Genomic DNA, 140,078 nt, shown 5'->3' with positions numbered 1-140,078 from the left:
ATCTTAAAAAAAAAAAATCTTAAAAAAATTTTTTTTTAAAGTCATCATCAAATACAGGCAAAATCCTGGTTGACAGCTGACTAGTCGAATATCTTCTTGTGGCTCCTGGTTGAAATCCCAACAGTCACTTAAAATATAAACATAAATTTATTATAAAGGAGTCAAATATGGTCCTATTTTAATTATTGTGAACGTGGCCAAGTGTATAAAAACAAGAAAGTTCAAATAAATAAAATCTAAGAAAACAAATAGATGTTTAATATAAAAGCAATAACTCTGGATGAAACTCAAGAGTTTACTTTCTGGAGCAAATGTTTCCAAATAATTAAATGATAATGAGTAGCAGAGCAGTAGAATTAATTCTAATACTTGTATCATTATGTGGTTTGCTAGCTTTCATAACAAATAATAAAATTCATATTAAGAATATAACCTTGAAGAATGTAATATTTTTCAGTTATTTAATTTCCTCTAGGTCCCTGAGACTTTTAGGAAAAAAGTCTACTTTTACTTAGGCCTATTCAGAAAGTGAAGGAAGATTTGGAGAAAATGAGGAACCCACATGTTTTTTGTCCACACGAATCAAACTTCAGAACAATGGACATCACAAGGGAGTCTTAGGTACATACTTTTTTCTAAAAAAGGTTTTAGCTATTAGGGCGCCTGGGGGGCTCAGACAGTTAAGTGTCTGCCTTCTGCTCAGGTCATGATCTCAGGGTCCTGGGCTCAAGACGGGCCCTGGGCTCCTTGTCAGCAGGAAGTCTGCTTCTCCCTCTCCCTCTGCTGCTCCCCCTGCTTGTGCTCTCTCCCTCTCTTGCTCTGTCAGATAAATACAATCTTAAAAAAGAAGATTAAAAAAAATTATTTGAGAGAGAGAGAGAGAGTAGAAGCAGGGGGAAGGGAAGGGGTAAAGACAGAAGGAGAGGAGAGGGAGGGAGCCCTATAAGGGGTTCATTCCAGGACCCTGAGATCACGACCTGAGCCCAATGCAGACGCTTCACCGGCTGAGCCCCCCAGGCACCCTTGAGCTCACACTTTAAACCGATGACTATCAGAAGGAGATAATAATAAAACGGACTGATCATTTCTTTTTTTGTTTGTTTTTAAGATTTTATTTATTTATTTGACAGACAGAGATCACAAGTAGGCAGAGAGACAGGCAGAGAGAGAGGAGGAAGCAGGCTCCCTGATGAGCAGAGAGCCCCATGTGGGGCTCAATCCCAGGACCCTGAGACCATAACCTGAGCCGAAGGCAGAGGCTTTAACCCACTGAGCCACCCAGGCGCCCCTGGACTGATCATTTCAAACTGTCTGATGGAATCCTACCTCCCCTTTTCTCCCAAGTCCAGAAAACAGATTTAACCCTGAGGATGTTAGCAAAATTTATACACAGGGTAGGACGGGTGGCTGGTGAGACACAGGGCTGAAGAGGGGATGGAAAGGTAGGGGCCGGGGGTAGACAGGGTCCTGCAGAGCTCACAGAGCAGGTGGGTATGGCTGTGGACACTGAGGCTCCAAGAGGTTAAGAGACCTACTGAGGTCTGTGTCTGACCTCATGTGGGGGGACATGGGGGGGCGGCGCTGATAGTTTGTGTGGACAAATCCAGGGACAGAGCGCAGAAGGGGTAGGATCCGTAAGGCTCTCAGCACAGAGTGGGGAAGACCCTGCAGGGCTGAAACAGAGGGGACGACTGGCTCTCAGGTGGGCCACAGCCCCTGGCGAAAGGAGCCAGGTGCAGGGGTGATGTCAGGGCAAGGCTGGACAAAGGTCAAAGACAGGTGCGTGGGGGACCAGGAAGAATATAAATGCAGACAATAAGGATGTATTTGGGTCTGGGTCTGGATCAGGATCTGGAGGGGGAAGGGAATAAGAAAATGGAAAGTACTGGGGGTGGGGGACTCAAAGAATACCAGAGAGGTGCTCAGGGAGAGGGGAGACCAGCAGGAAGGATGCGAGAGGAGATGCGGACAAGGCAGGCCAGAGGGAGGCAGGGGAAGGGGGACAGAGAGAGGGGCACACAGTGAGAGCCCAGGCCCTTCGCATGCTTCCTGGGAAGGCGCAGAGGGAAGCCTGGCCTCAGCAGAGGGAGGACCAAAGCAGCAGTGGATGATGGCAGAGGGAGGTCGAGGCAGGGCGAGGGGCCGGCGCAGAAGAGGGGCAGTGGGAGACGGCGGGAAACCAGAAGAGGAGGGAAAGATGGTTTAAACCCTGAGCAACACTGGCAGGCAAGAGGTGGTGTGACAGCGACCGAGAAAGCTGGGAGCACGGGGAGCCGCTGGGCGCCAGGGAGGTTGGAGGAGCACTACCGGTGAGGATATGGGAGACCCTGGGGAGGAAGCTGGGGAGGTCTGTGGGTTAGGAGAGGTTTCCTGTGGGTGAGAGGCTGACTGTCACAAGAGAGGTGGGTGCAGTGGGAGAGCAGCTGGGTGACACAGTGGGAGGGGGACAGCCACAGGTACAGGGCTGGGGGCGCTGGGACACTGAAGAATGCCCGGGGGAAGCTGGCCGGAGCAAAGGGACTCAGCTGCTGTCCTCTGTTGGGTCTGGTGTGGACAGGGAAATGTGAGGCTGCGTGGTGGAGGGGACAGTGTGACAAATCTGGTGGCATCTTGGAGGACAACGTGACATAGACAGAGGTCCCTGCAGCTCCTCTGGGTTCTGAGATGCTTGGAGCAGAGAGCAAGAAGCTGCACGAGGCTGGCGGGGGGGTGGGGGCAGGGGGGAGTCAGGGCTGGGGGGGCCCTGCATAGAGGAGCCAGACGGGACCCCAGTGTCCTCAGGTGAGCCATGCCCAAGAAGCCCCCAGCTCCCAGGACACCCTACTCCTCTATGGCTGCCATGTGTGTAAGCGACATGTGGGAGAGTGTCCTTGAAACAAACCCAGAGATACACAGACAGGTTCCCTTACCGGGTGTTTTGTCCTTTTGTCCTCTAGATTCCCTCCCAGGTCACAGAAGCTATAAGCACCCCCTGCCGGCGGTGCACACGTGGCCGTCCTCTGAGCGGACTTGGTATGACTTTTGCTGTGAGCATCTTCACATAGAAATGGGCCACCGTGAGGAATCCCACCGCTACTTGGTGCAGGGTGGGTACTGACCTGAATTTCTTCCCTTTGTCCCTCCCCTGCTGCCCTGGCCAGTCCCTGTGCTAAAAGACAGGGAATTGGACCTGGCCTTGCCCATGTCCCATCAATGGACCCCATCATTATGAGTGCAAGGGATTGATTGGTTCAAATCCCAGCTTGACTACCACCTGCTGAGGGACCTCAATAGGTCTCTTAACCTCTCTGAGCCTCAATGTCCTCAGCTGGAGGGGGGGAAATTGTACAGATTCCTAGACTGACAGAGTGGAGGAAAAGAATGGGAAAAAATAATCCAAGAGAGAACTCTAGAAAGTGATTAACAAATGCTGACTAAGCAGGCTCCTGCCTCAGGGCCTTTGCACAGGCTGTTTCTGTCACCTGGAACACCCTTCCTTTATTTATTTATTTACTTACTTACTTACTTATTTAGGATTTATTTATTTATTTTAGAGAGACAGAGAAGAGGGAGGGGCGGGGGGTGGGGAGAGAGAATTTCAAGCAGACCCCTGGGCGGGAATCTCCAGGGGGCTCAAACCCAAGACCATGACCTGAGCTGAAACCAAGAGTCAGATGCTGCCCCTGGAACACCCTTCCTTTAGATGCCCACATGACTCCAACCTTCACAGAGACCTTTTCTGACCACCCTATGACCACATCATTGCCCCCTCCCCACTTTCACTCCTCACCCGCCTTTCCTGCTTTCTTTCCCTCCACAGCACTCACCACCACCTGACACTTTCCCTTAGGTGTTTATTTGCCTGTGTCTGGCTCCCCCGCTGGAACACCAGCCACAGGAGGGCAGGGAAGTCTGTGGGCCGCCCCATCACCATGTCTAGGCCAGTGCCCTGCACCTAGTAGGTGCCAGAGAAGCGGGAGCTCCGCCCACATGCCTCAGAGTGATGCCACCCCCTCCCTGTGCGACCGCGGGACAGTTATTTTAACTGCCCAGCCTGGTTTGCCGTCACCAAGCGGGTGTGGGTTTCGGAGGAGCTTTTCCCCCAGGAGTTTGCTGGAAGGGTCTCTTGGCCTCCGCGGTTCTCCCCGCACCTTCCAGGAGGGCTGGACCCTTCCAGGAGGGCTGGACGCCGGCCGATGGTGCGGCTGTTATTTCAAATGCATGTTTATGAAGGTGGACCTCTGGGGCGCGTCCAGTCCCGGGAGGGGCCCCTTCTGCCCCAGCGCGCCCGGCCGCCCCGCCCGCGGCCTCGCAGGCGGGCGCCCCTCCAGGCCGCGGCCCCCTCCCCGCCGGCCCCCAGCGAGACGAATGCAGCTCACGGCGGCCTTTATGGGGCCCGCAGACAGCGCGTCGCCAGGCTAACCCTGCGTGGAAAATTCGGAGGTGGAAGGCAAGGCGCCTTAATGAGGGGGCCGGCGGCGGCGGCGGCGGCAGCGGCCAGGGGGCGGCGGGGGGCTGCGGCCGACCGGAAACGTGAGCCGGCTCCGCGGGCGCCCCCACCCCGCCCCGCGCATTCTCGGCACCCCCCCCCCCCAGCCCCGGCCGCCTGCCCGCGGGACCTCGCGCCGCCCCGAGGTTGGCAGGTGGGGAGGTGAGGGGGGGTGGACGGCAGGGAGGGGGCGCCAGCGGCTGGGCCCATCCCTGCGCGCCCCAGGCTCTCTCCTGAAGCCTCCCTGACCCCGTGGTGAAATGGGCCCGACCCCCGCCCCCCAACCCCGCCCCGACTGCGGGAGGGGGAGGATCGAATGCGCTGACCTGCGCGAGGTGCTGGCCGGCACGTGGGAAGCCCGGGACAAAGCTAGGCGCGTATGGAGACTGTTCACGTGACGAGTTCATCAGCGGCAAGGTCGAGGCCCAGATACTCAGGAGAGGGCGGCCAGGCCGGTCCCCACCGCCTGCGGTGAGGCCTGAGTCAGACTTGAAATCCTGACAGTCCCTGAAGACAAGGCCACGAGGTCAAGGTTATGGATCAAGACCCGGAGAGGGACCGAGCCGAGTGGCCAGCCCCAGCGCTGCCGTGGGAGTCCCGAGTCAGCCAGCGTGTCTCAGGACCTGTTTTCTCATCTGTGAAGTGGGCCTGGGCCAGGCACCGAGCCGTGTGCTGGGGGAGAGCGGGGCGCAGGACCGCCGGCCTCTGGACTCTTGGGCTTGCCCCAGTGGGGGTGACCGAGGGATCCCCTGGAAAGACGAGAACGAGTGTGTGCAGGAGCGGATATAGTTCACCCCCTGCGTTCTTGGGCTGGAAAGAGAGAGAGGGAGGGAGGAAAGGAAGATATACAGAACAAGGGGAGGCTGGTGACCAGGGGTGGGGAACTTGGAGAGACGGTTGGTGGAGGCCCAACTTCACACTGACTCAAAGAAGGCAGAAAGCAAGGCTGAAGGCAGCCAGACAGCAGCCCACACTGGCTCCTCCCTCCACCCCAGGTCTTCCCCCTGGTGTCACCACCCCCTCTTTCCCTGACTTCTTCCAGGCCTCTCCTCAAAGGTCAGCTGCTCAGAGAGGCCCTCCCAGACCACTGTCTAAACACACTCCCAGCCTGGGCCTTTGTCTTTGCCCTGGCCCTGATTTCTTTCTTTTCATTATATTTATATACTTTTTTTGTTCATGTTTTTCATCTGCATTCTCCACTTGCCCTTGATCTTGATGAGGATGGGGACTTTGTTCACAGCTGTAGCCTCTGCACCCAGCCTGGCACACAGTAGGTGCTCAATAAATGACTGAGGGATGAGTGAATGACCGGGCAGAGCCAGGCAATGGAGGACAAAGAAAGCCTCCTCTTTGTTTCTGCTGGTTCTGTTTCTGGCTTGTAGGGGACAGTTTCCTGAGCTACAGACAAGCAGACAGAAGATCAGGTCAATAGCGGGGCAGGGGACAGAGAGCTCTAGGGCCCACTGGCTGTTCCTTCCTCCAGGGGCCCCACAGTGGGAAGCAGCCCCAGCAGGGCAGTCGGGCCTGGGAGCTGGGAGCCTACTCTGTCATGGCCACTGGTGAGAAATCTCACACCTCACACGTTTACAACGCAGCTCGCTTGGCTCCCTCCTGGCTGGGGCAGTCGGGTGGATCTGCCTTGGGTTGCCCTGCTGGGAGGTGCGTATGGTGGGGCCTCCTAGGCCCTGGGATTCCCTTCCTAGGGGTGGGGCAGAGGTCTAAGGTTTCCACAGACAGGCTAGTGTAGAGCTCAAGGGTGAGCCAACCTTCCAGGGTTCAAATAGGAGCCCAGCCACTTGGAGCTGTGTGATCCTGGGCAAGTGAGCGAACCTCATTGTCCTATAAAAGGTATCATAATAGGAAAAATGTGAAATAATATAGTATGGGTTTTGTTCAAGGCGTCTAATTTGCTTTTGTGCTGTGGACCCCCTTTCATGTTTATAAATCTAGATTTAAATTTATAAAGTGTTTAGAATGAAAAGAAAACCAGTTCTATCGAGCTAGGTTTATTTAGATATTTAATAGCGAAATGCTTGCTATAGGGACGGCTGCGTTTCTTCGTTAATGCATTTAATGGCAAGACCTGGCATCGGGCCTAACTAATAACTACAGTAATTTTGAAGTCGGGAAAAGAATGGACTCTATTTCTGTGAGGCTATAAAGGTTCATGGAAGTGCCCGTGACTTCTGACTGACGAAGTCCCAGTCCAACTACTGCTGGCGCGGTTCATTTCCCTTGTCTGCCCGCAGGGAAAGGAAATGCCAGATTTCAGCTGGAGGTTAGTGAAAATCAAGATGTACCTTTCTTCCCCAGTCCAAGTTCATGGGTTTCTGGATTGCCCTGTGGGGCCCCGGTGGTGAGTGACAAGGTCTCTCCAGCATAGTCTAGATGTCCCAGAGCCTAGGCAAGTCAGGAGGGACCCCCTCAGGTGTTCTAAAGGCGGCTCTGGATGCAGAATCCTGTGGGTCTGAGTCCAGATTCAGCAGTGACTGCCGGTCCCTGGGGCTCCTTGGCCTTTTGCTGTTGGCCTTTAGGAGGGAAGGGGGCAGGACAGCAAGTGTCCGATGTCCTTGGGGGCTGAGGGAGACGGGGTAGGTTGCGGGGGTGGGAACGAGGCTCTGAGACTAGGGGAGCTCTATTCTGGACCTGGCAGCCTCTCTTGGATCTGGGACTGCGTGTAAGTTACCGTTTTGAGTTTGTGTCATCTGGGTGGGGTGGCAGGGGTGTGTGTGTGTGTGTGTGTGTGTGTTTGTGGGGGGCACGTTTCAGGAAGATGTGGCTGTTTGCAAGCCGCTGGAGGAGTCTGGTGTGATTGGATGCGTGAGTCTGTGTGTGTATTTGTGAGTGAGTTTATTTGTGTGTGGGGGGTCCATTCTGGGAAGGGACTGTTGAGTGTGTGTGTGTGTGTGTGTCAAGGTTTGGTGGGGAGTGTATTCTGATGCAGTCTGTGTTCAGGTCGGGAATCTTTGGTGCTGGTGTGGGTGTGAGAACTTGGGTGGATTTGGGGGCAGACGGAAGGGTGGCCATGTATGCACACACATCAGGACTGGCGCAGCGGGGTGGGGTGTGTGTCCGATGTGTGTCTGTGTGAGCGTGTGTGGCCCTGTCACCGCCGGCTCCGGGCCTGGCCACATAAACTTCACACCCCTGCGGGCGGGCTCCGTCGGCCCCGCAGTGGCCGCGTCAGGCAATGGGAAGCAGATGGGCCGGGATGGAGGCCATATGGGGCTGGGGGTGGGGGCGCATTCCTCCCTCCCACAGCCGCCAGGAAGCCCCCTGCCTGCTGGCCCCCCATCAGGGCGGGGGCTGGAGCTGACACAGTAACAAATGTCCCGCAGCCAGCACGGAGCCGTGGGGTGGGGGGGACATGCAGGGAGAGCAGCCCCTGCCCCACGGGGGAGCGTGTGTATGCGTGTGTGTGTGTGTGGATGTGTGTGCACGTTGTGTGTTGGGGGCTGGTCCCGGAGATGCCAGCTGGGTGAGGACGCTGCCCTGAGAAGCCATAGCTAACCCCCGGACTGTGCACCCTAGAGCACTGCACACACCCTCTGTGCCTCAGTTTCTCCAGCAGGGTCATAACAGGGTGGCCATTTAGGATGAGATTCTGGGAAGTTCGGGCCTACCCTACTTCCCAACTTAGGGCAGAACCCTAACTCCAGAAAGCTGGGCAGATCCCAACCGTGAGGACAGCAGTAAGTCCCCACGGCTAGCCTTGCCCACGTGCGAGATGCAGGAGAGTGGCTACGAGATGGGTTCTGGAACCCTACTGGCCTGGGTTCTGATCCCCACCCCCCCTCCTCTGTGTGACCTCTGGCGAGGCAGGTCTCTCTGGGCTTCTGTTTCTCCTCTGTAAAGCTAAGGGAGTAACAACAGCCCTTACCTCCCTCCCCATGGTCTCTGAGGAGACTGGGTTAGTCTGGGCAGAGTGTTCACTGCCACAGTCAGCCCTTGGCCATGCTGGCCAGGCGTGGGGCCCTGAGCCGTGTGGCACAGCTTCTCCTTAAGTGCTCATTGTGAGCTCACGGAGGCTTCTGGGAGCTCCTTGACAACCCCATGCGTAGCTCCCAGGCTTAGGGCCATTTTGCAGATGAGACCTAGTGAGCGAAAAACACTCACTCCTTCCTGGGGTCACATGGATTTAAGGGGCAGAGTTGGGGCCAGACCCAGGCCTCCTGTCCGTAGAGCCACCTCCTCTGACCACCTTCTCTGGACGCCTGGCTCCCTCCACCCTTGCCCAGGCCCCACTGGCAGGAGGAACCAGCCCTGCCTCCAGCCTGAATGGACTCACGTAGTGCCAGTGAGGTCCAGAGCTTGGCTGCCTCTCCCTGCTGTGTGGCCCTGGGCAAGTCCCTGGACCTCTCAGGGCCCCAGGAGATGTGGGGGTGGGGTCGGGGGTGAGACAGGGAGACAGGTGAGGAATTGAATGTTCTTATTGCAATGTCGTATAAATCATCCTGGTACTTTTCCTCTCTTGGAGGTTGAGATGGGAGAGGGGTGGGGGGGAGGAGGGGAGTGTGGTCATCTCTAGGGAGCCTTGCCCCAGTCTGTTCACCCCTCCAAGCATCCTCAAAGGTTGGTTCCTCACCAGCACCCACTCCTCTCCTCTGATCCTTAGTCCAGGGGGTCTGGGTAGAGCTAACTCCATTCTGGGGGTGGGGGGGAGGGCATGTGACCCAGCACTGACCAATTAGAGCGCCGCATCTTCTCAGCCAATGAGAAGTTGGCCTGGGATTTTAGCTGGAGTCATAAGGAAGGAAGCCCCTGCTTTCTGTTGGGGTGGCTGGTTGGGCAGCAGCCTGGAGTGTGGCTTTCATCTTGCCTCAGTGAGTGAGGGGAGTCTGACTGAGAGGAACCAGCAAAAATGGACAGAAAGCGAGTCCTGGCGGTGGCCTCTAAATGCCTAGATGCAGCCCTGCCTGGGCACCGTGCTGGTTCCTGCTTTGTGGGTGAGAAACTGAGACCAAATCCAGGGTCGCACAGCCGAGAAGGGGCAGAGTGGGGATTTGAACCCAGGCGGACTGGCGCCAGCGGCTGCGCCCTGACCCCATAGACTCCACAGAGCCCTTTGGTGTCAGCCCCTCCCCCTGCCTGAAGTCTCACCCAGCCGAGTGTTTGAACCATCCCTGGGGAGAGTGCTTCCTGCCTCTGGCAGAAAAACCAGGGGCGAAATGAGAGCCCTGTGGTCTGGCCCCGAACCTGGTTTGGGCAAGCGTGGGCCAGATGAGAATTCTTTTCCTTTTTTCTCTTTCTTTTGTCCTCTCTCCCTCCCTCCTTTCTTTCCTTCCTTCGCTTCAGCCTCCCGCCTCCTCCCCAGCTCCCTTGAGTCAGAGATAAAACACTGCTTTCTCCAGCCCACCTCCCACCTGGCCGTGCTCTTACCTGTGCCTCGGTGACCTCCGTCTCAGCCCTGCTCCAGGCCTAGGGGGCTGCACGAGGCCACAGGCACCGCAGCCGTCAGCAACCCTTAACCAAAATGCAGACCTCTGGGCCCTGCATGGACGCGAGCATGTTTGCCCACGGGGGGCGGGGCCCATGGAGGCAACACTGAGGGCAGAATGGATGCGGGTGATCTGCAGGACACTGTGTGAGGGTGTCCTCGTGGGGCCTTGAAGACTGACATTAAAGGCTGTGCCAGGAGCAGGACAGAGGTTGCAGGGCTGGAACCCTCTGAGCTGGTGTAGACCGAGGAGGGCTTCCTGAAGAAGGGGACCTCTCTGTCCTTTGGCTGGAGTCAGGTTCCACCTTGACTAGTTTTTCATGAGCGGCGGGTGTCATAACTTCTCTGAGCCTTGGTTTACTCAGCTGAGAAGAGGAATCCTCAGTAGTGTTGAGCTGTGAGTGTATACCAGGCTCTGTGCTGGGCACTTGATGTGGAGGAATGTGTTAAATTCTCAGGCTTCCATGAGGTGGAAACTGTTATTACTTTTCAGAAAATAAAACTGGGGCTCAGAGTGGTCAAGTTACTTGCCCCCAGGCCACACAGCTGGTAGGGGGCGGAGCTGGGACCTCTCCCCAGGCATCTGGCTTTCCCCAGGACCATATAGAATTTTAGCTCTATTTTCTTCACTATCGTGTCCCCAGTGCCCGGTGTATGCTTCTGGTGTGTATCTGTCATTGCTCATTCTCCCTAAATGTGGGCAGTACGAAGGCCAGTGCTAATCCTCATGACCCAGCCTCGGTCCTCTCTTCCCACTCTGGGTGACAGAGATCATCACAGCCAAGCCGCGCTGGGTCATTATGAGCACGACACGAGCGACTTCTAGAACTACAGCACACATGCCATGGTTGTTAGCCAGTTCAATCGACTGCCTTGTCTCTTCATTCTGGTTTCCTGGGTGATCCTGTCTCCCTCTTAAGACAGAAAGGGCTCTGCCTGGGGCTAAGCACATAGCAGGTGCTCAGAGGAGAAGAAGTGCCTAGCTGTGGGTTGGGCTTTTTAAAAACTCCCCATCTGACCCAGTCTTCCCTGCAACCAACACAAGAGAGGGGCCTGCGGCCCAGCCCGGGAACAGACCTCTGTGGATGGCTGTTGAATGACAGAACCAAGTGCAGAGCGGGCCGCCTGGGCGGGGCGTGTCTGGCACAAGCCCCGCCCACCACCCACTATCTGCCAGCTCAGAGCCCAGCCCGGGTTTCCACATCTGCTGGCGCTGCCAGGAGGTGAGCAGGCCTCAGGGGAGGCAGTTCCCGGCCGTGGGGCTGGAGATCGTGGGAAGGCTGCCAGGGGGAGGAACTTCTTTCATGAAGTTAGGCTGGGGCTGAGTAATTCCTCATCGGGTTCTTGTCCAGCGATGGCTGAGTGGGGGCGGGGGAGCGGGCCTGAGGCCGTGGGACTCACCAGTTAGAGTCAAGCCTGGAGCTCTGCCAGCTGTAGCCCTTGGGCCTCAGACTCTGCCCCAGGATGAGAAGCAGCGTCCAGGAAGTGCCCCTGTCAGCTTGGGTTAGTCACATCACCTTTCGGAGCCTGTTTCCTCACTGGCACCATGCTCGAGCAGCTGTCCTAGAGCGGCGGGCTGTTCTGAGATCCGGAGGGGTCCCCCGGGTCCAGCTGGGGTGGGTTTTATTGTATGGAGAACAGGAGCTTCCTGGGAGTGAGGACGGGCTGGGCCTGGCCTCAGAGGCCTGTAGCAGGCCTGGAGGGCCTTGGGTGAGTCACTTCCCTCTGCAAGCCTTGGCTTCCCCCCTCCTGAGCCTGAGACAGGAGCAAGAATGTTCTCAGAGGCAGGAGATTTTGAACTGTACGTTCAACCATAAAGAACAGATTTAGCAAGCACAAAAGCAAGATCAAGAACAATGACCCAGAGTGCCCACTTAAATTTGAATTTGAGACAAGTAACAATTTTTTTAGTATAAATGTATCCTATGTAGTATCTGTTAGTGTAGGGTGGGTGCTTGGGTGGCTCAGTTGGTTAGGTGTCTGCCTTTGGTTCAGGTCATGATCCCGGGGTCCTGGGATCGAGCCCCACATCAGGCTCCAGGCTCAGCAGGGAGCCTGCTCCCCCCCCCCCCCCGTCTGTCTCTCTGTCTACTTGTGATTTTTCTCTCTGTGTCAAATAAATAAGTAAATAAATCTTTAAAAAACTCTGTTAGTGTCATATATCCTATGGCGGGCCCCGTGGGAGGCATCTTGTTCGCACTGCCCCGGTTCTCTCTCGCGCAGTCCTGTGAGGTGAGAATGATCACCCACGTTCACCTACAAGGAAACAGAGGCTCAGAGAGATGTGTCCACCTGCCCAGGGTCACTTGGGCTGGGCGTTCTGACAGAGGGCTGGGTGGGGCCTCCCATGCTTAGGAGAGAGCCTCTGGCAGAGCCGCGATGACATGGACATGCTCACCCTCTACTCAATTTCCAGATGGCAGTCTTAGGAACACTGGGTTGGCCTGGCAGCTGCCTCGCGCCTTCCCCTTGCCCTAGCCGTCACCTGTCGGGGAAGTCCCCGTGGGTCGCCCAGTGCCGGAGGCTGTCACAAGCAGGATGTGGGCCACAGAGCTGGGGGGACAGGACCCCCAAGATGTGTGAGCAGAAGGGATGTCCACAGGGAGGGAAACAGACGGGCCTGGGGTCACCAGGAAGAGCTTGGCCGCAGCCCCTCATTGACGAGCCCCTCACAGATAACCTAGGTGTGGCCTGGACGGAGAGGGGTCCCTGGACTGAGCCCTCTTCCCCTCTGTGTGCCCTTGGGGAATTCTTGGCTTTTCTCGGCTGAGCCCCAACCCCGCTGCAAAGACACATTCATTCACTCATTCTCTCACACATTCATCGTTCATTTTTTTTTTTTTTTTAAGATTTTATTTACTTGAGAGATTGAGATCACAAGTAGGCAGAGAGGCAGGCAGAGAGAGAGGAAGGGAAGCAGGCTCCCTCCCGAGCAGAGAGCCCGATGCGGGGCTCAATCCCAGGACCTTGGGATCATGACCTGAGCCGAAAGCAGAGGCTTTGACCCACTGAGCCACTCAGGCGCCCCTCATCGTTCATTTATTGTGCTTTACTCCCACAGATATTTCTGGAGCATCTGCTGGTTGCCAGGCAGGGGGCACGGGGGGGATACACCAGAAAACAAGGCAGACAAAAAGCCTTGCTCTCGTGGAGCTGCTGGTTTCGTAGGGGACATAGACAATGGGCATGTAAAGAAGATCATTTCAAGTGGGAAAAGTACTAAGATGGAAATAAAGCAGGGGGTGGTGATGAAGTGTGATTTCAGGGGCCCCTGAGGACAGGGCAGTCCAGGAAGGCTTCCCGGATGAAGCGACCTATGAGAAGTCAGCTGATAAGCAGCTTGTCTGGGGCAGATATGGGGAAAGTGCTCCAGGTAAAGTGGTCAACAAGTGCAAAGGCCCTGGGCACAAAGCAAGCTGGACAATAAGAGAAGGTGTTGCTGGAATTCCGTGAATCAGGGAGAGCCTGGTGGGGCTGAGGGGGCTGCGTGTGAAGCCTCCACAGCTGGAGCTTCTCTCGGTTCTGTGAGTCACCTCCTCCAAGAAAGCTTCCCTGGCGACCCTGGCTGAATTTGTCCCTTTTCGGCCTTCCTAACACTCATTGCTACGTGGTATGGTATCACAGTCTCTGTGTATTGGGCGTATGGGATGTATTGTCTTTCTTTTCCCATAATTGCAATGTCAGCTGGGCAGAGGGACCCAGAGTCACCTACTGACCGCCACGTGGAATGGAAAATGTGGCCACAGGGACCCAAGCATGGGTGCCCTTGACAGACAGCAGGGAAAATAGGTCCTGTGTTTTGCGGATTGTGGCTTTGACTCGATTTTGGTCTCACGCGCCAACGCTGGAACCCAAGCCCTGAGTCCAACGAGATTCTCCTGAAATAACGTTAATAATCATGGCTGACTTTCACTGGATGCTTGCTGTCCGCCAAGCACTGTGCTAAGCACTTTTTCAAAATTATGGCAAAGTACACAGAAAACGGACCGTTTTGACGTGTGCAATTCAGTGGCATTGAGTACACTCACAGTGTTGTGCAACCACAACTATCCAGTTCCAGAACATTCCCATCACTCCGAAAGGAAACTCTGTACCCATTAAACAGTCACTCCCCATTCCCCCCTCCCTGTAGCCTCTGGAAACCACTAACCTACTTTCTATCTTTACGGATTTGCCTCCTTTGGGAATTTCACGTTCATGGAATCACAAGTGTGTGGCTTTTTGTGTCTGGCTTCTTTCACAAGCCCAACCATGTTGCAACATGCGTCTGAGCTCTGTTCCTTTTTATTGCTGAATAATAGTCTATTGTATGGATATACCACATTTTTTAATTCATTCATCAGCTGATGGACGTTTGTTTCCACTGTGTCTACTGTGAATGGTGCTACTATGAACAATTCTGTGTGAGTTTTTGTCTGAACATCTGTTTTTAGTGCATTGGGGTGTACACCTGGGAGTGGGGTGGCTGGGTCATGTGATCATTCGATGTTTAATTTATTGAGGAAATGCCAGCTCAGCACGTTTTCCAGTGTCCACGACCTTTGCAAATTCTCCCCACCAACTCATGAAGAAGGCTTTGCATCGCCCTCCCCCCACCCATTCTGCAGATAAGGAAACTGAGGCTCAGAAAGTAGAATTCGTGAGCCAAGGTCACACTGGTGAGAATTAACGAAGTTGGGTTTGTTGGATTCCAAATGCCCTTGAGACCAAAGCTGAAATGGGAGAGGGAGGGAGCATGAGAACAAGGGGTCTTCCGTATCTGTACAGAGGAAGCTGAGGAACAAGGTAAAATGCAGCGTTTCTCCGCCAGACTCACTTGGGTTTCAATCTCCCTTGCTCTTTCCTGCTTGTGTGACTTCAGGCAAACTGATTCACCTCTCCTGCCTCTGTCTCCCCCTTAAACGGTGCTAAGGAGAGAAACTCGCTCCAATGGTGTTTGTAAGGGTGAAATGAATAGTCGGTTTCTGCTGTTATCATTATGGTTTTTTTTTGACACGAGGGGAGGGTGTTTTCCAGCTGTGAGATCTCATGCTCTTGGTTTAGGGGGTGCTAGGGGGACAGCAGGGAGTCGGGGACTCCCAGAATTTCCTCTCCAGTCGGGCTTGGGGCGGGGGTTGGCACAGGCCGGGGGCAGCCAAGGCTGGAAGTGGCATCCACCTCAAAGTCTCATGTCCACAGTGACCCTGGATGTTTCGGATGGAAACACAGTGCCTCGTTTCCCAGAAATGCTAGGGATGCCACCTCATCAGAAGGGAAAATAGCCTGGGTCCATTAATTTCCCCAAACCGCACTGTATTTTAGGCCAGAAAGAATAATAACTATGGCTTGTTAAGTGGACGTCAGAGAATAGACATCGAACTTGGACATGTGACTCCAGCGGGAGGGACGGGGTGACTGAGGAGTTTCGCAGATGAGCTTTCAGTGTGGGCACGGGGTGGGGTGCCCAAGCCGCTTTGCTCCACTCGGCAGGGACTCAGACTTGCAAATGCGGAGAACCCTGGGAACACTTGCTGACCACTTGCTGTGTGCACTGGTTCGTTCAAGATGCCAAACAACCCTGCAAAGTATTATAAGCCCCACTCTACAGATGGAGAAACTGAGGCCCAGAGAGGTTAAAAACACTTGCGCCAGGATTGAACAGCTGAGCAGTGGCTGAGCTGGGGTTGGAACCCAGACAGTCAGGATCCAGTCAGAGCCCATACCCTGAACCACCAGGAGGCTTTCTCAGAGGAGGCCAGGAAAATGTTTCGTGTTCTGCAAAATTACGTGACCTTGTCTGGCTGAGGTCACTGCCTGATGGGCAGGAGGTTGCTGATGGAGGAAATGGGGGAGGGGGTGAAGGCACCTCATTTGTTTTCCTTCCTGGACTCTTGGTCCAGTTGTTTCTTGGTGAGTGTGGGTGGGTTGGTGGGTTAGTAAGAGAAGGGAGACCCCTGCTCTGAGGTTGGGGGACATTGCCATGCGAAGCCGGGTCAGCAGCCCTGCCTGGGAGGGGCCTGGGGAAGCCCGCGGTCTGTCTCCACTGCTGAAGGCTCGGCTCCACCCAGCCTGCCGGCAGCCTTGGACTTGCCAAGTGGGCACTGCCATGGCTGTCACCATATCCGCACGGTGCCAGGTCTGCCGTGTGACCCGGGCAGGTGTAACAGCTTCTCTGGACCTCAGTTTCCTCCCCGAGAGAGTGGGGATAATCACTACTAGCGGTCGGCCGGGTTGCGTGGTCCCACCTCTGCTGCCAGCAGGAGTCCACGTGGAGTGTGCGCCCTGCCCAGGGGAGGACACCTTTGGCCTGAGCCCAGCTGAACGTCAGGTGGGAGGGTCCTTGGTGTCAGCCAAGCCTGGCTCCTGCCCGGCCACCCGCCCAGACGCCTGCCTGCCCGGATGTGGAGGGAGGGAAGGAGGAGGGAGGCCCCTTGTCTTCCAGACTCCTGAGTCACAGTTTCCCGTTCTGCCAGCAGCACCCGGCGGGAAAGGGGGGAGGTGGGTGGAGGAAGGGGGGGGCAGTGGGTGGAGAGCTGAGATCCCAGTTGTGGCCGCTGTTGGGAGGATCAGACAGAAAACCGATCAGGCAGGAATGAGACAGATACTAAAGGAGTCTTGGGTTGTCAGAATGGGACTCTTGCGCCCGCTGGTTATAGGCAGCAACATCAACACCCAAACTTGCTGAATGGCACTCCACCCCCGGTATACACACATACTACACTCAGCTTCATGACTGTCTCTATTTCTTGACTTTGTTGATTAGGTTCCAGCCTCAGGGCCTTTGCACTTGCCATCTTTTCTGCCTCGAACATGCACACTTGGAGGGGTTCACGCTTTTCAACCTCAGGCTTCAGCTTAAATATCACCTCCTCAGAGAGGCTCTCCCTAAACACCTGGGCTTTAAAATGTGCTCTTTCTACTCCCCTTCCCAAGTTCTCAGCTCAACCACTTATTCATTTATCTCCCCAAAGTATATTGAGCACCTGTTGTGGACCAGACCTTGCTCTGGGCACATGGGATAAAAGAGTGAACAGAGCAGATAATCTCCGTGCCCTTGTGGAGCTGTCATTATACCAAGGGAGATAGACAAGCACCAATGAATACTTCATACAACGTGTGATGGTAAGGGTGAGGAGGGAAGAATTAAGCATAGCTGGGAGAACCAGAAGGCCAGAGAGAGTGGTCTTCATGTTGGGCAAGAGTTGAAGGAAGATGTCTCTCAGGAAGTGATGCCAAGCAAAGATTTGAAGGCAGTAAGGGTGGGAGTGGGGGCATGTGAATATTTAGGGAAAGAGTTTCAGGTAAAGGGAACAGCAAGTGCAAAGGTCCTGAGGCAGGAATATGGTTGGCATAATCAAGGAACAGCAAAGAAACCAGTGTAGCTGGAGCAGAGTAGATGAGGTAGGATAAGGTCATTGAGGGGAGGGGGTGGGCTGATCAAGCAGACCACAATAAGGATTTGGCTTTTGTTCCACAGGTGGGAGCCCCTGAGGAGGGTCCTGAGTAGAGGGACAATGGAGATGGTGAGACATGGTCAGAATCTAGATAGATTTGGTGGGGGGGGGGGGTTGCCCTATCTTAGTTATGGACTGTGGTGAGGGTTAGGGAGAAAGGTGCCAAAATAATCTCATATTGGAGTCAGGACCTCAATCCTCTAGGCAGATAGGCAGGACCCCCTTACCTCACCTCTACCCTGACAAGAGGCCCAATTTTTGGGCGAGCACCCCACCACCAAGTGAATGAAGGCTTCCAAGTTCAGGCCTGAATCTGTGTCGGGTAGGGAACAACTTCTCACTAGCTAGCCTTCCCCCATGGAGGGCTTCTAGGTGGAGGGGAAGACTTCTTTTCTTCTCTTTCATAACCAGCAGGCTAGCCAGGGCCTTGGTCAGGCCTGGGAGGGGGCCACGCAGTGGGGAGTGGTGAAGCAGAAGCCAGCTGTGAGGGGGAGAAGCAGGCTGTGACCAGCCCAGCACCCACCCTTCACATAGACTTAGTGTCTCATCCCTCTGGCCATGGTCCCCCACCCCCAGCACGATTAGGCCCATGGGATCCTGTTCAGAGCCTCAGCCAGTGACTCAGCAGGAATCACCCCAGACAGGAGCCAGTGCCCCAGCACCCAGACCAGAAATCACCCCTGACCTGTCCGGCTGGACAGGAACAGAGACCAAGTGGGTGGAAAAGCCCACGGACGAGGGTAGCTGGAGGGAGGTGGCATAGAAAGACACCCCCCCCCAGTCCAGATGCAGCCCTTAGACACCTGTTGATGGGGCCCACTGGGACCTGGGTCATAGTTTTAGGTGGGGGTTCTTCCAGGAGGGAACCTGGGGCTTCCACCAGGTTCCACTGAGGCCTTGAGGCTTGTCCCAGCTTCGCTGGGCCATGTTGGGTTGCCATGGCATATCATGTCCATTCCATGGATTTGTTCCTGTTCTATCGTGTGTTCTGGTCTGTTCTAGAGCTTTCCACTCCTTTCTATGCTCTTGTGTTTCTTTATGGATGCATTCAGCAGATATTTATTGAGAACCTACTATGTGCCAGGCAGTGTTCTAGGTGCTGAAGTTACAACATTGTCTAAAGCAAGACTCCTGCTTTCAGGAGTTCACAGGGAGACTAGCAACAAATAAAAGAAGAATGTCAGAAGGCCATGAGAGCTGTGGAGAGTAGTGGGCAGAAGACAGACCATAGACTAGAACTGCGTGGGGTGGGGTGGGCTACTTTCAGCCATGGGTGGAGTGGGGTCAGGAGTAGCCTCATGGAGAACGTGACATTCGAGCAGAGACAGGAAGCAGGAGTTATTCCCTCTGGGAAAGGAAATAACACCCAGTTCCAACACTAGCAGTATACACTGACAGCCTGTCCCCTTTCCGGAGTCTTTTCAGGACTAGCTCGTTCCTCCTCAACACAAATGTTATGTTGCCCATGACACAGATGGGGAAACAGAGTCAAGCAGTTATCTGAGGGTCAGGAAGGGCATTCCAGGCAGAGGGAACAGCAAGTGCAAATGCCCTGAGGCAGGACTGTGCCTGATGTGTTCAAAGGACAACCAGGAGGCCAGGGAGTGCTGGAGCAGATACCAAGGGGACAGTAGAAGACACGGGGTGGGGAAGTCTTCAGAGCACTGTGAGCAATTGAAGGATTTCCAAGAATGTCTTTGCCTTTGCACCGCGTAGAGCAGCAAACCTCACCACCTGAAATGAATCTGCAGGCATTTTGATCCAAGCCTTGCCCGTTTAGGACCTGATCTTGCACAAGTCTTCCCTCTGCCCTCTGGACCGAGGCCAGCTGTAGCAAGGCCAGGGACCGGTTCATTCTTTCCTTCCTTCTTTCATTCATGGATTCATTCATTCCACCAGCATCTACTCAGCTGCCACAACGAGGAGGCAGACACGGTCGCTGTCCCCGGGGAGCTGGAAGTCCAACAGGGGAAGCCCAGATGGAGGATCCCAGAAATGTGGCCAGCAAACTGGGAACGCCAGCTGCCTCTGGGGAGGGAATTAATACCTGCTCCTAGAATGATGAGGACTGAGCTGTACTGGAGCAGCTCACTGATTCTTACATCTGTGACTGCCTCCATTTCACAGATGGGAAAGCTGAGGCACAGGGAAGTAAGCGGCAGGATGGGCAGAGCCAGGCTTTATTCCTGGGTGGTTTGTTCAGGCCCCGCCCACTGGAGGTACCTGGGGCCACTCACTGTGCGTGGAGCTAAGGGACTTAGGGGACAGGTTTATGCTGCTGTTAGGTAGGAAACGATTTTTTTTTTTTTTTTTTTTTTTTTTTTGATAAATCGCAAGCCCAGCCTGAATAGCTACGGCTGGCGGAGCTGGGAGCAGGGAGGGATGTGAGTGATCTCAGATGGGCAGGCTGGTCATCGTTCAAGGTCACGGTGTCGCGGTGCAAGCCAGCTGGAGCAGCTTCAACCGGCAGGTCCGCGTGGAATGTGTGTCTGTGTGCGGTGTTCGTGTCTCTCTGTGTCCGTCTGTGCGTGTGTGCTATGTGTCTGATTTGGAGCTGTGTGTGCTTCCGTGTTTGTCAGTGCCTGTGGGTGTATGCCGTGAGTGTGTGTGTGTGTGTGTGTTGTGTGTCTGAGATTTCATGTGATTGCATATGTGTATGTCAATGTGTGTCCTAGGTCTGGTGTTTGTGTCAGGGGCCTGGAGACGTGCGCTGAGTGTTATTGTGTGTGTTGAGAGTGTTGTGTGTGTCTGCTGTGTGCTTGGGGGTGTATATGCGTGTGCGAATGTCGTAGGAGTGTCTGTGTTCCTCTGATTGTGATGTGGTCCCCTGGGTGTGAGGGCAGGGGAGGACTCTTCCTGCAGACACACCCAGACCGGTGGCGCTGGCTTCCGTGGCAGAAGACAGATCTGGGGGGCAGAGGTGAGTGATGAGTACCCCTCACACTTGATAGCAACGATGAAATGAGACGAGCGAGAATTGTACTAGGAGCCACATTCGAATCTGCGTGTTGGGGGAGTCAGCACGTGGCCCCAAGAGCCGGGAGCCCAGGGTTCAAATCTTCCTTCCGTGCTTCCTGGCCAGGGGCTCCGGGCCATAGGCTCCACCTCTCTGGTCCTTGGTCTCCTTGCCCTTTGGGACATGTCATGCACTTGGCTTTACATCAAAGAGTAAAGCCCTCTTCCTCCTCTCTGGCACCAGCCCTAGGTTCATTTGACAGATAAGAAAACGGGGCCCAGAGAGGGGAGGCCCTTGCCCAGGACCACCCAGCCAGGAAATGAAAGAGCCAAGATTTGAAGCCACCAAGTTTTCTGTGCCCACAGACACACACCCCTCTCCAAAATGTGCAAACTGAGCTCACAAACCCACTTAGAAGAAGCCCCAGGCTCTGCACACACTCACACATGGGGGCCCTGGCTAGAGAAAGGCCCTGGGCTCAGCAGTGCCTGGAAAGATCAGAGGGCTGTTCTTTCCCAGCAGGGGTTGCAAATTCTGGTGCCTCCAGGGACTGCTTTGGGGAGCGCAAACCCTTCCTCCCCTGACCACTGCCTGAAATGTCACACTTGGTCTTCTTTCCCTCGTGGGGCAGATAGATGACTCCACTTGCCTACAGATGCCAGGCACGTACTTCAGTGAGCAGACACCGGGCTATATAGGGTTTGGTGGGGACTGTGGTGGGCAGGGATTCACTGTCATATAGGAAAGGGGGCCCATTGCCCTGGGAACATGGGAAGTCTGGATTTTGATGGAAAACTGTCAGCAAGGAATTCCAGTTGCTTTAAATGCTGTGGGGGCCAAAATGACTCCTCTGTCCTTCTGTGGGTGTGGCTGGGTCCAAGGGTCCCCAGTTTGTGGCCTCAGCCTGCTGGCTGCGGCCAGAAGCTGGATGCTTGCTCTATCCCTAGAGAAGTCCCAGGACTCCTTGCATTCAATTTTCCTGTGACCTGGGCTGGGGGAGGACCCACGAAGTAGAGACCTCGGACTCTGGGGAAGAGCCAGACCTGGACAGAGAGAGAGAAGGCTCTGTCCTGCCTGCAAAAGTCATTTCTCACCCTACCTCCATTCCGCCCATCTCCTGGCGTCTGCCGGGATCTTAATGGATAAAACATCCTGCCAGTGCCTAAGTTTCCGCCTCCATCCAAAGATGGGCGCCAGCTCAGGGGAGTGGCTCTGGGCGCCCGGATGGAGGGAGTCAGTGTCAGTCCAGTCAGCCTACAGAGGCCCAGAGTTCCCAAAGGGCAGGGTCATTACGGAAGGCTTCCTGGAAGAGAGGGTGGGGCTAGAAGCCGTTCTGTGGCTGTTGGCCTGGGAGGCAGGAGGTTTGAGTTCCACCCAGACCCCCCACAAGAGCAATGACTATATCATCTTGGTCTCTCTGTGTCCATAGCTCCCAGGTTAGAGTCTGGTACATAGCAGGCACTTGATAAGTTTTTGTACAATGAAAGAACAGAAAAGAATACCTTTAGAGAACAATTTCCCTATGCTAAGAACCCTGTGAGGTAGTGTCGTTTTTACCTCCCATTTTATACATGAGGAAATAGGCACAGAGAGGTTAAGTGATTTGCCGGAGGTCACACAGCTAGCAAGTGACAACCCAGATTCAGACCTGTCTGCAAAGTTTGGTGCATATCACTTCTTGAATGTTTCTGTGTCTGTCTCTACCTGGGGCTATGAAAGTCATAAAAGCTGAGTGTGTCTGTTTGATTCCTGCTCATCTGCTTCTGCCTGGCACATAGTAGGTGCTCAGTAAATCTTCACTGAGTAAATTACAAATGTCCTGACCTATCTCAGAGTCCTCAGACAAGTCACTTCTCTCTGAGCCAGTTTCCTCATCTGTGCAAGGGGCACACTCTGAGAAATGACCTCGTGAGTCGTTTTGACAATGAAGTGATCTGCTCAGTAAATCTACCTGCTAAATATGTGTTTTCAGTGAATTCGGGCCTGATTAAATGCCTGGCACACAGTAGGTTTTCAGCAAAGTCTATAGTGACATTGATGGCACAAAGAGGGATAAGTTGAAGGAATAGGAAAAAACACTCAGGTACTGGTTCTGCCTGCTGTGTGACCTAGGCAAGTGCCTTGCCCTCTCTGTCCCCAGGTCTCTATCACTTCAGCTACATTAGGGGATGACCACAGCAACAGCCTCCAGGGTTGCTGGGAAGCCTAGTAAATTCTGTAAAAACTGGAACCAGTCCACCCCCAGCAGGTGCCCCCATGTTCCCCTCCCCCAGCCCCCGGGCCGGAGGTTCCCCAGCTGCCTGGGGTGAGTGGGGAGGCCACAGCCAATGGTGTCTATGAGGAAGGATGAAGACCCCGGCCTGCTGCTGCCCCCCCTCCCCCGCCAAGCCCAAGCAGGGTGCACCTGCCCCAGGTCATAGAGCACAGGCAGGGAGCCGAGGGGGTGGGGAGTAGGCATCCTGGGGGTCTCCGAGGACAAACTGTCTATTGTGGCCTTGTGGGTGGCGGGGGCCCCTCAGGGCCTGAATGAGGGTGAGGAGGCAGGGGCAGGTGTGGGAGCAGGTGTCCACTGTCATCCCACAGCATTACCCGGCAGGAGGGAGGGGTAGGGCAGGGAGTACCCCCCAAACATGCCCTGGAACCGGCCTGGCTGGTCAGACACCTGTCCCCGGCTGCTGCTTGTCAGGACCCATCACAGGCCTGAGCCGGGCCCTGGGTGAGGGGGGTGGAGGGACCCTCCTGGGGTGGAATTCCAGTCCTACCCCTTCAGGCTGGGGACACTGGGCAATCACTTCATTTCTCTGAACCTGTTTCCTTATCCACAAATTGGGGCTGCAACTCCCTTCTGTGAATTTTCCAGGCACATGTGAGGCTTGGGGCTTGGCGGGGGTTCTCTGAGAAATGTTTTGGGGGCTCAGCTACTAACAGATACCCCCCGACAAAGATTATATCATTCTTCCATTTCATTGTTTCTCTCAAGAAACATTTACTGGGCACCTACTATGTGCTAGAATCATGCCAGGCCCTGGGGACCAGCAAGGCTCCTGTTGCAGGAAGAAGGCAGACAACCCATGGGAAAAAGAGTGAGCCCAAAAATTCCAGACAGTGGTACAGGCGATGAAGAATTAAACAAAGGTGCTAAAGGGGGACAAGGGCAGGAGGTCAGGGAGACATCTTTGCGGAGGTGACACAGAGCGACCTGGAGGCGGGGCCGCAACAGCCGGGAAGAGTTGGGGAGTGGGCTCCCAGCAGCTGCCACCGCCAGGCAGACCTCCTTCCTCCTTCCCCTGGGGCCGAGCTGGCTCTGCATTTACAGAGGAGCTGCAAGGAGGCCCCTCCGTGAGGGCATCTGGCCTGGGGGGACCCTCCTGCCCTGTTCCCAGGGGCTGAGGCCAGGGGGCAGGGCAAGGGCCAGGCTGGAGGAAATGGGGCCAAGCCCCTGGGGCAGCAGACTCTCCCGGGACGGCTAATATCGCGAGTGCCGGTGACGAGACCCAGTCCCGGGTGGCAGGGGCCGGGGGCCTGGGCCTCCATAAACAGCCACGGCTCGTAAAGCAGATCAAAGCTGCCTATCCGAGCCCTGGCCACTTCCTGCAGGGCCCAGAGCCCCCAGCTCGTGGGAAGGGGCCTCTCGGACTAGCTCTGGGGTCTCTGTGGGGCTGGTGGCAGCTTCCTGAGCCTGCCCAAGCCCCCTTTTCCCCACCTACCTCACAAGGGGGCTTAGTGGAACCTCTGGACAGGTCCTTTCATCCTCCAGCTTTGACAAGAGTTTAGCTTCTGGAACCGCAGGTCTGGGAGTTCCAATCCCAGTGCCGCCACTGGGTGACCTCAAACAGTGACCCCCACCCCATCCCACCAGACTGTCCTCGGCCCTCAAATGGGGCTCATGACGTTTTCTGCTGTGGAGTTATATTACCTAAATTATAATTTGTAATTAGAGTTGATTGCTTATCTAATGATAATTCGGTATCCGCAGGCAGCAGGACTGACAGAGGTCCGGCGAGCAGAAAGTCCCAGTCCAGGCACCTCGGCGGCTCTTCTGCACAGGTCTGGGCACAGAGATGCCCTGGAGGTGAGGATTTCCAGGCCAGGTGGAGGTTGGTCCAGCCCAAAGCCTGAAGTCCAAGGCCCTGGGGGGAAGCAGCCCTTCCCAGGCCTCAGGGCCCTGGGGTGGGGGGGCTCCAGGACCAGATGGCCAATACGGCCTCCCTCTGCCCAGTGCAGCCCTCCCCATCACACTCTCAGCAGGGGCCACACCGCATAAAAGTTCTCTATACTCCTCCTCCCACGGACAGGACTAGGACTGCTTTTCTCGGGTCTTAACATGCGCTGTATAAAATACAGACGGACTCTGTCTGTCTCCCCCACAATTATCAGCTTCCTAAGGGCTGGGCTGTTATTGTTTGTTTTTTTTTTGTTTTGTTTTTTTCTGTTTTGTTCCTAGCTGCACCCCACCCACCCCCGGGGGTTCCTAAAACAGTAGGTGCTTAATAAGTATTTGTGGAATGCTTGAATGAGTGTTCACCCAGCTCCGGGAAGTATGCTCTATTGTTATGTCAATATACGAAGGAGGAAAGTGAAATCCAGCAAGGCAGTAAATTGGTGAGTTGCCCAAGATCTCAGACAGCTGGGGAGTGGGAAAGACAGGGCCGTGGTAACAGCAGTATTGGCAGCTAAGGCGCATTGAGCACCTACTATGTGCCAAGCACTGTAATGGGTGTTGGAATAGAAGTGGAAGAAAAAAGCCAGGCACATAGGAAGTGCTTTCTAGGGGCTACTCTCGGAATCCTCAGTGGGATTGTCCGTAGAGGAGGGGGCCGGTACACCCATTTCACAGATGAGGAAACTGAGGCTGAGAGGGATTAAATAACTAATCTATTCCAAACAACAAGCCTGGTTTTCTGGGCTGTGTTCTGGACCCTGGCTTTACATTCAGCATCTCTCAACTTTACCACGTCTTCTATTATACTTTCCAACGAAGAAACCGCACTCTGAGAAGCAATTTAGTGTCTGTGGTAAGATGGCATGAGGGAGCTTGAGCTCATTTCCAGGCTCTGTTCCAGGACCTGTCTGCACTGGGAGGCGAGCAGGTCCAAACAGAGAGGCCCATTGCACACTTGATGCCTCAAAGCCAGAGGACCCTCCCTGGTACTTTAGTTCCCCCAAGTCTCTATAGGGTCCGGGGCTCTCCCGACCCCAGCATAGAATGGGCAGGTGGCTTCTTTCCCAGTTCATACTTGGGTCTCCCATGGTCTCCCGGCAGGGAAGTGGGGGGAGGCTGAAAAAGTAGTGGCAGCTGTGCTGTGTGACCTCAGGCAAGCTGCTGTGCCTCTCGGAGCTACCAGTCTCTAGTAAATCCATGGAGTCTCAGCTTGCTGAGAAGGCTCTGGGCTGGGGTCTGGAGCCAGGCTCTGGGGAGGAGTGAGGATTACTCGTAGGCTTGGCACCTGAAAGCACCTGCTCTCTGCCTGCAAGGACCAGGGAGAGATGACACTCACCTTCACCCCTGCCCTAGGCCTGTTTCTCCCTGTTCCCTGTTAGTGCTCTGCAAGCCCTCAAGAGATGGGGCCCAGTCCTGTCCACTGGTCCCAGCTGACCTCTTCTGGCCTGCCCTTCATCACTAGGAAAGAAAAGTGCAGCGCAAGGAGGCCACATTCTGCAGACCCCGAGTCTTTGCGTCCGTCCCTGTCCTGAGTCTTCCTTACTCGCCCTTCTTCCACGGCTGCTTACCCCGTGATCCTTTCTGTCATTCTATCCCTGCAATGTCCAGGTCCCAGTGTCCCAGCTCTTAGAGAGTGGGAAAGCGAGGTGCAGAGAGGTACCTGGACTGGTCCTGCGTCCAAGGAAGCCAGGACATCCTTCCCAGAGTGCCGGCCGGGGATCTCTCTGAAGGCCAGCCTTCCCCGTCATGCCCCTGCCTAGGGTAATAATGCTTCTGTTGAGGGAGCAGGCACAGTGTGCACTGTCCCCCCATTTTACAGGAGAGGGAGCTGGGCTTCAGCTACCTCCCTGAGGTCTCATGGTCAGGAGATGGCAGAGACTCTGACTACAGAGGGGGAGGGTCTTGTCCAAGGCCATGCAGGCCCCTATAGGGCCTAGATTCCCACCGAGGCTGGTCTGGTGCTGAAGAGCCTTCCCATGGCCCCAGTGGGGTGGGGGTGGGGGCACCGCCTGGCATTTCGTATTGGTTTGGGCAGGACTTGGGCAAGACCTGAGTGAGAAGCTGTGGGGAGACTTCCCATGGCCCCTCCTCGCTCTCAGGCAATAACTCGGACTGAGGGGCCAAGCCCCCACCTTCCGCCAGCATGCAGTTGGGGGGCAGAGGCTGGAGGCTAATGTCCTGGCTTCCAGGTTTTTCTCCCTCATTGTCTGTCCTTGCCCCTGTCCCCCCACGCCGCCCCAAAGTACCTGCATCCTTGGGAGTCTCCTTCTTCTTCTTTTTTAAGATTTTATGCAGACTCCCCACTGAGCAAGGAGCCTGATGTGGGACTTGATCCCAGGACCCTGGGATCATGACCTGAGCTGAAGGCAGACACTCAACCAACTGAGCCACCCAGACACCCCGAGTGTCCCTTTCTTACCATCCAATGAGTAGACTCGGCCAAAGTCCGGGCTCTCAGAGAGCACAAGGTCATGACCTTGGAGAATCACTTCCCCCTTCTGAGCCTCAGTTGCCTCTTCTGTCAAGTGGAGTCATTGCAAGGGTAGAATGGGGAATGCCAGCTCAGCGCTTTGGGAACGCCACTTCCCCGAGAGAGGGAGTCATCAAGGTCCTGACACTGACCTGATTCGGTTTCCCAGATGGGGAGCTGAGGCAGTAGAGGTCAGGGGACCCATACAAGGACACAGCCAGCGGAGGGCTCCCCCCTGCCATTTCCTAAGAAGTGGCTGTGCAATGTCAGGAAGGCATGTGATAGTGTCGGACACCCTGAGTTCAAATCCTGGCCCCGTCACTCACTGTGTGGCCTCAGTCAGGTTACTCTTCCTCTCTGAGGCTCAGTTTTCTCTTCTGCAAAATGGGAGAAAACTAACCTGGCGGCAGGACTTTTGAGCTAATTCAGCATGTAAACTCCTAATGACAGGGCCTGGCACCCAGTAGACCTTCAGTTCGTGCTAGGTCTTCCCAGAGGAGAGGCTGTGCTGGGCCTTCTTGGCTCCATGGCTGGAGAGGGTCAGGAGTCCGGCTAGTGTGGCTGGTCACTGACCTTCTGCTCTATGTAAACAGGATCCAGCCCTTCTGCCTCTCCCCCTCCCTGGTGCTGGTGAGCTGACCGCAGCCACTGCCCTTTCTTACGCTTTCGGGTACTTGGCCCTGCTGGCCTTTCCTGCCACACCCCAACCACGCTCGCTCACTAGCGCTGTTCTCCAACCTGGCCCCTTTTGCTCCTCTGTTCTCCCAGCTCACTCCAGCCTCAGGGCCTTTGCACCTACAGGTCTCTCTCCCTGAATTCTCTTTTCCCTACATTTCCCTTTTATTTTTATTTTTTATTTTTAAGATTTTTTAATTTATTCATCTTACTGACAGAGATCACAAGTAGGCAGAGAGGCAGGCAGAGAGAGAGGAAGGGAAGCAGGCTCCCTGCTGAGCAGAGAGCCCGATGACACGGAGCTCTATCCTAGTACCCCAAGATCATGACCCGAGCCGAAGGCAGAGGCTTTAACCCACTGAGCCACCCAGGCGCCCCCATATTTCCCCTTCTTTTTTTTTTTTTAAAGATTTTATTTATTCATTTGACACAGAGAGAGAGAGAGAGAGAGAGATCACAAGCAGGCGGAGAGAGAGGGAGAAACAGGCTCCCTGTCGAGCAGAGAGCCCAATGCAGGGCTCAATCCCAAGACCCTGAGACCACGACCTGAGCCGAAGGCAGAGGCCTACCTCTCTGAGCCAACCAGGCGCCCCTATTTCCCCTTCTTTAACAGAGATTTTATTTTTAAGTTCTATCATTAGAATCTAAAATAGGACCTAAAATACTTTAGACATTTAACAGATATTTGTCCCATAAATAAATGAATGAATTTTAATTTCTGATCCAATGTAACAGTCTATGTTTTCTAATAGAGCCACTCAACCCGTTTTTTATTTACGTGGATATGTTTGGTCTCCTTTCTTCCTCTCTTCTGTTTCCTGTTGACTGGCTGACTGACAGACCGACAGACTGACAGACTGAATGAATGAAGCCGAATCCTGTGATTGCTGGGTCAGGCTGGAGACGGGGACTTCTCCAAGCTGCCCTGGGCAGTCTAAGGTAGGAAGAACTGACCTGGGAGACCCTACATTCCTTTTTTTTTTTTTTTTTTAAGATTTTATTTATTTATTTAAGTAATCTTTTTGCCCAACGTGGGGCTGGAACCTACAACTCCAGGGTCAAGAGTTGCGTGCTCTACCGACCGAGCCAGCCAGGCGACCCAGGTACCCCTCATTCTCACAAGTATTTATTCCACAGCTCTCTGTCCCCCAGATAAGGGCTTATCTTTGTCTCAACCAGCGTCTCTCACCCCTTCCCTCCCACCGCCACCCCCACTTCCCTGCAGGAAGTGCCAAGCTTATGAGTCTGGCTTCTGGAGCCAGACCTGCCTTCTCGTCCCAGGTGCCCTGTTCCCCGGTGGTGGGGTCCGACTTGCCCCCCACATGTCAGGTGGCGGCGATGGTATTCACTTCCTGCCATGATGGCGTGGAGAGGACCAAAGGGCACGATGCAGGGCTGAGGCCTTCGCACGGCGCCTGGCTCCGAGTGCGAGCTGGGTAAGCGTCAGAGGTGACTGCACCATTGTGTTCTCGTACCTCAGTTTCCTTCCATTGTACAGGAGGCCGCTTGTCACTTCCTGGTGGGCACCTCAGGGTCCAGCCTCAAAGTCTGGAGCTAGAGGACTGTTTGGTCCTCCGTCCCCGTCCTTCTGCCCCAGCCGCAGAGAGGGTCGTTCTCCAGGACTCGGGGTTTTCCCCAGAGGCCTGTCCGAGCAAGGGAAGGTGGGGTGAGGAGTCAACACTAATGTGTGGAGAGCAGTTCGGTCCCAACCCATGGTCACACCAGTGTCATCCCCATCACACAGATGGAGAAACTGAGACCTGCCGGCTCATTAAATCCCCGGACACTGCCTGTGCTCCTACTGTGCGCGGGCTGTGCTGGGCCCAGTGGGGAGGACGGAGGACGGAAAAAGCAACCCACCCTGCAGGATTTAAATCAATGGTCTTGCCCTGCTCCTAAAAGTCTCCCAGAGAACCTTCCAGCATTCCTGAAGGGGTGGGGGGCCCCAGTCCCTTTGCACAAAGGAGAAAGTGAGGCCAGAGAGAGGCCTTCCCAGGCAGAACCGCCAGCCAGGCCAGCCTCCCCGGGGTGGGGCAGCCTTCCTGCCTCTGCACCAGCTGGTGCCCCGAGGGAATGTTCTTCCTCAGCCACTAGCGGAGGCTGCTCAGGCGCCACTTCCTCAGGGACCCTTCCAGGCTGGGAGGTCGAGGTCAGGCCCTGACACTCTTGCTCAGGGGCCCAAGGCTTTCCTCTCCTATAACCCTTCCCTGCCCACTCCCATGCTCTCCCGGCTTTACCTGGCAACGAGTAGGTGCGCCATCCACACGTGAACCAGCCCCTGCAGGGGCCCCGCGTCAGGGAGACACTCCCCCACCCCAGACGCCCCTCCCCCGCCGCTGCAGGTGCACCTTGCCGGGAACCTGTCTCCTCCTCGTCCACAGCTGCACTTCTGCATTTCGTTTGAGCGGTGACTGCATTGCTGACGAGCATCGTCTTCTCTAGAACACGAGCTTCCCAAGGACGGGGGAGCTCTGCCTGTGCCCCGCGCAGTGTGCGCCTACACCCGGCACAGGACCTGGCCCACAGCAGGGGTTAATCACTCTCTGCGGAAAGAAGGAAGAGAAGGAAGAAAGAAGATAGGGAGGGCTTGCAGTTTACTTATCCAGCTTTTCATTCGTTTATTCAGCAAATGCTTACCGGGCTCTGATTGCAGGCTGGTTTGGGGACAGAGCATGACCAACACAGACACAATTCCTGCCCTGGGGACCCTGACTTTCTGGTGGCTGCAAACAGTGGTGATGTTGGTGGTGGAAAGCGCTATGGGGAAAGGGAGAGCGGGAAGGGCTGCAGACAGGGTGTCTGGGCTCCTGGGAGGGGGCTTCTGGGAGGAGGCGGCAAGCGGCAGAGGCAGGGGCAGGTCCCGGGTTCCCCGCCCCCAGCTGGCAGATGCGGGGCTGTCGTAACTGTGGGCAGCCAGGGTTGCCAAATGCCACCACAGCTGCGTCACTGAGAGCCGGGAGGGCTGGTTGGGGGGCGGGGGGAGGCGGGGGCGGGGACTAGGTGGGGGGAGGCGAGGGCGGGGACTAGGTGGGCGGGGCCCCCACGCTGAGCCAGCTTCAGGCCCCAGTCACGCAGAGCCGGGGCAAAGCCCGCCGGATGTCCACTGTTAGTCACTCTGCGTAATGCGGCTGCATGGACCATTGTCAACATACCTGAGTGCTGCGTTCCCGCTCCGAGAAAGAAAACGTGGCAGAAACCACGGAAGACCCTGTGCGTGCCCTGCCCCCCTTCCAGAGCTGACTTCATCCCGAATTTGGCGTGCCTGACCATGTGTGTGATTTCATCATGTTACTTTCCTGGGTTTGCTCGGCGTGTCCCTGGGCAAAGCACTTATCCTCTCTGGGCCTGGGGTTGCTCCTCCCTGTGATGGGAGCAACCACACGCCGCCCTCAGAGGGCCCGTAACAATCCAACCCGCTCCTCCGTGTCAAGTGATCAGATGAGAGCCTGGCACATCGGAACTCATTCTTGTGGCGGAACACCCAGGACGGGGGGATGCAGACAAGAATGTACCCTTTAAACAAGCTCTCTTGTGGGGGTGCCCGCCGCTGGCTGCGCTGGTGGTGTGGGGTGCGGAGGCTCTCATTCTGGTTCATTCTGCTCCACTCCCTGTGGGGTCCGCCTCCCCCATCCGCCTGGAAAACCCAGGGTGCAAGCCTGCCTTGTTCTCTTCTGTCACCCCAGCTCCCAACCCAAAGTCTGGAGACTCCCAGGATTGGTTTGTGGAGTGAATGAAGGGGACTCAGTTTCCTCATCTGTAGAATGGGTCTTCTCATTGGCACGAGAAAGTGCCTGATGCACAGTAGGTGCTTTGTAAACTCTTTATTTCCTCCTTTCCCTACTGTACCCCCTCTCCTCCTCCTCCCCCTGGGGCTAGTGCTGGAGCCCACTGCCCTTGGGGCAGCCATGATGCCAGCTGATCCAGGCTTTCCCCTAACTTGGTCATTCATGCATTCATTTCGGCATGCATGCATACAACAATTGTGTGTGTGTGTGTGTGTGTGTGTGTGCACCTGTTGTGCTCCAGACTCTGCTTTAGGATCTGGGGATTCAGAAATGAATCAAACAGGCAAAAATCTTCATCTTCCTGGAGGTGACATTCTGTCAGGGGACATAGCCATTGGACAAGAGCGTGACCCAAGCTAAGATTTGCTGGGGCTGGGCAGGGAGAACCAGGGGGAGGCTCCTGCTTAACCCGGTCTGGAGGTGTGGGGAAGGTGGTGAGCTCAGACCAGAAGGGTGAGAAGTTAGCCAGATGAAGGGTACAGAGGCTGTTCCCGATGGACGGACTGTGCAGAGGGTGAGGGGGGCATGGCGATTTGGGGACCTGTCTGTGGCTTGGCCTGGATGGAGGGGAGGGGGGCGGGGGTGGGACCTTATCCTGACAGGTGGGTGGTGATCTGGGAGAGGCCTGGCTGGATGAAGGCTTCGCAAGTTTTGCTCTGGCTGCAGCATGGGGCCTGGCCTGGAGAGCGGAGGCTGGAGGTGGGAAGATGAGCGGGAGGCCGGAGTTCTGTCCACCCATCAGAGGAGAGGAGGCAGGCAGGCTCAGATGTGCTGGCCCGGATCCGAGTTTCCTTGGAAACAGGCCTGGAAACAGGCTGCTGATGAGGCTTCCCCTGTCCTCCCAGGGGACCGGATCAGGCGTCAGCACACCTCTACCACGAGGATGGTTGGATAATGGCCCTTGGGCCTCCGATGCTAACCCCCGTGACTGGCCAGGCCTTTGGGGGAAAGGACCCCAACCCCCAACCCCATAAGCATGACGTCCCACCAGCCCAAGATGGAAACAACCCAAGGATGCGTCACCCGAGGCCTCATCAAATTCGCCAGGATCCATCCCGACAGAATATTCTGGAGCCTTGGGAGAGGCAAAATGGTACAGAGGTTTGGAGCATAGACCTGGGAGCCTGACAGCCTGGGCCTAAATCCTAGCTCTTCCATCACTGCTGTGGTACTAGGCAGGTGCCTTGCTGCTCTGTGCCTCCATTTCCCCATTTACAAAATAGGGACCATGAGAAGAACAGAGCCTCTTAATAAGATCATTTCAGCCTTATGGCTGATTAATTAATCCGCGTGAAGCATTTGGAATTGTGCCCGGGTATAGGAGGTCAGAGGTACAGAAACCTTTGGTGCCATTATTATTAACAAGATGATTAGCGGCAGTCATGTTAGAAATATGGATAAATCCAAGGGAGAGAAAAGGAAGGGGCAGGACAGAACGTGAAGTGGGCTGCTACTTGTACAAAAAGGCAAGAAGAGTAAGTAGATGGTGTGTGTGCAAACATTTGCACCATTGCAGGAGACCCAAGACACTGGCCACATTGAATTCTCTGGTTAGAGGGAGTAGAGACCTGGGAGGAGGGAGTTAGGGACCCGGACTTTTCACTCCACACCTTTCTACCCTCTGTGCTGGGGTGTGTGTGTGTGTGTGTGTGTGTGTGTGTGTGTGCGCGCGCGTTTCCCCTGTGTGCTTGGATGTATATTCAAAACCAAACACCAGAAAGCAATTCTGCAAGAGGTTTCCTTCGGGAAGGCCCCAGATCCCCCCACCCCCACCCTCCCCAGCCCGCCCCCGCATCCTGGCCTGTGTGTGGCCCAGTCTCGACGCTGCTGGTTTTCAGAGCTCTAGGCCTTGGAGCAGGTCCGAGCTGGAGTGCCCTGCAAGAAAAGGGGCTCCTTGGAGACCCCCAGAGCAGCCTCGGCTCCGGGTGGCGCGGGGTGTGGGGGCTGGGGGGGTCCCGACCGACTGATGAGAACTCCAAATGCTCCCCAGCCCGGGCTGCTAATCACTTCCAGATTGGCCGGGTCAGGGCCAGGGCCGCCGCCGCCTGGCTCCATAAACAGCCCGTTGCTCCAGATGGTGGCTGGCTCCAGCCTGGCGAGCAGGTTCACGGGGGACTGGGCGGGGGGGTGGGTGGGTGGTGGCAGCAGGTGGAGGACCCCCACCCCGTCTCGGTGGGGCGGGGAGGCTCCAAGCAGCCGGCCTCGGCAGCCGCCATCCATGCTGCTCTGAGTCAGGGACGCAGGGCGGGAAGGGGCTGCAGAGCTTGAACCCATTGCTCAGAGGAGAGAAACTGAAGTCCAGAAGGGTCAAGGGATGGTTCAAGGTTGGCGGTAGACAGAGGGAGGGGCTCCTGAGGTTGACGCTGGGTTTGCTTTGTCTCTGTGAATCCAGCAGACCGGCATACCGCATACGTGGGGGCATGGTAAAGACCCAAGGGGGGAGGGGAGCGCAGGAGGGAGGGAAGGAGATGAGGAGGTATGTTGCTTCCTACGTTCAAATTCTGGCTCTGAGTATTACTCCCTGAGCAAATAAACTATTTTTGTTCTCTGGGCCTTAGTTTCTTCATCTGTAGAATGGGGATGGCTGGAGTTCAGACTTCAGCAGATTGTTGGAAGGGTCAGGGACGTGGCTCCTGCGAACTGCCAGGCTTTGTGCGGGCTGCAGATGTTGCTCAGTCCCCCTCCCCCTCTCCCTGATAGGGCTTTGATTCCTGCTTCTGAGAGCACAGTGGCCTCCTCCAGGAAGCTGCCTGGACTTCCCCTCAGACATCTCCCTTTGTGCCAAGCACTGTGCCCTTCCCACGGCCGCTCTCATGGAATCTCCCCGCAGGGAGCCCTGCTCTGACCCCTCCGCAGACGAGGGGCTGGAGGGTCAGGAGCTCCCTATGCAGTCTCCACCTTCTGACCCTGTCAGTGAGGACACAGGGCATCACGGAGGCAGCGGGACACGGCAAGGGCCTCACTGCCGGGAAGAGGAGAGGTAGGTGTGCGCTAGAGCTGTTTCTCTGGGTCACAGGGCGCCCATCCCAAGTCAGGAGACCCGGCTGCTTCTCCCGGCCCTGCCCACTGACCCGAGAGCCCACATCGTGGACAGGAGGTGAGGACCCAGGCTGGCTGTTGCCTTGGTTGGTTCTGGGTTGAGATCCCCCAGAGAAGAGGAGCCCTGGCCTGATCCCGTGTCCCCACACCAGCCTGGAGCCCTGGCTGGGCAGTAGCCTAGTCCCAGGGGAGCAGGCTGCAGAACAAGCTCGGGGGATGACCCCCTGGTGATCACACCTCCAGATCCCAACCACTGAGCGCCCGTCTCTCAGTGATCACACCTCCAGATCCCAACCACTGAGCGCCCGTCTCTCAGTGATCACACCTCCAGATCCCAACCACTGAGCGCCCGTCTCTCACACTCTTAACCTATGCTCGGCCCAGGACATTCTCTGTGCGGCTTGGTTGAGCGAGTGACCAAGCAGCCATACTTTACGGGCCCGGCACTCTTGGGAACAATGAACTTCCGGTAACTTTAGAACTCACATAAGCCACTGCAGGAGGACCTCCTGTTCCGCCCATTTTACAGATGTGGAAATGAGGCTCAGAGACGTAGAGAGCCTTGCTCAGGATCACACAGCTGAGCCGTCCTTCGAACCCAGGCCTTCCAGCTCCAGAGCACACTCTCTTAACCACAAGTCCCCACTCCCAGGGCAGAAGGGGGCCTGCTGCGAGCTGGGCCCCTGGCAGGTAGTAGGTGCTTTTCCTTGCCTCTCCTCCCCCTCCCGCCCCATCGCCTAGCGCCTGGATTCAGATTTCAGCCCAGCCTCGAGGTCAGCAGCCTGTTCTGCCCTGAACAGGGAGGAATGTTCGTGGTGGCCTCGGCCCGGGTCCGAGAAGAAAGGCAGCCTTGTGGGCGAAAGGTGAGCCGCTGGGTGGGCGCGGGCGTGTTTACCCAGGGCCGGGCGTGCGGCTCAGGGTGGCGTCGCTGTCAGCCGCGCCGGCTGCCCCGGGCCTGTGCTGGCCTCCAGATGTGGGCTGGCTCCAGCCGGCCGGGCCCCCCCACCCCATGCACAGAGGGGCTTTATCAAAAGCGGCTGTGAGGAGGCCCGGGAGGCCGCCTGTCTCCAGCCTGCTGGCTCAGAGCCCCAGGCCTGCAGAAGCCAGGCCAGCCGCATGTGGGCTTTTGTGCCCGGGGGTCTCTGTCCGTGCCACCACCCGGCCAATCTGCTGTCCTTGGACCTGGGGGGAGCCCAGGCCAGGGGTGCAGCCCCCTTTCCCAGGAAACCAAAGCTCCGGGAAGAATCCAGAGGGATGGCGGTTTAAGAACACTTCTTTTCCATGCATTTTTCTGCATCCCTAAGGGGAGAGGTAACCCACACAGAGGAAAAAAGTGCAAAACTCAGGAAAACTTGAGGGGCGCCCAGGGAGCAGCCAAGGGGAAGGCACTCGTGGGAAGGCTAAACTACAGAGTGGGATGGTGGTTCCCTTAGCGGGGGGTGAGTCACGAGGATGGCTCTGTTCTCCCCCGTCGTATTTCCTTTCTTGGGGTGGGAGTGGGGCTGTCATTCTTCATGCTTTCTTTGGTGGCCGGAACTACTTTGCATTAACAAATAACAATAAATGGAGAACACATCGCACAAACAAAGACCTTTACTTGTAGCTATCTTCTGATACCTTCTAGTGCTTGCCCAAGAGCCCACAAACAGATCCACGCACATTCCGTTTCTGATTTCATTTTCGTTTTCCTAGTAGTTTTCCAATAGGCACTGCCGGGTGCCTGGTGCTTGTACTTAACAGCCTGTCCAAGGCTTCCCACAGCCTCGGGCCTTTTCCCAGCCGTGTAGTATTCCACTGGGGTTGGGCTTGTGGTCATTCCCAGGGACCATGCCGTGGTGAATCCCCCCCAACCTTGCACCTGTGTTTGGGGGCTTGGGAGTGTGTTCTGGAAGCTCAACTCTTGGGAGGAGAGCTAGAGGGTAAATGCATTCAGTGTTCTGAGAGCTATGGCTGACTGGTCCTCGCTGCCGTGGTCCTCTATGGTCTCACCAGCAGTGCAGCCCCACACAAGGAAACTGAGGCACAGAGAGTCAGCTCTTCTTAAGGGCAGGCAGAAATAGCTTCCTGTGAGTCTCTCCCAAAAAACACACCAAAACACCCCTCTCTTGGTTTTGTTTCTTCCTGATTGCACAAGAGAAGCATGTCCTTTGCAGAAACTTCAGGAAGTACAGAAAAATCACAGCTAGAAAATAAAGCTCCGGCCCTCCCCGCCGCCCACCACCGGCCTCTCTGGTGGGACTCTCACAGTCCCCTCCCCTCCCCGAGCCCCTTCTCCCACTTCCAGCCTGGTTCCCCCTCTGTCCCTTACGGGCTAATAGAGAGGTTTTGCATCCCTTCGCCGGGGGACATATGGCAAGGTTGGGGACATTGTGGGTTGTCACCCAGGCAGAGGCGCATGCTACCGGCATCTGGTGGGGGAGGCCACCACTAAACCCCGTCCAGTGCCCAGGCTGGCCCCGGGACAGACAAGCATCCAACTCCAATGGCAACAGTGCCAGGCCAAGAATCCCGAGTCCCGTGCCGTCTGTCCCGTGCGCAGATCTTCCACGGCTTCCACCTCGTACAGAGGACAACCGAGTCCTCCCAGCGGCCACGAGGCCTGCAGCTCGTGCCCCATCGCATCCCTGCCCTCCATCTCTGGGCTCCGGGACAAGCTCCTCCCGCGGAACCTCCATGCTCCCCACCCCCGTCTCTGTCAAGTGTCACTTCCTCTGGGAGGCCTCCCTGACCTCCCTATTTAATATCTGCCCCACCCTGATCGTTTCCACCTTCTTTCTCCCTGGCACTAGGCTGTGATGTCTTGTGGACTTGTCGGCCAGGCTCCCCACCCAGAAGACCAGCTCCAGGAGGGAAGGAGTGGGAGGACTGGTCTGATGCAGAGTGGCCCCCGGGCACCCCGGGGGGCTCAGCAGAGGCTCATGGATAGGACAGCGGACCCTGCAAAGTCCTGATGTCTGGGCAGCAGCTGGGGACAGAGGATACGGATGTTGAAAGTTGGCCACTGGGGTGGAGGCTCAGAGGAACGTGCAGGCCCTCAAGGCCAAGGCTAGTGTTTCTTCCACCTGGCAGCCCACCTGAGTCCCTTCCAGCAGCTGTGCCCTTGGTCCTCCAGGCCCACCTCACCCAGGTCCTGCCCTCATTACACCAAAGCTTCTCTCACCAGGGACAGCAGGAAAGACAGAGGGGACTCCAACATTAATGGAGCACCAACCGTATGCCCCACTTGGACTAGGCAGCATGGGGATTGTATCTCAGTGATTTCCTGGAGGCCAGGGGTGGTGACTTAACTATCTCCCTGTCCTCAGGGCCTAGCACTATGACATTTATGGAGCACCTACTGTGTACCAGTGACTATACGGAATGTACCTTCCTGCGGGAGAGAGAAATACTGGACCGCGGATTTAGGGAGGGAGAAAGCCAGTGCACTTTTCTATGGCTGCTTCTAGTTAAATTTTCTTTTTTAACAGAAAGCAATCTTTTTCTAAATAAATAAAGAAATCTCAAGTAAAAAAAAAGACAACCCTACCACCTACTGATGCTGGGAGGAAATTCAAGAGGCCTTGGAGCCCGCAGGGGCTGCCTGGGGAGCCTGCCTGCCTCCCAGCCAGGGAGAGTCCTCCACGAGGAAATGAGTTGTAGCAGAGGCCCCAGGAGGTGTGGGCAGGAAGAAGCCTGTGGGAGGCTGCTGCCCAGAACTCGGGGAGGCAGCCAGGCAGCTGGGGTGCTGATGGTCCGGCCCCTTGCTGTGTGTCCCTGAGTCTAGTGTTTCTTGGTGGAGCTCATCACAGCCTCGTTCCTGCGATTGGGTTTCTGTCCCTCCGGGGCACTCCTGCACTGGGACTCTATGAGGGCAGAGCCCACTCTGTCTCACCCACCTGTTTGTCCCTAGGGCCCAGAGCTCACAGCAGGCACCAAAACACACGTCCTTCCAGAAGCTCAGAATGTGGTTTTTTGGAAATCAGTCTTTGCAGGTGTCGTAAGTTTAAGGACCTTGAGACGAGATCCTACTGGATCGGGAGTGGGCCCTACCTCAGTGACTGAGGTCCTAACGAGGACAGGGGAGGACACACAGACACACAGAAGGTCATGTAGAGATGAAGGCAGAGACCAGAGGGATGTGTCTATGAACCAAGGGATCGCGAGAGCCCCCAGGAGCTGGGACAGGCAAGGCTTCTGTCCTGGAGCCCCCGAGCAGGCGCGGCTCTGCTGACCTGGGTTTCTCTTGTTTTAAGGCACCAAGTTTGGGGGACCTGGTTACGGCTGCCTCCGGACACTCATGAAGTTTGCTCACAGAGACGAACAGGTGAGTGAAGGAACGCTCCAAAAGCAGCTTGGGTGGTTGCTCCCGGCCAGCTGTGTGTGGTGAGGTGACTGTCCTCACCCCCGGTGACTTCCTGGGGTGCCTGCTCAGGCTGTGGGGCTGGGGAGCTGGAGGCGGCCCAGCGAGAGAGGGCGTGAGCATGGGGAGCTGCGGAGGTGACAAGGAAATCAGGTCGTGTAGACATCACCTCTCCCCCCCCCCCCCGTCCCCAGAAGCCCACGTACATACCCCGTGTGGACCCCCAACTTCTGAGGGCCTCCCCCCTCCTGATGCCTTTCAGATTTGCTACAGCAGGTGCTTATTCTCAAATGCGGACGCTCTTCAGAATGTGCACCCAAGTCACTCTCCTCAACTACAGGTGGAGCCCAGAGCCAGGCTGTCAGGAGGGAATTTCTCCACCTGCTCACCCTTGGTCCTTCTGCTGTGCCTCTGGACGTGAGATGACTTGTGCAGAGACAAAGCTGGTCCTGGGCTGGCGGGGCACCCGGCCCGTAGGTGCTGACTAAGACAGTGGGCCCGGCGTCCTGCTCTCCCAGAACCCAGCCCTAAATCCTAAAGGGAGTTAGCCCTTCCCGGCCTCGGACCCCTTCAGAGCCCCAGTCCCTGGCCCGTGGCCTGTCCAGTGGCCCCACAAAGCCACTCCACTCCCAAGGAGCTCAATATCTTTAGGAGGACCAAGGCTTGGATTTCATGCCCATAAAATGCCTGAAATCAAAGCAGGGCTGCAGACACGGAGGGTTTTGAAGTTGGTTCAGGGCAGGAGGGGCTGAGGAGCCCCCAGCGGTCTTGGGCCCTCTCTGGGAACTGGGGTAAAGAGGGACCCCTGGCAGGAAAATGGTGGCCAAGTCTAAGGGGACATCTGTCACTTTAGCAAGCAATCATCTGAATTCCAGCAAAGACTTATCGTACCAAGTTTTAGAGAAGACAATGGGGAAAACTCAGCTGGAAATTGACCCTATTCTGGTGTTGGAGGCAGGGTGGGAGCCAGCGGTCGGGCTGGGAAGCAAGGATCTTCATCCGTCCCCTGCCACTTACTTGCTGTGTGTGACATCAGGCAATTTGCCTAATCTTTCTGTGCCTCAATTTCCTCACCTGCCAAATGGGAGATCATCATGCCTCTCTCAAAAGGCTGTGGTGGTGGTGGTGGTGGGGAACCTTACTGATTCTGTGTGACCTGCTGGCCCAGCCCTGGGTATGGTTGGCGCCTGGGCACGGACACTGTCACAGTCATTTGTCCTAACGACACAAACATCAGCTTGCTTCTCCTGAACCGAGGGCCTCCTACACGCTGGGCCTTCGGCAGGCATCATCTCACCGAGCCCTCCCAGGGTCACAGGGGTGGGCGGAGGCATCGTGTGCACCCCCTGGCCGCTGCTGGGGACCAGAGAGGAAGGACTCTTGCCCGGGGCACGCAGCAGGTGGGGCTCCGGGCTGCGACCTCGAACTCTGTCCTCTGGCGGCACTGCAGGTCACTTCCCGTCAGGAAATCTGGGGAGCTAACGGAAGCAGAGAAAAGCCCCTCATGTTCCCACGGGCTGGGGCAGGGCCTCTCCACCTTGCACTCTGGACATTCCGAGCTGGGTCATCCCCTGTTGTGGGGCTGCCCCACGAGGGGTCTTCAGCAGCGGCCCCTGGGTTCTGCCCACCGGAGGCCGGCAGCTCCCAGGAGCTGTGACTGCGGCCATGGGTGCCAGGGAGGGGGCAGCCCCTGGCTGGCAGCAGGCCAGGAGTAAGGGTGTTAAATGTCGGAGTGTTTCCTTCCTGTCTTCACGCACACACACACGCACGCCCACAGACACACTCAAAGTAGATGAGCTTTCAGCCAAGTCCTACATTTTCCCATAAAAATACAGCTGGATGACAATCATGCATGCGTTTGGCTTTGGCAAATCCATCTTCTTGTTGGGGGGATTAAGATGGAGAGTGGGATGGTGCGTGAAGGTTGGGGTGACTCTGGTGCCCAGGAGCATGAGCAGGGTGGGGGGGGGGTGTGCCCATTTGCTGGCCTGGGTCGTGGGCCTCTTGCTGTTCAAAATCACGGCTTTCAACCCACATGCTCTTATATCCCCTGCGAGGTGCGGCCAAGAGCCGAGTGGATTCTGGGGTGGAGGGATGGTGGGGGGCGGGGTTGTGCGGGGCGTTTGCAGCCTCTCACTGGGACCTCTCTCAGGGGCCACTGTGACCACACCTGGCAGGGGGGTGCTCTTCTCCCTGACCCTACCTCCCACTCTCGGGTTTTCAGGAACTTGGGCCAGCAGGTGCCGCATGGAACCAAGTGCCCAGTCGGCAGTGCCCGCTCTGTGATTTATCTGAGCAGAGCTTTGGCGGGGGGTGCAGAGACCCCTTCCCCCACGACAGCCCACAAGATTTGTCCCCCACTGGAGGCTGGGGTCGGACTCTCTCTTTTGTCAGCCGGAGTGTCAGGGGCCTCAGCCCAGTGGATCTGGTCCCGGGCTGGGGGTGACCAGGGGCTTGGCGTTCCTCTCCTAGGGCTGAACTCCGGGAGGTGACGGGGGCCACTCAGAGCTCCCAGTCACAGTCTGCAGCCAGGCTGAGGCACCAAGGCTCAGGGACGAGCAAACTGCTTAAGGTCACCCAGCATGCTGGCCTCTCTCAGCACCTCGGGGCCCCGGGGGGAGGCTGGGGTCCAAGGGGCACCGGGAGCGGCAGGAGCCAGCGGACTTCCTCTGACAATCATGAAGGTCTCGATTTCTCCTTCCATACAATGGGTTTGGTAAACAGTCCCTGCCTTAGGGCTGGGGGAAGAGAGTTTTGTGATGTGCCCAGCGCGCAGAAGATGCTTGTCAGGATCTGACTGTTATCCTTAGTCCCTGGGTCACTTGAGCACTGCCCTGGACTCTGTCCCCTCAGGCGCCCAGAGGGAAAAGCTCTGGATGAAGCCAGTTTGGGTTCAGATCCCAGGTCTGGGGGGCCGCCCCATACTAGCAACTTCACTTCTCTGTCTCAAGGTCCTCGTCTGTAAAATGGGGACACCAACAGCATCACAGCACAGTGGAAAAGAAAAGGGATGCTGAGGGTTGGGGGTGGGATGTATTTAGTCCGCGCTGAATCAACGGACCTGGCCAGCCTGGCCGAGCGGCGACAAGCGTCCTGGTGGGGTGGTGGGGGTAGGCAGGTAAGGCCCTGGGACGGGTTGGAGGCCAACCTGGTCAGAGTGACTCTCACTTTGTGGCTCAGAGCTGTGTGATGTTGGGCTAGTGACTCAGCCTCTCGGGGCCTTGGTTTCATCCTGTTAACATAGAGGACGCCAGGGCCATGCAGCAGAGGGCCGAGTGGGGCCTGGTCTTGTCCCAGCTATGCCGTGCCTGGTGCTGGGCTGTACCCATAAGGAGAGGTGCGGGACGCCAATGGCTCTGGGCCTCCATAAGCCCTGGAAGGCTTATGCCTGCAGGAAGGGGACCTGAGCCTAGTTTGAAAGCATGAGCAACTTTCCGTCCAAGCTGCTCCTGGGAAGCTCACACTTGGGCCTTAGACTCCATTTCTGTGCTGTCCACTGTGGCCTCTGTCCCCTGCCCCAGCATCTGTCTCTACCCCAGGTCTTCACTCAGCTTTAGACACACCAGCCTCCTTGATCCCTCGGTCTGGAGTCGCAGGCCATGTAGCGCAGGCCACGTGTGGCCTCCCCCTGCGTCCCCAGACTGACTCCTCTGAGCGCCGCCCCCCCCGGGACAGGAAAAGACAACTCCGGCTTCCTGGGCTGGGCCCAGGACTGGGGGTCTCTGCTCCTCTCCCCTCCCCGCCGCACCCACACCGTAGGCTCACTGTCTGATCACTCGGCTTTCCTTGAGTCTAAAAGGCCATGGAAAAAGACTGGAGAGATGAACAGTGTGAAAAGATGTGCGCCCTGGAGTCCGGGACGTGTGGCGTCCAGCATCCAAGCGCTCCTCACCCAGTCCCCTGGGACTGCCTGTGGCAGCCCCATGCTCTCTGCCACCCTCCTCACCCTGGTCCATCTCCGTCACCTCCCCGTCCCCTGCTTTCCAAGCTCACCCTCCACGGTCCGTCCTCCGCACGCAGCTAGAGTGACTCCGTGAAAACCCGGGTCACATCCTGTTCCTCCTTTGCAGTTTCTGGCTCCTTCAGAGAAAAAGGCAAATCTTGACAAGGTCCTGCATGACGTGTCCCTTGTCACCAGACCTCATCCTCTCCCTGACCCCCCCCCCCCCACCTCTGCTCCAGCCACACCAGCCTCCTGGCTGTTTCTCTAACAAATCAGGCATGCTCCTGCCTCAGGGCCCTTGCACTGGCTGCCTCCTCTTCCCAGCATTTTCTTCCCCCAGGTGTCCACATGACGCGCTCTCACATCTTCTTCAGGTCTTTGTCCAAACGCCACCTTCTCAAAGAGCAGGTCTTTCCTGCCCCAGCCAATCGCCCCCATCCACTTACCCTGCTTAATGTTCCTCCACATCACTTATCACCAACCAGTATTCTCCATTAAAATTGAATTTATTCTCCAGTAAAAATTGAATTTTTACTTGTTTCTTCCTACCCGGTTCCATGGTCCCCACCCCCAGAATGTCAGTTTCACGAAGACAAGCGTTTCCAGCCTGTTTTGTTCTCTGCTACGTTCCCTGGGCCAGGGCAGAGCCTGCCACATTGTAGGTTTTCATTAAATACTTGTTGAATGAATGAATTTGGAGGACACGTCCCTGGGTTATCTGGGAAGCTTTAGGGAGATCTGCGATTGGGAATCCCCCTGAAAACTGCGGACGGTAATATTCCCCAGACACTACGGCTGGGTCAGCATGTTCTCAGCTGGGGTTTGTGGGAAGGGGGCAGCTCAGGGTCCTGGTGTTTACAGTCAGATTCCCAGAGATGGGCCCCGATCAGGGGCCAAGGCAAGGAAGGGAGACAAGGGGACTCCTGGGTCTGGCTTTAGGCCTCTGACCACAGTGTCAAGTTTGTGGAGAGAAAGATCAGGAAGGCAGTGGGTTCAGCGTGGCAGGAAGTGGCCGGCCCAGTCTTCTGGCCTGAATTATCTGGGAAGAAAAATAATCACATTCCAAGGAACCCATGGCTTGGGCGCCGGAGCCGCTTGTGGGGGTGGGGTGAGGAGGCGAGGGGTAGGGCTGGCCTGGGTAGGTGGTGGCCCTGCCTGAGGCTCGGAGAGGTCAAAGAGTCAGGTCAGGGTGACCCCAGATGGCTAGGATTTGGACTAGGCCAGGGGAGGTGCCCCCAGATTGTGAATGACTGGGACATGGCAGCCAGGGGGAGGGGAGACCAGCTGCTGTGGGCTGGCGTGCAGCAGGGGGACCCTGCAGCAGGCTAAGCTGCCACTCCACACCAGGCAGTGTCCACTCCCATCCCCCCGACCCTGATGGGAGCAACCGGGCCCATAGAGGGGGCTACTGCCCTTACAAGCCACCAATAGGGCCTGAAAAACCTGATGGTGCTTCCTAGGCCTGGACCCAGGGAGAATGCCTGAAGTTGGTAATACTAGTAATGATAAGAGCTTGTACTGTGCTCCAGACACTTTCCTGTACTGTCTCATTTTACCTTCTGATCACCTCATGAGGAAGTCACCCCATTGCCACCGAAGGTCCCTAAGGACCTGTGGGGTCTGCCTCATTCCTACCGCCCAGATCCTCACACACTCTCTTCCAGCCACTCTGGCCTCCTTGCTGTTCTGTCGTCCCATCAGACTCATGCCAGCCGCAGGATCTTTGCACCGGCTGCTCCTCTGCCAGTTCTTTCTCTAATCAGCACTCAGCTCAGGTGTCACTTCCTTAGCGGTCTTCTCTGACCATGCATCTAAAGCAGTTCCCTGTCCTTCCTCCTACCACATGAGCTCACTGGACTATTTTTATTGCCCCAATTCAGTTGTTAAATTATCTTATTTATTCATTATTTCCTTACTCTGTGTCTCCCATTTCCAGAATGACAGCAGTGTGAGGGCAAAGGACTTTTCTGGCCTCTCCTCTTCTGCACAGCCGGTGTCTGGTGGAGAAGCAGCCCTGCCGGCATGCGCGGAACGAACAAGTGGACAGACGGGGCTGCTCTCTGTGCATCACTCATGACCGGGCGCGCCAATGAACCTACCTTTTTTTTTTAGGAAAGGCTCCATTTCACCCAGGCTGGATTCCAATGAGGATGGGTGGGGAGTGCTTCTGTGGCCCCCAAATCACCGCCCTTCTCTGAGGACAGGGCTGATGTTCCTGGAGCCTCCTGCCCACTCTGGCCTAGGGAAGTCCGGTGTCAGCTCAGCTGCTCCTCCCTACCCCGTGCCCCTTGACAAGTCCACGTGGACTCTGAGTCAGTCTGTAGAGCATAGAAAAGGGGGCTCAGGCTATTGATGGGAGGATGTCTGGGGCTGTGGAAGGAGCCTGACAGCCAGAGGGAGAACTGGAATATCATTCCCAGCTGGGCCAGGGCATGTGTGGGAGAGGCCTGGGATCGAGCTGATGAAACCAGAGCAGGAGCCGCTGAACTGGCTCTGTTCATTCATTCCTTCATTCTTCATCGGGCATCGCCTCCCTATGCCCAGCACAAGGCCTGCCACGGCACATCCATGTCTACTTCTCCATCCGTTCAGGCACTGTGGACTTTTAAGGTGATGATGTGACATACATCTTCCTACCCCAGGGCCTTTGCTCTTTTGTTTCTTTCACCTGGAACTGTCTGCCCTTCCAGGTTCTGGGCATGCCAGGCCCTTCACATACTTGGGAGTCATTTCCTCAGAGAGGCCCTTTCTGCCCAGTGCTGCTGCCCTTCTGTCCCCTCCATTTACTTGGGTATGTACTTAATGCTTTGAAAATAACATTGTCTGTTGTCCGTCTCCCCCAGTCAAACATCAGCTCCACGAAGGCGGGGGATCTTTGTTTTGCTCCCTGCTGTGTCCCCAGCAGAGTGGTCAGCACAGACAAAGCACTTAGTAAATGCTTGTTGGATGAACGAATGAATGAAAGCTCTTCTGGAAAAGCTCAGGGATGGGGGTGGTTCCTAACCCAGAGGACTGGGGTGACCTGCAAACTGGGGCCTGGAGGGAGCCTGGGGGGCAGGTGTGGAAACAGAGGGTCATGGTCTTATCTTAAAATGCCTTCCTCCAAGGTAGCATTAAAAGTTAGCTCAGAGGTGGCAACTGGTGATTAAAAGTACAAAGTTGGGGGACACCTGGGTGGCTCAGTGGGTTAAAGCCTCTGCCTTTGGCTCAGGTCATGGTCCCAGCGTCCAGGGATCAAGCCCCACATCGGGCTCACTGCTCCACAGGGAGCCTGCTTCCTCCTCTCTCTCTCTCTCCCTGCCTGTGTCTCTGCCTACTTGTGATCTCTGTCTGTCAAATAAATAAATAAAGAAAGAAATCTTTATTTAAAAAAAAAAAAAAAAAGTAAAAAAGGGGGGAAATAAAGCCTTTAATCCATTGCCATCACAGAAATTGAGATATTTTACTAAATCTGGATGTCTGGGTTCTCTCTTGAAAAATCAAAAGATGTGGCCATCCTGAGCCCACACTCCAGGGGCAAATAGGTCAGATTTCCAGCTCACAGCAGCCCCTGACGGGCCCTTGAGGCTTTTGGGTTTGTGACCCCTGCAGCCAGAGGCTACAGGAGTGTAGCTAGCGTGCACTAGGGGTAGAGCTCCTCTAGGTACAGGGGAGGAGGTTGCACATCCTCTCCCTGGGTTTCCCGCAAAGCCCCTTCTGCTAAATGCGCAGAGCCCAGCTCAGAAGTGGTTCCTCCCTGCCACATCTGTCCCTGGGGCTGGGCGGGGACCCGAGGTGTGGCCCGCAGAGCTCGGGGCAGCGGTCCGCGGCGCACGGGCGCCCTCTGCTGGCCACATCAGGAGTACAGGTCTCAACCAGAATGGGGCACCAAGGGCCTGGAGACCTGGGAAATTTCTGCTCTGCTCAGTGTTCAGTAGCTAACTCAGGTTTCCTGGGGGCTTGCTGTGTGCTGAGGACTGTGAGAATCCCACTACACATAAAACTTCTGGTAAGCCTGTGGGGCGGATACAGAGAGGTTAAGGAGCCAGCCGAGGACCACACAGCGGGCAGACAGATGAGCTGGGGCTGGCCCACCTGACTCCTGGCCAGGGCCCTGCACTGGGGTCCAGTGAAGTAGATAACGTGAAGATCTCACCTCTACCCCCTCATTTCCACCTGTTCACCATTTACAAGCTTCATCTGAAGCTACCAAACTCAGCCAAGCCCTCCACCCACTCAGCTACCCGCCCTGCTGCCCAAATGTCATTTAGTGAGTTCATGGCAGAGGCGGCTGGAGGCATCACAGGACACGAGACACACAACCCCCCCCTTCCCCGACTCATTGTCAGTGGCCTGGAGAGGAAGGCCCAGCTCTGGGGAGTCATTCACATGCTGACTTAATGTGCTCTAACTTCAGTGAGGGAAAGAGGAATAACCATCAAATCAGATGGTTAGAGATTAGTGACTGCCAAGAACAAAACACAGTCAGGTGATGTGGACAGAGAGGGATAGGGGCTGGGAACGCCTCTCTGGAGAGGACACACAGGAGCTGCTGGCCCGGGCTGGGGAGCCAGCCACATGGAGAAGAGGGGAGGGCACTCTAGGCTGGGTTTCTGTGTGGAGACGGGGGCACAGCTGAGAGCCCAGGACGCTGGCAGTGGCTTGGGCTGGGAAGGTAGTGGTGCATGTGAGAACTGGCTTCTGGAAGGAAGTTACTTAGTGCACCCACTCCCTGGCATGGGGTCTGTGCTTCTCCGAGCACCGCCAGGACAGGGCATGTCAGAACCCCCACAGCCCCCCCACCCCCAGGCCCACGCAGCCAGCCCCGGGGGGGGGTCAGGAAGCTGGGCCACTGGCCACGTGCCTGTCTTCATCCTTATTCACTTACAGGATGGGTGGACAGGCCTTGAGCAGGGACCGAAAGGTCCCCAGCTGACCACAAGGGAAGGGTTTCCAATTTGACCTCCTCATACCACAGGGCCCTTGATGGCTGGTGAAGGGTCCACCCATCAGCCAACCTGCCAAGTCCGCCAGACCCGCTGGCTTGTGCTTCAGATGGCCGTGTTGGACAGTGAGGACTCCTTTATGTAAGACACTCTCAGAAATCAGTCGGAAAAAGGAACAGAGAGGACACGGGGGCGGGGGAGGAAAAAACAGGACTTTCCAACTTGAGAAGACACAGCCTCACACATGCGAACATGCACATGAAACTACGGGACAGCCGCTCGGTTCCGAGACGGGAGGCAGGTGAGAACTGGCCCGTGCCAGGCAGCAGCCGGGGACCTCAAGGTATGATCAGAGAGGCCAGGAGGGGGACACCTGTCCCACCTTGTTGATGGAATGTTGATGCGGGGTGAGTTGATACGTCTTTGGGAGACAGCTTGAAAATGACAGAAAGTGCCCCTGTCCGTGGATGGAGAAGCCCACTTCCAGGACTGGGCTCCACAGATGGGCACCTGCACACGCACATGCACGCACACACACGTGCACGCACACACACGTGCACCACACACACCCATGCGTGCGCTGAAAACATCAGAGACACCTTTGTGTCCACCAGGGCCATGTCACCTGGGTGAGGGCACGCCGTGGACTGGGTGTTCAGAACTCCACGGCTGTTTCCCCTGCTGCTGCCCCGTGGGGGTCTTGAGAGGCCCCGTTTGGAAGGAAACATCCAGGGGGAGAGAACAGTGGAGGCCACCTTCCCAGTTACGCGAAGCACAATGGTGGGGAGGAGCTACGGGGAGGACGAGGGAGCACGGGTCTGCACACGCGAACTGGACCTCAGAGGGACCCACAGCCCAGGTGCTGGCCTGGAGAGGATGGGGTCAGACGCGGGAGAGAACCTCACTTCCTTTCTAGTCCCTGTTTGAAGTTCATTCTAGGCCCAGGTACTCTCCTTCATTGAGATGGAAGTGGGAGCCTCCAGCTCAGGTGTGCGGAGTGTCCTTCACAGGGGACGCCATGTGCTGTCTGTCCTTTGCCACCAGCGCGGCCGCCTCCCCCGTCCTTATCACAGCGGACAGTGCACCGCTTTGCACCAACCGAACGCTTTCACACCTTAACACTTCCGGATTGGGACATTCCTTAGAAGCAGTAGGGTCTTTAAAAAAAAAAAAAATTAATTATTTGACAGAGAGAGTGACAGAAAGAGCGCGCGTGCACGTGCACAAGGAGGATGAGCAGAAGAGAGGGGGAAGCAGGCGCCCCACTGAGCAGGGAGCTGGATGCGGGACTCGATCCCAGGACCCTGGGACCATGACCTGAGCCAGAGGCAGACACTTAACAACTGTGCCACCCAGGCACCCCAATCAGTAGGGTCTTATACTTATACACTTACACAGCACTTTTTCTTGGTGGGACATAAAATAATGGTACATCTCAGTGAAACCTGGGTCTGTTTCCTGTGGGTCCTGCAGCAACTCTGATTTCTTAGAACCTTTCACCTGTACCACAGGTGGTGCTGCCCCTGCTCCAAGGACCCATGGTATGTCGGCGGGGAGGGGCAAAGGCCACCAGGATCTTAGGAGGGCCAAGGTGGAGCTGGTGACAGAGCCGTAGGTACGCAGAGCTCCCCCATGGCCTGCCAGCTGTCTCGGGACTTTGTACTACACACGGAATAAAAAGGTCAGACAACACACTAGTGTTGGGAGATTCCGCATAAAAGTCTGCATTCATAATTTGTCTTGCCAATCAAGGAGCTGCCATTCACGGAGCCCACATCCCAGGCATGTGTACCTGTCCCCACCTGCCCGCGAGCCATCAGGCACATACCTCAGCTCCACCGTGTGGCCTGTGCCTTCTTGTTCACAGGGAGACATCTGGTGGCCGCAGTGAGGTTGGCTCTAGCACTAAGAACTCCCTCCTCCAAGGTCATCTCCAGCCAATATGGGGCGGCTTGGACTACAAGCATAAGAGGGTCACCTCATGTCATCCCAAGAAAGCCTTCAAGGTACATCCAGTGATCGTGTGCACAGCTCGGAACTGCGCAGTCTGCAGAGCCCCCACCCGGCACAGGAGGACTTGCAGGCTGGAAAGAAGACCTGCTTTCCTTCGATTTCCTCCTCTGCTGAGTAAGGAAGGGGCAATCCCTAATGCTCTGTCCCAAGGGCTTCTGATGATGCAGTAACACAGAGCAGGCACAACATGGGGAGGGGAACGTTGGCTGAGTGTCCACTAGCTCCCTGGGGACCGGGAGGGAGCACAAAGGGCCAGAGGCCAAGCAGGGAGCCCGGATGGCCAGGGTGGGCGGAGCAGCAGCGCATGGAGTCTGTGCCATTTACTCGACACCATCACAACTAAAGGCACCAGGACCCCAGCGCTGCCCCCAACCAGAAGGCTCCAGGAACTTTCCCAGCCTGGTGGAGCGGAAGCTCAAGAGCCCTGCCCGCATCCTACGATTGAAGTCCAAGGTCACAGGTAATGGAGACCCACCACAGTCTGCTGCTGGTGTTATCAGGGGGTGCTTCCTCTCAGATCACTCTGAAGACCTCTATGTACCCCGACACCCTGCAGGTCTACATGGTGAAGAACACAAGGGTCTTCCCTCAAGAGCAAAGACCTTGCAGGCGCTAGGGCCTGGAGATGTGAGCGGAGGCCACCCGGCGAAGCAGCGTGCTCAGCCCCCCGGATAAGTGCTGCTTCTCTGCCCTAAACTCAGGCCCAAAGTGCAGACCACCTGTAAACCCACCAGCAACAGTGAGGGGCAAATCACATGTCTGGGGGAGCATAACCACAGATTAGATTCTGTTATCACAAGACAGTTCTGGGCAAATTTCCACAAGCTCGGAGGTCAGTTCTCTGTCGCACACCAAGAAGCTGAGAAGTGCACACTCCAGCATTTCAGATGGCTCGTTCGTCTCTCTGGAGGTCACATGCACAAGAGGGCTGCCACCTTTAGATTCAGCCCTGAATTGGCCTTGGGGGTTTTCCAGCAGCATTTTGAAATAATTCTAGAACCTCCCCTGTCCTTTCCCTCCCTCAGGGAAGGTAGGACTGAGTGCGGAGAAGCCACAGCTGGAAGGCAGGAATTCACTCCAGAGGCCTCCTAGGGACCCACCTGGCAGAATTTCGGGCAGTGCCTTCTCTGAGTGGCCTGGCAGAAATAATCTGGCTGTACCCGGGCACCAGGTTCTGACATCTGAGCTGGCCCCAACAGCCACAAAAGAATGGCCTGGCTCCTGCCACAGGACACCAAGGTCGTGCCTGCTGGCGGTTGGGACCACAGCAGAAGTTCAAATCCTGGATAAAAACGGCCACAGACACATGTCCACTCCGTACACAGTAGGCAGTAGATAAACTGTCCACTGTCAGGCAAAAATTTTATCTCAAACACCAAAAATCCATGTGAAAGTCTCTTCCAATAGACTCCTAAATCCGGCTCTAAGTAGGTACTAGAGGGGACTTAGTAGCTGGAGTCTACAAAGCTACTTAAAGCAGAGACACTGCCCCTAGCCCACCCAGCCACCCCCTGCGCCATCACCTCGCCTGTTGGGGGTTGGTGAACTGTGGTGCATGGGCCAAAGCTGGCCCACTGACTGTTGTGCACAGCCCCTTGGTAAAGAACTATTTTTACAGATGAACATTTACAGATTTGATAAACCAGGAATACGAACTTTGAATTCCAGTAAGAAAATGTTATCCTCTAAAGAAAGAATTCCGTTCTTCTCATCAGTTGAGCTCTAACGTTAGGAAAGAACTATACTCAGTTACTAGATTTTTGTATTCCATCAATAACCAATTTTGTGGAAATCCATTTTCTCACTATATAAATATTTACACAGTACCTTCAGTTTTGCCTCTTGGCCCACAAAGCCCAAGTACTTACTGACTTAGGACCTTGGAGGAAGAAGGTCAGCAAACCGCTGACCCCTGGTTTAGGACATCCATTTGAACCCCAAAGCATCTAAGACATCAAATTCTGTTCCTAAATTATATGCCAAGAGGAAGAAGGGCACAGCTTCTTAAATATTAACGCACACTTTTTTTTTTTATTATATTAAAATCAGGCAATGGTCTGACAATAAAAAGGCTGCTTATGGAATACTGTTATGTTCAACTTTGCTTATAGGATGTTAAATCCTTAGAACTAAGGTATCCCCCAGAAAAAGATTAATGGAAACATCGATTGCTTTTCAGACTTGATAGTTGCTGCTTCAAAAGGTGGTTTTATATAAACACTAAGTTAAAAAAAAAAAAAAAAAAACCCTTTAGAACACAATGAATCGCTTTTATTTCGGTATGCATCCACATCTCAGCATTTAGTGGTCCTGAACAGAAAAGTGGAAAAATGCAGCAATTTGCCAGGAAGTCAAGCCCGCCAGTTTCGGGGATCTGCTGCGCACACCGAGCTCTTTCTTAATCCCTGCTGAGGACCGTGAGAAGCAGCAGCACCAAAACCAAAGTCTGCACCGAATTCAAGGTTCTTTTTTTGTTCCAGTTGTCAGATTCCAAACCAGACCCCAGTGGATTGTAAGATGACCACATGAGAACCCTGTTTAAAACTTCTTCAATTTTTAAAAGCAAAAGCAATTACAGGAAAAGAAAAACAATTCATTCAGAGGGATCGTGTGTGCTTACAAGTGTCTTCTGTGGCCTTTCTCCAAGTTTAACCACCAAGCACTTTGAGAGCTGGCAGGTCTGAGTACCCCTGGTGACTGTTCTTTTCACTTTATCAAAACCTGAGCTAAAAAACCACATCGGCTGACGACGGCGGCAGCAGAGGGTGGCAGGGCTGAGGACCCAGTATTCATTCCCAGGCTGGTGGAGAGTGAGTACATATGGTTCCAAAACTAAACGAGGGAAGTCAGAGACTCTTTTCCAACCTTACCTGATGGCTTCTGGCCAAAGCAAGGAAGTGTGTCGAGTGTTGGGTGGTGATGGTGCAAAAGGGTCTTGAGGAGGCGGAAGGAAAAAGCAGCACCCCTCGATTAAGGTGGGGGAGAAGATATGGGGAAAGCCCTGAATTCCTCACCAAAGGCCAATTTCAGAGGGGAGCCGAGGGGGTTACAATCTATGCTTCGGCCAAGGGTGGTCACGGGAAGTGGAGAAAGGATGACGGCTTGGAGGGGGGGAGGGGGCGTCATTTAAGACTTAAAAAAAGAAACCAGGGGTGCAGCCGGAGCACCCCGCACACCTAGCAGTAGTCCCACAGGCTGCGACCTGAAACCTTCACGCCTACTCTAGCAAGCCACCCCGGGCTGGAGGGGCTGTTGCAGGGACAGAGGGAGGGAGGCAGGGGGAGGAGAAGGGGAGAAGGCAGAGACCCCAGGCCATGAATCAGCAGCAAGGTGATTGTGTGATGTGTCTTTTCACAGTTGAGTTAGATGTGCCCCACCGGTTAGGATGGGAATCAATTTAAATATACTTTCTTGATCCCAGAAGTTCAACTATGTGGACAGTGGTTACACTTGACAGGATGATTTGTTATAGCACAACTTATATATTTCAAATGGACAAAAAATTAGTATCGTTTACAGTATCTTAAGATAAATTGCCTTTGAATGGGAGCTTCCTTTCCAGTACTTTGAGGTCTACAAGACGTATCTAGAAAATGTACTACTGTGGAAAATGACTGCTTAAATCGAATGGGGGAGGGGGGAGGGCCTGTGGTTTCTCTTTTTGATTAATTGCTGTAACACTGTCCTTCAGGCGGCTGAGGGAGTTTCATGTTTTCTTTAGACATCATTAGGCGCCGGAGCTCTTGCAGGACAACTTTGATGCTATATGAATTCTGCCATTTTGCTAGCACTGATATGGCTCTTGGGTCCACCTACAAAAAGGCAAACAAAAAACTGTCAGGCTCTCAAACAAACGAATCACTACAGGCTGGAGTAAGGCGGCAGATAGGATTCAAGGCATTTTTCAAGTTGAACACGTCCATCACATAATGGTATCTGACGGGCAGAATGACCTGTGCGATGCCCTCCCCCAGGTCAGTTTGTGTCCCAAACCCTCACTGTTTGGGAGAAGGAAACAATGGGTAAGTAAAGCCACCCTCAGGGCCCTGACACTCGGCAAGAGTCCAACTGGTTCTCAACAGTGACCTGCTCTCCTGGACCGGCTGCTGCCACTGCTCAGGGCTGGCCCCTTCTCGACTCCACACCCAGGTGGTGGATACTACCGCTGCACGGGGCAGTAAGGAGCAAAGGCAAGCGGTGGCCCAGATCCACACTCTCGTGACAAGGATCTGTCTCCGAGTCACACTCTCTCAAGTTAGTGCAGCAATTCCCGAAAGAAGTCTCCCAAAGCATGGGTCGAGTTCTGGGTTCAGGACTTTCGGTGGAACTCAGATGCAAGAAACAGTGAACACACAGCAAAAAGGCTCATCTCTTTTGTTCTTTCAAGTCTTCTCAATATCTCACAACAAAGACTTAGCTCACATGATGCTAATGAGTAAAACCTTTCAACGCTTGCTGATCCCCCCCTTTAAATAAGAGAGCAAGTCTCAAAGGCTCAAAGCCTTTGGCAAGAAACCTGGGAGGAAGAATTTACCAACATCACTCTGATTTTGTAGTATTTACTGCTGCCATTACTGCCTTCTTGGGACAACTGAGACTGCTTTTCCATTTATGGTAGTCAAAATAAATTTAAAAAGCAAGGCCATTAAAGGGGAAAAACCAGCCTGTACCATAAAAAAGGAAGTCCAAGTAGGACCCTGGGCAGGATTCCGCACCTCTGTCCCTCAGGCCCCTCCTCCCCACCTCAGGAGGACCCATCATGAAGACAGAACGAGCTTCTATCTCACGTGAGCAGCAGGGGGTTGGCCGGGAGTGAGTGTGGCATAAAATGATGATTTAAATATAGTTTGGGGACAGGCCCTCACCCAGAGTCTGCCCCTGTTCATACTGCAGTACCTTTCAGCATCAAACCACCATGAAATATACGGACTCAGGGCCACAGCGCCCCTGATGTTTAAGCACAAAGCACTTCTCAACCAAAAGGAACAAGCGTGGGCAGGAAAAACAACTTACCACTCCATTAGAACTATTAACTCCATTCATATTAATTTTTGTTACAAATCTTACAAAGGGGGGTGCTTCTGGGTATTTAGGTCCACATTCTATTTTAAGGCTGTATATTCGGTTTTCATAAATTGTCTGGAAAAAAAAGGTACAGAGACATCAGGCAATTACAAACCATGAATTCAAAAAGGCAGATCTTTTGAAACCCCATTCCTCCCTGCCTTGGAACTGGTGCATCTGCTTCCTTTATACAGAGTCTACCCGTTACCTGTGAAGTTAGCAGGAATGAGTTCCCACACTAGTGTCTATGAACTCTTGGGGGATACAAAGACGATTTAAAACTGTATCACTGAAGTTTCAAGTTTAAGTCCAATCAGGTGGACTTGTTTTTGCTTTAACTTCTCTACTCTGCAGGCCTGTCCTGTGCTCTGGGTAATGGTGTGTAAGGGGCCCTCCTTACTCTGGGAAGCCACACCAAATGCTTATTCACGCTAGGGTCATCCAGCAATGCATTAACTAGCGCCAAGTGCAAAGCACAGGCCAGGCGGCTCTTTAGAAGAACTTCAATGTGAAACACAAGCAGGGGTGTGGGTGCACATGCGGGAGCCGCGTTCCCACCTCCTCCTCACTCTGGGGCCGTGTGCCGCATCATCTCCCCCTGCAGGCTTTACATCCACCTGCGCGGCTATAGGCATGTCGTGGGTGAGGTGGGGAGCCACGGATGCCAGGCCCGCAGAGGAAAAGACCGTCCTTCACATGCCAACCGTGGCTCTGTCGAAAAACACTGGGAAGTCCAATCCCCCACAGCAATGAACTTTCTCCCTATAACTTCCACCTGATGAGCAGCAAAACGCGCTGTCACTAGCAGGTTGTTCCGTCTGCCTCGAGCACCCTGCCCCCACCTCAACTACCACACATCCTTAAGACCCAGTTCAAACATCACACGTGCTCACACGTGCTCACACGTGCTCAGCCATCATACGGGACAGGTGAGTCCACCGCTTTCTGTCCTATATGAAGCGGCGATGTTATCATCAGTTACATGTCTAAAGACCACCCTGAAAGGTGAGGTGTCTGATTAGATAGGGCCCCTCGAAGGCAGAGGCCACCCACCCTCCCATGGGTCCCATTCTCGGCACCAGTACTCCCACCTTCCTCAGCGCCTCCTGCACAAGCAACGGCTCCCACGCAAACAGCGCCATCTAGCTGTCTTTGGGGGAATAAATTACAGAAGATGTGACCGAAATCCTTGAAAACATTACGTCTAAACGGTGGTCTACGCCTGAGAAAAAGACAGGAACTTATTTTAAGATTCAGAAGGCATTCATCCTTCACATCCACTTAACAGGGACTCCAAACTGTGACAAATCTAAACTCAGTTTTGGATTTTCAGCCACCCTCAACCTGCTCGTCTTCTCTCCTTCCTTTAAAAATGGCACCACCACCGAGCAGTTAGTTAAAGCAAAACACAGGAGCCGGCCACAACCCCCTTTTCTCTTACCCCCCCCCTTCTAATCAAAAGAGGGTCTCAGCTTCCACCTCCAAGAGCGATCCCACACCCACCCACGTCCCTCCACCACGCCCCTCCCCTCAGTCATCCCAGGTCGCTGCTCTCGCTGCCCCCCTACATCTGGTCTCCACTACAGCAGCCTGACCGATCTCTCAACACCAAGAACTTAACCCCTCCGATGGTGGCTAGGGACCCGAGAAGGAAGCCCATGTCCTGGGATCAGACCCTGCGCAGCCCTGCCTTCCTCTCCTCCATCTAGCCCCCAACTTCTCTCTACCGTGGGGCCCCGAAACCAGCTGCCGTTCTGTGTCCACCCTGCAGCTCTCTGGCTCCAGAACACCTTCCTCTCAGATGTCCTCCTGATCACCCACCTGAGGTCTCCTGTCAGACCTCCCCCAACAAACTGAGAACAAGGAGGGCAGAGGCCTCAACAGAATTGATTTCTCAAATGCTCCTTGACTCACATATGGCTCTTCACAAGTTTATAAAATGAACAGTCTGTTGCAACTAAGGTGCTCCCTCAGAAGATCAAAATTCACTCAGTTAATACAAGAAGGAAACGACAGGTATTTATGGAAAATAGGATAAAAGGTCTATCCTCAGCACCTAGCACAGTCTCCATCAGCAACTCTGCACTTGGCCGTATCTGCTGACTGCGTGGATCCCAAGTTCATCCCTGGACATCTGCCTTACATTCATGCTCAATGGTTTTGTCACATAATTCAGACAGAACTTCTTATATAAAATAGTCCCTGGGGGTATGTGCTTGTGGTAAATATCAAAATCAGTAAGTCTTTTTAAAAATATTCAATGTCACATTTTGGAGGTTCTGATGCACCAATGAATTCACCTGCCGGGATGTTCTGTGGCTTATCGGTCTCGAAAAAATTTCACTCATCATTCTAAGTTACAAAAGCATCAAAATGGTTAAGCACTAAGGTGAGCAGCTCGGTGACAGGATTCTGATTATTACATATATTAGATCTTATTACTTTTGACACTATGAAGTCTAATTTTAAAATGTGCCTCTAAGACGAAGTTCTTAGAAAGCAGAAAGGCAATACTAAATTTCTGATCACTGATGTTCAACTGACAAATTCACAGCAACATAGTAAAAAATGCCTCAAGTCAAGCAAACATAAAGATACCTTAAGGATCATTAACAAGGACAAAGCAAGACTTTTGTAGAAAATGGGAAAATGGTTCTGGTTTTCTGTTTGGTTTGGTTTACTAGTGCTCCAGAGACCTGCTAAAAAGGTTTCACTGAAGAAAGGAACTGTGCCTGGAGAAGAACGGCTAGAACATTCTGTGGATGAGGAACACTGCTCAAGATTCGTTACTTGATCATGAAACACCGTCTACTTTGTTGACACTGCTAGAGCTTCATGGGGCAGTTTGGCAGTGCCTATCAAATGTGAAACGGGCATGCTTAAATCAGAAATTCGAGGAACTTCCTACAGCAGACCTGTACTTCTGCATAAAAATATGAAGCATTAAAAAAAAAAGCATTGTTTGCAATAACAAAAATAACTATGAACAATTTAAATGTCCACCTGCAAGGGACTGACTGAGCAAACATGGCACATTCATAAAACTGGATACTTCGTAGCCTTTTCAAAGGCTGAGGCCCAGATACACACATGGAAAGATCAACAAAGACAGACAAGACATGGGTCTTGGTACAACCAGCCAGTTGCAGAATATGTACAACCTATAAGAGCAGAGAGACACCCCCCTCTATCTGAGGCTATGTGAACGTGCACACGCGATGTTTCATCCACTGCACACTACAGGCCCGGAGCCTAACGATGGCAAACACTTCCTGGGCCTAAAATATATACATGAGAGAATCCCAGCTGAATCATGATGAAAAACGTCAGATAAATTCCAATACAGACACTCTACAAAATACCTGACCAGCGTGCTTCAAACTGTCAAAGGCAAGAAAAACCTGAAATTGTCACAGCCACAAAGAGCCCAGGATACGACAACAAAATATAATGTAGTATCCTGGATAGGATTCTGGAACAGAAAATAGACACAAGGTAAAAATTGAGAACATCTAAATCAGACACGGACATTGGTTAATAGTAAGGCACTAATATGGGGCCACTGGTGACAAAGGTACTATCCCAACAGAAGATGCTAACAACATGGGAAACTGGGGGAGAGGTACACATGGAACTTTCCAGACTTTTCCACCTTTTCTAGAAATCTAAAAGTACTATGAAATAAGTGTAGTTTTAAAACGTAGGATATGAGCAAAGGGAAAAAGGTACTGGTTGCAAAAACGAGAAAGTCACCAAATCTCAGTATATGAAAAGGTGACTCAGGTCAACCAGATGACCGCTCCTCAAGCAACAGCTTCCACAGGTGTGCATAACTTAGGTGTGCTGTCCAAGGTCGGCACGTGCTGTGTGAGGAGGAGGAGTGGGCCCTTCAAAAAGGGAGAAAGTCTCTATAGCTCTGGATGAAGACGGAAGAAAATGCACGAGAAGAGCCGTCCAGGAGGTGGACCCGACGCGGCTCAGAGTCCACCTGGAGAGCAGGCATATGGCTGGCAGGGATAAGCCAGGACACGAGACATAGCACTAGGCATTTTAACAGCGAATTTAACATAGGGAATTGGTTAAACAGGTGTCACTGGGCTGAAAACACCCGCTGCTGATGCCAGGGTGAAGGACCATTGCCAGAGTGGCGGAGAAAGAACAGGCAAACAAGCAGAAGCAAGTCCCTTCTCCCTGCCGCTTGGGCACTCTGCTGTGTCCCTGACTGGAGGAACCTAATAGGGCACCAGCTGGCAAAGGAAAAATGTAGTTCACAGAGTCCCAGCCCTAGCATCCAGCAGCAGAGCTGAGGAAGTTGGGTGTGGAGCTTAAGTGGGCTTCTGCAAACCCCTCCAGTGACAAGACACAAAAATCTTCCTCTGCACCGAGCCTCTCCCTCTTGCCACAGTCAGGGTATCCTGCTGTGGCAAGAGGGTCCCCAACATTGTCACTGCCTCCTGGGACAGCTCCTCCCCATGCTCGGCTCTGATGACTGTGCCCCCCATGTCCTCGCAGCGCCAGGGCAGTTATTATTCCCTGCAGTGTTATCTCTGTGGTCCCACATGTGCCTGCCTGCTTTTCTGGTCCAACACTAATTTGATCAACTTCCTATATTAAATTCTCTCTGTTGAAATACCTAGCATCGTTTCTCTTTTCCTGACTAACACAAAGAGTTAAGGGGAACAAAGGGAACTTCTTACTTTACATACTCTGTATTGTTTGAGACTTTTTATGAGGATATATTCATGTACCAGACCTGCCACATAAAGCTGTTTAAAAAGACAGATCAAGATGCACTGACATGGAAAGACATCCACCATCTGTGAAGTGAAAAAAATGAAGGTGCAAAACATTGTGTACAGCAAGGTCTCATTTTTATTGCAAAGGCTATGTGCTTATGTTTATGTCCCCAAAGCAAAAGCCAGTAGAAACACACTCATTCTGTGGGGAGTATAATGAAATGGGGGAAGGATCACTTTCCTTTTACCTCACACATTCCTGTAATTATGTTTCGTTCTTAAGCATGCGTACAGTATTTTTAGATAAGTAAAAACACACCCAGGCTCTAACTCACACCTAAAAACATTATCTTGGACAACCCAGAGACACAAACAGTGTTTCTCAACCAAGGCAATTTCTGACTTGGTTTCTCCCTTGAGGGGTGTGGGAATTAGGAAACATCTGGAGACATTAATGACTGTCACAGCTCCGGGAAGGAGGTGCTACTGGCATCTGGTGAGCAGGGACCAGGGGTCTCGCTAATCCAACAATGCACAGGATGGCCCCACAACAAAGAATGATCCAGCTCAAGATGTCAGTGGTGCCGAAGCCGAGAAACTGCTCTGTAACCTGGCTCTTCTTAGCACCTCTGTGGCCAGAGCAGAAATAATCCATGTTAAATGCTGCAGACAGCTGGATTTGCCTGCATTTTGCAAAGGGCACTTGGATGAGAAACTTACTTTTAGGTTTGGAGAACTTGCCTTCTTAAAAAAAAAAAAAAAAAATTCAAAAACGAACACACATATGGTAAGAAATGAGTTTCCTTTCCACCCTCGTACCAGCCAGCTAGATCCCTTCTGAAGAAGGCAACCGTCGCCCCCAACTTCTTTCCTGTTCCCCCAAAAGTACTGTAAACACAAAGAAGCACGAGTGTATGTATGACCCTCTTCTCCCTGCCCCTCCCCGCCCAAACTCCGGGGGCAGCATTTCCTATACTGCTTTGTACCTTTTTTCACTTAAATATCATGGAAATCATTCCATTTCAGCACACATTAAACTGTCTCTTTTCAGCAGCTAAACAGTACACACGATGGTCTCGTGAAAGACACTGACGTGGCTTCCGGAACTCCGAATGCACAAACAGGCATTTGGGCAACACATTAAAAAAAGCTGAGTAAATTCCGAGAATTGCTGGGTCACTTTTGATGGAGGATTTTCTTTTGAGTTATACAGTTATACAAAAATCCAGTAGGCAGATGAGTTGCTAAGTGTTCTATTTAGATATTTTAATAATTATGTTGCTATTCCAGAGGCCCAGCATATGCCTTGTAGGCTAGTCGTTAAGCGGACTGGTCACAGGAAGCACCTAGAAGCAGACAGTTCTTTTTACGACCTTGTTTTTAACCTTGGGGAACCAGAGCAAGTGTAACTAAAAGGGTGAAAAACCAGTCAGTGGCAAGCACTGGTGAGGGTGTGGAGAAGCAGACCCCCTCATGGACTGCTGGTGGAAATGTACATGGTACAGGCGCTTGGGAAAACAGCCTGGCAGGTATTTAAAATGTTAAGCATAAAGTTACCATAAGATCCAGACGGTTCCACTCCTAGGTATACACCCAAGAGAAATGAAACCTTTTATGTCCACACAAAATCCTGTATACACATATTCATAGCAGCATTATTCATAATAGGCAAAACAAAACAAACAAAAAGCAAAACCACAAACCCAAATATCTATCAGCTAGTTCATGGATGAAGAAAATACAGTCCATCTACTCAATGGAATACTATTCAGCCGTAGAAAGGAATGAACAACTGGTAAGTGCTAGGACTTGTATGAACCCTGAAAACAGTAAAAACTACCACAAAAGACCACATGCTGTGTGATTCCATTTATATGAAATATCTAGAACAGACAGAGTCATAGGGACAGAGAGTAAATGAGGTTGTCAAAGGTGAGGGAGTGCGGTGGGGGACAGATTGGGAGTGACTGCAAATGGGGAAGGAGGTTTCTCTCTGAGGTAGTGAAAATGTTCTGAAATTAGTGAGAGTTGCACAGTTCTGAATATAACAAAATCCACTGAACAGTAACTTCGTAAGTACATTCTACAGTAAGTAAATTCTACGATATGTGAATTCCATCTCGGTGAAGCTACTATACACACACACACATATAAAATACAATACATACATGTATGTATGTGTGTGTATACATGCACATACATGTAAATATACAGAATGTATGGAGAGCCCCTTGCATACCATGGCCACTCACTAAAAGGGAGAGCCCTGCGGAAAGAGTTAAAATGAAACTCAGGATAATCCAAGGTGTTGTAGGTAGAACAGAATATTTTCAATGGAGTTTGGTGGTTCATTTGTTTAAGCATATGGTTCAGTAGTATTTAGTATTCGCAATGTTGTACACTGCTTCGTTCTTAATTTGTTAGAGCCTGAGCATCGATCTGCTAATGGACATATCTCCTGAACAACTAACTCACGCTGTGTCATTTCCAGGTGCGAGCAGGAGTCGAGGGAAGAGGGTTCTCCTCAAGCCGCCTAACCCGCTCTTAGGCAGAGAAGAAAGGCAGTGAAGGAAGCCGTCAGCAAACAGCGGGCTTTCAGAGATGGCAAGAAACGATCTCCATGAAGAAACACGCTTTCTAGATCGAGTTTTCCCCAGTATTTAATAGATCCAGAAATCCTGGTTTTCAGAGATTTTTTTTTAAGATAAAAAAAATAAATTAAAATAGTAAATTGGATTTTTTTTTTTAAACCCAGAAAATAAAACCACAGGGTCAAAGATGATTCAAGAAGTAACATTAAACAGCAAAGCCAGTCATTCACCGTGAGTGTTTAGGACGGTCCATGATGAACAATAGATTTTCCTAACAGTTAATGAGCATGACCTTCCTCCTTGTTTCAGACGGCGCCACATCCCACTTGTCCACTGCCCCCGGAGCTGGTGCAGGGCCTGTGCACGCAGTGAAAAGAGTGCATGGCCGCCATCATCTTTAAGCACAAGCACACACAGGAAAGGTCCTGTTACATTCAGGCAGAATCTCCCATAGTCTGAAACAAGTGTCATATTATGGGAATCCATTTCCTTACTCCTACCTCATATTACTACTTAACATTCTAGGTAATTCTATAAGGGAACAAACGAAAACTCAAAATCTAAACAGAAAAGAGATAATGTAGCATAAGGTTAAGAGCACAGGGTAGGGAGTCTGAACCCCTTTGGGAATTATCAGGTATGCGACTTTGGGCAAGTGACTTGACTTCTCTGAGTCTGTTTCCTCACCTGTACAATGGGATGTGACAACACAATAGTAATACTAATGCTACTAACAACAGGTTCTCGAACAATAGGTTCTTGTGAGAATTCAATGACTTTTCTTGGGGGTTTTACTACATACACTAAAAAGCTAGCTAGCACTTATGAAGTCTGGGAACCCTCACAGATCACGAAGCTCTAAAAGAGAGGTCAATTTTCTCCTCCCCGCTGTCTCTGTCTTCCATGCAAAGGCCTCTGGATCTCACGGTGCCTGCAGGAGACCAGGGCCAACCAGGCAGGCAAAAAGCCTTTGCTGAACAGCCTGATGAATTAGGACATGGGCGCGTGGCAGACCGGGAAACTGTGAATGAAATCCATAGCCGTGAAGGCTTTCCGAAGTTCATTTGGACACGGTCTTCGGAACGCTGGCTGTATCTGAAACCTGTTATTTGATAAGCCCACGAATTTCTTCTGAAGTGCACGTGAGGGTACAATGACCTCGCAGCTCCCTGCCTCCACTGCCATGGAAATTCACACTAGGAGTCTGAACAGGTTTTTGCTTACCATGTAGAGGGATTAAACAGCATCAGAGGAGGTTCAAATATATAAACTGAAACTGGTCAAAACAGAATAGCCACATTTCAGAAAATATACCGAGTTTTTTCCGTGATTAAGGCTAATATTTCTTAAAAGGAGGCACAGTGAATTTAAGACATTGACATTTATAGCCGTAGCTCGACGCTTACTCTTGGAGGCCCAATTATCATCCCTGTCCATCTTGTAAGTGTCATGTCTTCGTCATCTTCTAGACCCCAGCTAACTGTGCCATCTCCTACTCCTTTCTGGCCTTCTTCCAGTTCTTCCAACAGTCGAAAATTGCGAGGGACTTTTACTCCTAAAATAAATGGAAAGAAATTCAAGATACTAGCAACTCCAGGGGAACCTGTAAGCCTAGATCTCGCTGCTCATTATTACTATGTGGATATAGAGATGCTGACATGCAAAAAAAAAAACTGGCTGAGAGTTGTCGTCTCTTAAACTTGCTTACAGAGCTTCTGGGACCGAGCAGCGTGCCCACGAGGAAGGGTCGTGGTTTTGTTTAAGGTGAAGTGACCACTAAACCAAGCCTAGAAAGACCATGCCCCCTCCCCTCCAGGTCCCGCAGCTTCGATAAACTTCATCAAGAGTTTGTGTCAAGGGGTGCCTGGGTGGCTCAGTGGGTTAAAGCCTCTGCCTTCGGCTCGGGTCATGATTCCAGGGTCCTGGGATCGAGCCCCACATCAGGCTCTCTGCTCAGCGGGGAGCCTGCTTCCTCCTCTCTCTCTCTCTCTCTGCCTGCTTCTCTGCCTTCTTGTGCTCTCTGTCAAATAAATAAATAAAATCTTAAAAAAAAAAAAAAAAAGTTTGTGTCAATATGTTGATCAATTTGGGTCCAGAACAGATGAAAACCACCAACACTGGTTATCATGAGTAGCAACTGCCTCAGAAGAGAAAAGGCTCCTGCTTTTGTTTCGTTCTTATTACACGTTTTTGAGGCCAAGGGTATGTGCATTTGTTGGAAAGACGTTCAGACTACCTCAAGAGGAACAACCAGCCGCGACAGCCACATGAAATAAAAACAGTATTCTCTTGATCAGCTAAGAGTCAACTGAAGGCGCCAAGGGTAAAATTTTCAGTTATTCAAGCCGTAGTTTCTCTCTTATGAAAAAGCCCAAAGAGAGCAGCTGGTTCTCTGATTTACTTGTTTCCAAAAATTCCAAAGCCTGGCAAGTAGCTCGTGGAAGAAATCACACAAACACATCTCACAGGTTCAAGCTACTATACCCGAGTTCAGATTAAGGCTTGAGCCATTTCTGGGTGTTTTCCAGAAGAGAACCGAGGCACTGGGGACAGACAGAGGACGAGGCTGTGGAAGGGCAGGGAGAGCAACTCTCTTCTTGTGCTTGGGCTCCGAGCAACCCTCCCAGGAATGTTCTCCCAGCCAGGCCTGCCTGCCCCTCTGTCCCCTCTTCCACCTGCCTCCCCGGCATTTGACCTATAACCTCTGGGGGAAAAAAACTCAAATTCAGACAAATTATACGCTCTCTTTTGCCTTGAATGCTGAGCCTCCGACTGGCCAGACATCCTGAGGTGAGCAGCACTTACCACGGAGCCGTGGAGGAAAACTCACTGGAGGGACTGCAGACTAGGAGGTGGTTCCCAGGATCTATGAGTGTTTCCTAAGGTGGGGCACCTCTATTATTCGTTCAACTGGAGTAAATACCGGAGCACCTGCTCTGTGTCGGGCACTTTTCTAGGCAACGGGGACTAAGCAGTGAAAAAACAAAAATGCCTGTCCCCAGTGGAGCTGACATGCTAGCGGGGACAGATAATCACAGAACAGAAATACAGATCAGAGGACAGCTGGTGGCGTTCTGGAGCAGGGAGCAGTAGGGGGAGGAGCTCCATCTTTAAACGGGAGAGATCAAGGAAAGCCTTACTGCGACCAGGTGTCCTGAGGTCCTGTCCCTAACCTGCGTGAAGGTGCACGACCTACGAGAGCTGAGCGGAGAGGCTTCCAATGAAGAAAGAGCAAGCGCTCAGACCCACAGGTAAGACCTTGACTGGAATGTCACAGAACAGCAAGAGCCCAATTCAGCTAGCAGCGGGACAGTGAGAGGGAGGAGCAGGGGATGGGTAGACTCCAATTACTGATCTGCGAAGACAGCGGGGTTCCGAACAGAGGAGTGGTGGGATCTGACTTGCTTTTTAAAAATAGGATCTCTCTGACTGCTGTGCACAGAGTGAGGCGAAGGGAGCTTCGGCCTCCTGTAAAAATCCTGGCAAAAGAACATACTGGCTTGGGCTGGTGAAGGTGGTGAGAAGTAGTGCAATTCCAGCTATTCGGGAGGTACACAGTGCTAAGACTTGCGGCCAGACTGCCTGAGAAGCACGAAAGCAGAGCAGTCTACCACTCTGGCTTCCCGGCTTGTGTCCGAGCAAGTGGAAGGCGGAGCTGCCAATGGTAGTTACAGGAGAGGATCTCGGTGGCCAGAACTGAACACTTCACTTGACAGTTCTGTATTCATTTTTAAAAAAAAAAAATATTTTAATTATTTGACAAAAAGAGACAAGTGACAAAGGGAACACAAGCAGGGGGAGTGGGAGACAGAGAGGTAGGTTTCCTGCTGAGCAGGGAGCCCAATGAGGGGCTCGATCCCAGGACCCTGGGATCATGACCTGAGCTGAAGGCAGAGCCTTTTTTTTTTTTTTTTAAAGATTTTATTTATTTATTTGACAGACACAGACAAGTAGGCAGAGAGGCAGGAACAGAGAGAAAGGAAGGGAAGCAGACTCCCTGCAGAGAAGCCCCATGCGGGGCTTGATCCCAGGACTCTGGGATCATGACCTGAGCCGAAGGCAGAGGCTTTAACCCGCTGAGGCTTTAACCCGCTGAGCCACCCATGTGCCCCTCTGTATTCATTTTTAAGAATAATTTAAGATATCTATGGCCATTCCACGCTGAACGCGCCTGATCTCGTCTGATCTCGGAAGCTAAGCAGGGCTGGGCCTGGTTAGTAATTGGATGGGAAAATAATTTAAGGCCAAGTAATATTATACTAACTTCCCATGTACAATGATGGTATGGTAAAAAATTTCCTTTTAGCATAAATGTAAGCAAACGAGTCGGCTGACTGAAGGTAAGAGTAAGTGACACGGACAGTACTTTAAAGGAAACAGAATAAACTGGAAAGCATACTTGAATGGCTCATTTGTAAAGCACTGGCATTTTTAATCTAAATAGTCAACTGGATTATTCGGCTATACTGGCTTGCATTCCTCAGCAAACACGAAACTAAAGGATGTTTATGATGTTATAAGCAAAACACCAGACAATACAATGTCTTTCGTCCAGAGAGTTAACTCTGAATCTTTACTAATCCTAAGTAATTTGCCTGGGCAGCGGAGCAGGGAGGGGCATCACTGTGTGGAGCTACGGCTATTACCACTGGTTAATGTATAAGCCTGCGCTAACGAAATGAGTACCGAAGGGACACCATCATCCTCCGGAGAGGAAGACTGATAAATGTCAGATGGTCTAACAGGTGAATTGTGTCCCTGCCCATTCATATGCTGAAGCCCTAACTGCTATCACCTCAGAATGTGACAGTATTTGGAAATAAGGCCTTTAAAGATGTGATTAAGTTAAAATGAGACCATTGGGGGCACCTGGTTGGCTCAGAAGGTAGAGCATGTGACTCTTGATCTTGGGGTTGTGATTTTGAGCTCCATGTAGGAGGCGCAGTTTACTTAAACACACACAAACACACACATATGTATTTTTAAAATCTCTTAAAAATATATAAACAAAAGGGGCTCCTGAGTGGCTCAGTTGGTTGACTGTCTGACTCTTAATTTTGGCTTGGGTCATGATCTTGGGGTCCTGGGATCAAGCGCTATGTCGGGCTCCTCCTATGTCGGGCTCCCTGGGTAGGGAGCTTGTTTGGGATTCTCTCTCCCTCTGACCAACCCCCCCAACCCCAACCCCATGCGTATACTTTCTAAAACAAAACAAAACAATACACACACATAAATGAAAACTAAAATGAGTCCATTAGGATGAGCCCTAATCCAATCTGACTGGTGTCCTTATAAGAGGAGATTCAGACAAAGAAACAATGGAAGCAAGAGTGCACGGAGACAGAGTGTGAGGACACAGGAGGAGGGCAGCCCTCTGCAAGCGAAGGAAGAGGCCTCAGAAGAAATAAACCTGTTGACACCTTGAGCTTGGACTTCTAGCCTCCAGAGCCATGAGCACATAAATTCCTGTTGTGTAAGCCACCCAGTGTGTGGTACTGTTACAGCAGCCCTAGGAAACTAAGGCAGATGCTAGGTGACATTTTAAGCAGCTTAACAAAGCTGAAAAGGTTAGAGACCGAGAAGGTAACAATGGTTATCTCTAGGTGCAAGGATAATGGGTGATTCCAACCCCTTTCCTGTGTTTTCTTTTTAAAATCATTTTATTTTTTTCATCATGATAAGTATACTCTTTAATCCCCGTCCCCTACCTTTTCTGTATTTTCTGATTTCTTTTACCACGATCTCATTACGTGCAAAACAAAACACTTAGGAAATATGCCAACTATACTCAAACAAGGTCCTATGTCTGGGTTTTCACACTGACTGTTCCCTCTGCCTGGAACACGCTTCCCCCAGATACCTATCAAGCTCCCTTACCTTCTCAGGCCCTCATTCATATGAATAGGAATCTGACTTAATGGTTTTTTAAGTGACTAGTTTTAAGTGAGTAGTCCGTATTTTTTAATATTTTTAAAACCTGTTCAAGACAAATGCATAATGGCAAAGTACAACAGTTACCATAGCTGAGCCCTCGGAACAGAAGCTGTGTGTGTGACTTCTATTTCAAGCTGCTCTTTTTGGAAAGATGAAAAATGTGCCTTCTTGTGTCAGTTATCTAAATCAGGCTGGATTAACTATTCCTGATAAGACTACCTCTCTTGTAAACTTAAGTAAAATGTTGAGGCTGGAAATATTACCTCTTCATTAACAAGCAGATCTGATAAGGGACTCCTAATCCAACGATCACAAGCTCATTGTATTAGTTTCAAATAGTAAATTCAAGTTATATTCTTCTGATGTTTGATTTCTACTTGTGAAATAGGGAAAAAATATTCTACTATTTAATTCTGTACTTCCAACAGTCATTTCTACCGGATCAGACATTCAGTTAAAGCCCATGTACACAACTGAACCAATGAAATAAAGGGTTCCACTTATCTTGGGTTCGCATCTGGAACAACTGCAGAGCACCACACAGGACAGAGAAACGCACAGTTCTCGCAGTACTGACATTACAGGATCATTAAATTTGATTCAAGTTATAAAAGAGGATTCAGAAAAAGTTTAAGGGGTGCGTGGGTGGTTAAGCATCCAACTTGATCTCAGCTCAGGTCTGATCTCAGGGTCATGAGTTCAAGTCCAGTGTTGGGCCCCATGCTGGGCATGGAGCCTACTTAAAGAAAAAAAAAGTTGAAAAAATCAAAAAACTCTGGAATGGCTAATTATCTATTAGGTTGTCCAAAAACATTCCAAGTGGGAGTTGGAACATATATATAAATATTGGAATAATTGAACAATATACTGATTAATTACAATAAGCATTCATTCCATTTGAACAGCAGTTCTCAAGTTTTGGGTGGCTCAGGGGGTTAAGCCTCTGCCTTCAGCTCAGGTCATGGTCTCAGGGTTCTGGGATCGAGCCCTGCATTGGGCTCTCTGCTCAGCAGGGAGCCCGTTTCCTTCTCTCTCTGCCTCTCTGCCTACTTAGGATCTTTCTCTTTGTGTCAAATAAATAAATAAAATCTTAAAAAAATAAAAAGAAATAAATATTAAAAAAAATAAAACTAACTACAACAAATCATCATGTGTTCAGATAAATAACCTATCTTACGAGATAACTAGTTTCCAAAGAACAAAAGAAAATTAGTGAGAAGAGTAGGATAGCTTTACAAATTTTCTTTAATGTCTGGCTTAAAATAGGGAGTGTTAAGAACCGAGGTAAGCTGGAGAATATATGTCCTATTCAAAGGGGACAGTCAGGGGTGCCTGGGTGGCTCAGTGGGCTAAGCCTCTGCCTTTGGCTCAGGTCATGATCTCGGGGTCCTGGGATCGAGCCCCACATCAAGCTCTCTGTTTGGTGGGGAGCCTGCTCCCCCCACCCCCCTGCCTGCTTGTGATCTCTCTCTCTGTCAAATAAATAAACAAAATCTAAATAAATAAATAAATAAATAAAGGCGACAGTCACTCCTCTGGTCTGACCAAGTATTTGTGGGTCAAGTTCTGCTTATGAACCATCACTATATGTGGGGACACCTAATTGTTCTCAAGAATCTCTTTGATCCCTAACATCCTAGATTTAGCTCAGAGAGTTCTTAAAAACTTTTTTGTCAGAAGGGTAAGATTGATAAACACTATGCTAATCTGGCATGGGGTGGCTAAGTACTCTGTTCACCTTTATTTAGCTAAATACTGAAGAATTTAAGTCCACAAACTCAACAGCTTTAAAAGGGAACTGTCACTCTGAATTCATTTTTACTAAGACATAAACTTTTATTTTCACTCAAAAACTGACTAAAAGCAGTTTTGGAGAATAAGAACAGCTAGCAGAAATCAGGGATTATAAAATTATGGAACAGTTCATTCAGTTTTTTCTGATATTTACACAGGAGTGGCTAATGAACACCTAGTTAAGTGGTTTACTGAACTCTATTTGGTAAGGCACCATTCTGGGGTTAACCATGTTTAATGTGTGTAAAACTGAGCTCACTCCACACTTCTAAGCAAAAAAATCCACACGTTTCAGACCTGCAAATAAAGTTTGCTAGGAGGGGTGACCGCCTGGGCGGCTAGTCAGTTAAGCGTCTGCCTTTGGCTCAGGTTGTGATCCCAGGATCCTGGGACTGAGTCCTAATTCAGGCTCCCTGCTCAGTGGGGAGATGACTTCTCCCTCTCCCCTCCGCTTGTTCTCTCTCTCTCAAATAAATAAATAAAATCTTTAAAAGAAAAAAAAGTTTGCTAGGCTTTTTACCTGCTTGTCAAAATTTTCCTATAAATTTGTCAGTAACATAATCGTTTACAACTTCTTTCTGTGCAAGAATACCCAACACTTATCCAATACCATGCTAGACCTTCGAAGGGCTATGAAAGAAATAAAAACAGAAGTCTCACAGCTCAATAAAGTATAAAGTCTCACTATGAAAACAAAATACACATGCCAAAAAGGTATACACATACAAAGCTCAATAAAACAGAACAGTATCAGAACTGAATGACAGAAACACAGCCTATCACAAGGCAATGAGAGGGTCCAAGACCCCTCTGAATTTGATGAAAGCTGGAGGTGGGGCCTTGCTACCAAGAGGGACCAGACTTTATCGCCAGGGTCTCTATGCTCCAAGTAGGCCAAGAGATAAGGTGAATATCCTGCGTAATGCCCAGGGTGGGCAGGGAAGGAGGAGAGGCCAGCTTAGGAGTACGCAACCAGAGACGTCTCAGGATGCACAGCCAGAAGCATCTGCTTAGAGCAAGTATTATGGCAGAACATCTTATCAAGGTGCCAGGCGGTGGGAAACTGAAGGAACATTAAGAGGGGCACCTGGCTTAGTTGGTTAAGTATCTGCCTTCGGCTCAGGTCATGATCCCAGGATCCTGGGATTGTGCCCCACGTCAGGGTCCCTGCTCTGTGGGGAACCTGCTTCTCCCTCTCCCTCTGCCTGAGATTCCCTCTGCTTGTACACATTCCTGCTCTCTGTCCCCCCCCCCCCCCAAAAGGAATGTTAAGGAGACTTAAGGCAGCACATATCAATTTGCATGACTGTGGCAGTGGTTCCCATTCTTACAATGTGAGAAAAAAAAACTGCTGGCCTGTACACAGCAGGCTTACCGTTGAGTATTTGTTGAAAAATCCTAAATTGGAGGTAGGGGGAGAGGATAAAAAGGTATGCAAACTCCATTTTATAAAAAAATAAGCACAGAGGTGCCTGAGTGGCTCCATCAGTTAAGTGTCTGACTCTCGTGGAGCCTGCTTAAGATTCCCTCTCTCTCTCTCACTCTGCCCCCCCCCCCACCAAGAAACAGCACAAGGTCACCCATGCTTCCTTGTATGGAATAATGATCTTTACATGTCACAAACACACAATCATGAGGATACCCACCTGGGCTAGCATTCTATTATTTATTTTGAAAGATTCGATTTTTAAATAATCTCTACACCCAATGTTAAGGCTTGAACTCGCAAACCCAAGATCACGAGCTGCGCACTGTACTGGCTGAGCCAGCCAGGTGCCCCGTTATCATTCCAATTTTTAAACGCTTGTCAGAGCAATGGCTAAGTTATCTCCCACACAAAACAATCAGCGTGCATGCTAGAGAAAATTCTATAATCTCTCCACAAAGGATTAAGAGCAAGACCTGGGAATCAAGTTTCTGCTCCACAGTCTCCTGGCAATCTAGCTGTGTGACTCTAGCAGCTACCTCGAGGCTCAGGGAAGCAGGGATGCCATCACTCCCTGACGCTATGGGTGGCAAGAAGAACTGACGAGATAAAACCCATAAAGCGCTGTGTGGAATTCCCGGCAGAGTAACTTTTCTATCGCATCCCTTTCATTATTAGCCCATTGTATCATCCGTCATAAAATCAAACCCCCAACCTCTCGCCTGATCCCAGACTCTCCCCAGCTACCATCTCACTTCTTTGTTCCTTCTTAGCAAAAAACCTCTAAGGGTTTTTTCTCGTCTGCCGTTCTGCACCTTACCTGCACCTGTCCTAATCATCCTTTCTGTCTAGTCACTCGCCAAAACTGCTCTGGTCAGGGGCACAAGGGGACCCTCTAGCAAAACCTGGGGCAGATTTTCAGCCCCAATTCCCACTTCCTAGCGCTCCAGTGGCGATTTCAGGGGCTTCCCTGAGCTTCAGATTCTCTTTCTATCTCACTGACTCCTTCGGCTCACCTCTCCAACCTCCACATACTGCCTGGCCTCTTTCTCTTCCATTCCCCCATCCCCAGGCTATTTCACCCAAACGAAGGAAGGTTAGATGTCTACAACCTAAAACACTTCCAAACAGAACCTTGTATTCCTTCCCAAAAAAAAAAAAAAAAAAAATCTCCCCAAACCACCCACTCCTCTATCTCAGTATATATGGCATAAACATTTACCGGATTGCTCTGGTCAAGTACCCTGGGGTCAAGATGAGAAATCTTTCCCTCACCCCCCATACTCAGTCCATTTCCAAATATATTCCAAATCTGGTGATCTTTGCCATGTCCACTGTGGTCCCTGTAGTCCGTGCCCCCTCAGCGTCCTAACTGGTGCCCAGCCTATTGGCCTATACCTACAGTCTCGTCTCCGCGGTGAGCTTTTTAAAGTAAGTTTGCTCCTGTCACTCACCCAGCCCTCCACTGGCTGACCCAGCACACACTGGAGCACCACCCGTGTCTCTAGCCTTTCCTGCCACCCGCGCCCTGGCTCCTGGTCCTCCTTTGGCCATACCCACCTTCGTTCAGTTCCCACACGAACTGGCAACTTCACTTTCTGCCTCCCCTGGGATTCTCGGGATGGCCGGTGAGGTGGTTCTCTTACTCCTCACTAAGGCTGGACTTCCCATTCCCTTATCTTGCTTTGCTTTTCTTCACCGCACTGGCTACCACTTGACATTTTTAATACGTTCATCTCTAATTATTACTTGTCTACTGTCTCTCTCATCTGAACATAAATAAGCTCCGTGAGAGTGAAACTCCGTCTCTTCTGTTCACTGCCAAACCTTCAGCCCCGCAAGGAGCGCTTGGCCAGCCTCTGTGCTCAAGTGCTTGCCGACTGAATGAAGGGGTGGCTGGGGGTCAGCGAGGGATCTTATTTCGGAATGAATAATGCTCCATGTCACAGAATTCTAACTCTGGTTTATTTCTGAAAATACAGCATGGAAACATTCATAGCACTATTAAAAGAAAGCCATTATGTTAGAAAGATTATAAGTATGGATTAAATAGCCGAAGGAAAGTTATACACTGAATTCTGAATGATCTTGGGAAGAAGCAGAAATCTTAATTTAGAAGCCAGGCAAAGGTCTTCTTGGAGCGCTCCTCCCCCACATCCATTTACCCTCACGCAATGTCTGTGCTGGACCTTTTCTTTTTTCTTTACATTTTATTTTCTTTCATTTTTATTGTCTGACTCACTCTCAGAGCTTCTTGAGCTAGAGCTGTGACTCATTCAGTCCTGCCTCCCCAGAATCTGGTGTGTTACCTGGTATACAATGGCGCTCAATAAATGTTTCCTGTCAGGAGACACAGCACTAGCTCTTCCTTTTCTACTGTAAACTCTAACAAGGTCTACTGTGGCCAAAACACTGAACACTGATACCATGTAACTGAGAAACCTAATGTCTTTTATTTTTAAATCATTAAAAATTGATAACTAAGTTTATTTTTTAGTCAAGTATGATAGAGACTTTTAGGGAAATCTACATTTTTTAAAATGACGGAAAACTGTGTTTTTGTTTTTTTTACCCAAATCACACAAGCCAAAGGATTCTTCACTACAAGATGACCTTTGTTTCATAAAATATATATGAAAGGATATTCTACACTGCTTAGAAACTGTATACAAAGTTAATACATCAGTATTTTCTACAAAGCAAGTGCATTTAACTCTACATGGTCTGACAACCTTAGTGCTAGAACTTCAGGGGCTATCTAGGGACACAAATCCAAATACTGGTGGAGCTCCGGGGTGCCTGGGGCTGGCTCAGTAGGAGGACTGTGTGACTCTTAACCTTGGGGTGACAAATAAGAGCCTCACATAGGGTGCAGCATTACTTAAAAACAAAATCTTTAAAAAAATATGTATTACTGGGGTTCAGAAATCCTATAGACCTCGTATCAGTTACAGGTTAGGACTTCATCCCACCCTGAATGGAGAGTATAAGCTTAAAATGATGATACATTAATTTTAACAAAATATCTCCATAAATATACTTAAAAATTAAATCCACACATGCCAAAGAACAGAGGCGTAGTAGGTCAGAAAAACTTAAGAATACTCCTTGTATGTTTAGTTCCTATGGCACTTTAATCCCCTGAATCAACCTCAATATTTGTGTGTGAATCTTACACCAAAGGCAGCTAGAGAAGCAGCTTCAAGGGACAATACAGAGGATGCAGAAATGAACTCCTGTTAATCTTGGTAAACTATTAAAAATTTAACAATGGAAATGTTAAGATAACTTCACCAAGGTGCTAAGATATCCCAGTAGTCCATGATTTTTTTTAAAGAAAATATTCATCCTGTGTAACTTCAGAATTCTTTCCAGATTTTTCCTGGATCTGTGTCAGCAAAGAGTCAGCCAGTTATTCTCCTGGCTAAGTATAAGCTGAAAAGTCAGCAGCTGCAGGATATTGCAAAGAAAATGTGACAACCAGGTAAAAAAGCATGAATATTTGATAGGGTTTTACACCATGTCATAGTAAAACATTTAATGCAGTCATTGGAGACACAGCAACACAGTAAAGTATTTGTGGTACAAAATGGATGTGAAGCCCTTTACAACACCTTTTGGGAAAGTCACAGCCACAAAGCAGCAGCTCCCATAGCACCCCATCCTGGAAAACCCTGGCCCGGCTGAGCCTCACAGGTTTTCTCCTGAAAAGAAAGTTGCCAGTTAAAACTGGTCTGGTTGCCCTTTTTAAGGAAGACTGTGAACCAGGAGTCTGGTGCTACTCCTGTTTTGGAAAATAAGGAGGCCTGGAGGTGATACATCAGCTTCAATGTTTCTGAAAAGTAGCCATAAAGTCAGGGGCAGGTAACTTTTATTCCGGAGCAACTGCCAAAGGCAGTCTGGCTGCATAGTTAGTGCCTGCCCAGAGAAGTAGAATTGTTCTCTCCTCTACAGCAATCATCCTCCAAGTATGGTCCCCACACTTGCAGCCTAAACATCCCGAGAACTTACTAGAAATGTAAATTCACATGCCCCATCCCAGAACACCACAACACACTACAGAACTACAGACCCTGGAACCCTAAGGGTGAAACCCAGTGACTGAGCAAGCAATCCTAGAGATTCAGACACTAGCTTAGGAGCTGCTGATCTAGGGGAAGAGTGGCAATCTGTCTCTACAGCCCAGACGATGGGACAACAAAGAGCTGGTGACAAAATGTGAGATGTTGGGTTTCTCAGATACTAGGGTGACCAAGGACAAGGACCAGATTTTCTCTGACAGGGGCAGAAGCAAAGAATAAAATGTGGGAACTGGTATAGGACAGTTAGGGAAGAAGAGGACAGAGTTAAGTCTAGCTAAAGTCCCTCTAGAAATACCAACTAGTCAGGACAAGAGCTTTCCTATTGGAAAGGCTGAAGAGTCACTCTTGCTTCTGCCTTATCAGATACATTGTTTCTCCAAATATGTCAAATTTATATATTTGGCTACATCAAGATGAGACCTTGGATTAATTCATTGCAAAAGTCAACAGATATTTACAGAGCAGGTCAGGGACTGTGCTGGGTGCTACGACACAGTAGTGGAGAACAGGAAAAAATCCCGCCCTTGTGGAAAAGCACAGAAAATACGCAAGAGAGCAAATAAGAAAGCTTCAGATAAGGCGAGTGCTTTAGAAGAGAACAGAAAAGAGATGTGATAATGACTGAGAAGACTATATTGAATGGGGTGGTCAGGGATGTCCCTTCTGCAGAGCAGAGACCTGAAGAACGGCAGGCAGATCATTCCCAAAGGGGTTAGAGCAGGAGCAGAGGTGTGCGAGATACCACGCGAGGTCAGGGGGCGGGCCCCAGAGGGCCTTCAGGGCCCCAAGAGAAGAGAATGATCTGATTCAAAGTGCAAGGAGATTTGATTCTGAGGGCTTTCTGCAGTGGGGGGGGGGGGGGGCAGTTTCTGTTTTCAGTCTGCAAAACATCATTGTGCTTCCTCTAGAGAACGAACTGGAAAAGGGTAAGACTGGAAGCTGGCTTCTGCGGTCTTTCAGAGAGATGGTTCTGGTCTAGTTTCAGGAATGAAACTAGTGGAGATGCAAAGGAGGATTTAGCAACTTTTGTTGGGTTTTACCTACCGGACTTGTAATGGATGGATGTGAGGATGAGGAAATGACCCTATCTAAGCGCCTCGACTATCCACCTGTGAAAGAACTAATTGGCCAAGTTGGAAATGTCGACGGACCTGCCAGAGGCTGAAGGAAGGTGAGATGCCTGGCTGGAGAGAAGGCAGTGGGGGCTGGAAGGATGATGATGTGGCCGAAAGCACATGCCCTGGGGCAGAACTGTGCTGCACCCTAGCTCCACAAGTCACCCGGTCTGTGTCTCAGTTTCTCACCTTCACGGCAGGTACCTGTCTCCAAGCACTGCTGTGAGGGGCAGGATCGCTGAATTGAGTTGAATACACTGACTAGCGCATAGCAGGCCCTAGAAGTACACTTTAAAAACAAGTCTGGGGGTGCCTGGGTGGCTCAGTCAGGTGGGTTTCCAACTCCTGATTTCAGCTCAGATAGTGATCTCCGGGATGTGAGATCAGGCCCACATCAGGCTCTGTGCTGGGCGTGGAGGCTGCTTAGGATTCTTTCTCTCTCTGCCCTTCTCCACCCTCTTAAAAAAAAAAAAAAAAAAAAAGTCTGACGAGCTTGCAGCTTGCACGTAAATGAAGATAAGGCCCTACTCCGTCAATGACAGGAGGGGCCCCAAGCCTAGAGAGTACTGACTTCCTTAAAAATGGACTTCACTATCACTGGACAGCAGGTTACCCAGAATGAGACAAACAGTGGCCAGGGCTGCTATAAAAAGGGTCCCTGTGACAGCTGGCAGACCCCTCTCATTAAAGCCCTTTCTCTCACCAAGATTAAACACTGCAATACCTACAAAGAACCGATCCCCCAAATCCATGCCTTTCTAGTTCTTTCCTAAGGCGCTGGAGCAGGCTGGAGGGAGCTGGAGACAGACCCCCTGGGCTCTCGTCCGAGTGCCGCCACTCAGCCACCCATCTCCCTCAGTAATACTGTGGGGACAAAACTGACTCTGGTTAGCTCACTGGGTTGTGGGGAGTTGGATGAGATGACGTAACAGGTCAGTGAAATTACCGGGAAACTTCAGTGTTTACTTCACCAAATACACTGCTCTGTACTTCACTGGGGCCTTTCAGAATCAAACAGAGCATTCCTGACTTTACATTTTGTATTCCACTTTTATCAAAGTACTGTGGCTACAATTCAGGTGAGAGACAAGGGTGGGAGAAAGAGAATGCGGTGGAGTGAAAAGCATGGTTTGAAAGCTACCACGAAGGGGAAAATCAAAATCATCAAAATGAACCTCAGGAACCCCTGAAGAGGGCAACAGGTGGTATGGTCCGACTCCGTCCCTAGAGCCCGCGGCTCTAGCTGAGCACTGAGCAGGAGGCAGCTCTCCGTTGTACACAAGGCAGCTGGCTACAATCAGCACAAGACACTCACATGGGGAGACACACAGGAACAAGACCAACTTCTCAGACTATAGGTTCTCATCACCGGTCTCCAGCTCTCGGGAACACCCTTGAATGGAATGGAAAACGGCTGAACCTCCACTGCGGCAGGTTCAATTCGCACCTGCCGAATGTGGACACGAGGCCACTCCAGTGAATGCAAATTTAAAGTCAGGCCCAGCCAGGGCTGCTTCTTCTGGCACTCAGGTCTCTGGCAACTGTCAGGGAAGCCTGTGGGGTGCTGGGAGAGGGGAAGGGCCTGGCAACCAAGGGTTTGAGGTCCTGCAATCCTGGCCAAGGCGGGAGGAAGTTACCCATCACAGCACCAGCATCCTGATGGATTCTCGTGGGCTTCTCACAGTCCACTCTCTAGGGATCTATGCAGAGTTCATGCACTGCAGAACCCAAGTGTTGAAAGTAGTGACCATTTAAAAACAACAACAACAACAAAAACCCCCAACAACAACGAAGGCCAACCCTTTACAGGAATTCAGACTTCAGAGCTATTTCCTGGCAACTAGGGGCACAGATTAAGAAAGTGGTTTGTTCTAAACCCGACTAAGAAAGACTTCAGGGAGGGGCGCCTGGGTGGCTCAGTGGGTTAAAGCCTCTGCCTTCGGCTCAGGTCATGATCCCAGGGTCATGGGATCGAGCCCCGCATCGGGCTCTCTGCTCGGCGGGTAGCCTGCTTCCTCATCTCTCTCTGCCTGCTTCTCTGCCTACTTGTGATCTCTGTCTGTCAAATAAATAAATAAAATCTTTAAAAAAAAAAAAAAAAAAAAAAAAGAAAGACTTCAGGGTCCCTGACCAACCTGAAAGACTTCTCAGGGTTAGAAAGCAGAGGCTTGAACATTCATTTCCATTTAACCCAATTAAGGCCCTTCTGCTGCCACTCTAGGCACTCTGCACTCCTTTACTACACAGGGGCACAGGTCAGACCCTCTCACTCCCCTCTTTCTCTCTCTCTCTTTTTTTAAGTAGGCTTCATGCCCAACACAGGGCTCGCACTCACAATCCTGAGTTTGAGTGTGGCAGGCTCTACCAACTGAGCCAGCCCGGCACCTTGTCATTTCCCTGTCATTTTTCAGACTCATTCATTCAATAAATATTTAGAATGCCTACTTCATAACAGCGAACTTGATGGCTTCCCTTCACACTTAATAAAATCCAAAGCCATATCTCCCCACCTCATCTCCTTAACAAGCCTCTCGTGCACAGTAAGGACTTTAATCTGTTCTTTCAACACACTGAGCTTGGTCCTGCCACAAGGCCTTTGCACTCACTGACCCTACCTCCCCTGCCTACGATACACACTGCAAGTTTGGCTCCTTCCATCACTGACACCAGTTCAAATGCCGTCTACTCAGAGAAGCCTTCCCTGATCACCACTCCACACACTCTTTATCACATCACACAAATTTCTTCATAGCACTAGTTTCTATCCGAAATTGGCTTAATGATTTAGTCCTTTAATGGCTTTCTTACTGACTTGAATGTAAGCTCCTCAAGGACAGGGGCTATGTCCATCTTGTCCACTATTTACCATGGGACAAAACAGGCCCTCAATAAATATCTGTTGAATAAACAAAGGACTTTCTGGAAGCCCACTATTTAGAGAGCACCTTAAAGCCGGTTCTATGTTATCTAAACCACGTCAAGTGCTCTTAACACAAGACAGCAGCTGATGGTGTTTTATCCGACCACATTAGCATTTATGAAGCACTCATCCATTGGCAGGGCTTCAAGAAGTTAGAATTAAGTAGCTGTTACAACAGATTGTAGGCAGCCAATCTCAAGTGACTGCAAACAGGGCTGAGTTGCAATATGACCATAATGCTGGCTGCCACAGGCACACTGTACCCCCACTTCACAGCAACCTGGCAGGGGTGCTATTATGGTGAGAAGTTTCCCACAGCAGTCTGGCCTGACTCAGCCTCTCTCCTCTGGGTCAGTATCTTAAAACATGAATTGACTCAGCACTATTCTGGCTAAAACCAAAATCTAGGAAAAGGATATGTGGTCTCCTCTATCCCTCATAGGGGACCCCACTGCTTGTGACAGGTCACTTTAGTCTGATCCCCTACAGCCAATTCTACTGCCACTCTAACAGACAGGGCTGGCTCCTTGGGATAAGGCGGGAGCAACATCCTGGAAAGATGGGACTCCCTTCACTCTGTTCCCTTTAGGTCACCAAGCCTCTCCTAACAGTGCTGATGCTGTGGCCTTAACCAGCCAGAGGATTTCAGCACCTAGGCTGGTGGCCCTGTTTGCTTCCTTCATCAGCGGTCACCCATCGTCACCCTGTGAGGACCTCCATGGCCAACATCACTGCAAGGTACCTCAGGGTTCAGCCTCCTCGCCGTAAGGAGGACACTCAGTCTTTCCCCAAAACTTGCACTTCCAGAATCTCTCTTGCCTTATCAGCCTCTCCAGGGGATCTCCCCCAGCCCATCTTTACCCCAGCCCCCTCAAGAAGGCCATCTAAGTTCATCCCCTGATGCCCATTTGTGGTGTATTAACTCTTGAAACAGACCCTTCAGGATTTGATCCTCTGGCCCATCTTAGGAGTGCAGTAAGGGAATCAAGTTTCAAACAAAAATGCTGCTTCCCTTAACCTACAAGGGACTGGAAGAACTTCCCTCTCCCAAAGTATAGCTCCCTTATTCCCTCTTCCACATCCTGGAGATGGGGGTTTGCTCACCCTTCCTGCCCCAAAGTCATCCAGAGTTCTCATTTCATTTGTTCCTCTCCCCATGCCCATCCACTCGAGGTGGATCTTCTGAGCTGAACCCACATATCTTTTACCAACATCCAAAGGAATGCTAGGGAGTGACAATCTCCTTAAAACAGACACTTTAGGCTATGCTTCCTTCATCCAACAGAGGAGATTTTTCTCCTGTAAAAGAAAAATCTCTGAAACAGGACTTTTTCCCACTCTCACTCACTTCCTGGGAGCTTCTATCAGTTGACCCTCCCACTCCAGACAGACCCCTTCAGGGCTCCTAGCTCACCTGTTCTTCACCTAATATCGAAAGCTTCCACTACTGCTCCACTCAGAGCTTGCCTCCTAAAACCCAACATGTTTATTCAAATAAAAGCCTGATAATGACGAGGTCATTTCCTCTTGCAATCTAAGAGAACGTTTTTTCCCTTCTCACTTACCCTGCAGAGATGCCCTTAATCCCTCTTCCCCCAAAACAGCCACCCAAGACGCCCCCTTTCCAATCAGCATAGAGATTTCTTCAGCTAACCCCATCCCCCAAACTAACGCTGAAGCCGTCCCCTTAACCAATGGAGGATCCTCGGTCACCCCTTGAGATCCTGTTTTCTTCTCCCATCCATCCTAAGGGGTTCTCTGAAGTCCCCGCCAAACGGACATCCTGAGGCTCCCCCCTGGCTCGGACCTCTAGCATCCAGTAAAGGACTCTCATGCGTTTTGGGGACCCTTCTCATCCCCCAAAGAGACCACTTGAACTCCCCCGAGCCGCCAGCCTCGGTATCCCCAGGAGTGCCTCTAGACTCGCCTCTCGCTAGCTCCGGTCCCTCAGTAGTGCCTTGGGGCCCAGTCGTTCCTCTCAACCGGGCCCTCACGTCGCCCGGGGGAGCCTGTGGGCCCCGCCGCGCCGCCCACAGGACCCTCCGGCCCCCGCCCGTGCTTCCGGCCACCGCCTGCTCCTCCTCCCCACTCAGGCCGCCCGGGTCGCCACCGCGGAGCCAAGCAGACAGAGGCAGCGCAGAAGCCCTGGTCCCGCTGCAAGGACCTTTGAGGGTCCTTGGTCCCTGGCCCAGGCCCGCGCCCCCTTGGCCAGCCGGCCCGGCTCCCCAGCTCACCCGAGCCCGTGGTGGCTGCCATCTTGCGTCGCTGTCGCTCGAAGGCCGGCCCCTTCTTCACCCCCCCCACCCGTCCCCTGGTCCTTATACGCAGGCGCGCACGCGTGCGCACTTGCGGCCGCTGACGCCCGCTCCGCGGACCCCGCGACCCGTTGCGGGGAAGGTTTTTTTTTTTCCTGCTTTTTCAGAGGAAGGAAACGTGATTTGCGTGCGGAAGGGCCCAGCAATCTTCACGTCCCTCCAGGCTGGGATGCGAAGGAGATACTGAGGTGCTTGATGAGAAAGGCAGGGGTGATCAGACTTGGGAGGACGCGGTTGTGAAAGACACAGAAGAAAAGAAATATTAAAAAAATATCTCCTGTTTCGTTTCGGCCATTTTCCTATCTAGTTGGATCCTCACAGTATCTCTACCAGGTAGGGATTAATGTGAAAAATGAAACTGAGATGGGGGGGCGAGATTCAGCGATTTATCTAACCTTAGCTGTTAAATGGCTGAGTCAGAATTTGAACCCACTCCAGATGCTTCCGAGCCAGAGAAGGTTTGTTCTAGGGCATTAAGATGCCAGGGAAAGCATTCATTCATTCATTATTCATTCATTCATTCATCAATCCATTTGTTCATCCAAAGAAATACTAAGACCTACTGTATGCCACATACTGTGCTAGGTCCTGGGGATGGATATATATACATCGACAAAGTCTGCTCTTACGGGCTTACATTATAGTTGGAGATAGAGAGCTAGTTAACAAAGAAGTAGGAAAGAATATGACTGTGATAAGATAGAGAGTAAACCAGGGAAGGGGCAACGGAGTGGTCAGGGAGGGCCTCCTAAAGTGGTCCCATTTCAAGAGAGACTGCACGATTAGGAGGTAGTGGGACCAGCATGTGCAAAGGTCTTACAGACACATATTTGCAAATATATGTTAAATCCAAGAAGGGACTGCTCCTTTATCATAAATGGTCTAAGAAGCCCTGATACAGCTGATTCGGATGTAGAAACAAGCTGAGAGAGGTGAAGGGACTACCTCCAGGTCACACAGTGGAACACGGGCAGAGGAAGGATGGGGACTTTGAGTACAGAGGAAAAAGGAAATGGGAAGCCCTCATCGAGCACACCCAGTGCATCACCTTGTTCTGACAGTAGCGCCTCCTAAGCATTTCTCAGCTCGATCTATTTCTCCCACTTAGGGTAGGCTGCTCTTGTCTCCTACTTGGGTGATCCCAGCAGCCTTTATTCTTGCCCCCATGGTCCTTTCTCTCTATGGCAGCCAAAATTTGCTCAAAACAGCCTTGAGTCAAATCTTTCAGTGGCTCCCCATTTCCTTTCGATAAAATACAGACTCTCCAAGTTGCATGGCCATAGAATTAACATCCAACAAAGACAATGATCAGATTGAAAGGAGACCTAGTATAATCTTGCCAGAACAAGGGGACTCTTCAGGGCAAACCACTCTAGAATGGATAGCCACCCTAACCAAAGGCTATGGACCTAGGGCCATGACCAGTGAGGCCGCTAAGATAGCTAGGGCTTTCACTTAAGCCTCATTTAAGGAAACTTATTCTTAGGTCTCAGTTCTGTGCCTCAGTTCTGCAAGTGAATACTTTCCTAAAATTTGCACCCTGAGTGCCTCCTTCCCCTGTCCTTGGCATAGCCTGTACCTCTGGGACTTGCCTGTACCTCTCCTTTGCTGACCCTTTTCAAATCCTCTGCAGTATGCCCTCTCCCTCCTCAGGGCTTTTGCCTGCTATTCCCACTCTTCAGGTCTCAGATCCAGCATCACCCCCTCTGGGAAGCTTTCCCTGATTTCTCCAGATCCAACTTAGTTATAATTGACTCTCCAAGTGCCACATGTGTCTCCTTCCCAGCACTGGCACCAGGGAATCATTGGTAATCTGTGAATCACACAATTCAAGTTTATCTTTGAAAAACACAGAAAATATTTGCCCTGGAATTTGGGTCGTTGTAAAGCATAGGGTGACAACTGGGAAGCATTTGGACTCCTAAAGTAAGACTCACCTCTGGAGTGAAATTTTCTGGATTCCAGGGCTCTTTCACCCTTCCTTTTGCTGTGTGACTTCAGGCAAGAGATTTGAATCTCTCTTGGCATCTGTACCCCCTCCTGAAAAGACGAGTGATAGTAGCCACCTCAAAGGGTTGCTGGAGAGATAAAACGCTTTTGTAAAACCCTTTAGCATAGAGGGAGGAAGGACACTAGAAACAGCTGATATTTACCAAACCCTCATATCCAGTTTTTAATCCTCACAACTGGATGCAGCAAATTCTAGGGATATCCCCATTGTAGAGATGAGTAAACAGACTCGGAGCTAACAGGAGGAGTAAGGATGAAAACGCAAGCCACTTATCCACGATGCTCGTAAACGTTTACTCGATAGATTCCTTGGTTCTCGTAGGGAATTTCTGGCAAGCAAAATTGACAGTAGAGAAAATTCCGTGCGGAGGACCTCGCTGGAGGAACACGGTAAGCCCGACGGCCGGGGGCATGCTGGGTATTGTAGTTCGGCTGCGTCGCGGAGCCTACCGGGAGTTGTGGTCCTCCGCACCAACGCTCCCTCGGAGAGGCTCCACCCCTCTCTCGGAAGTCACAGCCGGTCTCCAGAGCCAGATTCCTCCGGTGTCTGAGCCCCATCTCCGCCTTGCGCTGGAGCCGGTAGCTTCATCTGGTGCGGCCAAGAGTCTGATTTATTGGATTGTTGGGAAGATTGAAATGGTTAATGGAACTAAAGAATTTGCAAAAGGCCTTGACAGAATGAGCGCTGAGTATTAGCTACTATTTTTCTTCTTATTATTTATTTCTTATGATTTAATCCTCGGTGACCCCTGCAAAGTTAGCTTTTGTCATCTCTATTTGTCAGATGAGGAAATTGAGGCTCGGGAATGTGAGAATGCTTTTCCAGGGTTACATAACAAGGAAGGAGTAAAAGGTTTGGAATTCAACTCTCTTAACCCCGGGACACCTGCCCTTTCCTCTGTGGAGCCTGGGAGGTTTTGAGCAAAGCGTGGGTGGGTTTGCATTTTTACAAAGTGCAGCACGGCTGCCTGGAGAAGAGTGATTGGACAGCAGCAAGACTGGAGGCGGGGAGTCCGGAGAGGGGGAGAGTTACACGCTGTTGACCGCGTGCGCACGGCAGCTGGTTTTGTCCAGGAGGCCCAAGGGCCAGTTCCAGGTGTGAATCCGAGCCAGTCCCTGGCACGGCCATTTCTTTTTGCCAGGGATTGGTCCAGGGGTGTGCCTGTCACCTAGTTCTTTCTAGTCAATGAGTTGAAGAGGGGCCGTGTTTGGAAAGTTTCCCTCCCCTGAGAATATCTGAGAAGAAAGCTTTTTTGGTCCCCATTCTTCTTTCCGAAGGAGGCTGTGATGGTTGGAGCTGTGGCAGTCCTGAGCCAGAAAACTTAGACTGTAGGTGTCCACAGAAAGATGTCAGGAGGTAGGGCCACCCATGATGTGGTTGAGCTGCTGAAGGAATCCTGCGGCTGTTTCCCTACAGTTTCTGTCTTCCTTCCTTCCTTTCTTTTCTTTTGTCTCTTCCCTTCCACCTTCCCTTCCCTTCCCTCCCCTTCCCCCCAACATGAGGCTCAGACTCAAAACCAGGAGACCAAAAGAGTCAATTGCTCTTCTATTGACCCAGCTAGGCACCCCAACTTACAAGTTTCTTAAGACATGAGATAAGTCTTTATTGCTTCAGCTGCTCTTAGAGGTGGGTTTTTGTTACCTACAGTCAAAAGCATACCTAATAGCTGGCACAGTGCCCAGTGAAGAGTCACAGACGCAGACTGTCCACAGTGTTCATTCAAAGACTCTTCTCAACAAGGTGGGAAAACATCTGGGCAGTTTGGGAATCTCTGTGATGTGAAACACATAAGTAGTACATTCAAAATGTGTAAAAAAAAAAAATGCAATACGTTTTTTATAAAACCAACAGTATTATTTTTTTTAGAGCAATAGTCCTCAAACTCGACTGTGCATACAGATCACTAGTAATCTTGTTAAAATGCAGATTCTGATTGTGTGTTTGGGGGTGAGGTTTGTGCTGAGATTTCTAACGTACCTAGGGAATGCACAGATCACACTTTGAGTAGCAAGCTTGTCAGTAACATTGTATACATTTTATGTTTATATTTCCAATTTATAGGTAAGAAAAACCCCCAACCTCCTGCTATAGCATTTATAATACAAACTACAGAAAGTAAAGGGGACAAATTGTTGACAGAGGAAGAAAGGTCATGGACATCCAGAAGATGGAGAGTCAGATGCCTGGGGAGGGTGTCTGTGGTTGATGGGATGTGGGAGACACATTTGCTAATGGCATTTCATGGCACATATATGGAATTATGTCCCTCTGGACTGTGTCTGAAGTATAGCATTAAGATGTTTTATCTAACATTTGATGGAGTTGCTGAAGTCTACAGCCCAAAAGGGATGGGAGTGGGTAGGGTAGGGGGTCATTGTGCAAACCATTTATTCCTCTCTTGATGGACATCTGAATTGTTTCTATTGACTTTCTTCCTATACACTTTATTTTGTACTGTCTGAATTTTATATCATCTGTTACTTTTGTGATCAGGGAAAAATAAATAAGAACCAGAGGTCTGGGATGGCAGGGTGGGTGGAACCAAAGGCTGAGTTTCCCTAAATTATCAAGAGCCCTTGCAACTCATGGTGAAAAAAACATAAACACTCCAAAAGAAAGATGTTAATTGGGGTGCCCGGATGGCTCAGTGGGTTAAGCCTCTGCCTTTGGCTCAGGTCATGGTCTCAGAGTCCTGGGTTCCAGTCCTGAATTGGGCTCTCTGCTTGGCAGGGAGCCTGCTTCCCCCTCTCTCTGTGCCTGCCTCTCTGCCTACTTGTGATCTCTCTCTGGCAAATAAATAAATAAATAAAATCTTAAAAAAAAAAAAAAAAAGATGTTAATCATAGCAAACACATACTATGTTCCAGGAACATAGGGTTTTGCATATATTAATTAATTTAATCTTCACAACTACCCTATGCATTCAGTACCATCATTACTACTTATAGATGAGGAAACAGAGACACAGAGAGGTTTAGTAACTTGGCCAAGGTCACAATCTTATAAGCGGCAGAGCCGGGGTTTGAACCCTAAGCTCTTAACCACTACTACCCTGCTTCCCAAGCAAAATAGGAAAAGGACATGTACAGAGTAAGGACATGAGGTAAGATACTTGATCTTACTTAACCCATTGCATTTCAGTGATTCTAAGATGCACATTTTTGCATTCAAACATCTCTGGAATCAGGATGCATCTTACAATCAATGATAGCTTAGATTCAGTGAAATAGAGTAAGAGAAATGCAAATTAAAACCACCTATCAGATTGGCAAAGCACAAAACACTTGATAACACACCGTGCTGGCAAGGGTGTGGGGAACCTGGCACTCTCCAAAGTTGTGAGTTTAGATGGACAACTGGAAGGCAGTTTAACCTATGAGCTATCCAAATGGAACACAGACATCCTGGGCCCACCAGTTTGGTTCCTAGGACCTGACCCCTCAGGTCTCCGGTCCCTCATCAGCAAAGACTTAGTTTCTCCCCTGCAGTTCGTATTATCCAAGATTGAAAACAACTTCAGTGTCCAACAGAAGATGAGTTAAAACAGGAGAGTCCATTCTGAAGTTGGAATGCTATACAGCTGTCAAAAAGAGGAAGGAAGCAATCGATAGAACACTATCTCCACAACACAGTATTAAAAAAAAGGCAAGTGTGGGGGCGCCTGGGTGGCTTAGTGGGTTAAGCTGCTGCCTTTGGTTCAGGTCATGATCTCAGGGTCCTGGGATCGAGTCCCGCATCGGGCTCTCTGTTCAGCAGGGAGCCTGCTTCCCTTCCTCTCTCTCTCTGACTGCCTCTCCATCTACTTGTGATTTCTCTCTGTCAAATAAATAAATAAAATCTTAAAAAAAAAAAAAAGGCAAGTGTGGAACTGTGTGTGTAATATTCTACCTATCATGTGAAAGCAGGGGCGGGGCGTGCCTCTCTGCCTGTCCCAGGGACTCTCACGGGTCTTGTTGGAATAATGGCCTCTAGGGTTGGAAACTGAGGGTGTGGAGAACTCGACTGGGAGCAATTTACTCTTCACTCTAGCTGCTGCTGCTGCTGCTGCTGCTGCTGATGATGATGATGATTATTTGTAAAGGGCCAGATAGTATTTTAGGCTTTGACAGCCATTTGTCTCTCAACTTTGCTTCTGTATTAGATAATATGCAAATGAATGGGTGAAGCTGTATTCCAGGGAAACTTGACCACACACTGAAATTTAAACTATGTGTTAGGGTGCCTGGGTGGCTCAGTGGGTTAAGCCGCTGCCTTTGGCTCAGGTCATGATCTCAGGGTCCTGGGATCGAGTCCCGCATCGGGCTCTCTGCTCAGCGGGGAGCCTGCTTCCCTCTCTCTCTCTCTCTCTCTCTCTCTCTCTGCCTGCCTCTCCATCTACTTGTGATTTCTGTCAAATAAATAAATAAAATCTTAAAAAAAAAAAAAACTATGTGTTAGGGGATACTCTTTCTTTTTTTTTTTTTTTTTTTTTTTTTTTTTTTTTTAACCCCTCTTCCCCTCCAACCACTTAAAAAAATGCTTATGGGGCCATAGAATGACAGGTGGACCAGATCTGGGTCCCTGGAGCTATCAGCCGACCCCTGCTCTAGATCCTTCTGTATTGATTCTTACTCTGTATCTTATGCAGACATTACCTATTAAAAAATATTTGGGGTGCCTGGGCGGCTCAGTCGGTTTAGCGTCCCAACTCTTTTTTTTTTTTTTTTTTTTTGGCTCAGGTCATGATTTCAGAGTCATGAGATGGAGCCCCACTGTTGGGCTCTGCGCTCAGTGCAGAATCTGCTTGAGATTCTCTCTCCCTCTGCCCCTCCACCTGCTCACCCTTTCTCTCAAATAAATAAAATCCTTAAAAAAAGTTTAGAGGGTAGCTTCAGATTTTTAGGTTTATCAAGGGGGTGGAGTTAAAGTTGGAGATAGGAGCCCTGCCCAGACCCTCTCTAGCAAGAAGCCAGCACAGAGGGGAGTTGCATGACCTTCCCAGCCCAGCTGGAAATACCGCACTGCTTGCTACCTGCTCCACGCCACCACCAGGTAGCAGCACAAATCCACCGAAAAGCGGGCCCTCTCCGCACCGGCTGGGAAGCTGAGGGCAGAAGTCGGGCCGTACACCTGTTTTATTTTGCCTACCATCTGTTTAAAAAATGGAGCCAGCCTTTTAAAAAAAATCTGGATTTCTGGTTCCTCTTTAATCAGCTGATGTGAGCAGCAGCTGCTCTCTGGGCCTCAGCTCCCCAGGGCATCCCAGTCCTCAGTGTCAGCTGCTCTTTCCTGTCCTGCCTGTAGCTATTTTCTTGCCAGGGACACATTTCTCACTCGCCACCTGCCACCTCACCTCCATCCCTCCGCTGGGGCTATAGGCCGGTGTTAAAGTAGAAGGGCCCGAGGGCAAATTAAGGCTCTGGTCCCAGCCCTGCCACCTATCAGCTGTGTGACCTTGGCCTGTTCCATGACCCCAGTGTCTCAGTGTCCACCTGTGCAAATTGTGTTCACCTCTCAGGTTCAATGCACGGAGCTCCGTGGAGTCTGGCGTGTGATAAGCGTTCAGTGGATAGTATTTTCCCCTGCCCAGCCCTCGTGCACACTTGTCTGTGCAGTGCCCACCCCATTCTCACAAATGACCCCTGAGTCTTGCCGAACCTTAAGACACAACCACCTCCTCTCAGCTTTTCAGTTATAGGAGTTAATCAAATTTCTTTAGCTATTTTTACTTATTATTTTCTGTTACTTATGAACTCTGATTCCCCTTCCTTTTGTGATCCCCTTGGACAGTAACAAATCAAGTCTAATGGTGGGCGAACTTTAAGGAAAATTAAGTTATGGGTCACCTTTTTAAAAAAGCTTTATGATCACTCTAAAGAGTATTTTATCATCTCTGTCTCCCCCCCCTTTTTTGGCTAGTATTGCAGAAACTAGCCCAGACCAGATACTGATTGTAATGTCTTTATATTCACTACTGAATCTCAGTGCCTAGCACATGGGAGGTGGCTTATAACGTCTTTTCAGTGGATAAATGAACAAGATACTCATTTGTCTAAAATGTCTAGTGTCTCCCAACTTCCTCAGCCTCGAGGCTCCAGGTAATAAGTCCCTAATTTTCCAACCCTATCTTCCACTTTCCCAATATTCACTCCAGTCCGGCCCACTGTCTTTTAAAAACCTCAAACTTGTTTCTGCCTCAGGGCCTTTGCACTTGCCATCCAGTCTGCCAGCCTCTTCCCCCAGCTGGCTCCATCTTCTCCCACAGGTTTCAGGTTAAATGTCCCTCCTTGGAGAGACCCTCGCTGACCACCCTGCCAAACCTATCCCACCCTGCTTTTCCAATATGATACATTATTTTTTATTTTCTTCACAAATCACCATCTGAATGTACATGTGCATTTATTTATGTTTATTGTCTCCTCGGGAGGTCAACTCCACCAGGGTTAAGTCCTTGTCTGTTTGTTGACTGCTGTGTGCCCCAGTGTCCAGGTCAGAGCCCGGCACATGCCAAGAACATCTGCTGAAGGAATTCACTAATAGGGATCTGCCTTCATCACTCTACCCTCATGATCTCCTGCAGGAAGAACATTCCTCATCCAGCCGTGGGTCCCCTCCAAAAGTGTCTGGAGCAGAAGGCAACATTGATTCACTGTCTCAGGTGACAAAGCTCCCATTCTGAGCCCAAGACGGGAAGCGGGGAGCTAGGAATGGGATAGGGGTGGGGCCTTACCTTCCAGGATCCTTAACCACCCCCTTCCCCACCAGCCAACCAGGAAACACGAGGCAGCCGAGGATAAGTAGACTCTTGCTGCTTTGTTATAAATATATTATGTACATCCAAAACATGACATTAAAATATTACTCCGTGTTACAGAAAAGATATTAAGGCTTTCTATTATTTACATTAAACAAGCAAGCACCTTTAAAAAAAAAAAAAAAAACCAAACCAAAACAAAAAAGCCCCTTCCTTCCTTCTCGGACATCCCCCTAGCCAGAGGGGACTCTGTATCCCCTTCCCAAAGACCAGGACCCTTTGCAGGGGCTGCGCTCTGTGAACACATCCTCTGATTAGAAGTATCAGCTCTGGCTGCAATCCCATGGGCAGCTGGGGAGGGGACAGGGGGAGGAGGTCCAGGCTTGGGCAGGGGATTCCTGCCTCTTCTGGCTGGCTGCCCTCAGACGCTTGCTGCACTTGGGCCATCCTTGGGTGGACAGGCCAGGCCGAAGGTGGTGCCTGGGGCAGCTCCTAGACCGCTGGGGCAAACAAGACAGAGAAGACAGTTCCATGGCCCCAGTGCCACCCACGGTGAAGGGCCGCCCAGTGAGGCGGGGGTCCTGGAGGAGGACAGGGAGTGGGTGAGCTCCCCCTCTACCCAAGGAATGGCTGGCAGGGTGGAGCTCCTTTTTCTGCAGAGGCAGGCTTGGAGACAGAGCAGCTCAGGTGGCTGGGGAGGGGCCCAGGAAAGAAAATGAAAAAAAAAAAAAAAAGGAAATGAAAAATCAGTGGCTCAAGTATTCTGTGTCACAAGGGGTGGGCTGGGGGGTGCCCGGGCCCAGCCCAGGAGGCGTCCTCTCCATCTGGAGGGGTCAGCACGAGGAGGCTGGAGTTTGGCAGATGGCTTCGGTTTGGGGGGGCTGGGGAAGGTTGGCAATAAGGTGGCAGGCTCGGAGGAGCTATTTGATCTTCTGGGCCCATTTCATGTCATCTGCCCGAGGCTTCTCGCCGGTCAGGCCCTGGATGAGGTCCTCCAAGCGTCGCCAGAAGCCTATCTTCTCCAGAGGGTAGTTGAGCCAACCTGCAGTGGAAAGAGGGCACCGGAGGGTTGAGCAGCAGTCGAGGAGATGGAAGGAAAGGGCTGGCTTTGCCTGGGGCAGGAACACTTAGGAGTAAGTCTGCACAGGGCAGGGGACAAGGGCTGACCAAGGAGTCTGGGGATGGGGACCTCCCACTAATGGGCTTCGGGGCTGCTCAGACATACCTTTCTCCTCTCACTCATTCACTTTCTTACCCTGTGCTTAGTATGTGCCACGCACAGGGGCAGCGTTTCTTATCACTGGGCTCACCTGCCACCTCTTCCAGGAAGCCTTCCTTGACACATCACCCTCTTTTGTTTTGTTATAGCTTTTATGATAACCTATAACCGTTCTCCACCTTCTAATTCACTACCTTCCCATGTCGTGTTGGTTTTTCTCTGCAACTCCCAACTAGAATGTCCTGCTCCACACAGCAGGACATTTCCACTGGGGATCCCACTGGCGCAGAGTAGATGCTCCAGAAATGCTGCTTACAATCCCACTTTCTATTACAGCACCCCCACCGCCCCCGATCATGAGGTAGGTACTATTCATCCCATTTTCCAGATGTGAAGACTGGCTTGGAGTGGAGTCTCCCGAGTGGGCGGCCAAACCAGGAGGGATCCTAGGCCTGGCTGAGCAGTGACCTGATCTCAACAGTCTAAATTCTAACCCTTCCCCCTGCCCTTAAAGAACATGACTTTCAGACATACAAAACAATATTTCTTGTGGTTCTCTGCTCTGCCTCCAGAAAGACAATGCCCCCTGCTCCCTATGCAAACCAGGAGCTGTGCGTGATCCGGGCCCTCTGATAGAGCAAGCACCTGGCGCCTGCCACAGTGCCATTCACAGCCCAGCAGGGGAAGGTGGCACCTAAGGAGGGGGCTGTGGGCCCCATCTTGTGGGGAGAAAAAGGACACCCAGTCAGGTCTGTGAGACTCATAAGAGCCAATGCCGGCCTGACTTGCTGTCAGATGCTGAGAGCAGCTCTGCCACATCTAAGTTGGACGCCAGCTGGCCCCGGCAAACCAGCTCCGTTTACCTTTGGTACCAGTCCGTGAACAACCAATGGCATGTGGATCTCCTGACTGTTCCTCAACCACACCAGGCATGCTCCTGCCTCAGGGCCTTTGCACTTGCTGTTCTGGTCTGTCCTGACTTGGCGGTCAGGTCCCTCTCACACTTGTTTTTGGATTCCTCACCTCCTTCTACGAACAGCTACTTCTGCTTCCTCACTCCATGACTCTCTGCCCTTCACCTTGCTCTGCCCCCCATAGTGGGGGCATTTCTCTTGTCTAGACTCAGTCATCTCCCCTCTCCTCTGCCGCCAATGCCCTTCGCTCCAGCCACACGAACCACTTTGCCGTTCCTCAAACCAACCAGGCATCTGCGTTCTTCCTTCAGGCACTTTGTACCTGCTGCTCTCTGTGGCTTGGCGTGCTCTTCCTTCAGATCTGCATTGTTTTGTCCCCCAGCTCAAATGTCACCTCTCAGGGAGCCCTCACCGCCTTCTCTCAAGGGTGAAGGCCCCCACTTCCTTCTCCTACCCTTTGCTTTGTTCTGCTCCAGAGCAGCTGGCATGGTTAAATGTACTACTTACGTACGGTCTGGCATGTCCCCTATGAGCATGGGAACTCACCAAGGCAGGGACTTGTGTCTGTGTCTGTTTAGTGCTGTGTTCTAAGCCCAGGACAGTGTGGGGCACACAGTGGGTGCTCAGCAAGTATTTGCTGGCTGGCTGGCTGGAATCCCAGCCCACGAGGTGGGAGAGGGGAGTGGGGAAGGTTGGCTCCTTTGCACTGCCGTGTCCTCTGCACCTAGACTGCTCGGCACATAGTAGGTCTGTGCGTGTTGTAAGAGCAAGTTCCTGCTGGACAAGGATTCCAGCACCTCCTCCTGTGACCTCTGCCCTACTGACCCCGAGGAGGAAGCCACAGAGAGGTGGGGGGTGGGGATGGCCTATTCCAGGTCACCCTGCAGCCGCACCTGTGGTGATGCAGAAGTAGGTCTCATGGGGGGAGACATGGTGGATGCGGTGGTGTTTGCGTGGCAGGATGATATGCCAGTCCTGCAGGAGGGTGACCCAGCGTGGCAGCCCAAAGTACGTGTGGGACCACTTGTGGATCTGGTTGGTGAAGGTGCCGAAGATGATCAGGCAGAAGACGAAGCACTCCCAGGGGTACTGCGGCTCCAGGGCTTCTGCAGGGCAGGGAGAAGGGGGTGCACACAGGGCCATTGAGTGGTCACAGGGCGGGGCCACCACCAGCCTGGCCCTTACCGCTTGCCCTGGGGCAGCTCCCTGGCCTCTCCCCGCCCCCCTGCCCCTGCCAATGGTCTCAGGCAAGTTCAGATTCCCCTCTGGGCCTCAGTCTTTTCTTCTGCTCAGTGGGCAGATAATGGAGTCAGTGGATGAACCATTACAGATGTGGGCTCTGGAGTCAGGCAGGGCCGGCTTCAGGTCCGTGCTCTGACATTTCTTGGCTATATGAGCTTGGGTCAGTGCCTCTGCCTCTTTGAGTCTCAACCTTGTCATCAGTAAAATGGGAGTAAGTCTTTGTCCAGGTTCCCTAGAAGCAGAGCCTGAGACACGGGTTCACATGCTCAGAATTTATATGAGGAGGAATGGGGGAGGCGTCCTCTGTTCAGAAAAACATCTGAGAGGGTAAGGGAAGCAGGGGAAGAGCTAAGCAGTGTTGGGGTTAGGGGAGTCTTGTCTCAGCCTGATCCTGGGGGGCAGCTCTGGAGAGTTAATGGCTTCATAGAGTTGGTCTCACCCAGAGGTGAGAGGACTGGTCTTCTGTAGGTTTTTCCTGTCACTTTAGGCTTAGGCTTTATTTATTTTTATTTTTAAAAGATTTTTATTTTATTTTATTTTATTTGACAGAGGGAGAGATCACAAGTAGGCAGAGAGGCAGGCAGAGAGAGAGGAGGGGAAGCAGGCTCCCCACTGAGCAAAGAGCCTGATGCGGGGCTCGATCCCAGGACCCTGAGATCGTGACCTGAGCCGAAGGCAGAGGCTTTAACCCACTGAGCCACCCAGGCGCCCCATAGGCTTAGGCTTCAGACTTATCCCGAGGGGAGAGGTGGGACCTGCTCTGGCAGTTCTCAGAAGGGCCAGCTGGGAGCAACCACCACTGATGGCAACTGGGAGATGGGCGCCTGCCCGTGTAAGAGGATACGGGTGGGCACTGCAGCGGCCACTGTACCACAGAAACTCCTCACATCTACCCACAGGGGGAGGGGTTGCTCCAAGGATCCACAAGGTGTCAAATTGTTAGAACAAGACCGGGCACAGGAAAGTACTTACCACCGCCGCCCACCCCGCCCACCTGACAGATAACTGCCGCTCACTGAGGTGAAAATGACTTTCTTTCTTCCCCCAAACAGGCAGGGAGAGATCAGAACTCAGAACTTCCCGAGTTCATAGGCTGTATTCTAATTACTAAGCCAAGGCAGCCAAGCCAGCGGCCCTCAGGGCCTGGCAGGCCACGCCCAGGAGCAAGGTGGGCAGGGGTCGGGCAGCAGGGGGTCATGGGGACCGTCTAAAGATGGCGGCCACGGCTCCTGCCCCGTGAAGCCAAATGGGAACAAGGACCCAGGATGGCCAGAGCAGATTGTCCAAGAGAAGCTGGGCGGCTGGCGCACTCACCGGGGCTCTGGGTGCGGAACTTGTAGGCCATGTTCAGCAGGGGCAGCAGGGTCACCAGGCAGTTGTCGCCGTTGGTCTCGATGAAGTCGTGTCGGGTGATGGCTGTGGGGTCGATGTGATGCTCTCGGAAGGGTCGAATGAAAGCCTGGGGTGGGGGTGGGGGTGGGGGCCAGAGAAGGGACAGATGGGACCAGTTGGCCTGTGGCGGCCAGCGCCTCTCCACTACCTCCTGGGCACACCAGACTCAGGCTCGCCTCCTGGCCTTTGGGATGCCAGAACATTCCACCATGCTGCCGACGTGGAGCCCACCCGGCCTTCAGGGTCCAGGCCTAAACAGCTTTGGCAGAAGACAGTCCTAATGACTTGGCCGGGACCCCAGGATGGTGCTCAGTCCCCCCCTCAGAGGTGGGAGGGGAGATGCAGACGATCTCCACCTTTCTGCCCCACTCTGATACAGCTGAGGACGGCTCTCACAGTGGCAGGAAGGCCTCCCTTCTTTTTCTCCCCCACGGCCACGCCCCTCCTGGTAACTGTCTCCTCATCTTCCTCTTGTATTGGTACATGCTGTTCCGATGGGGCTGACTAACCAACCAACTAACTAACTAACTAATTAACCCCCTAGTTCAAAGTGAGCACGCGATCCTGGCCCGGCCAATCTGAGCATTTCTCTGCCACGGTGCAGGACAGGGATGGGTATGTGACCTCCGCTGGGCCAGTGGGAGGGAGCCATGGGACTTTGGCTCTAACTGTGGGAAAGGAGAGTTCTTCCGCCTACAGGGCCACACTGGTAGGATGAAGGAAAAGCCTAGGTGACAATGAAGCCAACAGAGAGTAAAGCGGAGGGAGACGTGGAGAGAGAATCATGAGAACATGGTATGACTGGACTGCTGGGTTTGTCCTACTGGACCCGGCAACGCTTTCCCTGGGTTCTACTCTACTGTTCAGTTACATGAATGACGACCTTTGGTTAAGCCAGCTTGTACTGGACTTTGTCACAACCAAAGGAACCTGACAGAAGGTTAAGTTCAATTAAAGAAACAGGGACACCAGGGCTGGCAAAGGAGAACAAGATGTGGCCCCCAAATTCAGGGGGCTCAAAGCTTTCTGACTATCCCAGGCTTCATGCTTTTGCTTCCAGAAAATCCCAGAGGGTTCTCTAGTCTGTTCTCGTCCCAGAAGAGGGACATGGGGTCAGACTGGAACGATGGTTTCTGTCTTTCAAACAGGGAAATGGGAGGCTCTGAGAGGGAGGGGGCTCACCCACGGTCAGACAGCCCAACCCCTTGCTAGGTGGCAGGGCTGGGGCAACGGTACGTACCTTCCCCACGATGGGCAGCTCCACAGAGCCCCAAGTGTCAGCTCCCCAGTGCACCAGGCCAGACAAGAAGTCAGCAATGAGAGCTCCTGCAACTGTGGACAAGAGGAGGGTGAGGTAGGGGTGGGGGACCCCAAGGGGCAGTCCTGCCCTCCACCCCACAGTAGGGAGCCCCTGTTCACTCGCCTGCTCGCTCACTCACTCATTTGTTATAGGGGATGATGTCCCTTCTCTACCTGGGTTGCCTTTTTCCCTCTGAATGGAGCCTTAGGTGTAACACTCTTGTCCCTTTACTTGCTCTGCCCGGGGATATGTGGGGACTCATTTGCTCGGTGAGTCTGGAGGACATAAACTGGACATGAGCAGATCAACTCAACTTTTCCCTGTTAGGAGCTGACTGTGCGCTTCTCTCTGGCCCCAGGCACTACAGAGGGAAGCCTGCTCTGTTCCAGCGCTGCCAGTGACTAGACGGAAGTATCCTTCTGGGGTCTGGTGTTGGGAAACACCTCAGGTGTAGACGGGAGCCACGCCTTCCTCTCCAATCTGGCTTTTCTGGCAGCCTTTTCCTTGACTTTGTTCTCAATGTGTTTGGAACTGGACTGGGGTTCCCTCAAAGACCCCAACACCGTTCACTCACTTGAGGGCTCAGTATAATACAGAGGTTAAGGGCTGTCAGATCTGGACTTAAATCCTAGCTGTCTCTCACTAGCTGTGTGATGTTGAGCATGATGCTGAACCTCTCTGTGTCCTAGTTTCCTCTAGGTGGATGGGAATGGTCATCACAAAAAAAAAAAAAAAAAAAAAAAAAAAAATGCAGCTGTCATTTATTGAGCACTTTCGGTACTAGGCACAAGCTCTTTGCATGTTGATCTCAGTGGGGTCCCACAGTCTGTTCCAAGTTGGTACCATCCTCACGCGCTCTCCTTACAGAGGCGGAAATGGGAGGCCTGCAGAACAGAAGGGACTAGGCAGAGGCCACAAAGATGGCAAGTGGCACAGAGGGGCTCTTAACTTGTCTTGAGGTCCAAATCTACTTCCCCTGCACACGGGGGGAAACCGAGGCAGGTTGGCCCACTGCCTGTACAAGGGAGCACCCCAGTGCCGTCCCCCATTACTCCCCCTGCTCACTGCCATCTCAGCCCTCCTGGCTTATTCCCTCTCCCCCTGCAACACCCTCACACGCCTCTGCATCTCTCTCTCTCTTTGCATTTGCTGTTCCCTCTGCCTGGAATGTTCCTTCCCCAGGTGTGGTGCAGCACACTCCTTCACTTCCTCCAGGGCTTTGTCGAACATCTGCTGGAGACACCTGATCTAAAATTATCACCACCCCCAGCTTCCAGCATCTCCTGTCTCCTTTCTTTCTTTCCAAGCACTTATCCTCTGTTTGCTCATGGTCTCCCTCGCTCAAGAATGTCAACTCCACAAAGGCAAGGGTTTTAGACTTTAATTGTTTATGGCTTCGTCCCAGTTCCTGGCCCTTAGTAGGGGGTTCAGTAAACATTCCGGGAATGAATCAGTGCAAACCCACTAACTACAGTGGTTGGCACACAGCAAGCAGATCAATCATTCTTCAATCATTTTGTCTATCAAGCACCATTTGGGGAGGATCTACTGTGTGCTAAGCTCTAGAGCCAGGGACGCAGCAGACACTGAGCTCACTGTCCCCTGGAGCAGGGCGATAGGAGGGGGTGGGGGCAAGCTGTGAACCATGCAGGCCACAAATGCAGTTTCGAGTACAAACCCTTCCCCTCCTCCTCCCCAGGCCGGTTCTTCCTGTGAAATCTGAGACACACCAGGAACCTTTTAGGGATTCTCTGAGTTCTGCTGGGGTCCCTACCTCCTTGGTGACAGGGGACCAGGGCCTTGGGACACTGTGGAGGCTGCAGAAAAACCCCTAGGTGCCGTCCAGGCTGGGCAGTCCTGCTCCTCGAGGACACCTGGGCTAGGGGAGTGGGCTTTTTTTTTTTTTTTCCCCTTTAAAATTTTATTTAGGGCTAGGGGCACCTGGGTGGCTCAATTGTTAAGTGTCTGCCTTTGGCTCAGGTCATGATCCCAGAATCTTAGGATCGAGCCCAGCATCAGGCTCCCTGCTCAGCAGGAAGCCTGCTTCTCCCTCTCGCACTCCCCATGCTTGTGTTCCCTCTCTTGCTGTCTCTGTCAAATAAATAAATAAAATCTTAAAAAAAAAAAAAAGACTTTATTTAGGGCCGCCTGGGTAGCTCAGGCAGTTGGGTGACTGCCTTCAGCTCAGGTCATGGCCCGAGGGTCTTGCTCCCTGCTCGGTGGGGAGTCTGCCTCCCCCTCTTCCTCTCTCTCCCACCCCCCCACCTTGAGCTCTCTCTCTCTCTCTCAAATAAATAAAATCTTTATTTATTTTTTAATTTCATTCATTTATTTGCGAGTGAGCGAGAGAGAGCACCAGTGGTGGTGGGGGGAGGAGCAGGCAGAAGGAGAAGGAGAAGCAGACTCCCTGCTGAGCACAGAGCAGGACTCGAGGCTTGATTCTAGCACTCTGGGATCATGGCCTGAGCTAAAGGCAGTCGCTTCACCGACTGAGCCACCCAGGTGGCCCCAAGCCAAGGGCTTCTGCCCTTGCTGCTCCCCTATGTCATACTCCATCTCTCCCTGAAGATCCCCAGCAAGGGGAGGGGGGCTAGTCCTCCTGGGCTCGGGGCAAACATCACCCCAGACTCCTGGCTAAAGCCACCCTCCCAGGCAGGTGCTGGGTCACACCGCCCTGCTTTATCTGCCACAGCACATCCTTTTTCCTGCTGAGCCATATTCCATAGTTGGGATGCGCCATGGGGCATTTTTAGCTGCTGGACATCTGGGTGGTTTCCAGGTGCAGCTGCTAGGAGTTGAGGCTGTGAACATTCACACGCAAGCCTGTGGGCAGACACATGCCTGCACTGCCTCAGGGGCTGAGACGCCAGCTACGTGTTTGTTCTCACTCACAACATTTATGGAGCACTTACAGGTGCCAGGCCTTGTGCCAGCACCTTAAATGTTTTATCTCTCTTAATCCCTAAACTGGACCAAGGCTAGTCCTAAGCTGGTTACACATCTTATCTCCTTAATCGTTGTAAGCATTTAATCCTTACAGATGACAAGAATGATAATAATGAAAATAAGAGAAAAACAATATTTATGATAGTGGCTACCACTTACAGAGCTCTCCCTGTGTGCCAGGCCCTGTATCAAAGATGTTAAAAATGGGGGTGCCTGGGTGGCTCAGTGGGTTAATAAGCGTCTGCCTTCAGCTCAGGTCATGATCTCAGGGTCCTGGGATCGAGCCCCGCATCGGGCTCTCTGCTTCTCCCTCTCCCTCTGCTCCTCCCCACTGCGTGTATGTGGGCTCTCTCATTCCCATCGAGGGACATCCTATGAGATACCAGGGCTCCTCAAAACTGTCAAGGTCACCAAAAACGAGGAAAGCCTGAGAAACTGTTACAACCAAGAGGACCCTAAAGGAACATGATACATAAATGTGAGTGGGATCCTAGATGGGATCCTGGAACAGAAAAAGGCCACATTGGGTCGAAACTAAGGAAATTGGAATAAGCGATGGACTTTAATTCATAATAAATGTATCCGTATTGGTATCTTGACTGTAACAAATGTACAGACACTAATGTAAAATAGAAGATGTTAACAGTAAGGGCAACTGGGGCCAGGGGCTGTGTGGGAACTCTACGTACTCCCTGCTCATTTTCTGTAAATCTAAAACTATTAGTAAATAAGCTCTGTTTTTGAAAAACTGCATCATCTTAGTTTACGTCCACAGCGATAGGGCCCAACCCATCCTGACTTTTCCAGACTCGGAAGGAAAGGGCGGTTGGGGCTGCAGGTGAGTAGCCAGGGACGATCGTGAGGGCAGCTCCCAGTGATGCTGAGCCTTCACATCCCGGTCTGCGGAATGGGGACGTTCATAGCACTTACTTTCCTTAAGCACAATCAGTTGATGAACTGGGCTGATGCTCGTAAAGTCAGTCGCTGGGACATGGTTAACGCTCCCAGGAGTGGCCCTAGTTAGTAGCTTAGGTGTTACCCCCCTCCCCAGGCCTCAGTCTTGTCATCTGTCAAATGACCAGCACCTGGCCTTGGCAGGCTCCCAGGCAGGGAGGGATGTGTGCTTTGGATAGATGTCAGGAATTGCTTTTGGAGAGGAGCACACCCCATCCTTAGGCTCTGTGAGCCCCGGGTCTGTGCAAGAGGCTGTTTCAAGAGCAGTGACTCCAGGACTCCTGGCCTGCTGCCTGAAGAGGCTGTGATGGGGGCAGGGGTGGTGAGGCAAACACACAGGGCATCTTTGTCCCAGTGTAGGAGGCAGTAGCTGGAGCTGGCTCCTTCTGGGGGCAGCTTGGGGCTGGTCAGCACCCCATGTGCAGGACACTGGAATAGGGTACAGGACTCATTCTGGGCTACCCTGACCCACTGGGTGGGGACTGCATGTGGCCACAGGTCAGCCAGCTGTGCCTGGTTAGTCCCCTCCAATTTCAAGGCCTGGCATGGAGACAGGGAGAGCAGCTAAGACAGATGTGGTCACACCTGGGTGGCTCAATTGCTTAAGTGTCTGCTTTTGGCTCAGGTCATGATTCCCGCATCCTGGGATCCAGCCTGCACCAGCCTCCTTGCTCAGCAGGAAGCCTGCTTCTCCCTCTGCCTGCCACTCCCCTGCCCGCTCTCTCTCCCGCTGACAAATAAATAAAATCTTTTTTTTTTTTTTAAAGATTTTATTTATTTATTTGACAGAGAGATCACAAGTAGGCAGAGAGGCAGGCAGAGAGAGAGGAGGAAGCAGGCTCCCCGCTGAGCAGAGAGTCCGATGTGGGGGCTCGATCCCAGGACCCTGGGATCATGACCTGAGCTGAAGGCAGAGGCTTTAACCCATTGAGCCACCAGGCGCCCCCAAATAAATAAAATCTTAAAAAAAAAAGAAAAAGAAAAAGAAAAAAGAAAAACACCATCAGCTGAAGGCAGGCTGCTCCACAGGGGCCTGGGCCAAATCCTGGCTTCACAAATCCCGGCTTCATCACCTTTTCCCAGGTTTCAGCTTGACTCCTCACCTGACCTGAGGCCGGGTAACCTCTGACTTCAACACCAGTCCTTGCATTCACTGTGCTCCCTTGCCTAGAACGCCCTCCCCTCTACTAGTCCGCCAGAAACTCCTACTCAGTCCTCAAGGGCCAGCTCTCTAGCGCCCACGCTCAGCAAACAGCTCAAGGCTCCCAGGGACGATCATTTGTTCACGCTTCTGCTGAGAATAATACTGTCCTTGTCAAGGTCCCTGATGGCCTCCATGTGGCCAAATCCGGTGGTCCCCTTGCTGCCCCATCCTGCTGGTTCGCTCCGCAGCCGCTCCTAGTGGACCCCCAAATCTTCTGGAGACACATTCTCCTCCTGCCTTCTGTAATCCCGCCCACCCCTTGGCTGGCTCTTCTTCCTCCCCCGCCAGCCTGGAGGCACCAGGGCCTTGGGCCTCTTCTCGGCCTGTACCAGCCCCTGGGGGCACTCCGCCAGCATCTGAGCTTCAGACACCTCTTCTACTGCGAGGACCCCCCAGATTTCTATCCCTGGCCCCCTTCCTGGACTCCAGACGCCGATTTCCAACTTTGTGCTTGGCACCTCGCCCGGGGCTCTCAGGCAGGCAGCTCAAGCATCTCCCCCCAAGCTGCCTCTTCCCACCTCTGTTAATGGCCCTTCCATCCAAGCCTGAGAATTACCACCGACAGGCCCTCCTCACCTCCACCACTGAGCTGACGGGGCCCTCTGGCTGCTCGCCTCACACAGCTTGCTGGAAATCTGATGGTTTTTCACCACCTCCACTGCCCTACCTGGTCTGGGCCACCACGCTCGCCTCTCTCCAGCCCTCCCGCCCCCATCCGTCCTCCCTGGAGCTCATCAGTGGCCCCTCATGGCCCACCGAACAAAACTCCAAGTCTAGACCACAGTCCTGCTGTCTACACCCCCCTCCTCCACCTCTCTGAGCTGCCACCAACTACTTTTCCTCAGATCAGCCTTCTCCAGCCACATTGGCTTCCTGTCGGTTCCCTGGACACACACCAGCCTCTGGGCCTTTGCACCTGCTGTTCCCTGCGACCCCTCCCCCAGATATTTATCTAATCTCCTCCCTCACCTCCTTCAGGTCTCCCAGCAAATGCCACTTTTCCAGAAAGGCCTTCACTGCCTGTTCTCTTATCTTCGTTTTGCTTCCCAGCATTGCATCATCGGCCCGTGTTTATTAACTGGGCACCTTTTCATGCTTCCGCCTCTCCTGGTTTCCAGGGCCTGCCAGAGGCACTGGAGCCTCTGGGGAGATAGCGCTGGGCCAGAGGTAGGCTCTGCAGACTGGCATGGTGCCTAGCCTCCTGCGTGTTAACACACAAATCAGGGTGGCTACTTAAATCGATTAGGGACTGTGCAAACATCACTATCAGGAGATTGTCTACTCTTATCGCCCAGAGGCAAAGGTGTGGGATGGGGGAACTGGTGTCACCTGTGGTGACTGGACAGCCAGAGAGCTCCTGAGCCAGGGACTGGAAGCTCTGATCCCAACCAGGGAAAGGAGGTGGTGACCTGCCTGGGACACACACCAGGGCTCCAACATGTTCTCTTCCAGGTACTAACTGCAGGCTGGATGGCCCCGCTGGGAGAGGCTGTGGCTTGAGTACAGGGCATGTCTGGGCAAATGACCCCAGACTCGGTGGCGGCCCAGGGGAGGGCCAACTGGCAAGCAAAGAATTGAGTTAAAAGCGCCCAGTGTGCGGCTCGGTGCACAGTAGGCCCTTGGGAAATATCCACTGCCGAGCACAGTGGTACGTCGGGGGCTGCCTCTCCACCTCTGCTCTGTCACTGGTCCCTTGGCAGCTACATGCAGCTGCACTTTGGCCTCGGGACAGCCCGAGTTGGCAGGTACCCCGAGCAGCCCCAGCATAGAAATGTTGAAAACAAGGCTCAGAGATGCAAGCACAAGCACACCCGCCCAAAGCCCCACAGCCACAGGGCAGGAGAGCTGGGACTGGAACCCAGGGCCTGCTCCTAACCACCCCCAGATGGGGCAACAGGGCTCACGCCGGCCACATTCCTGCCCCTGAAGGCAGTGCTTGGAGGCAGAGAGGCTGCAGGGGAGATCCCTCTCACCCCGGGGCAAAGGGGACATGTGTGGCTCCCAAGGGGGACCCAGGCTCCCCGGCACCGGATGGGTTAACTCCCTCTCCCCCAGCTGGCCCAGCCCCCCTGCCCCCCTGCACAGGCCCACCCTACGGCACACCCAGATGGCTCCGTTAGCCAGCCTGAGCACTATTGGCTTAGGCGGCCAGAGTGTTTTTAATGAGATTGCAGGAGCTGAACACTTGGGGAGGGCCAGGAGGACGGACCAAGGGCACAGCTGCCCCCTCTGCCTGGGCACCCGGGGCAGGGAGGGGAGGAGAGCCTGAGTTCGAGGGCAGAGGGGAGGCCAGAGTGCAGACAGGAAGAAAAGGAGTCCCCCCGGGACTTGGGAGTGGAGACGGTGAGTGGAGAACTAGGTTATGCTTCTGGCTTGAGGTGTGACACCGGCTGGCCCTTCTTTGGGCCTCAGTTTGTTCGTCTGGAAAGTGAGGACAAGTGTGGCATCTGACTCCCCAGCTGTGGACAGGGGAGGCCTGACCAGTGGGAAGCATGGGCAGGTTCTGTAAGTTGCGGCTGCTCATTCCTTTGTTCCCTGATTCAGTAAGTATTTATCGAGTACCTACTGTGTGCCAGGCCTCCTGCTTGGGGCTGAGCCTGCAGCAGGGAACACACAAGAATGTCCGCTCTCGGGGATCTGAGATTTGAGTGGAGGGAGACAGGTACTGAGCAAATAAATACACTGTATAATGGATTATGTCGAGGAGATGGTGTATGGTAGGGCTTCTATTTTTGAAGGGTATCAGGGAGAGCTTCCCTGAGGAGGTGATCTCTGAGTAGAGACCTGGATGAGGAAGTGAACCAGGTAGGTGTCTATGGGAAGAGAGTTCCAGGCACAGGAACAGCATGTGCAAAGGCCCTGAGATATGAGTATGTCCAAAAGTGCATAGGGGAGACACAATGAGGCGGTCTGTGTAGAGGGAGCAGGATACCCCAGAGAAGAGCGGAGGGAGATGGTGTCTGAGGAGGAACTGGGACCAGGCGGTACTGAGGAGTCGGTATTTTATTCTGTGTATACAGAGAACCGGGGGTGTAGCGTGACTTTACTGATGATCTAATGGGATCCTTCCGGCTACCAGTGAGTATGGACAGTGCGGGCAAAGGGGAAGGCTGGAGACCAGGGAAGAGGCTCCCACAAAAGTCCGGGCAGGAGAGGCCAGTGGCTGGACCAGAGCAAGGAGAGTGGAGGTGGAAGGTAATGTTTGGATTCTGGGTACATTTTGAAAATAGAGCCAAGGGGCGCCTGGGTGGCTCAGTCAGTGAAGCGTCTTCCTTCAGCTTAGGTTGTGATCTCGGGGTCCTGGAATCAAGCCCCACATTGCCTTGATTGCTCAGTGGGGAGCCTGCTTCCTCCCTCCTGCTTCCCACTTGTGCTCTCTTTTACTCTCTCACTCTCAAATAAATAAAATCATTAAAAGGAAGGAAGGAAGGAGAGCCAAGGGCATTTGCTGAGGGTCTCGATGTGGAACGGAAGACAAAGAGAGGAACTGAGGCCGATGCCCAGGGTTTTGGCCCAAGTAAGAGGAGGAACGGAGGTGTCACCGAGACAGAGGTGGGGTTCCCATGGCATGTCCTTGGTTCACATGTGCACATGGGCATGTGCACAGCAGGTGGGTCCCTGACCCCTGGGGACCCCAGGCACTCACCGACACCCAGCATGACGAGGGGCGTGTGCTCCAAGCGGGCCAGCAGCAGCAGGTGGACCAAGTTGTGGGCGATGAGGCTGAAGCACAGGACCACGCAGCACCACTCCTGGAAGCGCTTGCCTGCGGGGACAGGAGGCCGGGGGTGAGCGCAGCCTGGGTGGCAAAGGCCACGGGGCTGTGGACTGAAGCCAGACAGAGCCGGACCTGTATGAGCTCTCCTGCCGCAATCACAGAGCCTGACGCACCAAGCACAGGCTGAACGTAGGCGCTGCTGGGAATAAAAGATTTCACAGATGAGGTCACTGTGGCCCAGAGAAGGGGAAGAGTCTGCCCAAGGCACCGGCCCACAAAGCTGGCCTTGCACAGGCCAATTCTTTGGCGGAGGGGACCAGAACTTGTCTCCCGGGCCCTTGTGGGCTCTGTGTGGACACGCTCCAGGGAAATTTAATGAGCTTTTTCTGACACCATGGCATCACTTCTCCCCTTTTGTACGTAATTACTTGGAGATGGAGGCCACGAACACCTTTTAACCCCAGAGGATCAGATCCTGCCCAACGTCCACCAAGCAAGGGGTCCAACGAGTCACAGGGTTTAGGAGAAATGGGCCTGGTTATCACTTCTAGGGCTCCTGCTGGGAGCAGGGCGGGTCTGGGGGCATGACAAAGGAGAGGAGGGGCCAGGCACGTGACATGGGGTAAGGTGCGCTGCGCGGGGGCCGTGGAGTGCGGCCCCCATGCCCTGCGTGAAGGAGGGTCACTAATGGGCAGCCCCCCGCCAGGTGGGAGTATGGGCCCAGAGTGCCTGAGCTCCTAATTCCCAAGAGAAGCCAGAAATGAGGACATGGGTGTGAAATCTTTTTAAATTTCCTGCCACATATTTTTAAAAGGCATGTGAGCTCAGACAAGCAATTCACTCACTGCAGCCCCGTCTGTGGGGTCTTTTGGGGGGTCTCAACACTGCAAGTGGCCAAAGCCCGGGGGATCAGCCAAATTAATTTGGTCTGCCACATCCTTGCAGCCAGCAAAAAATGCCCAGGCGGCTGTCTATATGTGGACATGGAGGATGTCAGGACATACTGTTGAATGCAAGACAGCCAAGGGCTAACCAGCAGCCATTTATGCAAGAAAAGAAAAAGCTACCTCATCAAGACTGGCTTTCACTTACTCCCCTTGGGATTTTGTGTTTGTGAATGCACTCCCCTATCAAAAATCTTTTGTAATTGTAAATTAAAATTAAAAAAAAAAAAAAAAAAGGAAGGAAAACATTGTGTGGGCGGTACAGACTGTGCTCTAGGACCCCTGGGGATATTGTTTTCCCAGGCGGCTGGTCCCAAGAGCATGGAAGACCCTTAATGATAATAATTTTCTTATCATCAGTGTTTAACATCTACTAAGCAGTGGCTCTGTGCCAGGTACCTGCTGAGGTGATGCCATTTTGCAGGTGAGAGATCAGAGGGTCAGAGTGGTCCCAAGGAAGGAACGTAAGGCTGTCCGGCTAGTCAGCTATCGACTAGGACCCTATGGCCGGGCAGGTCCTTGTGAGTGATTAACAACTGAAGGGGACACGGCAGAGAGAGAGGGTTCTTCCTGTGTCTTTCCTTTCTTAATGCTTGCTAGTCCCTTCACTCCCTTCTGACCCGGAGAGACTCTGGCAATGCCCTTGCAGACCTTGGCCTGGAGCCTCCACCTCCAGGAGGCTATCCATGATGCTTCCTCGGACTCTTGGACTCTCCCGGCATAGGGCTGCCCCTATGACATCCACCCTCCCCGACCCGAATGTGAACTCAGGAGGCCCAGGACCATGTCTGGCTTGCTCACCAAGGCCCTGGCACAGAGCTGATACTCACTAAATGCCTGTGGAATGAACGAATATCTAACAGAATCTTAGATTCTGTCTTAGATTTTGTCTCTGGGTGCCCCTCACCGAAGCACCTTAGAAGAGAATATCAGGCATTCCACTGCTCCTGAGAGGGAAAAAGGCTCAGAGAGAGAGAAGGGCCTTGGCCAGGCCATACAAAAGCAGGCTGAGCCCCGGGCCAGAATCAGAACAGCGGCCCTCCCCTTACCCTGTGAAAAGACCGAGGGTCAGAGAAGAGAAGGAACATGCCCAGGGTGGCACCCCCTTGGCCCCCTTCTCGTACAGATGAGGACACCGAGGCACAGCGAGGGCGAGGACCTGACAGCAGTCCCACAGCAGCAGAAGTAGCCTGGAACCTCTTGCATCCCAATTCTTAGTGGCCACTTCCCTTGGGCCACGTGACCCTGTTGCTCCAGCGGCCCCTACCTGGGGTCACTGTAATCTGGCCCAGCACGGCCTTCCCCTTTCTGGTTCCTGTTTGTGGCCCGGGCCCGAGACTCGGAAGCAGAAGCCCGCAGGGGGCAGGTGGAAGGGGTGAGGAGAAGGGGATTCGTCCACACCAGCCTGCCCGCCCCCGCCCCGGACTGCAGGGACAGCAACACAATGGAGTACCAGTAACAATGGCCGACACGCGCCCCGGCTAGGCCGGGGTGCCGGGGCAGCCTACGTTAGAGATGCTGCAGACCAGTGCCCTCCAGCTCTCGGCTTAAAAGAAAGAAAGAAAGAAAAGCTACATTAAGAAAAAAAAATCACCTACAATTTCTGATTTCCTGCTTCCCTTGTGAACACAAGGCTCTGGGCAGCCCAGGCCTGAGTAGCAGGGGCTGCCCACCCCCATCGGAAGGGGGCAAGAGCTCCTGGTTTGGCTCAGTCTCTTCTCTTTTCCTGGGGCCTCCTATTGGGTGGCTTCCTTTGGGGGCCTTTTTGACCCGGAGACCAGGTCACTCCCTCAAGTCTCAGTGCTTCCAGGGATGAGCTATGTAATCTCACTTCCCAGGTGAGGATACTGAGGGTAAAAATTTTCAGTGGGTAAAACTTTTCGGAGGGTAAAAAAAATCTTCATTTTCAGCGGGTGAAAAAACTAGTCCAAAGTCACAGCACGGACAGCCAGCCTGGCAGGGCCTGCACGGCGAGGGGGTGTAAGCAGCATCGCTATTCAGATGGGTAGACTGAGGTCCAGGGGGAGAGAAGGGCTTTGGTTAGGACACAAGTGCTCGGGCCACCTCTGGCAGAGTGCTGGGCCCTGTTTTCCTGAGCCAGCCCCTGGCCTGGCCAGGGTCCATGATCTGGGCTCCGAGTTATGGCAGTGAATGCCCGTTGGCCTGTTGCGTGTGGTGGCTGTGGACAGCTGGGAGGAGCAGGGGAGGCCAGGCGCCAGGCCTCGGCCATCTTTGCTTTCCTGGGAGCAGGCCTCGGCGGCCAAGGGCTTGGCATCAGGCCCGACTCTCCTCGCTTCAGTCAGACAAGCCCTGAATAACCTGCGCTTTGGATGGCCCTTGGCGTCGGGTTGGTGCGGGGACAGAAGGTAGAGAAAAGGCAGGAACCGGAGAGAGACAAGAGGAAGAGACAGAGGCCAACAGATGCGAGAGAACAGGAATCAGAGACACAGAGAGACAGGAAGAGAGGAAAAACAGAGACGTGGAGAGATGATAGGGAGACAAAGAGAAAAAAGACAAAAGAGTGTAGCCAGAGAGGAGAGACAAAGTGGAAAAAGAACGAGACTGAGGGAGAGAGAGAGAAAACTCAGCCCAGAGTGGCAGGGACCAGGCCCGGCTTGGGAAGGGGCCCCGGGTCTCTGGCTTCCGTCAGGCCCATTTGGGGGGACTGAATCTCTGCTCTGGCCCCAGGCTAAGAGATCCTGTATCCCCCAGGGCCAGAAGTACATGTAGTGAGCCAGGGTGGTGTGACCCCTGAGGGCCCACCCCTGGAGCCCGGAGCCCCTGAGATGTAGCACACCCACAACCAGGTTTCCGTGGGTACCTGCTGGGAAGCTGTGCGAAGCCTTACCCCCAGGCTTGCCCACGAGGCCTGCCAAGCCTGCCAGGTCCTTCACAAATCCTGGCACAGGGCAGGCTGCTGCGTGAACCCCGAGCCTGGAGTGCAGTGGGCTAGGGGACCCTCCATGACTCCCAGGACTCGCAGGACCAGGCCCCCGCTTCTTGGCCAGACACTCGGGGCCCACAGGATAGGGCCGTCCCACCACCCAGTGCCGCCCCAATCAGACTACTCACAGTTCCCCGCAGACACCAGGCCCACTCGCTCTGCCGCCGGCCCTGCACACATGCTGCTCCACTGACCTGGAACACCAGGCCCCTCCTGCACACCCACCCTGGGCTGGCTCCCTTCCACAGTGAAGACTAAGAACATGGAACTTAGAACATCCCCCCTCCTTCCATCAGTGTTCTGGTTCTAGCCCCGCCGCTGAATGGCTGTGTGACTGTGGCCAAGGCTCTCCTCTTTGCTAAGCCTCAGGAAACGTCTTCGGGATGGACAGGGGGCCCATGAAGTGCCAGGCAAATCAAACACAAGCAGTCCTGGCCTTGCAGACCCTGCCCTCTGGGAGGGGCAGAGGCAGGCTTGATCCTACACGGGACAAGCATTACGAAGAACACATGTAGGGGCTGGGCCATGAGGAGGCTACAGGAGGTGGTGGTGGGGGGGAAGCCTCGGTTTCCTCCCCTAAAAAATGCAGTTAGCACTGAGGGCACACCTGAGACAGTTGTAGTGAGGACGAAACGAGATCCCATGAAGGAAACGTCCAGCACGAGCAGTGCTAAAGAAATCTCAATTATGGGCACCTGGGTGGCTCAGTGGGTTAAGCCACTGCCTTTGGCTCAGGTCATGATCTCAGGGTCCTGGGATCGAGTCCTGCATCGGGCTCTCTGCTCGGCAGGGAGCCTGCTTCCCTCTCTCTCTCTCTCTCTGCCTGCCTCTCCGTCTACTTGTGATCTCTCTCTATCAAATAAATAAATAAAATCTTAAAAAAAAAAAAGAAAAGAAATCTCAATTATGTCAACTGCCTTATTATTGCTGCCAACTGTCACATTGCCAGTCCATCTCTGGCCCCAAGAATATCAAGAATTCAGTCCTGGAACCCAGAAGCTTCTCCTACTCTCTCCTTGCTCATTTTTCCCCAGCCCATGGGACTCTTTGGTGTTCTACAACAACTCTGGGCATGCTCCCACCTCAGGGCCTTTGCACTTGCTGGGTCCTTGGTCTGGACCAATCCCTCCTCAAGTATCTTCAGGCCTCCCTCTCTTCACGTCTGTGTTCAAATATGACTGATTCAGTGAAGCCTTAACTGGCCCCTCTAAAATGTTACTGCCCCCAACAACATTTCACTTCCCCCTTTCCTGCTATATAATTTCTCCATAATGCTTGCCACCACAGGGCAAGGGATCTCTTCTCCTTATTTACTGGGCTTAGTAAAATGCCAGTTCTATTTTTTCTGTCTTATTCACTGCTTTGCCCTCAGGGCCTAGAATGGAGACCGGGACAAAGATGCTCCAGACGAGACGTAATGAGCCTGGTCCCTCTTTTTTTTTTTTTTTTTTTTTAAAGATTTTATTTATTCATTTGACAGAGAGAGAAAGAGAGAGAACAAGTGGGCAGAGAGGCAGGCAGAGAGAGAGGGGGAAGCAGGTTCCTGGCTGAGCAGAGAGTCTGATGCCGGGCTCAATCCCAGGACCCTGAGATCATGACCTGAGCTGAAGGCAGAGGCTTAACCCACTGAGCCACCCAGGTGCCCCAAGCCTGGTTCCTCATTTCGTAAGTCAGGTCCAGAGAAGGTCAAGGTACTTCTGCAAGGCCACACAGGAAAGGAAGAGAGACAGAGGGAGGGAGATCTAGGACATTTGGAGAAACCAGTCTGACCAGTCTCCTGCTTCTCTACTCCTCACTCTTCACCACCTGGCCTCCTTCCAGCTCTGAGTCAAGAGGAGAAAAGGCCTTTACTGAAGATTTGGGGGCATCTGGAGGCTTGTCTGTACTCTCAGAGCCCTGCATGGCTGTTCTTCAGAGGGTGAAGGGCATTTGGGGGAAATCAGAACCAGACAAAAATGCAATCATCAGCGGAATGGAGAAAGGGTCAGTCTCTTGGGGGAGCTCAGAATCCCTGAGTATGATCTGGCTGAAAGTGGGTAGGGTTTACTCAGGTGGGCAGAGCGGGACACCAAAGGAATCCTTACCCTGAGTCTCAGATGGTGAGTCTGGACAAGAGAGTGCAACCCCTTACTTCAAGACTCACAGGAAACACCAGCCTATTGGGGGAGCATCAAAGTGGATGACCTCATTTCCTCTTCCCCAAACACTACCTGAGGAACAGGTAAACTTTACTTTATGTCCATTTTGGAGATGAGAAAACTGAGGCTCAGAGAGGGAAAGTGGTTTGGCCAGGGTCACACAGTAAGAAGCAGTCAGGATGCCAAGCCCAGACTGTCCCAGGGAGTGCAGGAGGTTTTAGGTCCATAGGCTAGGTGCTTTGGGAACAAGCTAAAGAAACTACAGTATCATGTGCCCCGTACCCAAGTCACTAAAACAAACAAACAAACAAACAAAAACACAACCACACCCAGAGCATGGAATTGCAAGTCCAGAAAGGGCCTCTGGTGATCTAGGTCTCAACAAGAAAGCAAATGCCCCAAGGTCACACAGCCAGCAATGGCAGAGATGGTATGCAAACCCAGGCCAGTCACGGTAGAAAGCCAAAGGTGGTAGTGGAACCATGCCCACCCCAGGCAAGGGCTGTGCATGGTGGCTGTCCCCTGGCAAAAGATGTCAGAATGTTTGACAAACAAAGCTTGGTGTGATGGCGACATCGGGGTGGAGGGGCCTCCTGCGGCTCCCAGTCACCTGACTCTGGAGTTCTCCAAGGCACTTCCTTAACCCCTGGGGGCAGCACACAACCCCCCTTCCCGCCCCCGCAGTGAGATTCCCTGGGCTCTACTGGAAGTCAGAGAAGAGTGGTGGAGCCGGTGCTTGCTGGAGCATAAATGGTAGGCACAGCGGGAAGGAGCCAGGGCAGAACAGGCGGCAAAGGTCTCTAAACTGCTGTGGGTTTTAGAGAATGGAGGGGGCTGATGCCTGCAATGGGAAAGGGGCAAGGGCTGGACTTGGGGCTTGTAGATGGGAGGAGCTTAAGCTGGAAGACTTACAGTGCCCTCACCACTCGGGATACCGGGATACCGGAATAGAGTGAGAGCGGAGGCTCCGCTCTGCTGGGGGAGGGGATGGTCTGTGGCCACTGAAGCTCAGAATAGGGCTTGGGGGAAGGGCGGCGTCTGGGGCGCTAGGTAGCCGGGAGTCCCTAAGTTGCGGTTCCTAGAGCAGAGAGGCTGACGTGCCCAGATTTGGTGGGTGAGGTCACTGTTTGCTGCCCAGGCCCTGGCTGGGGCACAGATGGGGCCCTAGGGTGTGAATTCCGGATCTGAGGAATCTGGGATGGGATGTGACTTATAAGAGGCCGGGGGGGGGGGCGGTTAGAGGGAGTGGCAGTGCAGGCAGCTGACCAGCTGCCTAGGATGGGGGTCCCCAAGTCTAGGGGCGCTCTTTGCAGCCGCGGATGCTTTGAGGCTAGGATCCGGATCTGGGGGTCCGATGGGAGCTCTGTATGTGGCCCGGGGAGCTGATACGGCAGTTCCTTGATACAGGGATTGTCTGTGCATCTAGAAAGCCCCGTGCCCGGAGCTGTGCCTGGAGCTTGGAAGGGGCCCTGGGGTGGGGTCCCGGACTTGGGAACACTATGTGCAAGTTTAGGAGCCAAGGCTGGAGTTCTACATCAGGGCCCGAGGCTGGGATTCCGATCTGGGGAGCCCGGGGTCGCTGTCCGAAGCCCGGGCTGGTGACTGCAGGCCCGGAGTGGGGGGGAGGCGGAGGTCTTACCTGGAGAATAGAGCGCGGCCAGTTCGCGGGCCCCGGCGTGCTGCGCGCCCCAGCGCCGGCAATACGCCGCCTCATCCTCGTCGAGCTCCGGCTGCTGACCCGGCCCGTCCTCGGCGCCCGCCATGGCCACTCGCCCGGCCCGCCCGGTGCGCTCTGCTAGCAGCGGCGGCGGCGGCGGCGGCAGGGCCGCGGAACCGCGGCGAGATCACGCCGCCCAATGACCGCTCAGCGCCGGGCGCGGCGGAGGCGCCGGCGGGGGCCTCGCCCGGCCGCGCGTCACAGCCAATCGGGGACCGCGCCGGGGCCGAGGTGGCCAATCAGCGGCCTCCGAGCCGCAGCCAACCGCGGTGCTCGGGAGGCAGGAGCGCAGCTGGACGCAGCTGGGCACGGAAGCGTGGGGCGGCGGCGAGTCCCTCCCGGCAGCGATCCGCCTCCGGCCGGAGCCCCTTGCCTGTCCCGCGGAAACCGCGGGCGCGGCAGCACCCCCGTCGCGCTCGGTTTACCGGCCTGTGTAATGGGCCGAGGTCGTGCGCCGCCGGACCCAGAAACGGGCGTTTCTTCAGCATGCACTGTCAAGCGGCTCCTGTGTGCAAGGAGCGCGAGTGGGGGGCGCTGGGCCGGGGTCAGGGAGCCCGCGCTTGGTGGACACTTCGAGCAGGGCTCCCTGGCTGGGGCCCTCTCCGCCTGGGCTAGCTTCTAGAGCCCTACCGCGTGCAGAGGTGACGAGGACCGTGCGTACACCTACTGTCTGCCCGCAGGTGTTGAGCGCCTGGGGAGGAGAGCCGTCGTCGAGCTTGACTCCCAGGACCTGCTGTTCTCCCGAGGGAGAGCACAGTACACGGATGAGAATGACCTTAAGCGTCCCTATTCGATTTGGTGAGCGCTTAGTATCTGTTAGACGCCGGGCCAAGAACTCGTCAACAGCCTTTCATTGACTCCTAATAACCAGTGATGTTGCCGCCTCAGAGTCCCCTCCTGACTTCCCTGCTCAAAGTTGCTCCCTCCTCCGGTCACTGTGACATCATCAAGTTTTGTCTTGACAGCGCTTGTCACGGGCAATGAACTTGCAGTTCATGTGCCACCCACCAGAAAACCGGTTCCCGAGGGCCAGGGTTTGCTTTGTTCACAGCCGAATCCCCATGTCTGGATCGGCATAGGGCACGTGGTGGAAGCTCAGTAAATGCTTGCTGAGTGAATTAAGGCTCAGCCCAATGCTTTCATTCAAATCCTTTGCCCATTGAAGAATTGGATTATTTGCCTTTTTATTGTTGAATTGTAAGAGTTCTTTATGTGCTCTGGACACTGGACTCTTATCAGATACACGATTTGCAAGTATTGTTTCTCATTTTGTTTGTTGTGTTTTCACTGCTTGCATAATGTCTTTTGATGCACAAAAATGTTTTTACTTTTAAAAAGATGTTTTTACTTTCAATAAAGTCCAGTTTCTGTGTTTTTTCTTTCTGTGTGCCCTAGGTGTTATATTTCCATATTCTTTTTTTTTAACAACATCATCATATTCCATTGTGTGGCTGGGCCATAATTCATTTAACTAGTTGCCTATTGAATGGACAATGGAATGGAATGCCTATTGTTTCTGTCTTTAGATTTTGTCAACTATTTATGCAACGTCACTGTTGCATGTGAAGGTAGATCAAGATGACACACTCTTGAACTGGGATCACTGTGATAAAGTTAAATGTCTTTGTCATTTTAGCAGATATAGAACAACCATCATTAGGTAGGTGGATACTGGGATTAGAATCACATGCTAGGGTGCTTGGGTGGCTCAGTGGGTTAAGCCTCTGCCTTCAGCTCAGGTCATGATCTCAGGGTCCTGGGATCGAGCCCTGTGTCGGGCTCCCTGCTGGGCTTTCCGCCTCTCTGCCTACTTGTGATCCCTCTCTCTGTCAAATAAATAAATATATTTAAAAGAAAAAAGAATCACATGCTAATTTATACTCCCACAGCTGTGTTCAAGAGAGCTTGTTTCCCACAGCCTTGCCAGATTAAAGATTCAGCCCTTCAATTACACTAAGCACATTTCAATAGTCACCTGTGGCAGGTGACAAGTGAATTGGACAGTACAGATGTAGAACATGTCCATCATCACAGAAAGTTCTGTTGGGCACTTCTAGTAAAGAGTTGTGCAGTTACCCTGACTGTGCATTTTAATAGGGTCTCTCTGGCTGCCTGCAAGGAATGGACTCCGGGACGGTGCAGAGGCAGGACACCAGGAAGAGGTGACCACGATAGCTCAGGTAGGAGCAGATGGAGGGTCAGACCAGCGTGATTGTGGACGTGGGGGATGTGGTTGATTCTGGATGTGTTTTTGAAGGTGGAGTGGCCAGCATTTGCTGATCAATGAGATGGAGTGGGGTGAGGGAAATAGAAGTTTCAGGTTCCTGGTGCCTGAGCCACTGGGAGGATGGAGGTGCTATTGACTGAGCTGGGCGAGAACACGGTGGGAGCACGTTGGGGGTGCGGGAGAGAACAGCAGTTCTGTTTTGGGCATATTGTGTGTGAGGTGCACGCTGGATGTTCTGAGCAGAGATATCAAGTGGGCATCAAGTTGTTTTTCTGGCCTTGAGGATGACATGCGCTTTTGATCACCAAGTTAGAGCAAAGTCAGTAAGGAGGGAAGAGGCAGCATCATGTGCCCACGGTGGGAATGGGCAGACAGTGCAAATGTCAAAGGCAGTGCTGGGCCATGGAAGGAGCTCAGCCTTTGAAACTTGGAGTCTCACAGCTCTGTGTCTGAGCCTATGTAGGTCCGTTTTCCTTTGTTAAAAGGAAAGAGAGTGTGTCATAGGCTTTCATAAGGTTCACAATGAACACAATGAGAGGTAGTGAGGAGACAGTGCAGGAAAATGTTCATCACCTCCCTTGTGTGTTATACTTGACAATGAAGGTGTTGGGCCGAGATCCACACCCTCACCTGACGTTCAAGGCCCTGCTGGTCTGGGCCCTGCTGACTCTCCAGCCATGTGTCTTCACATCTCTCACTGTCATCCTGCTGCTGGGCCTTAGCACTTGCTGTACCTGCTTCCTGGTGAACTGTCTCCCTGGAGAGGTATGTGGCTGGCCCCTTCTCCCCCTTGCAGTCTCTCTTCTCCAGTTCCTCCTAGCTCTGAGACTCAGGCTGCAAAGCTGCCCGAGATGGACACCCCTACAAGGTGTCACAGTGTTGGGGGATGGAGCCCCTGCCGGCTTGCCTCAAGTCTCGTTGATCTGGATGGCTCCATTCACTTATTCATCAGATTTTTGCTGAGAATTGCTGTGGGCCAGATACTGTGCAAAATGCTGATGGTGCAGCAGCAAACAAGACATGTGGGCGCCCTGTCCTTAGATTTGTAAGCAGGACAGACAACAAACAGGTAAAAAGATCATCTAATTTCAGGTAGGGACCAATGATGTGGAAAAGTGAAGCAGGCTGCGGAGATGGGTGGAGAATGACAGGGAGGGCTTCATCAGACGGGGAGCAGAAGGTGTCCAGAAGGCCTCTCGGAGGAGGTGCCAGTTGAGCAGAGACCTTGAGGAAGGGAAGGAGCTGCCAAGAAGATACCCAGAGAGGAAGTGCAGAGGCCCTGAGGCAGGAGCATGCTTGGTGTGCTCAAGGGACAGCAAGGAGGCTTATGAGGCTGGAGCAGAGGGTGAGTGGAGAAAAAGAGGGAAGGTGGGATCAGAGGGGTACAAGGGAGCCAGATTGTTCGGCACCATTTAGGCCAAATAAGTGTTGAATTAATGCATGAGTGAAAGAGGCAGACAGAGAGCTGTGGGAATGCATATGTAATGGCTACCAACCTCAGGATGAGAAATCAGAGATGGCTTCCTGGAGGAGGGGATGCCTGAGCTGACATCCGATGTTAAGAAAGAACTGGCTGGGGGAAAGGGAGTCAGGTGAGGTATGAGGGTCTTCCAGACACAGTGCCTAGCCTGTGCACAGACCCAGGGGTGAGAGATTGTTTTACTCACTGAATGGAAGAAAAGACAGTAAGCCAGGCCGGGGTATAGCATGAGAGTTGCAGAGAAATGGAAGCTCCATGGGGGCCTGGGCGTGCTTGGGGCCCTACAGAGAAATCTTGCCCTTTCTAAGGGCAGCACCAGGGTGCCCCGCAGAGCAGAAGATCCAATTTGTGCTTTGAGAAGCTCCCTCTAGCTGCCCAGAGGAGGTGCATTAGATGAGGGCAGGGAGATGAATAAGAAGGGTCCACAGGGGGGGCGCCTGGGTGGCTCAGTGGGTTAAAGCCTCTGCCTTCGGCTCAGGTCGTGGTCCCGGGGTCCTGGAATCGAGCCCCGCATCGGGCTCTCTGCTCAGAGGGGAGCCTGCTTCCTCCTCTATCTCTGCCTGCCTCTCTGCCTACTTGTGATCTCGGTCTGTCAAGTAAATAAATAAAAATCTTTAAAAAAAAAAAAAAAGAAGAAGAAGGGTCCACAGGGCTGATGGCTGAGGGGGCTGGAGGTCAAGGGAGGCTGTGATGGGGGCTTGTGCCAGCAGACTTCCTTCTCCCCCCTCTTTATGCCTCCTCTTCAACCTTCTGGGTGTGCTTGTGCTGGGTGAGTGTTTTCAGGGTCTGCCCCGAGCCAGCCCCATGCTGCGGGCTGAGGGACCTGGGGAGAACGGAGTCTCATTCCTGAGAGACGTTCCTAGTGACACACAGTGCCCTATGTTAAGGGGAAATGTTTAAGCTCCTGCCTCGTGCGTATTTATGTAGGCTCCGCACCACACAAACTGACTGCAAACACGAGCTTCACTCAGAGTTTCATTTTTACCTTCATTTATTCACCCAGCAAATATTTATTGAGCAAGTATTACAAGGCAGGGCCTGCTCTAGGTAACAGGAAAGAAAGAAGACAAAAATCTCTGCCTCCTGGAGTTGACAGCCGGGGGTGGAGGATAGAAGGGGAAGATGGACAATAATCACTCGTGCTAAACTATGCTCTAAACTATGCTTGGGGGGCCGGGGGGGAGAAAACACAACAAAGCAGGGTAAGGCGGATTGGAAGGTGGGGGCTGGAGGGCAGGTTGAATAGCTAACTATGGAAGCCAAGGAATGTCTCATGGAGAAGGTGATAGACTAAAGATAGAAGGTGAGCAGATTAAAGGAGGGGAGGGAGGGAGCCATGTAGGACTGTAGGGGGAGAGTGTTCCTGACAGAGCAAAAAGCCAGTGCAAGAGCCCTGCGGTGGGAAGGAGGCTTACTAGCTTTCATGATTGACTGAATGTGTGGGCTGTTAAGAAAAAGTGGGACTAGGGTCCATAGGGATCTAAGAAGGTCCATGTCTTAGCCTGGTGGAAGGACCAAGGACGTCAGAGTGTCCTGGCTGTGAGAAGAGTCTCAGAGATGGGGGGCTGCTATGCAGTCAGCATGCCAGCTATCCCGCTACCCCTAGATGCCCTGTGTGCCCAGCTGGGCTGTTTGCTCCCTCTGTCAGTGTATGGGAACATCTCCTTTCCATCTGCCCTGTTCCCAGCAGGGCCTCCTACCCGGAAGGAAGTGTCCCATGCTGTGCTCTGGCCTGCTGTAGGCTGTTTGCCAACACCCTGAGGGGGCCTGCCTCCTGGCCCTGCTAGCACCACAGGGAGTGGCTATAGACAGGAAGGCCTCCTTCCCTGGAGGTCATGGCCAGACTACACTGACTAGACCAGACGGTGTGGTGCGTGCCTGGGCTATGGCACAGCCATCCTCAAATTAAGTCTTCCTCTCCCCCCGCCCCCAATTTTAAAGTGTTTTATTGTATGTGTGAGTCATGGGAATGGAGACATCTGCTTCTGGGTGCCCACGCCCATTCCCCTTCCTTCATGGAAACAATACTCTGAATTTTTGGAGGACTCTCTCTTGCCTGCTTTCTCATCTGTGGTTTGCATGGAATGGACTCCACGTCTTTAATATAAGCCAAGAGATGTTCAGCCACCTGAAACACGGTGATTGGTTCAGAGATGGGTGTGTGACTTCAGGTGGCCCAGTCAGAGTGAATTTCAGGATCCTGCCATGGAATTTCATGGATCCAGGAATCTGAACATTTTGGGAAATAGATGCTTTTACCCCATTGGATGTGAATGAGAAAGAAAGTCTTTTCAGAATCTGCTGGCAGCCATGAGGGGGTAATCTTTAGGGTGAGTTCCCTGGAAAAGGGAAAGAGGAAAGACCAAGAGAAACCAGGTCCTTGGTGAGATCTTTGAGTGGCTGGATCAAACCTTACCTGAAAGCGGTACTCCTTTCCAGTCAGCCAGACTTTGTTTTAAGTCTCAGCCCCACAACTTGTATGCTGTGTGACCATAGGCAAATTATTTATTCTCTTAGGACGTCAGTTTCCTAATATGCAAAATGGGGGTAACAAGAGTATGCCTAGCTTTGGGGGTTGTTGTGAAGATAAGCTAATAAATACATTGTGGTTAGAAGAGTGCCTGGCAATAAATTATAGCTATTATTATTAGCATTAAATAAATACCCAGAGCAAACCTTACCTGAACTATGTGTGATCTTCTTCTGGACTTCACAGTTATAGGAAACCAATACATCTGTTTTTGTTTTACATCTTTTTTCTTACTGGCAGAGTATAAGGATCAAGATCAGCGTGGGATTGGGGAGAAAAGTGTGGGAGACTGGTGTTTGAAGGTGGCTGTTTCTGTGTGCTGGATATCTTATGTACACTTGCTTTTTGGCCTCATTTATAGGAAAAAAGATTGAGGCTCAGAAAAGTTAACTTGCCCAAAGATGAGTAAGATTTTGTCAGGGAGAAAAGGGAAGGAGGGTATGTTCGGCAGCAGGTGTGGTGAGATCAAGGATGATGAAGTGTGAATGTAACTCCGTGTACTATTCAGGGAACAGGAGTAATTCGGAGTCCAGGGAATAACAGATTAAAACCATGTTTTAAAAACTAGAATAAAACATAGGTGAGTATGATAAGATCCTTTTAAAATCATAATTTCTAAGATAATTTTATTTTAACAGAGAAGTTGCAAAAATAGTGCAGTAAGCTTCCATATCTCCTTCACTCAGATCCCCCAATCATCAACACTTTGCTACACTTGATTTATCATTTTCTCTGTGTGTTTATAATTTTTCTGAACCATTTGAGAGTCAGTTACAGGTGCAACGTTCTTTTACTCCTAAATACTTCAGTGTGCATTTCCTAAGAACAAAGACATTCTCATACGTGGCCATGGGTTTGAAACAGGTTTCAAAATGAGGAAATTTAAGATTCACAGAAGATTCTAATATAATTTCTCTTATCCATATTCAAATACCACTAATTTTAGCCATAATGACCTGAAATCTTTAGTGACTACCAAGGTCATTGTACCCCTTCCATGGAGAAAAAAATCCTACCTGCCCAAAGAGAAGAAAACCCTTCACATCCATAAGCATAAATCTGCTTAAAGAATCTGTGCTTAGAATTCCTATTTGCAGGCTCTGTAGACCTCAAGCAGTAGTTTCCATCCTGGGGCTATGTTTGACCCCTTTTTGACAAGGTCTTGAGACAGTTGTGGTTGTCACAGCAGGGGGTGGTGACATGCTGAGACAGTTGTGGTTGTGGTTGTCACAGCGGGGGGTGGTGACATGGTAGGACATGTTCTCTACCCAGGTAGAGAAACCAGGGGTGCCGCTACCTGTCCTACCATGCACAGGATAGAGAATTCTCTGGCCCAAAATGTCACCAGTGCTGAGGCTGAGAAACTGATCTGAAAGCAAGCTGGGGAGAGACACCCACCTTTGCCGCATCCGGAACACACTCTGGGCTTCTAGTTCACCCCAGCAATTCTGTTTCTCCCCAGCGACCCCGGAAAACTGTCACTCCTATAGGCGCAGGGAGGCTCAGCAAGGCTGTTGATGATCGCTCCAAACTGGAACTAACCCACGGGTCCTATTAGGACAAGACTGATAAAATAAAACCGTGGAGTCACGCTGTGGTCACGGCTCGTCCCTCAGCTCTGTTTGCTCTTCTTTAAGACAGGGCCAGGGCGGGGGTGGGGGGGTGGGGTTGGAAGGATGCCAGTTATCTTGGGTCCAGCTGCTACTTTACGACTTGTGGGCATAACTGCTTCTGACTCACGCACAGTTGACGCATTGGGATTATACGCTGACCGGTCATTTGGCTTTTTTTTTTAACCGGAGGCTGCCTGGTAATGTCTCCCCATTGGAATTGAGGGCAGGGCCTCTGCTGAGTCACCTCTGGCCCCCGGGAGCCCAGCTCAGGGTCTAGCTCATTGGAAAGCAGGTGCTGTTCCTTTGGTGCCAGATGTGTGCCAGGCTCAATGCTCAGTCCGCATGTGCTCACATGGCATGAACATACTTACCCTCTTACCTCCAGGTTATAAATGAGGACAGTATGGCCCAGAGCCCCACAGTGGGGAAAGGCAGAATTGCAATTGAATCCAAGATGAATCAAATTCCAAAGTATGGGCTATTTCTAGTCTGCGGCAACTTCTCTCACACATGGTTGGTGCTCAGAAAAAGTGTGGGTGGCAGGGGGTGGACGATATATTCATTGGTTATAAACCCCGAGTTTTAGCAGCGTGGCAAGCTGCCCAGCTATGTTAGCTACTGACCGCTGTTCGAGCCTGCCTTGCAGCAGTGTAGGACATGTGACAAATTCTGGCGGAATTAGAATGAGAGCGGAAGTGGCACAAAATGTTCTGGGTCATGCCCTTAAAGAGGCTGGTTCCTGCTTCCTTTTCTCCACTTCCCACTGGCAGGAATGTAGATGTAATAGCAGTGTTAGGGCAGCCACATTGGGCCATGAGATGGAAGCTGCCAGTTGAAGATGGGTGAGCTTTAAGATAGAAAGAGTCTGGATCCTGGGGCGCCTGTGGGGGGCTCAGTCACTTGAACATCTGACTCTTGATTTTGGCTCAAGTCATGATGTCTGGGTTATGAAATGGAGCCCATGTTGGGCTCTGTGCTCAGTGTGGCTCTCCCTCTGCCTCTCCCCCAACTCGTGCTCTCTAAAGAAACAAACAAATAAATAAGTAAAATCTTTAAAAAAAAAAAAAAAGGAAGAGTCCAGGTCCCTGATACCATGAAGCCTGATGCCATTAATCCTTCAGATTAATGTAAGAAAGGAAGATGAATTATTTTCTTATCTAGGAAGCACTTGTTATTGGAGCCATTCTCGAACAGCATGGATCTGGTATCTTACCAATGTAGTTGTTAGGTAAGTGGACAGATGATTGAATGACAGAAGGAATGGTCAGATACAGGTCCACACACATATAAAAGTGCAGGGACCGCCCTTGTGCCGAGGTGGGAGCTTCCGACAGAGTGCGGTGGGAAAAGTCTGTAGCCAGAGGAGCCGGTTTCAGAACTGGCCTTGTACTTGCAAACAATCCGGGGTGACCCATGTCTGTGGCTCCCATCCTCTGGGGGCCCCATCCTCCTCAGCTGTAAATCAGGCTTAGCAAGTTCCCGGGATTTGAGCAATTCAAAGATGTTCACTCCTCTTCCGACGCCATTTCTAAGAATCCATTCCCAGAGAGATTCTCACCTTGGAGCTGGTGACCACAGGTGCTAGGATAGAGCTGCACCTTGGTTTATGGAAGACAGACTTGGAGATATCCTAAAGGTCACTAGATAAACGATGGCACCTTCATGCTCTGGGGTGCTGACCCTGGACTGTCACCATTAGGAACTCTCTGGCGACCCCTCCTGGCATAAAGTGAAACTGTAGCCCAGCTTGGCAAGGCACTGGAAATTTCCAGGAGCGGTACAGGCGGGCTGATGTTTCTCCAGCAATTAATCTACAGCCGCAGAGCAAGGAGATTTGGAAGGAAGGCGCACCAAGGTGAGGAGGTGGCCCGGGTTTGAATTCCAGCTTCCGTACTTACTAGCTAGGTAAGGGAGGACGCATTGGGACTTTCTCTGAGCCTCTGTTTCTTCTTCTATAACATATGAACTCATCTGCCCATATGGATGTCTAGTGAGGATGTGATGAGAGAATTCATTCATTAGATTAGTTTTATTTAGAGATTTATTTATTTGAGACAGAGAGCACACGTGAGCGTGTTGGGGGAGGAGTAGAGGGAGAGAATTTCAAGCAGACACCCCACAGTGTGTAGGGCTCAAATGACTGAGCCACCCAGGTACCCCTAAATCTCATTCCTTTTTATGGCTGAGCAATATTCCACCACGTGTCTGTAACTTGACTCATTTTATGGTGTTCCCCCTCTGTGTTAAGACATTAATCCATGTGAAGAGTCTGCCTTTGTTCACAGTTTTTTTTTTTTTTTGGGGGGGGCAGTTTCCCAACACCATCTCGTGAAGCATCTTTCCTTTCCCGGGCGGGCTATGATCCAGACCTTGAGGTTCTCAGACAGCTGTGGTCGGCTCCCACCCCACTGCGTTCCCTCGTTGGCGCGTGTCTCTGTGCACCAGGACCCCACTGTTTTATACTGGCATGTGCCTTTTTCAGGTGGTAGGGGAAGTCTCCTCTTTAATATTCTTTCTTACGGTTGTGGCTGTCCATGCCACACCCCATCAAATTCTCGGAACACCCTGTCCCAATGAGTACAGCCCTTTTTCCCACAGGACAGGTGAGAAAGCAGGCTTCAGGGAGGGAACCTGGCTTGATGAAGTTTGCAGAGCTGACACCTGGCAGAGCTAGGACAAAACCAGGCCTGCCTGGTCCCCAGCCCCCAGCAGCCTCTCCTGCCTGTAGGCCACCAGGGAAGAAGGGGGAAGGGGCTGTGAAAGCCTGCTACGCTGTTCAACTGCCAGTTTGCTCTCAGATCCCTTCCTTGCCTCAAGAAAGGAAACCACTGTGCATTTAAGCAGAGAGATTTTCCTGTAAGGAATTGGTGACGGGGGTGGTGGAGGAGCCCAAAAGTCAAAAAAGAGGGTATGAAAAAGCTCGGAGTTTCTCAGCAGAAGCCGCTGCTGCCTCTAAGCTGGAGGGAGCAAGGGAGGAGGAAATGTGACAGTAGCCCAGGACATGTGCCTCTCAGCAAACCTGGAAACACATCGGTAGGATAGAGCTGTGAGCCCCTGTTAGTTGAGCATTTACTATGTGTCAGGATCTTCCTCTGGTATTTTACATGCAGTCTATATAGACCAGATGCGGCTCCTTCTGGCCTCTTCCCGGACCTCCTCAGACATGCCCTCTAAGAATGCTGCCACTGACACAGATCGAGCTCCCGCTTTATTTTCCTTTATCGTATTATCAGTACCTGAAATGATCCCATACGGGTGTTTGTCTCCCCCGACCTGCCCTAACACTACACTGTAAGCCCCATGAGGGCAGGACTCAGGGCTCGGTGTATCTCAGTGCCTGGATGAGATTCTCCATCTCCCACAGCATAGCTACTTGATGTTTCTCCAGTAATTAATCTAGGGGCGTCTGAGTGACTCAGTCGGTTAGGCATCTGACTCATGGTTTCAGCTCAGGTCATGATCTCATGGGTCGTGTCGGGCTCTGTGCTTAGCGTGGAGTTGGGTTGAAGTTTTCCCTCTCCCCCTGCATGCACATACACACACACACACTCTCTCTCTAAATAAAATCTTTAAAAAAAGGAAAGAGGTTTTGACACATGCTACGACATGGAGAGATCCTGCAAGTGTTATGCTAAGGGAAATAAGCCAGACACAGAAGAACAATAATAGGCAGATTCATAGAGACAGAAAGAACAGTGACTGCTAGAAACTGAAGAAAGGGTGTATGGGGAGGTATTGTTTAGTAGGGACAGAGTGTGTGTTGGGGATGATGGAAAGGTTTTGGGTATTGATAGTGGTGATTATGTACAAAATACTGTGAATGTAATTAACGCCACTGCATCATACTCTAACAAATTGTTAAAATGATAAATATTATATATACTTTACTCCAAAAAAGCCCTCTCACATTAATAGAAGAATAGAAAGTGACTTAATGCCAGAGGTGAGAAAGGACTTTTTTTTTTTTTTTAAGATTTTATTTATCTATTTGACAGACAGAGATCACAAGTAGGCAGAGCGGCAGGCAGAGAGAGAGGGGGAAGCAGGCTCCCTGCCAAGAAAAGAGCCCGTCTCGGAGCTCGATCCCAGGACCCCGAGATCATGACCCAAGCCAAAGTCAGAGCCTTTAACCCACTGAGCCACCCAGGCGTCCCGAGAAAGGACTTTTTAAATTAAGTGAAGTTCAAAAGCACAAGCATAAAGAACCTGACTCAGAAATGGCCAAGGAACTTGAATAGGTCTCTCTCCCCTGGAAAAAATATTTTCATACCAAAGGAAGCTCGCGGGGTGCATTCTTTTGTGTCTGGTATCTTTCTCTTGGTTCAAGATTTTGTAGGTGGGTCCTCCTAAATAAGGCTGGTACGTCTTAAAGCCCGCTTGCTTGAGGGGGAGGCAAGTTGTGAAGTTGAGAAGGTGCATGGACAATTGGGATGGGTAATTTATCCTCAAAGCTAGGCTTGGGACCCCCTGCCCTGGCCTTGGGTGACCTCTCAGCTTTCCAACCTGAGGGGTCTTTCTTGGTTCAGAAAGGCGCTGGGGAGGTTGGAGGCTGGGCTCGACTGCCACCTGGTGGTGATTCTGGACAGTGCACCCACAGATGCGAGCAAAGGTCCCGTGGGGTGGGGAGATGGTGGGTCAGGGCAAGTGTTTGGGGCCGGAATTCACCGAGCACCTACTCAGTGTGTGTGTATGTGTGTACAGACATGACCTAGATTGGGTTGACCTGAAGGGGCTTCCGGGAGAGGCAGATTACCCAAAACTAACTCCAGTAGGGTCAGAATGAGATCCTAGAGGCATAGAGGGGGGGGAGTGCAGAGCCAACAGGGAGTCATTTGACTGGGGTATTCGGGGAAGGTTTCTCCAGGCATCGTCTCAGCTGCAGGTGGAAGGGAAGGGTGTTGAGGCAGAGGGAACAGCACAGGCCAAGTTGTGGAGGCAGGACCATGCAATGTATGGCTTTCTAAACTCGAGACAAATAATACGGTAACTCATATCCATTGTGAACATTTTAAAGTTAGAAAGAAAAGGGGCACCTGGCTGGCTCAGTGGGTTAAAGTTAGAAAAAAAAATGTAGGGCTTCCTCCCACCTCCCACGTCAGCCCCCCTCTTCCTGCAGAAGACTGACTTTAGTGGCTCCCACCAATAGGATGAATGGTGAGGCCGGTTTGGGACTTAAGCCTAAAGAAGGCCTGGCATCTTTCATTTTTGCTCTGGGGGAAGCCAGCGACTGTATAAGATGTGTAGCTACTGTGCTGGGAGGACCACGGTGGGAGGGAGAGACTGCATGATGCAGAACAGAGGGACTGAGGACTAAGCTGGCAGATATATGCCCCAGCTGGCTATCAGCCATCCCGGTCATCCTAGCTGAGATGTCACACTCAGGGGTCAGGGAGTCACCTTGAACGTTCCAGCAGCAGCCGGCCCTGGAGCAGAGAGAAGTTGCCCAGATTTCTGACCCACAGGATGGGGAGCAAACCAAATGGCGATTGTGTTAAGCCACTAAGTTCCGGGGTGTGTTATCACACAACAGTATTCAGAGCACCCCATACCCTAGGCTGCCCCTGGTCGCCAGTTTCTGGTGGCCCTTCCATTGGGAGAAACCTCCACAAACACACGCAGGAATGAATTCCTGCATCTCCTCTCAATTCTGTGGGGTTTGCACACCACACCTCCCGGCCCACCCTTGGCCTTCTCCTCTTAATGGTCTCCTCCTAGATCTTGATTCTAGATGTGTGTTGTTCAGCACAGTACCCATTAAACACAGGAGGCTATTTAAATGTAATTAAAATGGAATAAAATAAAGAAATTCATTTCCTCCATCACGTACTAGCCTCAAGGGCTCACGGGCCACAGGTGGCTTGTAGCTCCCCTATGACACAGCACAGATGTAGGACATTGCCATCATCCCAGAAAGTTCTATGGGACAGTGCGGGTCTAGATCTTCTCCCTTGGTCCTCTCCCTCATCACTCAGCCCCAGAAGCAGCATAGTGCCCCCCACCCCCGTGATGGGCGCTCCCGATGCTGTCCACAAGCTCCTGCTATGACCATGTCCATTTTTGTCCGTGCAGCTGTATCTTTGTAGTATAAATGCCCAGCCTTTCTGGGCTCAGCGACGTTTCTGGGCCAAATTACAACTAGAGGTTCCACCATTTAACACGGCCACTAGACGTTTGTAAGAGTGTTTGTTTTCCTGCACCATCAACACTACGTATAATGAAAAACATTTTTTCTTTAACTAATGGCCAATATTTTCAAGACAAACATAACTCGACCAGGATCCTGCTTCGCCACATCCTTCTTTTACTTCACTGGGCCCTTGGGTACGTTCCCATGTTGACATCTGAAGATCTGCCTTGTCCTTTTTATTGATTTATTTTTTAAATTGTGGTAAAATTCAGATAACATGAAATTGTTCATTATTATTTTTAAAATAATAATTTTAATTATTTTAAATGCACATTTATTTTAAAAATAAATTTAATTATTTTTAAATGCACAGTTCAGTGCCATTAAGTACATTCTCACGTAGTGCAGCCTTCACCAACATCCATCTCCAGAAGCTTCTCATCAAACTCTTTCCCCATTAAACAACCCCCGACCCCTCTGACCCCTGGCCCCTAGCATCCACCATGCTACTTTCTGTCTTTATGAGTGTGACTGCTCTCAGGAACTCATCTAAGTGGACTCATACGGTATTTGTCCTTTTGTGCCTGGTGTATTTCACTTAGCGTCGCGTCCTCAAGGTTCATCCATGTTGTAGTATCTCTGAATTTCCTTCCCTTTAAAGGCTGAATAATTGTCGTTTGTAGAGGCCATATTTTGCTTATCCATTTATACGTCAATGGATGCTTGGGTGCTTCGACGTTTTTGGCTGTTGTGAATAACGCCGTGATGAGCATGGGTGTGCGTGCATGTCCTCCAAACCCTGCTTCCGGTTCTTTTGGGACATACAGCTAGAATTGGAAGTACCTGATCCTATGGTAGTTCTATTTTTAATTTTTTTGAGGAACCGCCATACTGTTTCCAACAGTGGCTACGCCAGTTTGCTTTCACACCGACATTTTCACCGTATCTTCACCAACACTTGTTATTTCCCATTTTTCTGGAGAGTAGCCATCCCAGTGGGTATGGGGGGGGTCTTTTCGTGGTGGCTTGGATTTGTGTCTCCCTAAGGATCCGTGACGTTGAGCATCTTTTCATGTGCTTATTAGCCATTCACCTATCTTCATTGGAGAAATGGAAATGTCGATTTCAAGTCCTCCCCCCATTTTTAATTGGGTTGTTCCTCTGTTGCTGAGTTGTAGGAAGTTTCTTACATGTTCTGGATATTAACCTATCAGATACATGATTTGCAAGTATTTTCTCCCATTCCTCAGGGATGACTTACGACTCTGTTGATTTTTCCCTCTGCTGCACAGAAATTTTTAATTTTGACATCGTCTGATTTATCTACTTCTTTCCTGTGGGGGGGGGGGTCTGTGCTTCGGGAAGTCAAATACTGTATCCTTTTAAATGGCCATGGAGCTGTCCATGGGGAGTGTGGCTGTCTCAGAATTGGATCTATCAGCAAATCCTGAAGGTTCTCCTTTCAGAAAAAGTTTCAGAACCTGACCCCTTCTCTCACCACCTCCACAGCCACCCTGCTGGGGGAGTGTCCCATCAGCTGTTTGCATGGACTGGGGTTACCTCCTCCTTGGGCTCCCCGCTTCGGCCTTGACTGCTAGTAGCGACCACCCCCTACTTCCCACTTGCAGCCAGAGGGATTCTGTTAGAACCCACGTCAGATCCTGTTCCTCTTCTGTTCAGAACTCTCCATGGCTCCCAGCTAGCCTGGAGTAAAAGCCGAAGTCTGTTTAGTGCCCCACAAAACCCTGTGTGATATGGCCCTCACTATTTCTTTCTTCCTTTAAAAAAAATTATTTATTTATTTGAGAGAGAGAGAGAGAGAGGCTACAAGCAGGGGGAGGGGCAGAGAGAGAGGGACAAGCAGACTCCCTGCTGAGCGGGGAGTCCGATGCTGGACTTCACCCCAGGATCCAAGATGACCTGAGCTGAAGTCAGACGCTTAACGGACTGAGCCACCCAGGCACCCCTGGCCCCCACTATTTCTGAAATAATTTCTTCCTACTGTCCATCTTCTTCACCTACAGCAACTGCATGGGCCAGGCAGGCTCTGACATTAGGGCCTTTGCACGTGCTGTTCCCCCTGCGGGGCCCACCCTCCCCACAGCTATCTGTGTTCATATTTTTGCTCCAATGTCACCTCAGGGAGGCCTCCCCCGACTTCCCTAATGTAAAATTAAAATCCACCCCCCCATTCCCTTCCTTTGCTGTATTTTTCTCCAGGGTGTTTACCAGGATCTAACACAATGTATCTGTTACTCATTGACCTTGTTTCTTGTTTGTCTTCTCCAAGGGGAATGTCAACACCATGAAAATAGGAATCGCTCTGTCTCATTCTAGGGCACAAGCCACTATAGGTGCCAAAAAATATATGATGAATGACTAAGTGAAAATGAGCACTTTTTGTCTGTAGACATTGGTCCGTTGGACATTTTAATTTCTTGCAGGAGCCTTCTCCTGTCCTGTGGCTATCTATCCTAGCCACAGTGCCGACTTCTGTATCCCAAAGCCACAAGATTGACTTAAATCACTCCTGCATTCCCAGATCCTGCCACATGGTGGCAGCATACGCACAGACAAGTTTCACCAGCTGGCCTTGAGCGCCTCCCCGGACTCCAAAACTCTGGGTCCCGGGATATTTGGTTTGACAGCCCTCAGGGATCTAATTTCAGCCCCAATTGGTAAATGGGGAAAGTGGACTTTAAAGAGGAGGTATCGTGGGGGAAAGTCTTGGAATCAGGGGTCTGGCTCTTTTACTGGTTCCCTGTGATCTTGGGGAAGGTCTGAACCCTTTCTGGACCTGTTTCCCATCAGCCTACTTTGTGAGGCTTCCAGGACTGACTGGGGTCAGGCCCTCTGAGGGGCTGAGGAGATGCACTCCCATGTGTCATGGTGGCCCAGTGGGAGGGGCAACTGCTGGCTCAGAAGGCCCAAGACAGGGGGATAGTATCACCCCACTCTACAGACCAGGGACTGAGGTCAAGAGGACACACTGGAGTGTCCCCAGCTAGAAGGGTACAGAACAGGAACCAAAGTTCACCTCCTGCAAGCCCCCCATTCCAGATCCACTAGAGACCATCTCTGATGGTTCCTTTTTCAGACTTATGTTTCTACCCGCGGGCTGATTTCTACCCCCTGCGAACACCTTTAACCATTCTCCATCAAGGGAGCGACACTGGGACTCCCTTTGGGCAAGTTGCCTTGGTTTTCTCCTCCTGAAAATGGGGCCGAGGAGAAGCTGCAGAGGCTGGGAGAAGGGATTTTGAAAGCAGTTTGGGGGCAGAGGAGGGTGTATCCGGGTAGGAAAGATCCTGTTCCTCCACAGCCCCCGCCTGGTTCCTGCCCACACTTGCAGCCACATAGGCCCAGCCCACGGGTTCTGGTTTTAAAAGAGAAGCTGAAAATTGGAATTTTGATGTGAAGTCTCCTGATTTTTAAATGTTAGCAATAAATTCATTAGAAAACACACACACACACACACAATAAAGCAAAATGCCAGAGAGTCACGCTGAACATGTTTCTAGGTTGGATTGACTCCTGGCTCCCCATCTGAGAACCTTCTCCCATCCCGGGCTCCTACAGACACGTAGGTGGGGTGGTAGCTGGGAGAGGGCATTGTGGGTGGTGTCAGGCGGAACCTGGCTTCTGGCCTGTCCCTGGCACAGGGACACGGGGCGTGCTGGTGGCCCCTGGGCCCTAGGGGTTCCGTGCCCATCAGACCCTCCTTGGAGGGGAGGCTGAGTGTTCACGGTGCGGCAGCGGGCAGGGCCTGTTGAGCAATGAGGTTTATAAACACAAGGCCTTATGTCACCTGAACACACAGCTTCTGTGCCCGCGCCGAGGGTGGCACTGCGGTGGTCATGGACTTCTCCGTCAGGCCAGAGTAGGGAATCTGGAGCAGGGAAGGGCGGGCAGCAAAAAGGCTCAGTGTCTGGTGGGTGAAGTCCATCCTGGAGGCCAGCCAAACAAGACCCTGGTGGGGTGAGTCTGGTTCTTGGGGGCCAGTCACCAGGATTGGGTTGCCCCTCCACTCACTGTGTGACCCCGGGGTGGCCTCCTCTGGGTCTCACTTCTTTCACTCAGAAAATGGGGTTGACATCCCCAGACCCATTATGATTTATTATAAATCCAAAGGGGGAAGGTGAGCCTGGAAAGGTTTTAGTCCTTTCCCCCCCTTAAATGTGATGTCGGCCTCAGTTTCCTCATTTGTAAAGTGGAGGTAACAGGACCTGCTTCCTCTAAGTTTTCAAGAGGGTTAAATGAGTTAATACAAGCGGAGAGCTTAAAATGTGGATCAGAGAGGGTGGAAGATGCTTGAGGACATACAGCAAATCCTCTAATGAGCTTCAGAACCCCTGATCTCACTGCAGTCTCCCCAGAACCCTGATAGGGGTGTGTGTGTGTGTGTGTGTGTGTGTGTGTGTGTGTGTTGGGGTGGGGCTGCTGAGGCCCAGAGAGGGAAACCATCTTGCCCGAGGTTACACAGCCCAGCACATGGGCTTTCTCCGCTTCCTCATACATTGAGTATTTTTCCTGTGTCAGGCACTGTTCTAGGCATGGGGCACATCAATGAACTAAACAAAAATACCTGCCCTAATGGGGATGGCATGGGGAGGGGACAGTGGGGACAGAAAGCCACATGCATAAGGGAGACAATTTTGATTGTAAAGAGAATACAGGAAAGTAAAAGAAGCCACTGAGGGTCTGACTTTCGGTGGGAAGGGCTTCTTGGAGGTAACCTTTGGGCTGAACCCTGAGGAGTTATCTTGGGCAGAGCTAGGGGAACAGTGTTCTTGGTCCAGAGGGAACAGCAGATGCAATCACCACTGGTAAATTTTGGTCATGCCCAGGCAAGGAGGTCCAGTATTCACAGGCCAGCCCTCATGGAATGGGCAGGTTTTGGCGGGGGCGGAGACTGAGGTAGACTGGACAAGTAGGATAATGGTAGCTGGTGACAGGTTGGGAAGGAAATTCACTTGCAGGTGGGGCCAGGAGGGCCTCTTGGAGGTGGTGTGAGCGTCCCACTTTGCTGAACTCTGAGCGTCCCACTTTGCCGCTTGGAAGGCCTGGCTGAGTAGCCCTGGGGCCTCAGATCCCTCCCTGTCCCAGAGGCTGCTGGGAAGGCCCTGAAAGCCAGCGGGCACGGTCAGTGTTTCATCCTGTTCTTCCCTGCTCCCCCCACCCCCCAAGGGCGCTTGGAGATGTCATTTCTCCAGCTCTCTGGGGCGGAGGTCACCCCAGCTCAGCAGATAACACTGAAGGTTGAGCAATGCCTGCCCGCCCGCCAGGGCCAGGGCTGGGGTCAGTGGGCCGGGGGTTGTCCCCAGGCAGGCTGGGAGCTCCTGCCTGGGCGGCCTGGGCTGGGAGTGGCAGAGGGGTGGGCCCAGGGAGCTGCCCAAATGGCCTAGGAATGGGGCTGAGCCCATGCAGCCCCCTGTTCCAATCCAGGATGGGCCCCGGCCTGTCTTCCCTTCTGTGTAGCAGGAGTAGCAGAAGCATCCTCCCGCCAGGGTGGAAAAGTGGACCCTGGGGCCAGGCCCACCCTCAGTACAAAGTGGGGACTTGGTGACAACGGGGAAAATCCCTTCTCTCTCCTACATGGCTCTCGGTGGGGCCTGGCTTGACACCCCCACCCCAGCCTCAGGAGTAAATTTTTCTCAGGTTGGCAAATAGGTCCTTAGGGTGCCCTGACAAGAGCTCTGTAGACTAGGGGGGGTGGGCAACGAGGCCCTGTGACCCTGAGTGTCTTGTAGCCCCCCACCAGGGCTGCTTCTTACCCTGTGTGTATGGGGGGCGGTGGCTTCTTTCTGATGTGCCTCCCAGAGTGGACTTAAAAATGAAGCCTTATGTTTGGGAACCTGTGGCGTAGACAGTAACACAGTTAATAACCGTAACGGCACCTTCATGGACGGAGCTTGGAGAAGCGAAGCGACTCGCCCAAGGTCACATCGTGTGGCAGATTCTAGCACCCCCGCCCCCTTCCACCTCCTGGGCCCGGGTCCGGGTCGGGTGGGGCCAGAGAAGACCCAGGTGTGGTCTAAGGAAGAGGGCGGGTCCGATGGGCGGGGCTAGGGGAGGGGCGCAGTCGCGGCATTAGAGACCCGGGTGGAGTGCTCCCGTGAACAGCCCATCATGCCCCCCGACCAGGGTCCTTGTATTGGATGTGGCTTTAGGAGGGGAGTCTCCACCGGCGTGGAATCCCCTCCTTCCGAGAGCTGGGGATGGGGGCAAGTTTGGGGGCGGGGCCACGCCCGGGGTCACCTCTCCAGGAGCCAGAGCTGGGGGGCGGGGGGAACTGGGGTCTCCGCGATCCGGCGCGCTAGCGTCTCCTCCGTGGGGCGTCCGGACTGGGCGCCGCGGATCCTGAAGCCACGGCCTCCTCCAGCAGGGGGCGGGAAGCGGCCGTGTTTTGGGTGGGGGAAGGCGATCGCGTTGCCCCCTCCACGGATTTCCCCCCCCCTTCCAGTACAGCCTCCAGCCCAGAGGGGGCGGTCCGGGGGCGGGGTCGCGCCTCCCCCTTTCGCTCCCAATCCCGCGGCGGCTGGGTGGGGGTGGGCAGGGGGCGTAAGGCCGCCCCCCGGGGCCCACCGACCCCCGAAGGCGCACTCCTGCTCTCGGGTCTGACCGCCGTGCCCAGCCGACGCCCTCCCGGGGGTCTCGGGCTGCCGCACAGCGTCCCGGCGGCGGCGGGAGGGGCCGGGGAGGCTGCCAGCGTGACGCAGCCGTTGCCATGGGCCGCTTTATAAATAACCGGGCTCAGGAGAAACTTTAGCGAGTCAGAGCCGCGCACGGGACCGGGAAGAGGACCCACGCGAGGGTCCAGCCGTCAGCCTCCGCACTAGTAGCGGCCACCCCGGCGGCAGCAGCAGCAAGCAGCGACACAGCGGCGACAGTTCGGAGCCAGGAGGCCGCGCCACCTGCGGGCCGGCCGGAGCGGGCAGCCCCAGGCCCCCTCCCCGGGCACCCGCGTTCATGCAACGCCTGGTGGCCTGGGACCCAGCATGTCTGCCCCTGCCGCCGCCGCCTGCCTTTAAATCCATGGAAGTGGCCAACTTCTACTACGAGGCGGACTGCTTGGCTGCTGCGTACGCCGGCAAGGCGGCCTCCGCGGCGCCCCCCGCGGCCAGACCCGGGCCGCGCCCCCCCGCCGGCGAGCTGGGTAGCATCGGCGACCACGAGCGCGCCATCGACTTCAGCCCGTACCTGGAGCCGCTGGGCGCGCCGCAGGCCCCGGCGCCGGCCACAGCCACGGACACCTTCGAGGCGGCTCCGCCCGCGCCCGCCCCCGCGCCCGCCTCCTCCGGGCAGCACCACGACTTCCTCTCCGACCTCTTCTCCGACGACTACGGGGGCAAGAACTGCAAGAAGGCATCCGAGTACGGCTACGTGAGCCTGGGGCGCTTGGGGGCCGCCAAGGGCGCACTGCACCCCGGCTGCTTCGCGCCCCTGCACCCGCCGCCCCCGCCGCCGCCGCCGCAGCCCGCCGAGCTCAAGGCGGAGCCGGGCTTCGAGCCCGCGGACTGCAAGCGGAAGGAGGAGGCCGGAGCGCCGGGCGGCGGTGCCGCAGGCATGGCGGCTGGCTTCCCGTACGCGCTGCGCGCCTACCTCGGCTACCAGGCGGTGCCGAGCGGCAGCAGCGGGAGCCTGTCCACGTCCTCGTCGTCCAGCCCGCCCGGCACGCCGAGCCCCGCCGACGCCAAGGCGCCCCCGGCCGCCTGCTATGCGGGGGCGGCGCCCGCGCCCTCGCAGGTCAAGAGCAAGGCCAAGAAGACAGTGGACAAGCACAGCGACGAGTACAAGATCCGGCGCGAGCGCAACAACATCGCGGTGCGCAAGAGCCGCGACAAGGCCAAGATGCGCAACCTGGAGACGCAGCACAAGGTCCTGGAGCTCACGGCCGAGAACGAGCGGCTCCAGAAGAAGGTGGAGCAGCTGTCGCGCGAGCTCAGCACCCTGCGGAACTTGTTCAAGCAGCTGCCCGAGCCCCTGCTCGCCTCCTCCGGCCACTGCTAGCGCGGCCCCCGCGCGCGTCCCCCTGCCGGCCGGCCTCCGCGCTGCCGGGCGCGCCGCGGCCGCGGAGACTCCGGGAAGCGCCCGCGCTCCCGCCCCCGCCCCTGGTGGCGCCGGCAAAACTTTGGCACTGGGGCACTTGGCAGCGCGGGGAGCTCGTCGGTAATTTTAATATTTTATTATATATATATCTATATTTTTGTCCAAACCAACCGCACATGCAGATGGGGCGCCCGCCCGTGGTGTTATTTAAAGAAGAAATGTCTATGTGTACAGATGAATGATAAACTCTCTGCCTCTCCCCCTGCCTCCTCTCCAGGCGCCGGCGGGCGGGCCGGTTTCGAAGTTGATGCAATCGGTTTAAACATGGCTGAACGCGTGTGTACACGGGACTGACGCAACCCACGTGTAACTGTCAGCCGGGCCCTGAGTAATCGCTCAAAGATGTTCCTACGGGGTTGTTGATGTTGTGTTGTTGTTGTTGTTGTTGTTGTTTTTTGGTCTTTTTTTTTTTTTTGTATTATAAAAAATAATCTATTTCTATGAGAAAAGAGGCGTCTGTATATTTGGGAATCTTTTCCGTTTCAAGCATTAAGAACACTTTAATAAACTTTTTTTTTTTTTTTTTTTTTAAGAATGGGTAAAGGCCTTTTGGGGGCAGTAGTTGGCTTTTGATTTTTTTTTTTTTCTTTATTTTTGGTTTCTATGATTTTATATTTGCTTTCCTGGTGTGTGTGTGGGGGAGGTTCTTGTGTGTTGGGGGGGTCCTGTTAATTTTGGCGTTTTTGGTGGTTGGGTGGGGGTGTTACAGCTGTTTCTTTTTCCTCTCCTCCTCTGCTACTCCCTCCACAGGCTGTGCTTGGAGATGGGGGTGCCAGGCTTGTGGGGGGAGGCAGAGGAGTGCTGGGTCAACCTCTCAGAGTGACTCAGCGCCCTTGGGTGCTGAGGAGGAGTGACTGGGAACCCTGCTTGGGGAGAGGTCTAGGACCGCCCGCTGGTCCTGAGTGCCAGCCTTGGGTTCAGGGGGGTCTCTGTGACCTCTCTACAGTGTTTGGGGATCGGGCCAGCAGGCCACATTATGTAGGAGAAGAGGGTCTTGGTCCCGTTGAGCCCAAGTTGGGGCAGATTCTTTTTGGTGAGTGTAGTTGGGCGGGCTGTTTAAAAAATACTTTGTGTGTGTATATATTTATTTTAAGAGGAGCCTGGGTGTGTGGGCGAGCTTGTGTTTGTGTGTCCCTGGCCTGCCAGAGGGGAGAAGCTGGGCCAGGTGGAGGGAGGTGGGGGAAGGGTTCCTACATTTCCATTCCCCTTCCTTGGGGCAGGAGGTTTACCAGCTTGCCTTCTTTGCCCAGGTGTGGACACCAAGTTCCAGCCTTACGTGCTTGCTCATGGTGGCTGAGCCCGGTTTGAACCTGGGACCATTGTCTCTGATTCCCTGGGACAGAAGGGACCTCTGGCGAGTCTTCTGCTTCTCTGCCCCCTGATACCCTCCCACCCCTCTGCACTGCACCCCCATGGCCCTTCCAGCCCTGGACAGCGCTCCTGAGAGCTGAGGATGGACACGGAGGGCTTAGTGTGGGTACACGTTCGGCATCCCGCAGGGCCTGGCACACAGGAGGTATTATGTAAGCGTTTACTCTTGTTATTATTTTTTGCTGGGAGGTTCCTGGCATTTGGCAACCAGTCTTCAGTGCAACGAGAGTGTGGTGAGTGCCTACCAGGGGTCGGGTGTCCAGTAAGTCCTGGACCTAATGCATTGCATGTAAGCCTCCCAACAACCTTGGCACAGGTGGGTATGATAGGCCAGTTTTTAGAGCCATGGAGCAGACTTCTGTCACATCCCTAAGGGTACGAAGATGGTTTGGGGTTCCCCTGTCCTAGGAATTCAGGGGTGGGGTCAGATGGGCGCTTCAGAGAGTGGTTTGCCAAGGGCCTGGGGCAGCCTGGGGTCAAGAAACAGCTGCTGGTATGGTGGTTTTAGAAGAGGACATGCTTTTCCCTCCTTTTCCCTCTGGGGGCCTGGATGTGCTTTTGCTGTGGGAGCCTCGAATAAGGGAGGCAGAGATAAGCAGCTCCTACAGTCAAGGAGCTGAGGGGCCAGGCAAACTCCACCCCCCTAACCCCAACCTTTTGTTTGTGGCACGGGGGCTGGACGGGCACTGGGCACAGAAAATCTCACTTTGGTCCTGGGCCTCCATTGTCCCTCCCACTCCCCAGCAGGTCTCCGCTCTGTCCTGGCTGGGCGGGTGACTGATTATATCCCTGGGCCCGCCAAGTACCAGCAGCAGCACCTGGGCTTGAGGGCAAAGGCTGGGAGCCTGATGCCAGGGAAGGAGGGGGCTCAGTCCTGCTGGGGATGGGGAGGTCATGATTCAGAAATGCACCTTCCCCATCCCACTTTCCTCTTGATCACTGAGAGTTGGCTGGTGGCTGCTGCTCCGAGGTGAGAGGGGAGCCGCCCAGCCACATGGGGACCCCAGGCTTCCTTCTCCTGAGCACTGTCTTGGAGCCCTTTCCACGCTCACATCTGGATATAATCTCCGGAAACACTCCAGCGAAGGTGTAATACCCATTTGATAAAAGTAAACTGCGGCCCACAGAAGTGAGGTTAGTGCTCAAGGAATGGGGTGAAGCCAGTTACAGAGTTCGGTCTGACCCCTAGGTCTCTGGGGAAAGCTTGGCATCTAGAGCCTCTTGTGATCCTAGCCCCTTTCCCCAGTCCTGGGCCCTGTCTGATGACTCCTTGCCTGGCCCCAAGTTCAGGTACCCCCAATGCCAGAGTTAAGTGACTTGCACACAGTTTCACAATTTGGAAGCAAAAGACAAGGGATTTGACCCTGAGCCCATCTGAAGAAGGTTGGGAAAAAGTTAGCAGGTTGAGGGCTCTGCTGATGGTCTGGGTGGCCTGGTGCAGGAGTGCTGTGGACAGAGCTGTGCCCAAAGGACTCTGGGAGATGTCATAGGTGAGGAACAGCCACTTCATGGATCACAAGGCTAAAAGGACTAAAGGCTTGCAGGGAGGAGGGAGGAAGCCATTCACAAGTCAGAAAACAAGGGAGTAGGCTGGGGGAAGTGGTGACAGGAGGCCAGAGACGAGCCTCGAGGAATAGTAACAACAGCATGTGTGAGTTCGGTGCTTATGATGGGGAAAGTGCCCCTCCAAGGCCTTGGCTCAGATGGACTTGCTGGATCCTTCTGTCTGCCCAAGAAGGCTGATCATGTTAACCACAGACCCATTTAATGGGGTTGACCACTGAGACTAGCTGGGAGCCCCAACCAGTGTTTGCTTAGGACAGGAGAGTTGATGAAACACATTCATACTTCCCAATCCTAGGCAGTTGTCCCACAGCCTGGTGATTTCACCAGGGAGAAAAGTGGGTGTCCAGAGTGAAAGCCAGAGACACTGGCGGCTGCTTGCCCGTTGAATTACCCCGGCTGCCTCTTGTAGGCTGTGGCTTTGGTGATGGGCATTTTCCTGCCAAGCAGACAGGCTCAGAGAAGGGAAGGGACCTGTCCAAGGTGGCACAACTGAGAATGTGTGAGTTGGGGTAGGAAAGAGAAGGGAGTCTCCCCCGTGGAAACACTTAAACGTGTCCTCCTCACCCGGAGTCCCTGGGACCATTTTGTCTTTGTTTCTGAGATAATTATCTGTCCAGTTACTTTTTCCATTTGTTTGGCGAGCATTTGCTCAGCACCTTTGGAGTGCCAGGCCCAATGCTTGGGGCTGGGGACAGGGTGACCAAGACAGAGGTGATGGTTTAGGGAGAGAGGCTGACACTAAGTGTCCACTAACTAGAACAAAGTAATGACAGGTGGGGACAAGGGCTCTCAAGGAAGGAAAGTGGGGCAGGGAGTGGCTGGGAGGTCCAGGAAGGCCTCACAGGAGGCGGCATTCGAGCAGACATCTGAGCCAGATGAGGTGTGAGGGGGACAGGCCTTGGTTTATTGGGCATGCGCATGCTGTGCTGGGTGCTACGGTGTTTTATACGGCTTTTAGTTCTATAGTAACCCAATGACTTAAGAGCTGTTTATCATTCCTCCTCCTCAGTTGGGGAAACCAAGGCACAGAGAGACGAAGTCACTGTCCCAACAGCTGATGAGTGACTTGTGTGACAATTGAATTCACGTCTTACCTTTGAACCTGAGAATCCTTCTCTTCCTATCTCTGCCTGTGGCCCCAGATTTGTCATTTGCTCTGTTTTCCTGTCCTGCCCCCTCCCCCATCCTTTCCTGGCCTTCTAGGTGACCCCTGAGGGAGTCCCAGCAGTCCCAGCTGTCCATTTGGCTGCCCCTCCTTGAGGGTGTCCAACCTTGTGTTGGCTGTGGCCATGCGCAGGGGAGTGAGGGAGGTGGGTGCTGGGGAGACTGGAGCTTCCGGGGTCCCCACCTGTCAGGGTTCGAGCCCCTCCTGGGTATCCTCAAGGCCAAGGTAGGGGGGGAACCTGAGGCCCTGAGAGGGGACATTACCTGCCCAGAAAACAGAATGGATATTAGAATCTGTACCTGTGTGAGCCCCAAGCTTAGCCATCACTGCACTCTGGGGGTACAGATGGGCGAACCTCGATTTTACAGCCTTTGAGGGTTAAGATGCTCGGGCCAAAAAAAAAAAAAAAAAAGTTCTGAGCTTTGTCCCTTACTTGCTGGATGACTGTGGGCAAGATGCTTGACCTCCTTGGACCTGGGTATATAGTCACGTACTTAGTCAGTCAAGCAAGCACCTACTGTGGGCTGGGACAGTCTCTGGGCTCCCGGAGTTGACACTCTGCTGCGGGAGAAAGAAGAAAATGAAGGTGCAGGGGAGTGGTAGATGGGACAGGGGGTGGGTGTTGAGAGAGCATTCCAGGCAGAGGAGGAGCAAATGAGGTAGGACAGAGCTCAGTGTGCTGGGAAAGAGCGAGGAGCCGGCCTAGGGTTTGAGGGAGCCAGGGGCGACATGGAGAGAGGAGAACCGTGGGGTGGGGGGGGTCCCTCACACAGAGCCGTGGAGGCCAGCATGAGGCTGACGGAGGTTGTTTGGAGGAGGAAGGAGTGGGTGTCCCTGGCAGGGGCTGGCACCTGGAAAGCCCTTGACAAGTTTGTTGATGGGACGGAACAGG

The 140,078-nt window shown here is 52.5% G+C and overlaps 3 protein-coding genes and 3 long non-coding RNA genes across 8 annotated transcripts in view; 2 read left to right on the top strand and 4 right to left on the bottom strand.

Annotated features, from left to right (window-relative positions):
- The window catches only part of LOC131807746 (uncharacterized), a 7,772-nt gene extending 2,852 nt beyond the window's left edge, over positions 1 to 4,920 (bottom strand). Inside the window, exon 1 of the long non-coding RNA XR_009344593.1 lies at positions 4,795 to 4,920. This is a non-coding gene — a long non-coding RNA (uncharacterized LOC131807746). The remainder of the gene's footprint in view (positions 1 to 4,794) is intronic.
- A 23,654-nt stretch (positions 4,921 to 28,574) lies between these two features.
- On the bottom strand, positions 28,575 to 30,550 carry LOC131807526 (uncharacterized). 2 transcript variants are annotated; one of them, XR_009344529.1, is made up of 3 exons: positions 30,239 to 30,550; positions 29,950 to 30,144; positions 28,575 to 29,244 (listed from the first exon to the last, which is right to left on the bottom strand). It is a non-coding gene; the product is annotated as an uncharacterized LOC131807526 (long non-coding RNA). The 2 variants fall into 2 exon arrangements; XR_009344528.1 differs by lacking the exons at positions 29,950 to 30,144; positions 30,239 to 30,550 and adding an exon at positions 29,839 to 29,929.
- Positions 30,551 to 51,894: 21,344 nt separating this feature from the next.
- UBE2V1 (ubiquitin conjugating enzyme E2 V1) lies at positions 51,895 to 81,612 on the bottom strand. The gene is made up of 4 exons (XM_059132856.1): positions 81,542 to 81,612; positions 63,443 to 63,591; positions 54,659 to 54,784; positions 51,895 to 53,457 (listed from the first exon to the last, which is right to left on the bottom strand). The coding sequence occupies exons 1-4, from the start codon at positions 81,561 to 81,563 to the stop codon at positions 53,311 to 53,313; spliced, it is 444 nt and encodes a 147-aa protein (XP_058988839.1). The 5' UTR covers positions 81,564 to 81,612; the 3' UTR covers positions 51,895 to 53,310.
- Positions 81,613 to 90,406: 8,794 nt separating this feature from the next.
- On the bottom strand, positions 90,407 to 113,141 carry PEDS1 (plasmanylethanolamine desaturase 1). Of its 2 annotated transcripts, none has more exons than XM_059132855.1 (6): positions 112,921 to 113,141; positions 105,184 to 105,303; positions 96,374 to 96,465; positions 95,056 to 95,200; positions 93,393 to 93,605; positions 90,407 to 91,408 (listed from the first exon to the last, which is right to left on the bottom strand). In XM_059132855.1, exons 1-6 carry the CDS (start codon positions 113,042 to 113,044, stop codon positions 91,287 to 91,289), a joined length of 816 nt encoding a protein of 271 aa, XP_058988838.1. In that variant the 5' UTR covers positions 113,045 to 113,141; the 3' UTR covers positions 90,407 to 91,286. The 2 variants fall into 2 exon arrangements, with proteins under 2 accessions (XP_058988838.1, XP_058988836.1); XM_059132853.1 differs by lacking the exon at positions 112,921 to 113,141 and adding an exon at positions 109,272 to 109,381.
- On the top strand, positions 111,933 to 114,373 carry LOC131807473 (uncharacterized). Its single transcript, XR_009344504.1, has 2 exons — positions 111,933 to 112,034; positions 113,679 to 114,373. It is a non-coding gene; the product is annotated as an uncharacterized LOC131807473 (long non-coding RNA).
- A 19,218-nt stretch (positions 114,374 to 133,591) lies between these two features.
- Positions 133,592 to 135,533, top strand: CEBPB (CCAAT enhancer binding protein beta). Its single transcript, XM_059132914.1, has one exon. It carries the CDS (start codon positions 133,945 to 133,947, stop codon positions 134,983 to 134,985), a length of 1,041 nt encoding a protein of 346 aa, XP_058988897.1. The 5' UTR covers positions 133,592 to 133,944; the 3' UTR covers positions 134,986 to 135,533.
- Positions 135,534 to 140,078: the final 4,545 nt, after the last annotated feature.

This window comes from Mustela lutreola, chromosome 9 (assembly GCF_030435805.1).
Source record: "Mustela lutreola isolate mMusLut2 chromosome 9, mMusLut2.pri, whole genome shotgun sequence".
Taxonomy (NCBI): Eukaryota; Metazoa; Chordata; class Mammalia; order Carnivora; family Mustelidae; genus Mustela; species Mustela lutreola.
This window is presented reverse-complemented; position numbering and strand designations above follow the sequence as displayed.

What these genes read in the sequence shown, in the direction of transcription:
- UBE2V1 (XM_059132856.1), bottom strand. Translation starts at nt 81,563, where the DNA reads ATGGCAGCCACCACGGGCTCGG. An exon ending in GGCAGCCACCACGGGCTCGG is followed by an intron (nt 63,592 to 81,541) that starts GTGAGCTGGGGA and finishes CATTTATTTTAG; the next exon opens with GAGTAAAAGTCCCTCGCAAT. An exon ending in TTAATAGTTCTAATGGAGTG is followed by an intron (nt 53,458 to 54,658) that starts GTAAGTTGTTTT and finishes GCCTTTTTGTAG; the next exon opens with GTGGACCCAAGAGCCATATC.
- PEDS1 (XM_059132855.1), bottom strand. Translation starts at nt 113,044, where the DNA reads ATGGCGGGCGCCGAGGACGGGCCGGGTCAGCAGCCGGAGCTCGACGAG. An exon ending in AGCTGCCCATCGTGGGGAAG is followed by an intron (nt 95,201 to 96,373) that starts GTACGTACCGTT and finishes CCCCCACCCCAG; the next exon opens with GCTTTCATTCGACCCTTCCG. An exon ending in GTTCCGCACCCAGAGCCCCG is followed by an intron (nt 93,606 to 95,055) that starts GTGAGTGCGCCA and finishes CCTGCCCTGCAG; the next exon opens with AAGCCCTGGAGCCGCAGTAC.
- CEBPB (XM_059132914.1), top strand. Translation starts at nt 133,945, where the DNA reads ATGCAACGCCTGGTGGCCTGGGACCCAGCATGTCTGCCCCTGCCGCCG.